Below are 144,179 nucleotides of genomic sequence, written 5' to 3'. Positions count from 1 at the left end.
GCTAGATTTTCCCATCCCTGTATAATATACTAAAATCAGCAGTGACAGCCATGTCTCTCCACAGTTCCCTGTGAAACAGGGCCCAGTGCTCAAACAGTTCAACCAGATGCTCAGCCAAAGCAAATAATTGAGCCAAAGAGATAAAGTCCAGTTCTTTACCTGCTGGGAATCTTGTTCATTAGGCTTAAGAACATAAGAACAGCCCCACTGGATCAGGCCAAGGGCCCATCTAGTCCAGCTTCCTGTATCTCACAGCGGCCCACCAAATGCCCCAGGGAGCACACCAGATAACAAGAGACCTCATCCTGGTGCCCTCCCTTGCATCTGGCATTCTGACATAACCCATTTCTAAAATCAGGAGGTTGCACATACACATCATGGCTTGTACCCCATAATGGATTTTTCCTCCAGAAACTTGTCCAGTCCCCTTTTAAAGGCGTCTAGGCTAGACGCCATCACCACATCCTGTGGCAAGGAGTTCCACAGACCGACCACACGCTGAGTAAAGAAATATTTTCTTTTGTCTGTCCTAACCCGCCCAACTCAATTTTAGTGGATGTCCCCTGGTTCTGGTATTATGTGAGAGTGTAAAAAGCATCTCCCTATCCACTCTGTCCATCCCCTGCATAATTTTGTATGTCTCAATCATGTCCCCCCTCAGGCGTCTCTTTCTAGGCTGAAGAGGCACAAACGCCGTAGCCTTTCCTCATAAGGAAGGTGCCCCAGCCCCGTAATCATCTTAGTCGCTCTCTTTTGCACCTTTTCCATTTCCACTATGTCTTTTTTGAGATGCGGCGACCAGAACTGGACACAATACTCCAGGTGTGGCCTTACCATCAATTTGTACAACGGCATTATAATACTAGCCGTTTTGTTCTCAATACCCTTCCTAATGATCCCAAGCATAGAACTGACCTTCTTCACTGCCGCCGCACATTGGGTCGATACTTTCATCGACCTGTCCACCACCACCCCAAGATCTCTCTCCTGATCTGTCACAGACAGCTCAGAACCCATCAGCCTATATCTAAAGTTTTGATTTTTTGCCCCAATGTGCATGACTTTACACTTACTGACATTGAAGCACATCTGCCATTTTGCTGCCCATTCTGCCAGTCTGGAGAGATCCTTCTGGAGCTCCTCACAATCACTTCTGGTCTTCACCACTCGGAAAAGTTTGGTGTCGTCTGCAAACTTAGCCACTTCACTGCTCACCCCTGTCTCCAGGTCATTTATGAAGAGGTTGAAAAGCACCGGTCCCATGCTTGTCATGGCATGAGTCACCATGTTGTTGTGGCACCCATATTGCAGTTGTCTGTACTGTTACGATGCCTATGTGTGAGTGTGTTTAGGAAAGTAGCAGCAATTTTCAACTTAACAGCAAAAAAACCCATCACATTGTGAAACACCCATTTAAGACTATCAAAGAAACAGCAAGAAAATCCCTCTGTCAATTGACTTACAAGCTGTATTCATGTCAGCCACTCATACGTGAGTTAAGATGGGGCCTTATGCAGTCATATATATGTGTGTGTGTTTTTTCTTAGTGACTAACCCTTCAAAACTGATATGATGAGGTAATGTTAGCCTATTACATACACTGAGTAATGGATTCCAGTCTGCAGATAACTCCTGGTGCCTGGTACAATGTCCCAGTCTCAGGCATCCAGAGATGTAATTTTCAAGCAAATACATTTTTCTCCCTTAATGTAATAATTAAAATCCTTTAATTGGACCTGCTGATAGCTGCTGCTGTGTTCTGCATGACACAAACCTAGATGGAACAGTTTACTGTCACCAAGTAAACACTGATCTCACTTTTCACATGAATGATGAGCTCTCTCTCTCTCTCTCTCTCTCTCTCTCTCTCTGTGTGTGTGTATCTAGAAATTCTCAGAACCAATCCACCTTCCCCTAATACAGATAATTTATTTGTGTCTGAACTATTGTGTCTGAAGTAACATATGCCAATCATATCATACCAATAGGTTGATAGCTGCCTTTTTTGGAGACAGAATTTTACCCTTCTTCCAAGGAGCTCACAGCAGTGTACATAGTTCTTCTTTTAGTCTTCTGCCTTATTCTAGTCTGGCACTCTAACCACACCACACTAACTCCCAGTATTATGAGAGGCTGACAGCCCAATTCTATCCACACTTTCCTGGGAGTAAGCTTTATTGACTCTAATGGGGCTTACTTCTGGGTAGATGTGCATGGGATTGGGCTCTGAATCCCTGACTTCACCTTAAGGATCCCTAAGGGCCAAAATAAATGCTGTGCAAAATGCATAACATGGCCTGATAGTTTTTTTGTTTTTTTTAAGTGGTTGAGGGGACTATGAAAGGGAGTTGAATAATGGGAGGGGGAGCTTTAGGACTTTGCCCTTGCCACATTTCCACTCCTGCTTACACTGCCCCCTCCCCCTTCTTTAAAAAGCACAAAGATTCTATTGGCTTTCAGCTGAAGCATTTTTCCTCTTCAAAGTAGGGGTGTGTGTTTGGGAGCAGAACTGTAGTGGGGTAAAGTGCAAAATTGTTTTGCAGTTCCCCAGGTCCTCTTTAAAAAAACCAAAAGCCCCCAGGCCATGTCACACATTTTATGTAATGTCTAAGGGCCCAATCCTATCCAATTTTCCAGGGCCGGTGCAGTAGTGCCAGTGGAGCATGTGTTGCATACTTTGGTGGAAAGGCAGACACAGAGGCCTCCTCAATGTAAGGGAACATTTGTTCCCTTATCTCAGGATTGCATTGCGACTGCACTGGTGCTGGAAAGTTGGATATGATTGGGTCCTAATTTGGCCTTCCTTGGGGCAAAGAAATTAGGATAACTACAGTTAGGGCATAGGGTTAGCCCAAACCCAATGTAGTAGACAGGGACTGAATTTGCTTTCACCCCAGTCAAGACAAAACTTCTTTTTTGGGTATAAAAATGAGAGGTGCCGAAAGTGGTGTTATGTGTTTTTATTTTGTTCTCATTGAAAAAACACACCTCTAGCAATAGGTGTCAGCGTTCCCCTCCTCCCACAGGCCCCCAACTTACCCAGGGAGAGGACTTCTGGGTCAGAGGATCAGGGAGGAAGCTGGTGGAGCATGAGGCCTCTTCCCTATACACTGCCTGGACACTCCTGTTGGCAGCAAAGCGCAGCAGAGGAACACTGTGTGCCGAACCCCCCGCTTCTCCCTCCACCTTGGAAGAGGGAGGGGGGAGACAGGATGCAGGCCATCTGGGGAGAAGGGGAGCACTCCCTCACCCAGCCAGCCAGAGCCTGCCTTGCCAGGCAGGACACCTGGCTGTGACTTTGGGGGCCCACAGCTGGACTTCCCCAAGTCGGCTGCAGAGCTACAGGACCCAGGTGGGCAGGGCCAGCCCACCCCCCAAAGACAGAGAACAGAGCAAGAGGAACGACCCTGGCAGCTGCAGGTGAGAGGAGGTGGGAGGGACAGAGGAAGGGGAGGAGTGGTGGTAAACCCAGGGGAGGGCAGTCCCAGAGACAGGCCCTTTTTGTACCATCCCTGTGAGGGAAAAGGAGGGGCCAAAGGGGAGGGGTCTGCCCTACATAAACCTGGAGGCCAGGGTTGACAAGGCAGTTGGGAGTTAGAAGAGCAGGCTGGAGGATCTGCTGACAGCAGCCCCTGCTCCTAACTGGCAAATGCTGCCAACCCAAAGAGGGGGAACTGGGTGATACAACTCCCTTTTCTTCTGGGGAACTAGTCTGAGGCCTCCACAAGGGGTTCCCCCTTGGAATGGCCAGGTGGGCCCTCCCCTCCCCTTCCCCCACAGGGAGGCCTCACAATAGGTTATAATGTTTTGCAATCTTTGCATATTTAATTGTGGTGCCTGTCCTGTTGGGGAGGGGCATAGCTCAGTGGTCGAGCCTGTGCTGCACCTGCAGAAGTTCTCCATTTCATCCCTGCTATCTCAAGTTAGAAACTCTGGTCTGAAATCCTGGAGTGTTGCTACCAGCCAGTGTAAACAATACTCAGGTGGATCGATTAACAGACTGACTCAGCGTAAGGCAAGAATCAGGCTGTGCAGGTCTCAGCTGTATATTTCCATCTTCAACCTGAAGCATGTTGATGCAAGAGATGTGCTCTAGAGAGAAAAACAGCATGCCAGAATTCAAGTGTCTGTTATTTCAGTAATAAGATTAGGATTTGTCACAATCAATAAGCAGCATATTTTCCCCAAAACAAAATATCAACCATCTCAACAATAACTGTGGAGTGTTTCCTTCTTCAAACAAGCCCTGCTCACAGGGTCAGTGGGATGAATCATTACCCACTAGCAGGGCCTATTTGCAGAGAAGTGTATGCTGCAACCTAATCTGTGATCAATAACAATGAAGCATGGGGGGCAGAGCTAGAGTGGATGCCATGCGGATAGTTAGAATAGAGATTTCTGTGTATGTGCAAGCGAGAGTTCTTCAAGCTCATTTGCATTGGCTGTACAGTTCTGTTTACATGGCACAGACCCACTACGCTGATGTCATCTGTCTTTTCTGGAAGGAGGCTGGCAATGACTTCACTGCAGTGCATGTAAGAGCCAAAATGTTAGCTCCTTATTCAGCCACATGGCATGATGGAGCCTTTGAAAACCATGGAGTCTGTCTGGTAGGTCCATTTGCTTTTGTACTTGCAATGATCTCACTCACCAGAGCCAGTTTTCCCCTTCAGTTTCAAAATGGCAGCTTTTATTTATTTATTGTAAAATGCAAGGACATTTTATTGTCAACTGACAATTCTGGCCTCTGAATGTCAAAACCACTAGTTACACATACAATAGGAACTCATGTTTCCAAAGTAATTGGCCCCATTTCTCCACCTGCCTGAGATACTCTGAAAATCTGCCCTTGGCTCTCTATGTGGGAATGGTTGATTTCTAAAGCCACATGAAAATTTGGTCCATGTGTCAGTGCTTAGTTGGGCATTGAGCTTTTCCTCAATATCAGGTCTTGATTATACAAAAAAAATGACTTGTGGGCTATTGAACAAGAACTAAAAGAAGCTTATGGCAGAAGCTTCTGTGACCATTTGGAAAGGCCCTAGATGTCCATAGAAGATGGAATCTTTACTCCACCCTAATGGCAGGATTGAAAGTTTCCCACACAATCAATCAAAGCATGCTCCAGCCACATTACCCTTTGCAGAAGGATGCTATTCTTGCTCAGGGTGGGTAAGGGGGGAAACTGTTCTGCTTTACACACATACACACACACACACAGAGAGAGAGAGAGAGAGAGAGAGAATAAAGTGGTAAGCAGTCAGGTAGGAGCTGAACTGGCCCACATGTCCTTTGTTCAAGACAAGCAGGATGGAAGTCTGGGTGAGAGCACTGGTTAAATCAGGGTAGTCTAAACTTTTTGGCAGGAGGGCCACACATCATCTGTCTGACTCTGTGTTGGGGGGGGGGCAGGAAAAAAAGAATTGATTTACATTTCAAATTTGAATAAGTTTACATAAATTTACGTAAGTGAATATATTAGAAATGGAACTTATATGAATGAATTAAGGTTTTGCAATAGGTCTATAAAAGGCCTTCCACAAAGCAAGACCAAGCTTTCCTTCACTGCCACTGCTGCATCACAGACGTGAAACAGCAAGCAGTGGAGGGAGCCTTCATCCCACAGCTCACGCAAGAGGCTGAACAGTCATTCTTGCACTGAGAGCAGTTGCGTCGGGCCAGCGCAGGCTCCAGCAAGTCTCCAGAGGGCCAGAAACTCATTGGAGACTGGGGGCTCCCATGGGCCAGATTGGGAGTCCATGAGGGCTGCAAAGGGCTGTGGCTGTTATGTGAGAGAATCACTCCTCACCATTCGTACCCCAACCATTGAATAGTACACAATAGGAAGCAAGTGCTGGCCTGAGAACCACAGCTTGGTTTGCTGCTGAGAAGCTATCAAAGAGACAGGTGCCAATGTGAATCTTCCTCCCAAATGGAAGCCAGAAACATAAGTGAGCCCCCAATCAAACCCACAGGAAGATTCACAGTTATTTGGCAATCATTAGCTCTCATCATTCAACTACCTGGGTTAACAACAAGCCATCCACCTGACAAGCAATGGTGAGGCAATAGCCATAACATTATAACAAACATCCAATGTTCTCTGCGCATTCTACAGGAACAAATGAACAGAGAACTTTTAAAACAGAGCCACTTTAAGGAACAGGTATGTATGTTTGTGCAGAAGTAGTTTTCAGAGATGACATCTCCCAGCCTGTGGTATAATGCCCAGAACTGATCTCAAAATGATGCTCTGAAATAATTGGAATGTGTTTCACATGTTGCATAAAAGCCAACTGGAGAGCAATATTTAGTGGGCAACACTATAGCTGATCGGTGCAGGGAATGTGGGTTTGTTCCACCATTCTTTATCATGGTGCGCTGAAGATTTATGACATGGAACAAAAGCGCAGCACTAATATGGGTGTGGAAAAAGATTGCACTTGCCATATCTCAGATTGAAAATACATTTAGTATTTATTGCTACTTAATCCTTGAACTTTCCTGCTTACCAGTATGAAAATAATTAAATGAACAGCATGCATCTTGGAAAGTGAGCAGAATGAGAGGCACAGGGGAGTGTAGACGCGTGAGTAATGGGTGCCTTTGAGCAACAACATGGCCAGCTTGCTCTGAATCATGGCAGAAGCAAAAGTGTGCTGGAGCCACACCATGGGGGGGCCACACCACGCACACCACAGCCAGTTTCCAGCTGATGTCTCATGGGAAATTGGCAGGTTGAGGGATAAAGGTGTGGGAAACAGTACTCTGGTTTTGAAATAATATCACACTTGCTTTGTTTTATGATGCTCTCCTTTTTCTATTGCCTTCTGTCTTTTGTCTTCTACCTGCCACTTTAATCTTTCTGTAAGCTTTTATCTTGCTCAGTGCCGTAGCTGGAGGGGGGCGAAGCACTCAGTCTGGCAGGGAGTTCAGAACCTGAGTGCTTGCTTGATGCAGGCAACCTTAGAGCCTGCTCTCCCTTCAGGAAGGGTGCCAGACAGATAGGATGCTGCACATGCAACTTCTTACACAAAGTAAGACTGCATCCTGTTCCTTTACACCCCCCCCCCCCCAAAGCTAGTTAGGTCCATGAAGACCACTGCTCCAGCCATGATAGCTGACTTTCTGCCTTTAGCCTCAGAGTCCAGGGCAGCTAACAAAATAGAAAAAATATAAATACAATCAAATATAAATACAAAAGTAATACCTTATACAAAAAAAACCAAGCACATCAACATCACCCACACAATTAAAAGAAGATCCCCAGCACACACACACACACACACAAATGATTAAAAGGAGAAGCTAAAACATCTTAAAGCACAACCAGCATATAAAAGCAGCAGCACACACACAACAAAGCAGCAATGAAACAACAATAAGGCAGCTTTGGAAGCAGCAATAAAAGTGTGGAGAAAAGACAGTGCACCCAACACCTTCTCCACAACAAAGAAAATGCTAACCTAAACAAAAATGTTTGTATTTTGTATATTGCCTGCAGGAATGCCCCAAGGGAAGGGAAAGTTTTCAAATCAAATGGGAGGGATTTTCACAACTGTGGTGTGTCCACAGAGAAGGCCCTACTTCTAGCCATCACCAACCAGTTGGTGACACACATAAGAGACCCCTCCAAAGATCTCAAGCTACAAGATGGTTCCTAAGGTGCCATCTGGTTCCTTAGAAGCATCCTTGTCCTAAGCCATAAAGAGCTTTAATGATCAACATCAGTATCTTGCATTGGGCCCTGAAATGAATCGACAGCTAGTGCAGCTGCTGGAACAGCAGCCCAACAGAGCTGAACCAACGAGCCCCAGGAACCACTTGGGCTGCTGCATTCTGAACTAATTGCCATTTCCGGAGTGCCTTCAAGGGCAGCTCCACATAGAATATGTTACAGTAATCCACATGAGATGTCACCAAGATAGGGACCACTGTGGTGAGGTCCAATTTACTCAGGAACAGCCATAGCTGACGCACCTGCCAAAGGTGGGCAAAAGCCCCTCTTGCCACAGGCACCACCTGGAGAACCAGGAGCAGCTGTGGATCCAGATGGACTTCTAAGCTATGTACCTGCTCCTGCAGAGGGAGTGCAACCCATTCAGAACAGGTCAGTAGTCCTGCACCTGTACTACAGATTACACTGGTGATTTCCAGACCAAGAGGACCTTTGTCTTGATGGGAATTAATTTCAGATTGTGAATATATATCTGGTTCCCAACTGTCTCCAGGTAGTGCTCCAGGACCTCAACAGCCTTCCCAGTATTCAATGGAAAGGAGTGATAGAGCTCAGTGTCACTTGCATACTTACTCTCTGTTAAGCATTTGGGTCAGATTCTCCTTTCAGAGCTGGATTGCTTATTCCTGGACTGACAAAGTCCCCTCTGAGGGCAAAGGGCTCACTCACAAAGAGCACACGTTAATTATTAACAGTATTTATATTATTAACAGTATTTATATACCGCTTTTCAGCTAAAAGTTAACAAAGCGGTTTACAGAGAAAGATCCAATAACTAAATGGCTCCCTGTCCCAAAAGGGCTCACAATCTAAAAAGATGCAAATGACTACCAGCAGACAGCCACTAGAACAGACAGTGCTGGGGTGAGGTGGGCCAATTACTCTCCCCCTGCTAAAAAAAGGAGCACCCACTTGAAAAAGTGCCTCTTACCCAATTAGCAGGGGTACACACTTTTATTATTAAGAGCCCTTTAAATATCTAGAAGCTCAGAAATGCAAGATCCTCCACAATTGACCCACTGCAGCAACTTGGCCTCCCGCCCTCCATGGGTGGCCACAGCGTGATTGGGTTAAAAGCAGTGTTAGATGTAATATTGGCATGCTCTTGTGGAGGCACAAGCTAAATAAATAGGCTGCAGCCTGTTTCAATAGCTTCTAAATTTAGCATGAGAACATTTATTTATAGGTTTGGCAGCCATTCTGTGTCAATAAAAGCCTGAGCGCTGGAAAAAGGATGTTCCAGTCTTTCTCATGCAACCATTGCAGCTCCTACTTTTGTCATCAGAGCACATGTTCCCCTTGATGTACGTATAGAAAAAGAAGCTATTCAGAGTGGTCACCCACACCAACCAGCATCATTTCTAACTGGAGTTTCCTGTTCAAGCTTATACCATTTTATAAAAGACAACAAGTGTATGTTCAGACTTCAGAATAAGCTCAGTTATTCCTTAACCAAGCTAAGAGAGTGGTACCCAATGGGGTGATTTCAGAGGATTCTGTAGTGCAATGGAGAACCGTGGATCTGATAAGGCTGGAAAATCACCATGTGAATCTGAGCAGGTGCAGTGTCATTGAATTAGCACAACTGGGTGAATTTGTGAATTTGGGAGGAATTCCCAAATTCCTCCAGTGAATTTGGGAGGAAGGCGTAGCTGTTTGTTCCAAAGTATGAGGCAGTTTTGACAAATACAGTACTATGATGCTGATAGCTGAACATGCACATTCCTCACTGGGTACTGGCAGCCCCTCTGTTTAGTTTTATATTTGAATGGACTGCCTCGGATGTCACACCACAGACAGAATGTTCATGATCATTAGTGGGGGCTGGTATACATCTGCACGCATGCCCCGTGATCTCTCTGCCCTTGACTGGACGCTTGATGACTGATATCTGAACCGGCATTATATTAGGGCAGGGGTGCCCAAACCCCGGCCCGGGGGCCACTTGCGGCCCTCGAGGCCTCTCAATGAGGCCCTCAGGAAGTCCCCAGTCTCCAATGAGCCTCTAGCCCTCCGGAAATTTGTTGAAGCCTGCACTGGCCCAATGCAACTTCTCTCAGCGTGAGGGTGACTGTTTGACCTCTCGTGTGAGCTGTGGGATGAGAGCTCCCTTCACTGCTTGCTCTTTCACATCTGTGACGCAGCAGCGGCAGCAAAGGAAAGGCCAGCCTTGCTTTGTACAAGGCCTTTTATAGGCCTTGAGCTATTGCAAGACCTTCATTCATTCATATAAGTTCATCTTTAATATATTCATTTATGTAAACTCATGTAAATTTATTCAGATTTTAAATGTAAATTAATTCTTTTTTTTCCCTGACACACAGTGTCAGAGAGCTGATGTGGCCCTCTTGCCAAAAACTTTGGACACCCCTGTATTAGGGGAATGTGCTCTTGTACTTTAACAGCAGCTTGACCTGCAAACAGTATGGCCAGATTATGAGTTTGGAATCCTTGGCCCAGAACCTCAACCTTCTTAGGTTTTGCACATAATTCTTATACTGTGTGTGAGTGAGTGCAGTGTTCAAGCCATAGCTTCCATTTGCACAGCTGCACCTTCTCTCACAGCAGTACCATAAACCCATCACTTAGAATATAGGGGGACCCTGTAGCAGTGGATTCCACATCCATGGTTTCATGTATCTGTGGTTCTGCAGATGCGGGAGCACCCCCATGTTCCCCTGCACACCCTTCGGAGGCTCTTCTGAGCCCCGCAGAGGCTCAGCACGTCTGCCCACAGCCTCTGCAGGCGATTGCAATTTTTAAGAAGTGACTTCCGGTTCTTCAGCAAAACCAGAGGTGATGTTTTTATGCCTTTAAAAGGCAATATGAGGGCTTTCCGGCCCTCATACTGCCTTTTAAAGGCATAAAAATGTCACTTCCGGTTTTGCAGAAAAACTGGAAGTTGCTGATTTTCTTTTCATTGTAACAGCTATTCAGAGGCCCACAGAGGCCATGGGCAAAGCCTCTGCGGGGCTCACAAGAGCCTCCAGAAGTGAGGGGAACACAGCTCTTGTAGCCTCCTGGGGGTTCAAGGCACACAGGGGGGTACCCCCTTCTCTGCAGTTTCCCATATCTACAGAGAATTCTGAAATGGAACCCCTGTGGATACTGGCGCACACCTGGGAATAGTAGAGCTGTCATGATTTTGCAGGGTGGTGACCTGGAGGGAGAAGGGTTCCCAACTCTATGTGCTGTTGCACAAGACTTCTTGTCCAAACCGCCTGTCATCTCAAGTGATGTGTGGACTTCAGGAGTACTCAACGAATCCCAGAGCTTTCCTCCTCCACACTGTGACTGGGGTAATCCACTAAGATCCTACACATCCCAAAGCAATGTTGCAAGACCCCTAAAGAAAGGGATGCAGTCACCTTGTTCAAGATCGACTCTTGCAATTTCTCTAAAAGCAGGTTTGGGGTTTGGAGGTCCTTCTGGATCTTCTACAATTCCTGGATTGCCAGTTGGCAGTGATGGTCAGGGATGGCCTTTGTCCAGCTTTGGCTTGTATACTTGGTTCAACTGGACTTAGCCAAAGTGGTCCAGGCACTGGTGACATCAAGATTTGATTACTTTAACATACTCTATGTGGGGCTGCCCCTGAAAACTGTCTGGAAACTGCTATTAGTGTGGAAATGGCCCATGTGGACTCAGGAGCTTGGTGTCTGTTGAGCTGCTGAAGTTCCTGCAAATATATTGCTTGCTGGTTCATTTCTGGGCACAATTCATTATGCTGGTTTTAACCTTTAAAGCCCCTTATGGTTTGGAACCTGAACAACTGTGTTGTCAAACAAAACTCAGCTTGTCCCCTGAGGCCATCTGAGAGGACCCTCCTACATGCACTACCTCTGACTGAAGCCAGATTGGTAGCAAGAGGGTGTAGGACCGTCTTTGTGGACTCCACAATTATGGAATTCCCTCCCACATAAAGATCTATGCCCTTCATATTAGACTTCTTTGTTCTGAGATGTTGGCTTGTGTTCTTGCTGTTCCTTGTTATTTATGCTGCTAATTTTAGTGTACCCCGTGTGTCTCTTTTATTGTCATGGCTTTATAGTATTGTATTTATTGTTTCATTGTGCTTTTTAATGTTGTAAGCCATCCTGAGTGCCTTGTGTGGGGGGCGGAAGGAGGGGTATAAATAAGTTTAAAATGAAATGAAATTACAAAGAGATCTGAGCATCAAAAAATGACAGCAAACACTGGACCGTGCCACTCTACTTCATGATGCTATGGTAGATTTCTGAATACTGTGCTAAAAAGACTGCCAGTGCTGAGGAAGCATGGCTGCTGGAGGTAGATCAACCTTTCTGGGCCCAAAGTCTACTTGCTTAATCCCCATTGCCCCGGAGGACCCCAGTGTGTTAGTTTTTCATTGCTCAGTTTTGCCTTCATCTGGACCAGACCAGTTTGTCTTCTGGCTGTTTTCCCCCCAGATGGTCAAGCCAGTGCCCCCAAGATTTGTTGCCCAGCAGTTAAGGTAGAATGATTCATTACCAAATCAAAATTTCCATACAGGAGATTTGAATTAGTTCAGAATGGATATAAATAGCTTTGGAAGTGGCTAGCCAGTATTTTTGAGCAAAGGCTGCTATACAGGGCCTGGGAGAGGGGGGGTAAAGGGGGTAATTTGTACCTGGGCCCAGCGTCAGAAAGGGAACCCAGGAGCCAAAGGAGGGGGTCCAAAAATTTCCTTGGATCTTACATTTCCAGTCTCACCCAGACTCACTGCCCATGTGGGCTTTACCACGCACACATGGTAGTGAGGACTGCCACAAGCCACACACACCAGGCCCAGGAATGCATATGTTCCTTAACAGTGTCACATTTGGGAGGAAATTGACCTGTTGCAGTAGCTCTTTGGCTTATGGATCTGCTAGCCATGAAGGAGTGTAGAGGAGATCAGCTGCAGGGTTACAGTTGCTACAGAAGTCACTTTTGGTGTACTCAGGACACTTTCCATTCTAGTGTGAGCCTAAATACATTATGATACTAATTTCCTGCAATGATTTTCTACATTTGAAATATTTTAGAGAGACATAGGAGTGTGTTTGGTTTTCCATCTTACTGCATCTAGCTTCCAAAGTTGGGCAGGCAGGTAGAGTTGAGCTCTGCATTGGGAAGACTGGGCTCCAAATACTATCCCAGCTGTTGCCACTTTCCCCCTAAGTGTTTTGCCCCCATTCTGCCCACCCTCATTGCCACTCCCCCACTCTTGCATCCCCTCCCTCTTTGGGAAGGGCCCCCCCAAAGAAACTTTGTACCCCCTGATAAAATTCCTCTCAGAGGCCCTGCTCCTATGAAGTCCTATACACACAGTGTTTCTCAAACTGTGGGTCGGGACCCACTAGGTGGGTTGCGAGCCAATTCCAGGTGGGCCTCCATTCATTTCAATATTTTATTATTAATATGTTAGACTTAATGCTACCATGGTATGTGACTGCATTTAGGGAAATGTTACACATCTGTACTTTTTACAGGCTACTATGCATATACGATGCATATTCTTTCAACTATGATAGTAAATGAGACTCACTCTTAGGCAAGTGTGGGTAGGATTGCAGCCTGGCAGCAACTGTTACCCTGCACATGCCCGATCTCGTCTGATCTCGGAAGCTAAGCAGGGTTAGGCCTGGTTAGTATTTGGATGGGAGACCGCCTGGGAATACTGGGTGCTGTAGGCTTATACCATAGTCTTTCGAGACTGAAGGTTGCCAGCCATTGTTAAAAATGTTCCTGCTTGATGATGCCACTTCTGGTCATGACATCTCTTCTGGTGGGTCCTGACAGATTCTCATTCTAAAAGGTGGGTCCCAGTGCTAAATGTGTGAGACCGCTGCTATACACCATTTCCTGAAAGGGCCTGATTCTGTCCAACTTTCCAGAGCTGCCAAAATGCAGTCTCAGGGTAAAGGAAGAAAAATTCCCTTACCTTGCGGAGTATCCCCCATGATTGCCCCCATAATGCACGACACAGCACACACCCCATTGGCCCAGCTGCATCAGTGCTGGGCTGGAAAGTTGGATAGATTTGGGCCCTAATCTATTTAATTGCACTTAATTTAATGGAATGTACCTCTGAGTAAACATGCTTAGGCTTGGGCTGCATCATTAATTAATTTCTGAGAGTTGAGTTCACAGATGGTTGGCAACCTTCAGTCTCGAAAGACTATGGTATAAGCCTACAGCACCCAGTAATCCCAGGCGGTCTCCCATCCAAGTACTAACCAGGCCTGACCCTGCTTAGCTTCCAAGATCAGACAAGATCAGGCATCTGCAGGGTAACAATTGCTGCCAGACTCTTTAAAATATCACTGTAGCAATAATGTTCATAAAACTCTTAGCTCTGCCGCTGATGGTAGGTGGGCAGGAGCTTTCTTAGATAAAGTGTTTTCCTTTTCTGATGGATGCAGAAAAGGCATTCAGTCTTTGTTAAACCAGTGGATGCCTCTGATACACTTCTGTTTATCATACAAATGTACAAGCAGCACTGAAGTGAAGAGGAAGAGAGAACTACAAGGTCTGCTCTGCCAAGAACTGTAGCTGAATGTCAATACTGTACTGTGCTGCTTGGAAGAAAGCAATATAGAAAACGTTTAGGCAGCAACTAGCGTCTCTAGTCTCAGAGCCAGGTTCCTCCTTAAAACAGCACAAGGGCACCAGTTCGATTCTTGCCACAGGTGAAGTTGGAATCAACACATTGGCAGACATGCTGCCCACCTTATGCATTGATTCCAGATTTGGATGCATGGCTGTCAGCCACTCCACGTTTATCACTCTTTCAAAGATCTCCTGAACAGAGCTGCAGTGCATCAGAGGAGGCTGCCCTTGTCACAGGTCTAGCAAAATGCACATGTGAAGGTTTATATAGTATACCTGCTTAGGGATTTCTGCAGACAACAGATACACCTTTGCTGCTGGATCCTTTTTCTAATGAGCTGCAAAAGCCAGGCAATGCAAGGGAGACAAAGGGGCTCAAACTGAGTCCCTCCCCCCCACCACAGGTTGAATCCAGAAGAAGGGACTGTCCAACCAATGCCAGATGAGATTCATCTTCATTGTAGTCCATTCTGGGGGAAAGTTGAACAGCCATACCCTCGAAGAACTGCTGCAATTACTTACAGTGCAATCCTGTACATGTCTGCTCAGAAGCCCCACTGAGTTAAATTGGACTTATTCTCAGGTGTGCATAAGATTGCAGGTTCAGTAACTCTATTCATCAGGTCTCCCTGTGTCCACCTAGCATGTATGTCCTTTTGTGGGTTTTTTTTTTTTTTTTTTTGCCAACCTCTGTGTGTGATATTCAGTTTTTTTCTTATTAAATTTAGCTTGGTGTTTGTGTTTCTTAATAAGCATAGTTTGTGCAAAATAGCCCTTTGCTTCTTATAAGGCTTAAGATTTCTCCAGTTGGTACCTGTTACTCAATTCAGGCAACAATGCCCGTGACAAAGACATTTTGCTACCTGTTTGTACCCAATCCCCAGCTACAGGCAGAGCTCCACCAGCTCAGGTACAACCTCCTTTTGTTCAAGGTATGGCAGCTGTGCTTCACTAAAAAGAGTGGAGGTTTCAGAGCAGCAGTACTTGCTGCAGTACTAGACTTGCCAAAGTTGCATTCAAAACCATGCTGGGGAAGAGTCAAGGCAGAAGACCTCAGTACAGGTTACCTGACATGAATCAACAGGGCTTTACTGCATGAACTGGTATTATAGTGAGTGTTTGGCAACTTTTTCAATTGTACCCGTTGCTCTGCTGCAGTCTTTAAACAACTTGACAACACTACAGTGGGTGGCCTTTTTCCTTCTAGTACAGTGATTTTCAACCTTTTCATCTGATGGCACACTGATAAGGTGACAACATTGTCAAAGCACACCATCTATTTTTTGACAATTGACAAAACACACCATTTGCTGGTGGGGGGTATCACATCCCCCAATAGCCCTACCAACAAATGACCCAACCCCAAACTCTCGTGGCACACCTGCAGACTACGTGCAGCACACCAATGTACCTCAGCACAAACTAGTTGAAAATAGCTGTTCTAGTCTTCCTTTCAGGGCTGTAGTCAAATTGAGCTGGGTCCCCTGTTGACATTCCTGGCCCCTCCCTGAATTTTCAACTTTTTTTTTAAGTGGGTCCCTAGCTCTTTTACTTGTGCAGCTAGAAGAAAAAGTCCACCAGCAGTATTGCGTCCAGTTGCTCCTTAAAAAAATCAACTTAGAACCCAATCCTATGTATGTCTACTCAGAACGAAGTCCCATTATAATCGATGGGACTTACTCCTATTTGAGTGCAGATTGGATTGCAGCCTTACCCTCACATTCCTAATGAGCGTTCTGACCAATGAGTGCAAAGTTTCTGGAGTACCTGAAAACGATGCCAGATGCAAGGGAGGGCACCAGGTCACAGGTTGGGTCTTGCTGTCTTTTGTGCTCCCTGAAGCATTTTGTGGGTTACTGTGAGATACAGGAAGCTGGACTAGATGGGCCTTTGGCCTGATCCAGTGGGGCTCTTCTTATGTTTATATGTATGTTAGGGTCAGGCCTATGTCTTTAAATAGCATATAGAGACATTTCATACTATTACTCTGGAATGAACAAGCATAAAGTCTAGATGTACAGTATTTATATTCCGGCTGTTATGCACAGATTCCCTACCCTCTTAGGCCTCCTCACCTCAACACTTCTGGATATGAGCCTTTCCCTTTCTGTCTTTCTTTCATTCCCTTCCCCCCACCCCTGAAGAATAAATCCAACACTGGCTGTTAAAACATCTATTAGGAATTTATTACAACACATTGTTCCCAAATACAAAAGAAAGGAAAAGAAAGAGAGGGTAAAAAAGCACTGCTGTTTACAGCCTCAAGGAATAAATAAATAAAAGTAGAAGCAGAGGCAGAGTGCACCACTCCATCCTGCCAGGCAACATCCAAGATCAGCATTCCTGGAGCAGGCAGAAGAGATGCATTTTGGTTATCATGACTTGTGAGAGAAGGAACAAACCCACAGACTGGAGGCAAGACGGCTCTCCCCCACCCCACCTGTAGTCCACCCTTGATAGCACTCAAGGTTCATCCCCCAATCCTTGTCCCTAGGGCACTCCTTGCCACTGAAGTCTGGTCTTGGAACACCTTCTTCCCCTCTTGTGTCTGACCATGTTCACAGAACAAGACCTTCTGTTCTCTACCTGTGTCAGGTGCTCAACAACTCACCCCTCCTAATCTTTGTCCACAAACATTTACAAGACAGGAGAACTGGAGTAAAAATGTGGATCCGTAGACAAGAGACCAAAGGGGATTCTAAGTATATGCCTCCTGAGAAGATGGGTAACTCAGTTTCTCCATTCTTTCCAAAAGAGTTCTGAGCAGCAATAAATAAATGCAACATACTGTAGCAATGGGAATACCTCATTTGACATCTCCAGCCTGCACATTTTTTAAACTGCACAACAGTCTGACAACTGTTTTTCATTACTTCACCTTAAACTGATTCCATCCCAGGTTGGCTAGGCAAGTACTGTGGCAAGAAGGTGATTTGTGCATCCTCACTGAGCAGTTCGACAGGACGACAGAAGGAGCCCAGTCAAAACAGGCTTTGTTTGCTGAGGTTATTCAATAATACTGACATTCGCTTCTAATGTAGGGATTGCATCTAGCACTTTCTACCACCCAAATTTCATGACAGACTTGGGAATGTTCACTTGGAATGGGAACATTCTTCCCATGTAGCAGTGATATGCCAGTTTCTTCAGTTCATCAGAGGTGCTTTAGAAGTGGACAGACTTGTCCACAACTTGGAATTGCATGGAGAATATTTTGTCATGTTTTATTTTATTAAGGGCTGCAATCATAGGAGAGAGTTTCATTAAGACTTGGGGCCAACCTGCACATTTCAATGGAGATGTGGAAAATACACCTGGGACTGCAGTGGGGGGAAAGGGGGTTAATTCTTTCCCCTTAGGTTGTTTTCCTAATGAACCCCCACCCCTTATTTGCCTTATTAGTACAAACATATCACACCCCTCCCCACTGGCTGTTATTCACAAAAACGTTAATGAGATGAAGATGCATCCAGAAATCTCTGTCAGATGTATAATTTGGCCCCAAATCACCACTGAACATCTCTCACGATGTGGATTCTCATTATTTTTAATGGCAAAGGGAACAGGGGCAAAGAGGCATTTGTAATGCAAATGAGCATCCTTGCTAATGTAGTTTTTTTTTAAATATTTGCACTGCAAAGTAAGTGAAGCAGAAACTACTTTAAGCCACCTGTGTTAAAAAAAAATGCCCTTACTTCCACTGGGCAAAACGGATCAGTGCATTCATCTCTTGTGGCCTGTTTGAAAATTGTGATCATCCTATTACCAAACAACAAAAGTCTCTAGCTCCCTGAAAATTCTAGAGTAAAGTGCAAAGTGAAATTCAGATGGTTTTTTAGTGACATGATCTAGGGACGCTTAACACATTACACTGTTATCAGCACAGATGCAGTTCTTGGCTTCTGTTGTTGGGGGTTAACATGCACTATAGCTATGGAGATACCAGTGCAACTGTAGTGGCTTTGACAAAGGAAATGAGGACATTGCAGTCTTCTGAGAACCCTAAGAATCCTCTGAAAAACCCTACATTTCCCTGACTTTGTTGTTGGGAGAGCTATTATACTGAAAGCACATTACTATGCATATTTAATCAGAAGTCCCATTGTGTCCAAAGGTGCTTTCTCCCAGGAAAGTGTGTATAGGATTGCAACCTGAAACCAGTTTTCAGTGTTGACAGGCTCCAAGATAGAAGAAACTTAAGAGCATGTTGCATTGCATCTTCATTTCCCAAAGTACAAATTACAGTAATTGTTTACAAACTTTTCTCTTGCTCCCTATAAACCTCAGTGGGTTTGAACAGGCTTCTGCGGAGGGCAGAGGTGAACTCTGAGGAGTTCACACCTCCTCAAACACCACAAAAAGCAGCCTTCTCCATCTTCTCCTGCTCAAAACATCTAAGGACTAGGCATGCCACGGTACTGGCCAGTTGTTCCCTATGATGGGAATCAGAGAAGGTAAAGGGGCAGGTGGATATGAGGAAAGGTCTGCATATACTCACGACAGAAACAAAGATCAACATACAGAGAAGCAAAATTACATAATAATAATAATAATAATATAATAATAATAAATACTTAAATCTATAATCCATACATTGCAATTACAACATTGATAGCTTATTATCATTAGCATTAGGAGCAGGAGGGAGGCAGAAAATATCTTCTTTTAAAGGGCTGATGTACAGTACAGGAGACAGAACAAGAGCATATGGCTACAAGAAAAAAAACAACGCAGGGAAAATTAGTAATAAATAAAACCAGAGAGCGAGCATGAGAGAACAGGTGGAGGGAGAAAGACACACAGCACAAGCTAAAAGAACCCCAGAAAACACAAACCAAAATCTTTTTTTTTTTAATCACAAAGAGAAGGTGCTGCAAGCTAGAAATTAACCACATAGGACCTGGGTGATGCCACCCTTAGAGTGTTTTGAACTTGAAGTGAAAAGTCAAAATGGAGCCTCTCACTCACCCATTTTTTCCACCACAGATGAGTGGTGGAAATGGAGATGGAAGGTAAGAGGCAGAAAAATGACACTTCTTCAGAGTCTGTCACCCAAAGCAAACAATTTCATAATAAGGCTGGACATGAGTTTTCAAGATCAACATTACCAGCTCTTTTTCTCTGTATCCTTCAGCAAACCAGCCTATATGGAGCGCAGCTGTGCATTATATACCTATTTAAGCCATTGGACAGTTGGGAACATTATCCTTGGGCTTCTACGCAAGGTCTGGTTGTAACATCTGATGATTTTTGTTGTTATTTCTACCTTAAAGAAAGTTCAAAGACATAAATGACATCATGACATTTATGTCTTGGGAGACACTGGGCTTGTATAGCAACACACGCATCAGTTCTTTCTACGTTATTGTGATTGTCCAGCAACACAACCTGTTTGCCTCCATGAACTTGCGCTTCCTAATAGGACTTTAGATCTTCTTGCTTGTGCTACAATTAAGTCTGAGACAATTTCATTACAGACCACAGTGTAGATGAGTTAGCATGAGATCAGAACTGGATGCAGAGACACCCATGGAGTAAATCTTATGGCTGGCAATGAGAACTGAGGAGGGAAACAGTAATTTAAAAGAACTCTTTCCAGGAGGAGTCATGCTTGGGTCTATTTTGATTCTCACTGAAGGCAATGCAAAGATGCCTTACTGTATTCAGTATGAGAGCTGTCTTCGGGATGAGAGGGATGTCAAATTCTCAGCAAAGAGGACATGTTTTCATTGGAAGGCAATGCGTGTTTTCCTAATGCTAAGATGGCCAAATATGACTTTCTGTTGGCCAAATAGAAAGAAAGACTTTCTAAGATTGCCAAATATGACACAGGCAGGAGAACAAGTAAAATGCAAATTTGAGCTTCACAAGGAAATTAGACTTTAACTGATTTAAATACCTCTTGCTTTCCTGACTCTTGGCAAGGATAGCAAAGTGAGTTGTACTGTTGATACATCTACTGAAGCAATTTTATGGCTAATCAGGAGGACTTTAGATGTGAATTCAGCCTTCATCTCCAAAGTGGAATGCTATGAATGAAGCTGGCATGGAAGTAATGTCAAAATTTCAGATAGATGCAAATAATATTTAGATAGATGTAAATAAAAGCAAATGCAAAGAGATGCAAATAATATTTGGGATCCCGGTGACAGGATCACAGCTAAGGTGGAAGATGCCACTGAAATGAGGTAGAATTTTTCAGGTCATCTCTACCTGAGCACATGCCAACCAATCATAGTGCTAAGGATTTTTGAATCCATTTTATAGATTTGCAAAACATCTAAACAACCTGTTTTAAAAATGGTCTGCGATTGCAACACTTGTTGCTGCTTCAGTTCTGAAATCAATGGGTCCCGAGGAACAACTGTTGAGGGCAGGATTTCCTGATAGTTATCATTCTTGTTTATGGTACATAATGTCTCCTCACACTTTTTATGACAGCAGTGCTCTGCCGCTTAGACCATGAACTGTCCTGCCTTACAGGCAACAACTATTTTTTTTTTTCACTGTAGAACATACTTAATGTATGTTCGCACACTTAATTTTCACACCCTTGTTAGGAAGATAAAATGGACTAACCCGCATGTATGCCACCTTAAACTCCTTGGGAGAAAAGTGGGATACGGATGTAATAATAAAACAATAATAATCAGGATTTTGCCGAAATATGGTAGTGGTACTACTACTAGGGGAACAATAACTCGTTAGCAACACTGGGTTGGGACTAATATTTGCTTCTAAAAAGGGAGTTGAATATACTTTCTCATGAGTATCTGTTTGAGGAATCTAGGATCAGATACTCAAGATAAGTTGAGATAAATGACTGAATACTCAACATACTTAAAATTGCTCTTTGTACAGTCAAAGTGGCTACAGGGATGCTTTTGGCCTGCTCTTTCAATGCATGCTGATGAGTTGAATGGGGATTCTGATCTCTTAGCAATTGTGAGTATGTAACTTAGAATGCACTTGTGACTCCAGCTACATTAATCTGCACTGGAAAGATGAAATCTAGTTTGCACCCTAATAAGGATCCAGCATATAGCAATTTAAAAAACAACTCACATAGTTAAAATCCCAACTCAGGCTGTCAAAGGTCTCTCTCAGCACCCAAGGCCTTTGACCCATCACTTCCAAAATATTACATAGATAACTTCTGAGCTTGCAGCATCTAATTGGAACACAAATAAGTATAGCGAGGTCTCTATGTCCTTGCAGAGTACAGACAGCAATGACTACAGTCAGGAAACAGACAATCTGATGCAAAAACATGTTATTGCTGCTCCCTGTGGTTTGTGTGTGTTTGCAAGTTCTGAACCTGAGATTTTCTTTTCTTTTTTGTCTCATGTAGTACTTCTTAAGTTTTAAAAAACATTACAATTCATCAAGAAAGTAAATGGAAAAAGAAATGAACTGGAAGAATCTCAAATAATTTTTATCTTTTAAAAGCTACACAAACAACCCTGAGGTATTGGCTCAAAACACCAGCATATGCTACGAAAGGGGAAAATGCAAAATCAGTTACACAAAGAGAAAAATGTGCTTTCAGCTTTAAAAGTGAGACAGCTCTGTGCCTGTATCCCAAAAGGGGGGAGCTGTGTTGCTGTATCTATGAGCAATGGATGCTTCCGAGCAGGTGCCTCTGCTGCCCCCCCCCAAAAGAAGGACAACCAGCGTGGCCAACAGCAAAAGTGTAGATTACCCAGCCCTCTCTCTGTTCTTGCACGGTGTCCATTGAATTGCCAACACTTTCTGATCTCCTTGTTTATTCTCCTGCTTTACAATTCCATCTTGCACCAGTGATGGCCAATTCAAACAATATGGCTCCCAAGTAGAGTCTACTGAAAAATGTTTTGTGCAGAAGCCTCATGCAGCAGCTGAAACATTTTGGCAGCTGATTACCAGGTGCAGTCTTGTAGACGGGCTCCACACTAGCAGCCCCCAGGAATATGAAGAGCTGCAATGAAAACTCTCTACATGATTGGGCCTGTCTGCATGGTTGTTGCCTATCTGTCTGCCTTGCTCTGTGTGCAGCCTGCATGACACAGCAATTTTTTTTTTTTAAAAGCAATCTCTGCAGGACTGTCTCAATGGTGAAATCAATCCTTAGTTTAACTAGCGGAACCCAATTCCAGATCTTCCGTCAACCAGAGCCAGCCTTAACTATAAGACAGAGTGAGACAGCCACTTCAAGGTCACATTTCTTAATTCATTGTTTTTACTACTGATGGATTTGTATTATTCACTTCAAATGCCAAAATATTCTTGGGCAGTCCTTGCCCTCATCTTTCTTTGGTGTTTATCTTTAGAAGGCATCAGGTGACTTTAGAAGGTGACTCTCCACCATTTCCCCTAACAATGCCCAAAAAGAGACTTTTAGACCTGAATTACCTTTGTGGATAAAAACATCCCCGGCAATCAACATGATTTCGCAAAGTCAAGTAAATCTATGATCAGATTAATCAGCAACACATCAAGGAGTTGAGAAGATTGATGCTGGAGCTTAGAGCTGGGGATGGATGGGAGACTCTTGCACGCTACATCTGAAGAAGTATCTATCTTTCCTCAAGCTTCCTGTCTGAAAAGACTATTTGGTTTGGTCTTCCACTGATTCAAGCTTTGTCTTTGGACTGTGTTCTCATTGGCTGATTCACATAAACTGGGAAATCTCTGAATGATTGGGATTCCCTGATTCAGACACAGATTTACGCTGGAGAACTGGAGCTGGGACACCAAATTATGCTTTATGCTCATTCTTGCAATAGTAAGTGGATAACGCCTTGCAGTGGACTCTCTACAGCAGGCTTGAGGTCTGTAAATGAATTTCATTCTGGTACCATGATATCATTATTCTTTCAGCTGGTTGAAGCCATCCTTTCCCACAGGTTTTAGGGCTTTCTTCAAGGCTCTCCCCTATCTCTGCCCTTTGCACAAAGGCATGCTGAAGTCTGAGTTTAATACTGTTTTAATAAAAGCATCATTTTAATGACCATTTGTCACAGCCGCCCCACATTTGTAAGGGTAAGGGTAAGGAATGCCCTATTTGTCACCATAATTCATCTGGAGAATATTCTGAGCTACTGGGAAGGGACTCATCTCCCTGGAAATCAACGCTCAGATTGATCCTTTCCTTAAAGCATTAATCCTAATTCCCTTTTTTGTACAGCAAAGCAAACACCTGCCCTTGCAACCCCAACCCCACTGTCCCCCATACCCAGGAAGGGGAATATTGTATGGCTTTGATTGCAGATGCGATAGAAGTAAGAAGTAAAGAACCATCAAGAAGAATTCCTGGCTCAGTTTGTGTTGAAGATTCTCTTGCTTTTCTTTTTAAATAAAAGTGCATACACCCACACCCACACACCCACACGTGCAGGCACACATACAAAGATTTCTCATCCCACTTTTTGGGGTGTCTGCGTCACTGACGTGAGCTACAGAAGGAGCCACAGGCCGAGGATATTGCTTTGAAACTCATGTTTCAGATTTAAATACCATACACAGTAAAAATAGAGCTGAAAGTACCGCCCCTACATTGTCTGAAAATCATTGCCAGAATGAACAGCTTCAAATAAATTAAAAAGAAAAGTGGAAATATTATTTGTCTCAATAAAAACTGTAGTAAAACCATTTAAACTTTTTTCTTTGTGTTTTTTCTCTCTCTCTTTCTCGCTTATATATAATATATATTTATATATGTATAGAGCTGCTGTAGTGCAGCATTAAAGAATACTAGCCAGAGAAACACAGAGGAGCATGCTCAGTATGGGGTGGGGGCAGAGGAAAGCCAATGACAAAATCAGCCCCCCTGGGCTATGCACCCCAATCTAGGAAGGAGCCACCAATATACATTGTCCAACTCTGACGGAATGAAAGGGGAACTCCCTTCCTGTAATGGGGGGAGATGGGCAAAATCTTTAGCAACTTCCTATAGGTAAGATAGGAATGTATTATTAACAATTGGTAACGTACTCTTACAAGAAAAGAACCTGCTTCCCTTTAAGTTCCCCATTGCAAATATAGAGCTCAAACAACAATCATTTTATCCTAAGAAAACTTTCAATTGGCAGCAATCCTAAAGAGTTTAATTTTGCCCCCGTTTCTTTTTTCTTTTTTAACCCCATCTCTGAGGTCAAACCTCAGCACTCCCCTTTCCCCCGTGTCAGGGGAACGAAAAAAGAAAAAATAATGTCTTGCATGCGAAACAAAAAAGATCTACCATTGAAAGAGTTAATACGCTTCCCACCTGCCAAAAAGGGAATGTGACCATGGTTCGTTTTGGTGGTCGAGGTACGAACAAAGGGGGGCACTAAGCATGCACCGTTATGTTTCTTGACTTTGGATTCATTTAGCTTTGCCTTCGTCTTCACATGTGTGGTCTTCACAAACACACACAGGCATATAAATACTCCCGCCCCACCCTCCTTCTCCCCAGTGTCCCTCCCCCCCACTGACTGATGCACACCCAATTGCTTTCAAAGCTTGCCCGGTGAGCGTCAGGACACCTCTATGATTTCCATGCTGCCTGAAAAGCTAGCCTGCTTGCTGATTTTGCCCAGGTCTTCCCGAGACCTGCTCTCTGACAAGGTCTCCTCAAACTCCATTTGGCAGCTCCTCCGCTTAAATTGCTTCTCAGCGGCCGTGTCCTCGTGCCAGCTGTGGCGCCCGTCTCGCGGCTCCGCTCGCTGCTTGTCCCTCAGTCTGATTTCACAGCTTGCCTGGATTGTGCTGCAGCTGAATGACGAGTAGGCGCTGGTGCTCGCAAACAGAGTCCCGCTCCCGCCACTTTTGCTGCCCGATGCCGCGTCTGTGCTGAAGTACCAGGGGTTCTCAGACGAAGGAGTGCCGGGGGATTCCAAGTGCATCCCCCAAGTGCCAGTGGAGGTTGGAGTTGTGGCTGGCTGCGCCAGCTGCTGCCCCACACTGGGAAGGCTCAGCCGAAGTGTCTGCTTGAGACTGTCCTCCATGCTCGTGCTTTTATGCATGGCACACACCCCGCTAAAATTAAGGCTCAGCCCATGGGCGGGGGAGCCTGCTTGGTGCCTGTGCTTCCGTCTCTGTCGCACTTTGGCCTCAAGAAGGAAGTCAGGCCCACTGGGCCAGTCAGGACTGTCTGGGACAGGAGAGAACTGGCATGTACCGTTGGGACCGGAAGGGCTGTCCAGCTTACAAAGCTTGGGAGTTTCTCCTGCCTCTGTAGGACCTGGGGCATCCTGCCTCTGGCTAGGGGAATAGGCTGACTTGATGTCCAATGAAAAGGAACGCTTCAATCGGTTGGTGTCCTGGATGCGCTCTGAAGACAAGTGCAGTCCATTGAGTCCTTGCTGTAGTGCTGTAGGAGAGACAACCTTGGGAAATCCTGATGGACTCTCAGAATCAACGGAGGAGGTTTCTGAGGTTGTGCTTCTTAATACCTCCTCAGCCTTTTCTGAGGTAGACAGTGTCTGTTGCCTGTTGCCTTCAAGTGATTCCAATGGGTCTTGCTGAGCTTCCCCTTCCCCTTTCTCCCCTTGAGCCTTCAAAGCCTTGAGCAGCTTCAGACTTCTTTCATACTCTAGGAGCTGCCCCAGGAAGTTGAAGTTGGGCGAAATGGAGGGACGCCGGTCTTTAACAAACCTGCGAATGCAAACAAAACAACAGCACTTGTTACTAGGACTGCCCCACTTCCAAATCAATGGAATTGTCTAATTTCCTGAAGGATAAGGATTTGAAAAAATCTAGTCAACAGGCCAAGATGGTATAAGATGATGAAGTGACCTACAATTCAAAGCAGCACTGAGAATGTATTGGATTTGTTTTTGTAACACTCTATCATTCCAAAGAGTAAATGTGTTGCTTTAAAGGTTGTTCGCTTTCTGATAGCAGTTTATTTAAGGTCATTTGGCGCAGTCAGAGTCATGCCTTATATGTTGGCTTCTTGCCATTCACAATCACTGCCACATGCAGTACTAAGTTTTAGGCATGCAACCACTAACTACTAAAAATGCAGGTTTGCTGTGAACTACAAAAGTATTAATCCTGCAAATAATGGTAAATGCATAGGATCCAGCTGGACATGGGCTGGAAGATCTTTTGTGGGACAAGTGAAAAGTATACTTCATGGCAAAATGTGGGGTGTATGCGTGTGTTTTAACTGCTCTCACCAAAAGTCAAGCCTATTGCCTTTTTGGTACACAATGAACAAATCAGCACTTATCAGTAGGTGTAATGGAAATGATGGTAGAAATGCAGTGGAAGCAGCCTACCTGTAGGCATCATCTGAAGACATGCCCATGGTCTTCATGATATAGGCAATGGCAATGGTGGCTGATCGGGAGATCCCTGCCAAGCAATGGACTATCACATGGCAGCTGGATACCTTGGCCTTGTCTGTAGCATGAGAAAACAGCTTTCAGTCTGTGAGCAGCAGCATCATTCTAAACAATAATACTGGGTCCTTTTCCAAAGTGGGAAAAGAAAGTAAAAAGGCCAAGCAAGTCATAGATGTGGGGGCCAGAGGTGGCTGTTGGAAGCTTGGACATTGATCTGAACTCTTGGCTTGCCATAACAAATGCTGTCCAAGTTATTGCCAGTTTTGTCAATTACAAGATAGGGCAAGAAATTACTTTCACGGGGGCCTAAAAATACGGTAAATGCAAATTCTATCCATTGGCACCATTAGGGGTCTGTTGCATCTTAAAACTGGTTTTGGAGGCACTTAGAGTTAAGGCTGCCAGGTGACATCCCTGTAAGTATGGTATTGAAGTCTCCTGCATATTGACAGAACACATATAATATGGGTAATAGTGGAGTACACTTTGCATTGCCCTCTGCCTGATTCAACCTGATGTTGAGAAATTAATCTTTCAGGACAAGAACATGTTCATTTCCAACATTGTCCATTTGGGCCTTAATCTCTTGGCCAAGGCTGTCCACTTGGTGTCAGCCCAAACCTATGCATGTCTACTCAGAAGTAAGTCCCATTAGAGTCAATGGGGCTTACTCCCAGGAAAGTGTGGATAGGATTGGGCTATTAGTCATTGTTTAACCAGACGAAAAATACTGCCCAATGGCTTACAAATAAAGTGTTAGGTTTAAAAGGGGGGGGGGGAATCAAGAGTATTGTTCATAAATACAGTTTTGTTTTCTTGGGTTCCTTCTGCTTAATAAAACTTGAAGTACTCTGGTGCTTTATTTCTCTATTTGTCATAAAAGATTTTGTAACCATCATGCCTCCTTTAACCAACTGTCTGTGGTGTCAGAATGAACTTGGTTGTATTTGATAAAATAAACCACCAGAAGGTTTTTCTTTGTTGAGCCCTCTTGTCCCAAATGATACTTGCTGTCTCTCTGGTGATACTGCAAGTTCACTGCAGGTTCACAATAATCCTGAGAGTTTAACAATCAAGGGACTTCAGTCCTTTTTTAAAAAAACAAACAAACAAAAAAACAAAAACAAAAGGAGAAAAGGCCTCCCAAGGGCAGGCTGGGTGTTTCGTGTACATCACACTGAAAAACAAATGCCAACTACAAAATAGAAAACTGCATGTGCATGAGGCAAACAGCCTATCCACTATCATCCGGGAACTCTTGGCTGTAATAGCACATAAAACACAGCCCAGAAGAAGCCCTGAGAATGTTGCTAGTGACAGGTGAGCAACCTTACCAATGAACTCAATGGATTTATCCAGCCAGGGAAGGAGCTTCTCACAGTAATTGTCATTGACAGGAATGCGCATGAAGTGACTGTCACAGATGAAATCTGGCTTGGGACAGGAGTTGCTGGCATTGAGGACGTAGCTAATCCCATTTTGGGTCATCAGATCCTGGCCAAGAGAAAGATGTTTATCAGTCCAGCATAGGATCTTTTCATTCATTCTTGGGGGGGGGGGGGTTTGACTAGATTACTGAGGCTTTCTTTCTCTTCTCCATCTGCCTACAATTCATGGCAGTGCTTGCATAGAGGGGCATATGCTGGCTGCCTGTTTGGGACTGACTGGGAAAGATATGGAGGATTCAGTGTCTCTTGTTACAATGGAAAAAGCAGGGCTTTTGTGGAGAAGCAACTTCAGGCACAAATTGGTGAATTTAGGGTAAAATACCTAAAGAGGCAGCCTGACACAGAAGCTGATGGGTACAGGCTCATAATTCCCCCCTCCCTTATTTTTCAAACCCTGAAACCCAATACTATGGACCATCTATTGAGTTTTCATGGCTCCATTTTTCTAAGCAGTCTCTGTGTAATAACCCTAACCTCAGCCCATAGGAGCCAGCCTAGCTCCCAAGCTCACATTCCTGGCATTTTTCTTCCTCCTTCCCTTCAACTCCCTGTATAAAATGTTTCCACTTCTCCTTCTGGGTTTCTAGTTTAGACGTTTCTACCTATCCCTCCCCCTGAGGAATGAATGCCCGATTGGCTCCCATCTGTCCAGGATACGCACCCACTGGTATTTTAACAGCAATTATGGTTTCTTTCTTCTTTAATTGTATTTTTTCTTTAAACAGAATTCTCTTCCCTGATGCAATATCATAGCCCAGACATTCTGGCATCTTTTGAAATGACACTGCTCGGCTTTGCTATTCCCAATGCGAATCTCTGTCCATTTTGGGGTCTCCTCAAAGGGTTCTTTGCTGGCAGACATGGGCCGCAGTGCCTACACTCTCCTTCACCTCACCTCATTGCCAGTCACAGTTGAATGCCAAGCTTAATACCTCATCCTTTGGCTCTGAGAGTGGACATGGAAGAGCTGAGGTCAGTGTTATTCTTTAGCCTGGCTGGCACTGGACCCTGACAAGAAACAGCTGGCTCCCTGTCATTAAAACCTCTCAGGGTCAACTCTGCAGCCTTGATGCTCCCGCTGTGAATGTCCTTAACACTTCAAAGGGAATGCACAGACTATGTCCCTGCCTTTCTGCATAATTCAGAATACCCCAAAAGTCACTCCTACCCCCAGTTAGACAATGCTAATTTTCCATCATATGTGAATTATCTTCTTTCCCAACTAGATCTCCTCACTCTTACTTGTCTGAGTAAAGGAAATGCATCTTTGCCACCCCATACCTTGTTTAAGACATCTTTCTGAGAGCCCAGATAGAGATGAGGCAGGATGCGTGTAGGGCCAACATTGGCCACTGGCAAGCATGGCTGGGAGATGCTCATTGGCAAGATGGCAGTGGGTTTCCCTTCACAGAGTCCTGGAAAGCAAGATGAGAAGGTGGCAAAGCCCCCTGGAGAAAGACAAAAGACAACACAGACACTGTGAGCAACTACTACTGTGTGTCATTTTTGCATTTCACATATTTTGCAAGACATAGAGAGCTAGTGGCTTGTCCAAAATCATACAAGTCTGTGGCAAAGATGAAACTGAAACCCAGATCTTTTTGTAGGAAAGTAAAACTTTTGTCCATTTGAACCTAGTACAAGAAGGGGCAAAGCTCACATTTTTAAAAAGAAATTGTATTTATTTGAGAACCGCGTATTTATTGAGAACTGTCCGCAGTTTTAAAGTGGCTAACACTAAAACATAACAAAACTACTGAAAGTAGTTCAGTATAACTACTGTTATAAAGTATAACTACAGTATAACTATGTATAAACACTGTCAAAAAAAAAAAAAAAAAAAAAACCCAGGATGTTACACATGAAAACAAATATTAATTTTTGTTAATATTTGTTAATACATTAAAATAAAATCCAGGGAACTGAAAAAAAGCTTGCTGAAGCAAAAAAGTCTCTAAACAGTGATGGAACACTGCCAAAAGGGGCCAAATGAGTTTGTGATAGCAGGGAGGTCCACATACTGGTCACGTACATATCACAGATCATTGTAATATATACCAACAAGTAAATTTAACTTTGCATGCTGCCCTAGGAGAATTGTTTGAAGGGAAGTTTAGCATTATAAAACAAAATAAGCAAGTTCCCCAACTCCTGTGACTTTCTTACATTCAACTTCTGGCGCCATGTGCCCTCCTGTCCTCTAGAGGGCATGTGAACCCTGCTGATTTTTCTTCCACAGAAGTGAATAAAGTACTACTCTTGGTGCGGCACTGGACCTCTGCTGACAGTGTGCATGCATGCGCATCTCTGTGCGAGCATTCCCTAAAATCCATAAATGTTTCCCTTTCCTTTTCATTATAAAGCAGGTGTTTGTTTTTTCTTTTTTCACAAATAGCTAATAGAACAGACTGTACAATATTTTTAAAAGTTTTCCAACCTGCTTTTTTTCTTTTTGCCACCCTTGGCTTTACTGTCACCAACAACCTCGCCCTTCTTTATTACAACTCTGCCAGCACTTCCCTCTTTGGATGCATGACACATACCCTATGAACTCTATAGGTTAGGGCTATCAACCTATTACTCAGTCAATAAACTAGCTCAACCCATTTTTGCCCCGCCCACAGGTGTATACATTTGGTCCCTGTTGTGTATATGCCAAATTGGGCAGAAATGGCTTTAAATAAGAATTAAAGTAAATAATAATAATAATTCTTTCTACTAAACAGAACAGGAAAACAATTTACACTTTGGGAACTTGACAGGTTGCAGAATCAAGAGACATGCAATGCTGACAGTGCTATTGTCAGCACTGAACACCAAATTGAGTGTGTGTGTGTCCATCAACAACAACAAAATCACATTTGAGATCTGAGATGAACGAATCAGCTCATTTATCATACCTGTGAATGGCTGGACGTACCATTCACCACTGCTCTTCCTATTACAGCAGGTATCTTTCTGGAACTTTTCTTTTTTAATCACCCGCTGATTCCAACACAGGAAGGATTGGAGAGCAGCTCCTGCCTATGGGAAATGTTCAGCATCTCTCTAGTAGGCTAAACTATTTTTCACATTAGACTTTCATGTATTAGAGACCTCCCAGCTGCATGAGCAAATGGTGTAGGTCTGTTTTAGCCAGCAGATTTTTTTAACAGACTGCAAGGCAACCATGTGTCTTAGTGATGGGGAGCAGCAGATAAATATACAGTGCTAAATAAAATAAATTGAAATGGCAGGGGGTCAGTGGGGAAGCCAGAGTGTGTATGTGTAATTCTAAGAAGGCAGGAAATAAATTACCTGCATTGGAATTTGGCCAGGACTCAAAGGGTTAATTTTACACCTCTTTTATAAATAGTCCCCCTAGGATCATTAGCAGCCACATGTGAGCAAGACTTGTCATTTGAGAAATGGCAGTCCTAACAGTTGCCAGTGCTGTTGAGGGCTGGTTTAGAGGGGGCCAAGAGAAGACGATTGCTGAGAGCAGTGGGTTTCAAACTCCTTCCTCTAAGAAACCTTTCTCTGTTCACCTATCTGGTAAGGGCCCCTTGCACGGTTGCTGTGAATCTGCAGTGCATTGCAGAATTTTCGGGGGGCTTATTCAATATTACTCTGTTCATGCAGGACACATTGTTCATTGCAGCCTCATTGTTACACTGCGTGAATGGTCAGCACACAAACAATTCTCTCATGCACCTGCATAATTACAGGGGAAGAGCTGAAGTGGAGCCATTACTAATCTTCTCACTGATAAGCTTTGAGGAAACCCGAGGGTACTCCAGAATACAGAATGAAAACCACAGGCCTAGGACATCACTCCTGGGATTCTTTTAACAGCATTGATCCGTTACTGGCTGATCTTATCCCTCCGCCCATCATCTGTAATTGCTAGCTGAATCACAGCAAACATAGCTGCAGGCCTTTGTACTTGAAACAGATCTGCGTCAGAGGCATGCAGTGTTTTTGGTAGCCTCTCTGTGGCTCCCACATATATACACAGAGCACTTTTCTATTTTGTGCCCAAATGGCTGGCTGATTGAGTGGCCCTCTGAACTGTGCCAATTAGAAAAGGGAGACCATACATGGTGGTGGGAGGCTGAGATATTTGGACAGGGACGGCAGGATTTCATTTCTGAACAGATTCGGGAGCATTTTTTCATGGTCAGATGTTGCAGAACACAACATAACTGGCAGCATCTGAATCACACAGATCCTGCGCTGGTCTGCAGCTTCAGGCTTGGTTTTGTTTTGACCAACTCCCCCAATAAAAAATAACAGAGCTTGCAGAGAGTCAAACAGAAAGGTTTATCTTCAAATTTCCATTGTTAATAGGAAGAATTGGAAAGTTTGACTTTCACATTTGTCAGCTCATACTGGATTTATAGGATTCAAGTGGAAAGAGCTTCAACATTAAATAGAAGAAATGTTGGATTGGGTATACAAATTTCTAATGCAGTTTGGAAATCCCCACTTTTTTTTTTATACAAAGAACCTGAATTACCAACAATTTAGTGGTCACATTTTGCACGAAGTGCTGTTTTTGACTTCTTTCAACAGAAGGTGAAGCCTGGATGTATAACATCCACAATAATCTTTGTTGAGAGAGCTTTCTTCTCAATAAACACACATATTTAATTCTGAGCTAACCCTTTGCAGGGCTTCCTTTTTGTTTTTCTTTTTTTGCTTTCCCTACAGAAATTGCCAGATGGCAAAATCTGATTTTGTTAGAAAGATGTTATTATCTCTGTAGTCAGATAAACCATTAGAAAAATTGAAAACTGTCACAAGGTCTCTCTCTTTAATGTGGAATGCAAAGAGTTAAAGCACCTTCAAACACTACCTCCTCTGTGGCTCCTTCTAGCATGACATCACCCTCTCAACTGGGATATTATATAAGAATGAATGAAGCAAGGCTAGTACAGGTGCATGTGAGCTCTGGTTACTCTCTGTTCCTGTCCCTCTCATTGCATCAATTTCACCAGCAGAAGCATAAATCAACAGGTTGAATGGAGGTTTAATTTGCCCTTAGACTGGGGTGGAGGGGAGAAGTAATCCAAGAACCAAGACTTAGGCATCTTTCAATACTAAAAGAGGCCATTCTATATATGGCCCATGAAATGGGCTATGTGTTGCCATATGAATGTATGAAGGTCAGTGATACTAACACAGTCCATTGATCCATCTAGACCAGTTCTGCGTACTTTTAAGTGGCAACAGCTCTAATACGCCTAAGAACTCTTTCTTAGCCCTTTTTTTTGACCTTGAGAGGCCCAAACTAATTTACCAGTGGCAAACCTATGTGGTTAAATGGACATGGCCCAGTTGATTGGACAGGTCCCTTTTTTTAACAACAGAAGGGGTCCAGGATGCTGCAAGCCAGATGTGGCTATTGAGTCCCTCCCCACAGCTCTACTCTCTCAAAGTGTTTTTCTCAGCCCTGCACACTGCTGGTATTTGAGTTTAGCTGAGAAGGAAAGTGCTGGGGTCCAGGGAAGGAAGGAATGACAGCAGACTGTTGGGAAATAAACTGCACTTGGAGACAAAGGAGTATGCATTTCTCATCTGTGATATTTAATTGACGGTTCCAGGTAGTGATCTGCCACCGAGTGATGGTCCCTCCCATAACCCTTCCTACGGAGATAGCCCACCTTTCCTAAGGAGTGCATCCGACTCAGAAGAGGAAAAATGACCAGTGTCATGACATCTATCAAGCAGGAAGGCAAAAAGGAGGTTTTTATTGCCTGTCCATGAGCCCAAGCCCACAGACTGATTTTACACTTGGCCCATGCTGGTGCACAATCCATCCACATAATCTGCTCTGTGCTTCAAGTTCACTATATATCAGCTATGCAACACGATTCATCCCAGCCATGTTGTAATCTGGAGCACTGTGGAGCAATATGATTGGCAGTATGACTATTATGCTGATGTTTGTATAGACACTGGAAGTGTCACTTTTGGTCCTGGGTCATCCACCCTAATGTTAAATGAGACCTCTTCACCATTCTTGCTGTCATGTTGGAGTGCAGGCCTAAAACACTGAGCAGTGTTGTGTGCTTGCATGGTTTTAGAATCTTCACAGGTGGAGAAACATGCCAGTAGTTTCTTCAAATGCTTTGTTTATTTGCCTGCTCTCCAATGCTTTTATAATTATTTTATTATTTAAATTGTGTCATGCTGCTTTTTTGTTGTTGTACTTCTTTTCTGAGTTGTTTAGATTGCTTTTTTTTTTAAAGCTGAATCTAGTGTTGTTGTTTTTTCCTTAAATGGAGACACGGGACAGAAATTCCCAAATTAAAGGAAAAAATTAAATTAAACCAACCCATATGTCTGTTTAAAGAGAGAGAAATGGGTCACTGTGCATACAAAAATATCAAGCTGCCTCGATAGTCAGATTATTGGTCCATCTAGCCCAGTACTATTCTGACAGACAGAGATTCTCTGGGGTCTCAGCCAGATGTCTTCCCAGTCCTCCTTCCTAAGACTTTCTGACGTAGACATGCCAAGGTCTGAATGTGCATACAAAGGATGTGCTCCACCCACTGAGCTATGGACTCTTCCCCAAAGGGAGAAACCTGCTTGTATCATACAAGGCTGTTTAGGATACAAAGGTTTTACAAAAAGGATGTAATTTTCCAAGACCTGGCTCTTAGCTGAACTGCTCCCTACCATTGTGCTACAATAGAGGCTGAAGGAACACATCCACCTTGCTTGCTTTGTCCCTCTTGAAGCTATTAAAAGCCTCACCACACTGCACACAGCTTGTGCTGTTTTTTTTTTTTTTTTTTAATTTTAAAACACCCAGTGTAAGAGAGATGACATCAGAGCTAAAGCAGGATGGAACCTGCTGCCATTCTCCTAGCAACACTTTCTTCCTTTCCAGGATTTGTCTGTCAGCAGATCCATTGCTAGCTTTGTTGGGGAAAATACAAGCAAGCATGCAGAAGCTATTAAAAGTGCCAAGGGGACTGAATGAGGGGAGCAGGTTCCAGGATCTTGTGCTACCCTTGACCCAACTCTTTCAAACCCAGCTAGGCCCTTGGAGGGGGGGAATTCTAGAAGGTGAGTAAAAGCATGATCTGGCAAAAGATGCACTGTTAAATTAGGTATAGAATAAAGTTTATGGACAAAAATTAAAGAAAATTAGGTCTGCTAGAGAGTCCTAAAAGAATAGATGAGATTGAAACGTGCAGCAACTGTTGAAGTCTCCTTAACATATAGCAGTGTTTCTCAAACTGTGGGTTGGGGCCCACTAGGTGGGTCATGAGCTAATTTCAGGTGGGTCCCCATTCATTTCAATTTTTTTAAAATATATTAGACTTGATACAACCATGGTATGTGACTGCATTTGGGGAAATGTTACACATCTGTACTTTTAATAGGCTACTACGTGCATGTTTTTAACAATGATAGTCAATGGGATTTACTCCTGGGTAAGTGTGGGTAGGATTGCAGCCTAGAATTGTTAAAAATTTCCTGCTTGATGATGTCACTTCTGATCATCACTTCTGGTGGGTCCTGACAGATTCTTATTCTAAAAAATAGATCCCGGTGCTAAACATTTGAGAACAATTGATATATGGGATTTAAGTCCACCTTCATAGGACTGCAGGGGAAAATGTAAAGAGATGAGACAGGAGAAAAGGGGAAAAATCAGGAATGGGGGGGGAGAGACGCGAGGGAAGTAAGGATGTGGAGAAAGCACAGGGGCCTAGGAAAGAAGGAAGTAGGGACTTGATGAGATACCAGGCCAAGGGAGGCAGCAAGAGGCCTGGAAAGGAAGGGAGAAGAAAGAGAGACAGAGTGACCCTACTGAAACACGGGAAGAGGAGAAGGTCAGGAGGAGGAGTCGGGGTGTGTTGCATACATGTGAGTTCATACATATACATACATGAACTCTCAGTCACAATAGTGGTTTAAGGCCTCCAGTTTCCTTTTAATTTTAAAAAGCCAATGTAGTTTAATGCAAACATCACCAAGGCAACAAGCAAGTTCCCTGACATGATTGATGATGGGGCTGGCTTTGCTATTAATATGTGCTGGCTGCCTTACTAGCTTCAGCTCAAGCAAGGAAAATTTAACAAAGAGGTCCTGGGCCTTGTACATGCAGAGCTCCTTTATTTGTCAGCCTGTATGCCCTGGGAGTGGTATTCTTTTGGCATGAGTGGAATTAACAGAGGGAGTGAATCTGTATGTGGGGCAGCGTGGGTGGAAAAGGCTCTCAGATTTCTTCGAAGTGCTCTCTCTCCCCAGCCTGGCTGAGGCTTTGGGACAGCAGTTGATTCTTTGTCCTTTTCAGAACCCCGAGGTTGGCCAAGGCTGCAACATTCCTTGGGTTGTCAGACAAAGATTCTCAGCCATGTGCAAATTTCCTACCTGTCTTGTAGAGGTGACAGATCAGGAGAGAGATCTTGGGGTGGTGGTGGACAGGTCGATGAAAGTGTCGACCCAATGTGCGGCAGCAGTGAAGAAGGCCAATTCTATGCTTGGGATCATTAGGAAGGGTATTGAGAACAAAACGGCTAGTATTATAATGCCGTTGTACAAATCGATGGTAAGGCCACACCTGGAGTATTGTGTCCAGTTCTGGTCGCCGCATCTCAAAAAAGACATAGTGGAAATGGAAAAGGTGCAAAAGAGAGCGACTAAGATGATTACGGGGCTGGGGCACCTTCCTTATGAGGAAAGGCTACGGCGTTTGGGCCTCTTCAGCCTAGAAAAGAGACGCTTGAGGGGGGACATGATTGAGACATACAAAATTATGCAGGGAATGGACAGAGTGGATAGGGAGATGCTCTTTACACTCTCACATAATACCAGAACCAGGGGACATCCACTAAAATTGAGTGTTGGGCGGGTTAGGACAGACAAAAGAACATATTTCTTTACTCAGCGTGTGGTCGGTCTGTGGAACTCCTTGCACCAGGATGTGATGCTGGCGTCTAGCCTAGACGCCTTTAAAAGGGGATTGGACAAGTTTCTGGAGGAAAAATCCATTATGGGGTACAAGCCATGATGTGTATGCGCAACCTCCTGATTTTAGAAATGGGTTATGTCAGAATGCCAGATGCAGGGGAGGGCACCAGGATGAGGTCTCTTGTTATTTGGTGTGCTCCCTGGGGCATTTGGTGGGCCGCTGTGAGATACAGGAAGCTGGACTAGATGGGCCTATGGCCTGATCCAGTGGGGCTGTTCTTATGCTAGGTGGAAGGAATAGAGATGAAGTCTAGTAAACAGAGAAACACTAGCCGATGCATCTCTTTACATCTCTCTTTCATTCACAATTATACGCTTCCTCCATCAGTGGTCTCTTCAGCCTTTCAGAAGCTCGTGGTCAGAGCAACAAGCATTTTCCCATTTACATTCCCAGTTACATGAAATTGCAGTTGTTGCAAATCATGAATGGAAGCTCTGAACAGCTTGCAAAACAAGAGGAAATGGGAGCCCAAAGCTCACCATTGCTTCTGCATGTCATAACAAATCATGGTTTAGCATTACTTCTGAATCTGCTCATTGAGAAAGAAAAGGGATTTGGGATATTAAGTTCAACTTCTCTTTTGCAGTATGCCAAAATAGATGGCATTTCCTATAGACTCATTTTCCATAATAGGAAAATGATATGTTCATATGCCTCTGAGAGGCCATTTCTTGATCAGGGATATTAAGCCCAGCATGTAAAAAGCTCATTTAGAAATGGTTACTGTTTTGTGACTAAAGGATTATTTGTTTTCATACAGCTGAAGAGTGTAAATGAGTGACTCCAATCTTGTGTTTTTTTCAAACTTCACTCAAAAATGCTGCCTTGACAAGTTGTATATTGTTTGTTCTTTGGTTTAGGAACAAAGAACTTGCCTTGACAAGTTGTATATTGTTTGTTCTTTGGTTTAGGACACTCACATGTTTTAAAAAGCTGTACATAAAGATTTTTTAAAAAACTATTTTCATTTACTAAGAGCACTGACATTATTAAATCTGCCACAGTTGCTAAGAAAATCAGACTCATTAATCAGAGGAAAATGTTTTCCTGGTTCAGGAACAATCTTTGACTGCTTACAGAGGATGATGAAACCAGGAAATCCCGAACTGTGTACAGGTAAATAGGAAGTGTCTGGGTATCCTTATGAAATACATTGAATAATTGATGAATTACAGTACATTAACAAAATATCAGTCTACCAAGAGGCTGACTGCTTCAACTTTGCATGAGTAATTGCTCCAACCGTGCTTCAAGATTGGCATCTACTGTACTTTTGTATTAGATGCAACTGACTGATTTTGTTACTCCAGACACTCGTAAATGAGGCACAAACTGCCTGTTCTCAGTGGAGTCTGTCTTTGTAACTCTGTGAGTCTCTGCTTTAGGATTGTCTCATTCCAATCAACATGCAAGCCCAGAACAGTGACTTGTGCAGAAACACAGAAAGTATGCGGGCTCCTTTGAGGAGAGTAAGGTCAGTCTTACTCTTGAGTAAGGTCAGTCTTACTCTTATCCAATATTCCCTAGGTTTGCCATTGAGGTATTTTATTATGGTATTGGAATACTTCACAGTTTTTAGAATACTTCTATTACCACCCTGTGGTAGAACTTTGGTAATAGAACTTTGGCTGCAATCCTAACCATACTTTCCTAAGCCCCATTGAACAAAACAGGACTTACTTCTGAGTAGAACTGGTTAGGATTGTGCCCTTTATTACTTAAGTTACACAGATGTGAAGACGGGACACAAAGAGGATTATTCAAGGCTACACAGGATAGCTGTAGCAAAAGTGGTCCCTCACTGCACTCTCAAGGAAACCTTGAAAAAGATGCACACATGCACTCAGTTTTCTGCAGTTTTCCACAGTGGGAACTTCCAACGGGTAGCCCAATCCTAAAGGCACAACTGCTGCTAGGTGCAGTGGTGCCAAAGTGGCTGCTGCTGCATCCTGCAGCACCACAAAAGCCTCCAGAGGTTTTCTCCAGAAAAGCCCTAAGTCCCGCAATGGGGCTTCTCAAGACTGCGACGGCTATTTTGCTGGTGCTGAGCTGAGACTGTGTCAGGCTGGAAGGCCCAACACACCGGTCCTGTCGCCTCCCGCCCCAGTTCCCCCTGCCCCACCCTGCCCTGGAATGCTACTCCCTGCCCCCGAAGCCCTCACTGCCACCTGGAGCTCTTACCTAGCTCTGGGCAGAGGGTGGCTTGCACTGGGCTCAGCGCTAACTAGCGCTGCGCCAGCACCAGCGCTGACTAGGCGCTGTGTGTCACTGACATGTTTTACGGCACATTTGCGACACCCAGCACTGGCACTGGGCCTAAGTCATGGTTTGTCAGCTGGTGTGAGCAAGCCAGTTGGAGCTGCTTCTTGGAAAAACTCTGAAAAAAATCCCATGAGCTCAGGCAAATGTCTCCTGTTCCATTTTTGAGACTGAAACTGGACTTCAAAGTTCCAGGTTAGCACCTAATCTTTAAGAAATCCTTCTTCTCTAATGAATTTTAGGATAGGAGACAGAATGACAAAGGAAGTATCCACTTATTCAGAGCCCTTAACTATCTATCATTCAGGTTTGTTCACCTGACAAGACCTTTCTTCATACCATGGTGTCTGGCAAATGTTTAAACCATTTGGATCATGAAGCAACAATTCAATAATTCCCTCGCCCTTCCATTATTCTCTCCCTTTCATTAGCTTCCCTGAAGCCCGATGGAAATTCCCAAATTCTCCCATAACAAGATTACTCAAGTTAGGGCCCAATCCTATCCAACTTTCTAGCACCAATGCAAGCCCGAGGCAAGGAATAAAATGCTCCCATACCTTGAGGAGGCCTTTGTGACTGCCTCCCCAACACAGGAAGCAGTGCGTACCCCATTAGCACAGTAGCACCGGCACTGGACAATTTGATAGGATTGGGCCTTTAGTTGTTACTTTCAGTGCTGTCCTTGGCAAGTCCTTTTCTTTTTGGTAGCCATTTAAAAATTATTTTGTGTTATCAATATCATCCTGTCTTCCTCATATTCCTCTACTAACATTTTCCTCCTATTTCTTCTTAGCTGAAACAGGACAGCTTTCTGTCATCTAAACCTACTACCTGCCTTCCTGGCCTCATTTCCCTGGGCATTTTCTTTCTTTGCTTCTGGTCTTCTTATTGTTTTTATGTTTAATCTCATCTTCTATGGTGGACTGATTTAAATAAAGAATTGTGGAGAAAGAGAGACCAATTTTAGGCTGCATATTGTACATACTGCGAGTGTCATAGAAATCAATGGAGTTTACTTCTGAGTAGATATACAAAGGATTACACTGTTGCTTACAGCCCAATCCTACCTAACCCCCCCCCCCAATGCAGTCATGCCACCACCATGCACACTGCATCCTGCAGAGCAGGGCAGTCCCAGGTAAGTTTTCCCTGACCCGCCTGAATCTGTACCGCTTGGAACTGCACCAGCTACTTTGTCTGGGAAGGAGGATTGAGGACAGGAAGAGGAATAGGATACTGCCACTGATACTGCTCCCTACCTGGCCTCAGTCAGGCTCCTCTCCACTCCAGTCCCACATTCCCACTCCCTCTCCTCCCTGACCACCTAACCCCTGCACCTGACAGATTTACCTTCATGGGTCCAGCAAAGGGCCTCCCATGCTGCTGCCATTTGCGGCTGAGTTCCTAAAATGGCTGCCTCTGACACACAGCACATGGTGCCAGAACCATTTTACAATAGTGGAACAAAGTTCTGCTGCCATACATTCCTCCACATGCTGACACAATCCTGGATAGGACTGGGTTGTAAATCAACACTTCCATTTTGAAGTGCATGTATTTCCTGATCAAGCAAGCCCATTACCCAATTCTTGTAACTGGGGTCTGTGATTAAGTATGTGTATACTTTATAAATTTGTTTATTATATTGTTTTACAATGCAAGCCACACTAAGAGTATTTTTATTGAACAATAGGATAAAAACGTTAAAAATAATGCATCAATACATCATCAATTTATATAACCTAAAGTCATCTTCTAAAATCTTTGATAGAGAACCCACATTGCACTGCACTTGGTCATGTTGTGAGAATGGATGATGGCCGGATCCCAAAGGATCTCCTCTATGGAGAACTCGTGCAAGGAAAGCGCCCTACAGGTAGACCACAGCTGCGATACAAGGACATCTGCAGGAGGGATCTGAAGGCCTTAGGAGTGGACCTCAACAAGTGGGAAACCCTGGCCTCTGAGCAGCCCGCTTGGAGGCAGGCTGTGCAGCATGGCCTTTCCCAGTTTGAAGAGACACTTGACCAACAGTCTGAGGCAAAGAGGCAAAGAAGGAAGGCCCACAGCCAGGGAGACAGACCAGGGACAGACTGCACTTGCTCCCGGTGTGGAAGGGATTGTCACTCCCGAATCGGCCTTTCAGCCACACTAGACGCTGTTCCAGAACCACCATTCAGAGCGCGATACCATAGTCTTTCGAGACTGAAGGTTGCCAACAACATTGCACTGCAAACACCTGCTACCTGGGTAAAAAGGCCCCTTTTAAGTTGCAGTTCTCTTATATTTTATGGGGGAGAGCAACTGTCCCTATTCAGCTCAACACAGCATTTTTTTCCAATACAGGTGGTTCCTCAATATCTGCAAAGGATAAGTTCTTGGACGCCGCACTGATACCGAAAATGACAATCAAATATGCAATTTTCAGTCCCTTTCCCCCTCCGAAGGGGACCGGAGTGCAGCTTTCTGAAGAGGCAGCCCGCATCCACCTGGAGAAAGTGGACCCAAGGGAAACTGGAAGTGACCTTTTTTTTGCCATATAAGGTACTCTGAGGCACGGGGAGGCCCCTGGAGGGGTTCACCAGGCCTTAGAATGCCTAATATGGTGAAAAAAGTCATTTCTGATTTCCCTCAGGAACCCAGAAGTGGCGATTTTTCACGTCTGCAGGCCATTCTGAAGCCTGCAGAGGTAGCAGGCAGATGCACACTGCCTGTGTGGGTTTCAGAAAGCTTCCAGAGTGAACCAGAGCACAACTGGTGGAAGGCAAAGGTGGAACGGAGTCTGGCTTAATGCAGGTCTGGGAACTCACATTGAACCAGATCTGTGGATGAAAAATCTGCAGATAAACAGGCTCCACCTGTAACTGTTTAGTGGTGACTCTTTTGTAACTTTTTCAGATTGTAAGCCCTCTAGGTCAGAAATTTAAAAATTTCTTTTAAGAACATAAGAACAGCCCCACTGGATCAGGCCATAGGCCCATCCAGCTTCCTGTATCTCACAGCGGCCCACCAAATGCCCCAGGGAGCACACCAGATAACAAGAGACCTCATCCTGGTGCCCTCCCCTGCATCTGGCATTCTGACATAACCCATTTCTAAAATCAGGAGGTTGCGCATACACATCATGGCTTGTACCCCGTAATGGATTTTTCCTCCAGAAACTTGTCCAATCCCCTTTTAAAGGCGTCTAGGGTAGACGCCAGCACCACATCCTGTGGCAAGGAGTTCCACAGACCGACCACACACTGAGTAAAGAAATATTTTCTTTTGTCTGTCCTAACCCGCCCAAAACACTGTTTTTTTGCTATATAAAAACAGCTTTGTGATCCTTTTTGGGCCTTTGGCCTGATCCAGCAGGGCTCTTCTTATGCTCTTGTGCTGAAAACTGATTGATGCGTGTTTTAGGTACATATTATAATATGAGCTTACTGACAAGACATAGATTTCTGTTTGGTTTTTTCTGTTGTTGTTACTGGGAAAATAGTTACTGGGCAAAATAGGATTTTTCATTGAGATGGGCAGTAAATGTCCATGCTGTTTTGTTAATAGAGTTGTAAACCTAAGAACTGAAACAGTGCAGACTTCAGGTAGTTGGAAAGCATAAAACAGGAATACTAGATCGTTCATATAGGCACTGTGGTTGATCTTAGTGATATACAAGGAATGGCACCTTGCACATCCTAGTGCCTTGATGACTTCCAAGCCCCTGGGTCCAAACAGGAAACCCACAGCAATAAACAAAATTGATTACATGGAGTCATTTTAAATGCTTTACCTCAGAAGTCAGACATTTTTCCTGTGATTTTTTTTACAAAGAAAAGAAGGATTTATTATTATTATACCACTTTTCAACAAGTGTAGTTCACAAAGTGGTTTATGTTTTAAAATAAATCAATAAAATGGCCCCACGCTGACAGTACATTAGTCCTGTACCAATTTAAAACCAAGCAAAGTCCATGATATGAATCAAAAGCTTCACCAATTGGTCAATCATTGTGTCAGCATCTGGTTGTGAAACTGTTCATCCTGCAATTCAGAGTCCACCATCTCAAAGTACAGCGTACACCCTGCAACTCCTTCTTCTGTTCCTTGCCATGTCAGAGCAGTGACAGAGCAAAGAGCAAATGTACCTTCAATTCTCTCGGCAATGCACATGAATTTTTATACTGCTCTTCTTTTGGGAAGAGGCAATTGCATTTTCAACTAAGCCTGCAACTGATTGTGGATTAAACTGAGTGAAGTCCAGAGGAACATCTCTCCAGCAGGCAAGGGCTGCAATTGCTTGGCTTTGGCCTAGTGAGCTCACAGATCATTTGGCTTGCTCATCATAAGAACATAAGAACAGCCCCACTGGATCAGGCCATAGGCCCATCTAGTCCAGCTTCCTGTATCTCACAGCGGCCCACCAAATGCCCCAGGGAGCACACCAGATAACAAGAGACCTCATCCTGGTGCTCTCCCCTACATCTGGCATTCTGACTTAACCCATTCCTAAAATCAGGAGGTTGCGCATACACATCATGGCTTGTACCCCATAATGGATTTTTCCTCCAGAAACTCGTCCAATCCCCTTTTAAAGGCGTCTAGGCTAGACGCCAGCACCACATCCTGTGGCAAGGAGTTCCACAGACCGACCACGCTCTGAGTAAAGAAATATTTTCTTTTGTCTGTCCTAACCCGCCCAACACTCAATTTTAGTGGATGTCCCCTGGTTCTGGTATTATGTGAGAGTGTAAAGAGCATCTCCCTATCCACTCTGTCCATCCCCTGCATAATTTTGTATGTCTCAATCATGTCCCCCCTCAAGCGTCTCTTTTCTAGGCTGAAGAGGCCCAAACGCCGTAGCCTTTCCTCATAAGGAAGGTGCCCCAGCCCCGTAATCATCTTAGTCGCTCTCTTTTGCACCTTTTCCATTTCCACTATGTCTTTTTTGAGATGCGGCGACCAGAACTGGACACAATACTCCAGGTGTGGCCTTACCATCGATTTGTACAACGGCATTATAATACTAACCGTTTTGTTCTCAATACCCTTCCTAATGATCCCAAGCATAGAATTGGCCTTCTTCACTGCCACCGCACATTGGGTCGACACTTTCATTGACCTGTCCACCACCACCCCAAGATCTCTCTCCTGATCTGTCACAGACAGCTCAGAACCCATCAGCCTATATGTGAAGTTTTGATTTTTTGCCCCAATGTGCATGACTTTACACTTACTGACATTGAAGCACATCTGCCATTTTGCTGCCCATTCTGCCAGTCTGGAGAGATCCTTCTGGAGCTCCTCACAATCACTTCTGGTCTTTACCACTCGGAAAAGTTTGGTGTCGTCTGCAAACTTAGCCATTTCACTGCTCAACCCTGTCTCCAGGTCATTTATGAAGAGGTTGAAAAGCACCGGTCCCAGGACAGATCCTTGGGGCACACCGCTTTTCACCTCTCTCCATTGTGAAAATTGCCCATTGACACCCACTCTCTGCTTCTTGGACAGCTGCTACTAGTGGACACTGCAGGACTATCTTCTGTCCTTAAGGCAGTGATTCTCACCCTTTTTAGCCTGGGACCCACTTCTGAGAATAACAATCTGTCTGGGGCCCACTGGAATTTATGCCAGCAACCTGGATGTGATGTCATACCCAGAAATGACATCATCAAACAGGAAGTGACATCACTGATGTTGGAGCTGGAAGTGATGTCATCAAGCAGGAAGTTCTTGCCTAGAAACTCAAACTGTAAATGACTGTAAAAAGCAGTATTCCAGCTCAGAAGCTTCTTCCAATTCTCCCTGCCCTCGCTACCATTGCTATCAAGCAAAAAATAAAACAACATCTGGAACAAAATATTTGTGTATTTACTACTGTTTTTATTTCTGTCTTTTTACAAAATCTCAAGCTACTTCTTGTATTGCGCTTTAAACTAACAAACATTGATGTGGCTATTGATACTGTGCTCAGCACTAGGCAGAAACAAGCGCACCCTACTCATGCACCTCAACACAAGAAGTAGCTTGAGCTTTTGTAAATAAAAGAAATAAAAACAGTAGTATCCCCCTCAGAATCAAAATAAGCAGGGACGCTTCCCCTCATCTCCCCCAAGGCTAAGCATGTCTACTCAGAATTGACTCCCATTATTGGCAATGGGGCTTACTCCCAGGTAAGAGTAGACAGAATTGCAGCCTAAGAGAGAAGTAAGAAGAGGGGAAAGGTACACATCAGAGAAGCAGCTGGTGGAGCAGAACTCTTCCTGGGTGTTCCCCATCACATGCCAGGCTTGCCCTTCCTCCCCCCCCCCCCCGGCTTCTCTCTTGGCAGCCAGGCAACCAGGGATCCCCCTTCAACCCCTGCAAAGTTATAAAGAGAGGACGTGCTAGCCAGGGCAGGAAAGGATCGCAGCTTCCAGGCAATTTCAGAGAGGGAGAGAGGTCGTGATGCAGAGGATGAGAATGGCAATGGGGTGGCGGCGGCGGCGATGCTGCTTTCAAGGCAGGCTCACAAGAGGGGAGATCACGCGGATCTGCCTCTACTCACCCAAGCCCTGTGTTCAGGTTTCCGCCTACACTCTCCAGCCCAGCCCAGCTGCGGGGGGGGGGGGAGCTGCTCTGTCTTGCAACCCCAAGGCAGCCCATCCCATCAAAGCACCCAAGCTGACAAAGGTTGGTGGGGAGAAGCTGCCAGCTTCTCGTGAACCACCAGAAATCAGATCGTGACCCACCAAGTGGGTACCGAACCACAGTTTGAGAACCACTGCCTTAAGGAATTGGATAAAATGGGGTCTTTTGTTTTTCATTGCAAGTGATGGTACATAATACCTTTCCACTGGGACTACTTGCAAGGCCTGTGATCTTCCTTCTAATGTTGCCTGAAGATACCTACTATTAGGCCACATTGGGTGATGAAATGTACAACCACAAGTGGCTAGAGGTGCTGAAGGGCATACTAACCCTAGAATAAGATTTCATCCCAGCCCTCATCTCCTTGTACCTGACAGCAAGCCACAATAGAGATGTCTTCCTGAGGTGTTGCGTGATATGAGACATTTCTGGCCAATTCCTAGGGTGGACTAAGTTCTCTAAAAGATGTTTGAGGGAGGAGCAAGAGGATATGTACAGCTGCACACACACCCAGGCTCAACTGCCATCTTATGACCCCTGCAGTCTAGTACTGCATACACCTCTCCATTCTGCAGCAGTTGTCTCCCAATTTGCAGGTGTCACCATTATTTCCTTTCACAATCACAAAAACTACTGGTTCCTTTGTAATTGTTCCATTTTAGGACTACTATATATTCCTGATTTGCTTGACAACATCCACAATAGACCTGCAATCTGCTGAGTGCCCTGATGTACTTATGACAGTTGTTCAATAGTATTGTCTAACACCTGTCTTTTCACTGAGACAAAACTGATTTTGATGTTTAAGAGGAAAAAGACAACAGGCTAGCCAGGACACAAATCTGAGATCATGCCTCTCTTTTTGCCACAGAACAACAACAACAACAGTATTTATATACCGCTTTTCAACAGAATCTCTCAGATCAGCAACTCTGTAACATTCTACCATACTTACAATCAGGATTCTAATTCACTTTGGGCGCAATCCTAACCAACTTTCCAGCACTGACTTAGCCGCAATGCAGCCCCAAGTTAAGGTTACAAACATGCCCTTACCTTGAGGAGGCCCCCTTGACTGCCTCCCCACTGCAAGATGCAGTGCATACCACACTGGCACAGCTATGTCAATGCTGGAAAGTTGGTTAGGATTGCGCCCTTTATTTAAAATATTTCTCTAACACCTTATAGTTGCAATCAAAGACTAATTAAGGTGGTTTACAGATTAAAATTCAAATAAAAACAATCCAACAAATTTCAGCAATATAAATCAATCAATAAAACACAATGTGGAAAACCAGCAGCAGTTAAAACCTGTGTATCTGCTAATTGCAAACTGAGACCCAGAGACTGTTTGGATGGAATCTTAAGCGCACTTTCCTGGGAGTAAGTCCCATTGAACACAATAGGAGTAGACCTAGCTAGGATTGTGCCTTTTGTCTTACAATAGCAGCAAACAGAGTACCCCCCCCCCCTCAAAGGGAGGCAGGAGGAAAAAGGGGAATGGCTAAAAAGGAATGGGGACTTTTATTCTTAATCAATTTTTGGAGACAAAGCCATCAAGAGTGGCATTTTTTTCTTTTTTGAAGGGGGGGAAGAGAAAGGTGAAGATCCTGGGTTAAGCTGACACAGACCCCAAGCCTATGTAGGTCTACTCAGAAGTAAGCCCCATTTGAGTCAATGGGGCTTACTCCCAAGAAAGTGCGGAAAGGATTGCAGCCACATACAGAAAGATTATAATTCACTCCAAAGTAGACAGGGGCTGCTCACACACATACACCCAGCATGCAGATGCCACCCCTGTTCCCCCAGGCAAGACGGAGGGATGCAGGCTAAGGCATTTGGACCCCCCCCCCACTAGGAGCAGAGGAAAGCGCTGCACTGCCTTTTCAGGGTACTTACTCTTCCAGTTTGAAGCCTGGAGCGCCCCTGTGCTGATGAAATGCAGCACCTCCGCACTCTTCTCTCCTCCAGCCTTGACCAATCCCAAGATGCCCAGGGCGAGGGGCACACTGGGAAATGTAGTCCTTGGGGTGAGGTTGCACATGGAGAGAGCTCCATGATGAGATGCGGCACTTCTGCCTGCCCAGCCAGCCTTCTCTCCCACCTCCCCCCATCATGTTTCACACTGCCCCACCCACCTCACCTCACGCTGCCCCACCCACCTCGTTCTCAGCCTTGGAAAAGCAGCAAGTCAGGAGGCAGCCAGTGCAGCAGAGCAGAGCTCAGCAGCAGAGCAGCAGCTGGCCATCTCTCTCCCCAAGATGCCTGGTGACACCTCAGGAGGCTAGCCACGCCTCACTAGGGAGGCAGGACGCACAGATTGAATACCTCAGGTCTAAAGTGAGAGGGACTTCCAAAGAGCCACCACTGAAAGGACCCTGTCCCACAGTCCCACCAAATTACTTTCTGATGTCAAAAGCAGAGCCTCTGGTGATGAATGCAAAATACAAGTGAGTTTGTGTGGAAGGAGATGAATCAAGAATTTTGGACTCATAGGATTTTACATGTACAATAATAACCAGCACCTTGTATTGGCTCAGAAGCAGACTAGAAGTCAATGCATAGACATAATGTGTTCTGACCACTGAGTGCCCATAAGCAAGTCCCTTTAAAGATTCCAAGCATGAAATGAAAATAGTAGTTATTCAAGGTGGATTTATGCATACTGTAAGGTTAAATCTCCATCCCTCCATTCCTCATCTGTAATGAGGAAATCATACTTAAATACAGTCTTATTATTAAAAGGAATTAAGCCCATGGATATCATGGTAATAGAGATAATCTAAAATACTGAAAAGTACTGAAGGCTGCAGCTCAGCCATTTATATACACAGACAATCTTTTCTTGTGGCTATACAGTAATTAAGAGAATTCTTCCTTGTTGAATTGAATCCCAAATCCTGCACTTTTCCTCACACAAAAATTCCCCAAAATATACCATAGGAAAAAGTCTGGTTTAGATATTCAGTGAAATGTACAACATGCTTAACTTGTTTGTTCACACCCATCTACTGTATCTTCTTTTCCCATTTCCCCAAATATCAAATTACAGTGTTACCAAAGGCAGAGAAAGGAATGAGCTTTCAAGAAAAATCATCATATTAATCCTCAGTTAATTCAATATCTTCATATCAGAAAAAATGAACAGGGGAGAAGCCAGATTAACAGATCCAAAATATTCTCATTTTGTGGTTCCAGCTGTCGATCTCTGGGAAAACCCCAGACTTCACCACTGCATTTCCTGTAGCATCTATCTCTTGATTTGAATTTTTAAAAAATCTTTTGCTTAGAGGAGCATCTATTTTGAGCTGAGGTAACAATGAAATCATAGCGCCTGAAACCTTTACTCAGTCCTCCCTTAGCAGATCCTTTGACTTTCTCAACTGTACTTCCTTTTTGGTATCAGGTCTGCTGTCTGCCACCCAATCTCCTAAGTGTGAGACAACAGTCCAGGTTTGGTTCTTTTGTTTCCACACAAAGCAGGGAGTTCTTGAGCATGACCTTTACATTTTGCTCACTACGCAAAACCTTGCTTAGCTTAGTTTTTACAAAGGAGAATTGTCACTGCCTGAATTCTGACATATCTGCACACCTTTTGTGCATGGTGAAGAATGTGAAAGAGTACATCATTATGCTGTGTTGGGAAGCCACTGTTCAGAGTAGGACAAGTAAGCACAACAACATCAGAACTCCGCAGCATAACTGGCACACATCATTGGCGTGACATCGAATGACTCATGATTCTAATGATGCTGAAGTTCATTATTTAAGTCCATGGGTCAGGAACATTTGGTAACATTTTTCCCCATATAGGATTAGCAAAAGTCAGATTTGGCTTCCTCCCTCAGGTAACAAATGTTGTGCCCTTCCTTAGCTCATCCAATGTTGGACAATGGCCAGTTCTACATAATATCCTTTCTTGTATGATCAGAGCAGCAAGAATGTTCAGCACATTTCAGATGCAGCCTTGCTCACCCCTTGCTGAAGGGACACATTTGCTGTTTTACCAGAATTAAGTTCTTACTTCTTTTTTTTTTAATGGCAGCTAAAGCAGCATTCTGAAAAATTGGCACCTTCTCTTATTCTCTGCTGGGAGTAGCCTTCCAACTCCCCCATTATAAATGGGCTGTATGATCTTACCTCATCAAGTTCCTATTTAAATTCCATTACTGCAGTGCAAAGACACGGTCAGGTCCATGCAGTTGCTCCCCATGCAATCCTGCCATGCATCAACAGATCTACCTTCCCATTCCTTTGACAGCTCACCCCATTTCTGTTTTGCTGGCAGCATCATCTGGTATCATCCTCCCACACTAGCCTTGTATTGATCTATGGAGCATGTCCTTCATCCAACTGTGGGGAGGTGATAAGGAGGCCTGACAGAGGTAAATTTTGAAAATGGGGGTGGACTTGGTCGAAAAAGGGGGATAAGATGCACCGCAAGTGTTTGCCACACAGATTCTCCTCCCTCTGGCCTGCTCCCAGCCACCTTCCCTACCCCCTGACTTAGAACTCCCCCTCCCCACCCCACCTCTAACTTAATGGTGCCTGCAGAGCATCTTTGAGCCACTGCTGTGTGTCACACCTCTTGTCATTTGTGACAGTGGCAAATGACAGTGCAGCTTTTGCACTGCCTCAAAGGACCTTATGTTGTCAGAACACCAGTTCTGGCAATGCAAGTACCCAATAGGATTGGGGCCTTATAGTCCAAACCTAATGAAGACTAGCACCAGCAGAATACGTGATCCACCAGTGCAGGTTGCAGCAAAGCAGCCATAAAGTGCTTTGCAGCAGTGTAAGCAGCCAGCATGTCAGCTAGAGCCTTCCTGCATGTGCTGATGGATGTCAGGAAGCATGCCAGAAAAGCTAAGCCAACATGGGGTTGAACAGGGCTGGGGGATGGAAAGGAAGGGGTTAAAAGGGGAGGGGGCAGAATGAGAAGATGGGGAGGGGATGGGTAGATTGGGCCCAGGAGAAGGGCAGGTTAGGCAGTGGTGGCACCTGCCAAATCCAAACACCTTTCCTGGGCCTGATCAGCTTGCACAGGTTAACCAGGACTTGTGCCAGCAATATTGTTGGCAGAGGTCCAAGTTGACCCATAGCAGCTGCTGGAGCTTACTCCGTGGCATGGGGACAAATGTCCCCTTACTCAGAGGAGACCTCCAGCATCCCTAACTCTCTCTGGGATGCAGTGGAGGCCATGCCAACACCACTGCATTGCTGCACAGGTGTTTTGGTAGGATTGGGCACATTAGACACATTATGTACTGGACATAAGCAATTGTGACAATACTAGCTGCAGAAGGTAGGACATGAAGTAGGGAAAGCTACTGTATGAATTGAGCTAACATCTGTTGGACATGCAGTTCTGAGTTGCTTTCCTAACAGAATCAAGAAACCATCAGGACAATGGAAAAATATTCCACATTCACTGTCCAGCCAGTCGTGTTTCATTTCTGAGCCTTTGCCAACCCAGTTAAATTATTTGGAGATGCAAGAACTCATGCAAGTAGGAAAGCAACCATTAATGTTGTTTTAAAACAAAATAATTGGGCAATAGCAGTCTTGAAGATTCATCTCTCCCAAGATGCTGGTCCAGATTTTCCTATGTGAATGTGCCTCATCAGGACCAGCTTCACTGGTTCTAAGTAAAGAGAAACGTGTCATTTCCATAAATGACTTATTACTAATGACACCATCTCTGGGTTATGCATCTCATGACACAAAAAAGACACTGTAGGAGGTTTCCCATTTTGCAAAGAGTGCAGGAGTGATGGGAAAGTTTCATGATTCCACTGTTTTGCTCAAGTAGGTCATTCTACTTTTTAAAAGTTGTTTTTCATTCCTCTTCTCACCTCTCAGTCTAGCCCTGCAGTAATAAGGCACTGTGGAAGCCTTTTAGAAGCAGAGATCATTCTCAAGAGAGAAGTGCCATCAGTTATAATGAGACGGAAAGCAAATGCTGAGGGTCTGAAGCTGGGGACAATACAATATTGTTGCTTGGTCTCAGTCTATGCCTGTGCCTTTACATCCCCACTGGAGGAGAGTTTCTCTCCTCACCATCCCTTTCCCATCTGAACATTCTCTTGATAGAAAGAGTGACCTCTAAAGAAGGCAGCAGTGAATGTAAGATGCTTCCTCATGCATGAAAATGTCCCCAGGAAATTTCCACTGTTTTCTACCCTTTTGCCCTGGAGAAGTGAACATGTAGCAGGTTACATAAGAAAGGAAGAATCTGCCTTTCTTTCCTCTGAGCTCCCCCATAGCACCACAACTTCAGTGCCTTCCAATTTGCTGTGAAATTGAACAGTCCTTGTTTCCAGCTTTCCTAGATCCAATTAAAGAGGCAGCATCCCCAGTTTCTAGAGGGGAACTGCAACACTGCCCTTGCAGGACTAGAGAGGAACTCAGACAATTGCCACTTCCACTGACTGCAGATCTTCTCACCTATTCCTCTTGCAGCAAGTACCAAAGGGGATTCTGAAACAGCAGCAGATCTTCTGATTAATGGGTGTATGTATGTGTGAACTGCCACATTCTGACAGCCCAATCCTGAACACAGTTACTCAGAAATAATCTTGTTGATTTCCCTGACATTTCTGTAGGCATGCTGAGTACTGCAGCTGATGGCTGTTACCCCCAGATACTGGCAAAGGAGCAGACTGTCCCTAATGCAACCAAATCCTTAGATTTGGTGCTGTTTTTCTGTGTCCCAATGACTGCAAGATCCCAGTTGCCAACCACCCCGGGGCATTCTCTCCAAGACAGAACAGGGTTCATATTAAGGAAGCTATCTTCATTCCCCAGCCCCATAAAGCTATTCCTTCTCCCCACCAAATCTCCTCCTCCATTCACTTCCCATGCACATCCCTATCTAAAAGGAAAAAAAATCCAGGGGACCAACCTCGCATGTCCCTGCTCTCCTTCATCCGTCTCACCCTGATTTTCAGCTTCATCTGTCCCTTGTGCATGTCTGGCCAGAACTGGTCCTCGGAGGGAGCAATCATAACATCCAAAGGCATCCAGGCAGCTGGGCTGTGTCTCTCCAAGCGCTACCTCCTGCCCTCGCAAAACAACAGCTGGCGTGATGGGGGGGAGGCTTCTCTTTCCAAAAAGGGGGGGAAGGGAAGCCTGAAACACCCCCAGATCCAGATTTTAGAAGAAATGAACAGAGATGGGGAAAGGTAATGGGACAGAAATATTCCTGCCCCTTCTCAGCAGGGTTATTTTCCTGCTCTTGTCTCTCCTTGTGTATGTGCAGAACCAGCTTCAGAGAGCCTGAATGAGCTCAGCACATGAGCAACAGCCGTGCTGATCCACCAAGGAGCAGTCATAGCTAAGGGGTCAGGCATGCAACCGCATTCCTTACTCAGCACACAGACATGCAGTTTAACTGAAGGGCTACGCTACTGGCATATGGTTTGCTCAGCTGCTTAAAGAGACAACATCCCATTTTTTCTCCCAACTCTGGTGGCTGCTGCCAACTGCCAGAGACAGCAGAGGCAAGAGAAGCAGCTCTGGTGCATTGTGTTTTGACAGGCTAATATATCTGGATGGTCATATGAAGCTCTATAATGTTGTGCAGCCCAGCTAATCAATTTGTTGCACGTTCCTCATCACAGCACCAAATTGCCAATAGGAAGCAGGAGGAAGGGTTGCACAGCAGATAAAGCACTAGTCTGCACAAACTGGCATTTCCCTCAGCAATTTGCTGCTAGCATTTGATAAGGAGAGGCTGCAGTTCATACTATACCCTGGATTCTGTAACCATTTTTGCATACAAAATCCTGTATGTTATTAAAGACAGGTCTAGACAGGAATCTCATGCTGCCTTATTTTCTGGCTATTGTCTCACTTTGTTACTGAAGCCATTATTTTCAACAGCTAATTTGCACTTCTGCATGTGCACTAATTCCACTAGAACAAAGTCCAACACTAGTCCTGTGGAACTACTGGCCCTGGACAGGATCATGCAGACCCACATGCATCAAAAGGTACATATCAAGCCACTGCAATGCAGTCCAAATGACCACCATGATATGTTTGGGGATGCTTATCCAGAGCTGCACCATCACTTGAGTGCAGAAGACTGGTTTCCAGGGCAGATTACTCTCGCTGGACTGAAGCACTGTCCTTTTAGCCAGTGCTAAGCCTGGCTATTTCATTTTGCTGGAGGCCAGCTATTTCATGTTCTTATCTCAAAGTGCCTGCCTCCCCTCCCTTTCCAGAACACTCCAACAGCTTTACCAGGGAATGTATAGGTGCAAATGTGCACATTCAGCATCTATTAATAACTGAAAAAAACTGCAAGCCTGCAATGCATATATACAAAAACAGTTCTAGAACAATAAGAATAATTTAAATGGAAATATGACTTGTCTGAATGAATCTACTGGCAAGTTGGGAAACTCCATTCTACATCCTTAAGCACTTAATAACCTCCCTGCTAGATCAAACCAAGGTATCATCTAGTCCAGTACTATCTTGTTTCCAACAATCCCCTAGCCACTATCCAGAAGCATATGCCACAGGCTTCCTACACAGCCTCAACAAATCACTTAACCTTTATATCCTTCACTTGTTTGTAACATGGAGACAAAAATCAAACTCTCCCCCTCATAACGCCATTGCGAAGATACAAATATTCATGATTGCAGGATATTCAGAAACCACGGAGGTCATAGTACTGCAAAGATACCACAGCCAACTTGCATAATAAATGTTGTGCTTTTGTTCCAGAAAACCACAAATCCTCTCAGTAAGAAATACAAATAAGCGATGTTATGTGTTCATTTATATTTGGGAGGAAATACTCTTCCAACCACCTCCAGTAAGACAATTTAGAGGTAAAAAAAAAATGTATGAACCACGCTGAGGGACCAGACCAAAGTCCACCCAGTTCTGGCTCCAGTTGTGGTCAGCCAGATTGCTCCTCCAGCCCACATACAAGAAGGCAAATTCTATGCTGGAGATCATTAGGAAAGGGGCCAAAAATAAAATGGGGAGAATAGCAATGTTCTTATGTATTTAAAAATGTGAATATAACCCGTTTCTAGTATTTGTATACACAATCCTGCCATTGCTCTATTACTAGATAGTCGAACTCTCCATGGAACCATTTTCTCCACCCATAGAAACAATGCCAGTTTTGAGGGGGAAAGGGGGAGGGTTGGGACCATTGCTTAATTTCTCAAAACATGTGTGCTATCAAATCCCAATACAGGCCACCATTCTACATTTTGCCCTTCAAAATCCTACTATCAATACAGTTGCTATTCCCAATCACCCCTCCAAGGTCTGGAGATCCTGGAAGATCTGTTAAGGTCCCTACGCTTATGTGTGACAACCTTGCCCTATTGTGAGAATGCCAGTAGACAACCTTATCTTCTCCTTCCTACATTTAGGCACACCTCTGCCCAGTGCTCTGGTGCTTTTTAGGTCTGTTTATGAGTGACTGGTGACTGGTTCTATGGCTAACTGCACAGGATTACATATATGGGATAGAATGATTTGTCCCTCTAATCCAGCAATTTTCAACCAGCGTGCTGCAAATGGCCCAAAGGTGTGCTGTGGGAGTTTGGGGGAGGGTCATTTATTAGTAGGGTCAATGGGAGGTGTGAGCCCCCACCAGCAGCCTGGAGTGCCTTGCCAATTGTAAACAAACAAACCAAAAACCAAAAAAATGTGCCATGAGATGAAAAAGGTTGAAAGTCACTGCTCTCTAATCCCATAGCTTTATGAAGGTAAGGAATCTATGGCTGAACCCTTTCATGAGAGTTCAGTGTTTTTCCTTAACAGTGACATCACTCCAGATGAGGTCACCCACATTAAATAATCCCTCCCACCTTCCCACTCCATGATTGGAACCAGTATTCTAATGAGACTTGTTATTGTAACAAATATGGGATTGAACTTGATTATTGTCAGATGTGGGTTGGAGTTTAAAGAAGCACACTGAATCTACACTGGAAGACAGGGTCACTGTTTAAACAGAGGCTCTATGTGGAAATCTGAGACATTGTTCCTGTTAGCCTCCAGAACCAATAGGTCAGTCCCAACTGCTCAATATATCATGTCAACCTACTACTGTTGTAAAAGTTCCCAATTCTCCCCCCCCTTTTTTATTTGCCTACTTTTCATGAATTTTGGACCTTTCTACCACTTTAGAGGCTTCTGTAGTTCTTCAGCATCCTGAACGATTGTAAATTCATTCAAAGACAGAAACCACATTTGAGCATATTCTTCTACCCCAACTGACCAACAAACAAAGGACTTGGCTTTGTAAACTTGGCTCAGAAACAGATAATGAGACTGTGAAACCCATCTGATTTCCACAAGAGGAAAATTAAAGTGGCTCAGGTAACTTCAAGCATCCAGTCCCACATGTAAAGCCTGGTTAATGCCCATATGCTATAAAAAGCAGTGTCTCACATACCCCTTTGTGCATTTGCCTAGGTCTAATATCTGGAGCATCTGATGCTCCACAGGGGTTTGCTTGACAAACCCACTAAAGGTTGGGTCCCAGGACCAAGAATCCTGGGAAAGTGTGAGTAAGTCAGATTGGGAAAGTATCAGAGAAATTGCATCAGGAGAGACTGATCAGGGTGTCCTCTGCTATCTCAAGTTCATTTTTCAGCATGCAGTTTCTGTACCCATTGGGCAAGCTAATCATCCTCCTATAAAGGGAATATCTATTCTAAAGCAATGGCAACTTTAGACTTTTCCAATTTATGGCTTCTTTAGGTAGGTACTCAGAAAAAAGGAGGTTAGGTTTCTCAAAAAGAAAGAAATGCTTTCTGGGAACAGATTCTTCTGTTCTCTGGCCTCCCCCTCCCTGCCTGCCTTCTGCTTGCCAGAAATCAAATATGAAGTGACATAGTATTTCTGCAATGTTAGTATCTGGAGGTCTGTTCTTGAAGCACCCCTCCCCTTCCCCCCTTCCCTAGTTTCTTGTTCTTGGTCCAATTGTTACAAAAGCTGGTTTGGCAGAGTTGGGGAAGAAAGTGGGTGGGAGAGCATTCCAAAGAATAATTATAGAATCAAGAAAACAAGTCTTCTGATGATAGCATTACTAAACAGAGAGTTATAGAACACAGGCCTGGAATACAATTGACTCAGCCATGTGACCTGGCTCTGTCTCTCTCTCTGAATGAAGCAGTCGGAAACATCCACAGTTTTGGCTGGCAATTGCGTTTCCTGGTGGCCAGCCATTTCTAATGGGGGTGAAGGTGGGCCAAGCCTTACAACCAAAGATAGCCACTATTCTTCCCACTCCCTTCACTTCATGCGACTTAAAATATAGCAGTGGGGTGCATGTCAGACAATGCCCAAAAAAGGACAGATATCCTTTTCCTTGATGTGCCCCATCTTAGTCTCACTTTCCATCCCCCTTCCATGGAGGGAAGGAAGCAAGAGATCAGGGTGTAACCTGCTCACACAGGCCTCTAATCTCTCCCACCCTCTGAGCTGTTTCAGGAAGCAGTGAGAATTGGCAGCCAAGTGGCTAAGACAGCCACTAAGGCTAAAACCTCAAGGAACCAAGTTCAGGGTTTAGGTCATTAGTTGCTGACCTCTAGTCTAAATGTTCAGTTCTAGGGGTCTGGGAATGATGGGGAAAGAGAGACAATATTCAGGATACCACACCTCAACCTAGAGAGGCAACCAATTCCTAGAGTAACAAAGGACATCTGGATTTTGTGATGATCTCTTTATCTTATCCCACATGCTTCAGTGCACTTCACTTTGTTTTAGCCTAGCAAGGCGTTGGTTCATTTGTGCCTGATCCTTTATTCCAGTGGTTCAGCCCATGGCTTCCCTGATCCTTGTGGCCATTGGCCACAGCTCCCCATTACATCACCTCAGTTACCCCCAAAATGGGGGTGAAGGTGTTATAATTATACACTAGAAACAAAAAAACAGCTGCCAGAACTCTGAGGCTGCAATCCTAGCCACACTTACCTGAGAGTAAGCCCCACTGCACAAAATAGGACTTACTTCTGAGTAGACCTGGTTAGGATTGTGCCCTGAGTTTGTTAGCAGCACACCTGGAGGGTTTGGAAAGGGAGGGGGGAGAGAGAAGTGATGAATTTCCTGGGGGAGGGGAAGACTTTATTTTGTGTGTATCTACTAATTGCAAACTGATGTGAAACTGAGACCCAGAGACTGTTTGGCTGCAGTCCTAACCTCACTTTCCTTGGAGTAAGTTCCATTGAACACAACAGGACTTACTTCTGAGTAGACCTAGCTAGGATTGTGCCTTTATAATAGCAGCCAACATGCAAAAGGAGGCAGGAGGAAAAAGGAGGATGGCTGAAAAGGAATGGGTATTTTTATTTTCTAATCAATTTTTGGAAACACTCTTGACAGATCAAGAGTGGCTTTTTCTTTTTTGAAGGGGGAGGAAAAAGAGAAAGGTGAAGATCCTTGGTTAAGCTGACATAGACCCCCCCAGCCTATGTAGGTCTACTCAGAAGTAAGTTCTATTTGAGTCAATGGGGCTTACTCCCAGGAAAGTGTGGATAGGATTGTAGCCACACAGAGCAAGATTACAACTCACCCCAAAGTAGATGGGGGCTGCTCACACACACTCACCCCAACATGCAGATGCCACCCCTCTTCCCCCCAGGCAAATGGAGAAATGCAGGCTGTGGCATTTGGACCCTCCCCCCACTAAGAGCAGGTTGGGCTCCCTCCTTCCCAAGCTGAGGAAAGCGCTGCGCTGCTCTCTCTAGGTCAGGCTTGCCTCCCGGTTTGATGCCTGCCAGGAGCATGCCCTGTGCTGATGAGATGCAGCACCTCTGCCGCTGCCCAGTCAGCCTTCTCTGGGTTTGGAGGGGAGGCTCCCCCACCTCCCCCCACCATGTTTCACAAGCCCTCCCCGCCTTACACATCTCCTTCACAGCCACAGAAAAGCAGCAAGTAGGGAGGCAGCAGGTGCAGCTGAGCTGAGCTGCTACAGCCACCTCTCCCCAAGATGCCTCAGGACGCCCCTGGAGGCTAGCCACGCCTCCCCAGAGAGCCCCGATGCACAGCTTTATTCCTTTCAGTGTTGCCATGGAAGTCAATCTGAGTTGAGTTATCCAAGTACAGTAATCTGATCTTGTCTAAGAGATTCATGGATGAGACTTACAAATCAGGTTTGCTTCGCTTCTGCTGCCTCTTTCAACATTCCAACTCAATACTTTTTCTGGATATGGAAGAATACAATTCAGACAGACAGCTTCTTAACTGATCTAGAATAAAAGCCAGTCACACCCCTATGGGAGATGCATCAAGCATGTCATGTGGAGAAAAGTATAGTTTTCATTACAGTTTGTTACAGACTCAGGGTTATTCTTTTTGAAGAAGAGGTATTAAAATTCTGCTTGTTACAGGAACAAGCAAGAAAAGTTTATTATAAATATCATCAGCCATATCTCTCTTTAAAGACAATGCTTTATCTTACAAGGTGACCTTTTGTAGGCTTAGCTAAACTGCAGAAGTATGTGCAGTACTGTCAACTACTTCGCACAGTAGGCCTTTTAGAACTTAATTCATTCCTGCTGCTTCCTCCAAAATTCTTCCTTCAATGCCCCTCTTTTCTCTTCCCAGGATTATGCAGCATAAAAACTGAACGGATCTGAAAAATTGAATCTAAACCACATTAAATTAGGATGACCTTGTATATTATATTTTAGTGGCTAAACCACAGAAAGCACTGAACACCAACCTTAAATTCAGAGCAATGAATCTGACACTACCAGTGACCTGGGTAAAGTTACCCCACTTTGGATTACATGTCAATCACCAACCTAAGGAATAAAGAACCCTTAGTCAACTGGTCTGTGGGAACAAGCTCAGAAGGCAGGTCCTTGCAGTGTGGGTTCTGCACAGCTGTTTTCCCTTCTGAAGACTCAGAGTTCATGTAGACATTGTACTATTTATACAACTGCTGGCTTGGCACCTCAACTGCAACAGTCACCCCTTCAACCCATAGGAAGAAACCAATCTTGCCTCACAAGCCAATAGATGGTTTTAAAAAAAATGTTTTTAAAGGATACAATGTGCCGACTGGATTCAACAGATGGCTTTAGTTGTAACTAATTACAAAAAGAGGGGGATAACCAAGATATTTGCAGAAGCTTCAGTGGATGTAGGCAAGCCTTCAGCCTGCTTAACCGAGTATGCAGGCAGATCCCAACACAATGTGAAACAAACACAATCCCAACAAAATGTGAAACTCCTATTGGAAGATGGTTGAAACAAACATCTAATAAAAACAAACCTTCATGCAACAGGCTTCAACAACAGAGCTGGCTGCTCTCAGTGCTGGCTCTCTGCAAATTGACATGTCTATCTCCAAAAAAATGGTTGCCAACCTTCAGTCTCGAAAGACTATGGTATAAGCCTACAGCACCTGGTATTCCTAAGTGGTCTCCCATCCAAGTACTAACCAGGCCTGACCTGCTTAGCTTCCAAGATCAGACAAGATCAGGGATGTGCAGGGTAACAGTTGCTGCATATCTCCAAAAGCATTCTGTGGAATTACATACCTCTTTTCTTTCAGAGCATGTATGCTTTACATGCATAAATGTTCACGTACAACACATGTTCATGAACATCAAACCAAATGTTCAGTGTAACAGTTTGTAAACTGTTGCTCTGAAGCGGCTGATTTTTATTTACTTGTTTTTCTACCAAATTTCTCAAAGCAAGCACAGCACAGTAAAAGACAACACTTTCAATACTGTACAAATAACACAATAAAATGTTTTAGGCCACAATCCTAACCCACTTTCCAGCACTGACATAAGGGCAATGCAACTCCGAGGTAAGGGAACAAACATTACCTTACCTTGAGGAGGCTTCCATGACTGCCCCCCAGCTGCAGGATGCAGCACATGCCCCACTGGCACAGCTATGCCAGTACTGGAGTGTTGGTTAGGACTGCACCCTTAAAATACTCAAGGTTCAAATCAATTTAAACATAAACCAGGAGGCCATAATTTAAAATGGCAGCTCCTAAATATTTATAGATAAAATGCAGGTCTAAATATAAGTTTCTATAACCCCTCACAAAAGTGGAACTGGTGTACTTCTGACATGATGGAATTCCACAACTGTGGGACTACCACCAAGAAAGACCTACCACCAAAAGAGACCAAATGTCCTTCTAACATTGTTCCACCTTGACACCCAGCTACATAAATAACATTTAATAGAAGTAGTAGTAATTAGTAGTGAAAAAGTAGTAGTAATTAGTAGTGAAGGAAATAGGAATATTGGTTCAGAGGAACATAGGTCATGTTCTCCCTTTAGTTATAGTTTCTCATATTTGAGGATAGAGGCCTAGCACTGGTAACAGGTTTCTGGCTTTGCCTGTTCTTACCTTCATTGTTTTTGTATAATGAATGTGTAAGGGGTAGTGCATATGTTCATCCAGGTAACCAGGAACTCTGCATTTATGCATTAGGGCCCTATTCTCACCTTAGGGAAAGGGCTAGCAGAAACTGAGCCCTGCTGCTTGCTGGTTTATAAAGTTTACGAGAATGTTTGGTGCCTTGTTCACCTTGAGGGATAGTCACTAGGTCAGTGATTTTCAACCTTTTTCATCTCATGACAAGGTGCTAAAATTGTCAAGGCACACCAACCTCCGGAAGGTTGTCTGAGCCTCCCAGAAGCAGCGCACATCTGCATGCTGCCTCTGCAAGACTCAGACTGTTGTTAAGTGATGCACAACTGTAAATGACCCTCCTCCAAACTCCCATGACACACCTGCAGACCATTCACAGCACACCAAAGTGCCGCAGTGGTTGAAAATCAATGCACTAGGACCAGGGGTATCAAACTCGTTTCATACAGAGGGCCAAAATTAGCATTCAGGGCTTCATCTGAGGGCCGGAAGTGATGTCAGTAAGCAGAAAGTGGTATCATTAAGCAGCTAATGGCCAGAAATTAGACCCTGTTCTCATATAGAAACTCGTTAACTGCAAATGTCAGAAGAGAAAGTATGCAAATCTTGATTATATTTCAAGATTTGGGAAAGCCCAATTTTCATGTGGGCTGCCATTTCAGTTGTAACACCTCAGCAGCTGAGAGCCTAAGGGCTGGATAAAAAGCTTCCGGGGCCGCAACCAGCCCTCAGGCCTTATGTTTGACACCCCTGCACTAGATGGACCATTGTTTATAAAAAGGATGTCCCTAGAAGGGGGGGGGGAAGGTTGCTCTGGAAATCTTGCCCAGCTGAGCTGCTGAAGTTGGCCAAGACTATAACACAATATTACATGTGCTCGAACTGAAGCAAGACTTTTTTGGGGGTCACAAACATACCTGTACCTGAAAGAAAACTTTCATTAGTAACTTTCCTCTGTAGAGTTACTTCCTTATTTTTAACCCTGTTGCTGGTTAGATATTTCTCTGATACTCGAAAGCTTGCAGTGTACCTTGTCCTTCCATGTGTTCCAATGCCTCTTATTAATAAGAATAATAATATTACTACAGTGCAGGGGTCTGAAGATCCAGAAGACCCTTTACCTTCATGGATCAAAGACCATATAACTGTGACTAGGGCCACCAAGTCCACATTAGTGTCTCCTAGAGACACTAGCATTACTGCTTTAACTCTCTTCTTGTGCACTGGGCCCTTCCACAAACACAGACACACTGGCAGTTTGCTGAGATACTGGCCTTATTAAACATTTCATTAAAACGTGCAGCTGCTACTTGCTTTGCAGCAGGCTCCCCTAAATGCTCTGTAACAGTGGGTGTTAATGATGTGCTAATGAAATAGTTTGCCAGGAACAGACCAAAAGGACCATTAGCCTCAGTTTGTGCAGACATGGTCTTCAAGGAGCTGAGTAAGGTCAAACCTTGTTCACATTTCACAACACATAATACTGTGAAGCATACTGTCCTTTTTGAGCAAAGCTACTTTTGCAGACACAATTCAAAAGCCCTGTTGAAATTGGGCACTTTTGGATGGGCACATGTATAAACATAAAGAACTTCTTGCATTCATTCTGAAATATACAGAAGTCAGGATGCATTTTAAGGCCCGAGTCAAGTTGTTCAATTGTACCCCTACTCTGGCATCCCAGCACCCAACATCGCCAAACAACTGTTCACATGGGACGTCAGGGGTCTGTTCTGCGCACAAAGATAATATATTAGAGCCACACACAGCCTGAACTTCAGCCTTAAATTGAAATTAAATCAACAATGATTCTGTATGGAGGCAAAGTGATGTTGCTCTATGCCAGAGATTTTCAACTAAGAACACAAGAACATAAGAACAGCCCCACTGGATCAGGCCATAGGCCCATCTAGTCCAGCTTCCTGTATCTCACAGCAGCCCACCAAATACCCCAGGGAGCACACCAGATAACAAGAGACCTGCATCCTGGGGCCCTCCCTTGCATCTGGCATTCTGACATAGCCCATTTCTAAAATCAGGAGGTTGCACATACACATCATGGCTTGTAACCCATAATGGATTTCTCCTCCAGAAACTTGTCCAATCCCCTTTTAAAGGCATCTAGGCCAGATGCTGTCACCAATCCTGCAGCAAGGAGTTCCACAGACCAACCACACGCTGAGTAAAGAAATATTTTCTTTTGTCTGTCCTAATCGTCCCAACACTCAATTTTAGTGGATGCCCCCTGGTTCTGGTGTTATGTGAGAATGTAAAGAGCATCACCTTATCCTTCCCATGCATAATTTTGTATGTCTCAATCATGTCCCCCCTCAGGCATCTGCTTTCTAGGCTGAAGAGGCCCAAACGCCATAGCCTTTCCTCATAAGGAAGGTGCCCCAGCCCTGTAATCATCTTAGTCACTCTCTTTTGCACCTTTTCCATTTCCACTATGTCCTTTTTGAGATGCAGTGACCAGAACTGGACACAATACTCCAGGTGTGGCCTTACCATTGATTTGTACAATGGCATTATATTAGCCGTTTTGTTCTCAATACCTTTTCTAATGATCCCAAGTATAGAATTGGCCTTCTTTACCGCCACCGCACATTGGGTCGACACTTTCATCGACCTGTCCACCAACACCCCAAGATCTCTCTCCTGATCTGTCACAGACAGCTCAGAACCCATTAGCCTATATGTGAAGCTTTGATTTTTTGCCCCAATGCGCATGACTTTACACTTATTTACATTGAAACGCATCTGTCATTTTGCTGCCCATTCTGCCAGTTTGGAGAGATCCTTCTGGAGCTCCTCACAATCACTTCTGGTCTTCACCACTCCGTCTGCAAACTTAGCCACCTCACTACTCAACCCTGTCTCCAGGTTATTTATGCAGAGGTTGAAAAGCACCGGTCCCAGGACAGTTCCTTGGGGCACACTGCTTTCTCAATTCAGGAGAGGACCTGCCCTCTAATTCCCTGACTGTGGAGTTTCTTCAGTAGCCTTTGGTGAGGGACCATGTTGAACGCCTTCTGAAAGTCCAGATATATAATGTCCACGGGTACTCCCACATCCACATGCCTGTTGACCTTTTCAAAGAATTCTAAAATGTTTGTGAGGCAAGACTTACCCTTACAGATGAGACATTCCACCATCTTACCCAGTACAGATGTTAGGCTGACCGGCCTATGGTTTTCCCGGTCCTCCCTCTTTCCCTTTTTAAAGATTGGTATGACATTTGCTATCCTCCAATCTTCTGGCACTGTGGCCGTTTTGAGGGACAAGTTGCATATTTTAGTCAAGAGATCAGCAACCATTCTTTAATTCCTTAATAACTCTTGAGTGGATGCCATCTGGGCCCGGTGACTTACTGATCTTTAATAAGATCAATAAGTGGTGCACCATGGCACACTGATGTGCCACAAATTGTATGCAGGTGTGCCATGGAAATTTGGGAGAGGGTAATTAACTAGTAGAGCCATTGGGGATGTGACCCTCCCCACTTGCAGCAGCACTGTGTGTCTTTTTGATTGCAAGAAAACTGATGGTGTGCCCTGAAAATTTTAGCATCTTGTCAAGTGTGCCATGCAATGAAAAAACCTGAAAATCACTGCTTGGTCCCTTGGAATTTCTGTGGTTGAAATCCTATATATTTTGCACTGGAAAGTACAGTGGAAAACCAATGTACTTGTACATTGGAAGTACGATGGCCATCTGTGCTGGGCCTGTGTGACACTGGTTGCATGTTAGTGCACACAACAGTTGCTAGGTAACCACCAATGGTTAATGCTTCTTGATTTATCTTCCTCAGGAACAGGCTGCCTCTTTTACCAATCCTTTGAATCTATCTAATAAGCCTATGTTCAAGAGTTTGTACTGCAGGCCCATTATGGTTTCTGTCCACACTCACAAGTTAATGGCGCTTTGGCTAATGGCCCCATCAAATTGCTTCATTAGCACCTCATTAGCACCCATTGTTACCAAGCACTGAAGGAGGCTGCTGTAAAGCAATGACAGTTTTTGCCTAACTTCTGAGTCAGCCTGATACCATAAGGGCACAATCCTAACCCCTTATGTCAGTGCTTTCCAGCACTGGCATAGCGGTGCCAATGGGACATGTGCTGCATCCTGCAGTTGGGTGTCACTCACGGAGGCCTCCTCAAAGTAAGGGAATGTTTGTTCCCTTGCCTCTGAGCTGCACTGCTCTTATGTCAGTGCTGGAAAGCACTGACATAAGGGGTTAGGGCTGCGCCCTTAGGGTGCTTTTAGCAGCAAAGCACCCTCCAGCACCACATGCCACCTCCTCAGTCACAGTTTGCATTTGCTTTCAAAGTCTCTTATCCAAGCAGTGATTCATTTCTAAGAGTGGTCACATATCACCACTGTAAGGGACCTGGACTATAGGCAAGACCAAAAGGCTGTTGTGTTATTCCAGTAGTTCTCAAACTTACACATGCCACAACCCACAGTACCAAACTTTTGTATTATTTATTATCACTTTCAAACCAATGGAAAAGTATTCTGAATGCTTTTAGAAAGCTGTTTTCTGCAATCATTTCAACGCATAGTTTGGTGCTATGGAAAGATGTTCCGTTATCTTTATGCATTGCTGTATCAACAATGATTAGTACATCTTTTCAAAGCTGTATCAGAGCTGTGGGGTTCTCCCATGGACAACCTTTTGCAGTAATGAAATCTGACCTTCCCTTCCTCTTTACTTACTGGTACTTAGCCAATTTCTAATTCATGACATAATGGTTACCTCTCTCCCCCCACGGCTACTTAGCTTCCTTAATAGACTCCAGAGAAGAACATCTACAGAGCCCATATTGGAAGTTCAAATAAACTATGATGCTACTGGTTCAACCATTTCCTTCATGCATAGTTGTTAAAAATTGAGGCCCTGTTTTGCTTGATTTAGTAGGGACCATTAAACAACTCAGTATAAATAAATGAAAAATTAGATGGTCTGACACAAATATTGGCGCCTGGCTTGTCTGATGAATATAAGTGTATTTCTGCACAGCTGTTAGTGTGCTGCAACCCTTCGTGTATGTTACATGTATAACACTTGAAGGAGGTAAAGAAAATAAAGAAGTTTGTAGGGTTTAGTGAAATAGAAGTGGGAGAAAAATGGGCATATATGATAGGCTGATGAAAGATGCAGGTGCTCGGCAGCTTTGCAGGGTTGCAAGTAGTATGGGGCTACTATGGCCACATCACTCAAAGGCAGGGGTCTCCAAACTTTTTGGCCAGAGGGCCACATGAAATATCTGGCGCAGTGCTGAGGGCTGGAAAAAAATTTAAATATAAAATTTAAATAAATTAGAGATGGAACTTAGATGAATGAATAAATGAATGAGTGGGCTCATTCACTCAGCCTCTCCAGCCCACAGAACACCCTCCAGATGCAATCAGAGAACAGCTCTGGTCATGTATAATCAAGTGGGCCAGAGGCTTTCAGGGGACAAGAGGCTGGCTGCGGGCCGGTTAGAGGCGGGCCGCATCTGGCCCCCGGGCCAGGGTTTGGAGACCCCTGCTCAAAGGCAACGAGTTTGCTGAAGAATGTACGTGTGAGTGTGTGTGTTTGTGATTTCTCTGCAGCTATTATGGTGTCGCATTCTTTCCAAATCATGAGTGTAAATGGATGCTTCAAATTTAGAAAGATTGCTGGAAAAATCTAAACATTCTTCACAGATTTGGTACACACTTAAGAGTGGGGAGGGAGGATGAGCTCACATGTACATCAGCGCCAGATGAAAAGCTCCTGACTTCAGAAAGGAAATGAGAGGCCTTAGCATAAGATGGTGATAAAAAAAAGGAACAGACACTCAGAAAGCCCTCATACTTCCACTCCTTCAATCAAGGAGTATGGGATTCTCTCTAGCCCCTGTACTGAGCTGGCTGAAAAATCTGCTGATTCAATTCAATGCATTGTACATACTGCATCTACTTTTATTTTTTATTACATTCATAATTCAATTTCCATGTGATTTTTAGTATTAACTGTTTTACTTCTGTAGAGGATACACTCCCCCCCATGCATACACATTTTCATCAAGCTTTACTTTCTCCCTCACTGCATACTTTATGCTGATAAAAATGAGGCTTTTCTTACTCCCTGGAAATGTCTGCAGGAACATAGGAGATGGTGCATATGAAAAGGTACACAAGCCAACTTTTTTTCCATTTGGGAGGGCAGAAGTCATGAAAAGGAGCCCTAGAAAGAGTCATAGTTACTTGACTAGCATACTGTACTGGATTTTCACATGCACTGCACTAAAAGCAGTGCACAAGGGAAATGAGAGAGAGAGAGAGAGAGAGAGAGAGGAAGGAAGGAAGGAAGATCCTCCTTAAATACTGATTTACTACTGCTGGCTTCTCTTGGGGCAACTAAGCCTTATTTAACACTGACCAGTGGTGCAGAAAGCCCTACCTGTACTGTAGCGTTAATTTCATTAGTAGTAAGATAGGATATGCATACTTCTACAAATACAAGTGGAATTACTGTAGGCAGCTGCACACATGCAACAGCAGTGGAAGAAAATGTTCAATGCAGACAAAGGGAGCTTCCAGTCTTGTGATTTACCTCCTGATCTATCCTGGTTTTTTCAAGTGAACGTGACAAGATAATACTAAAGGTCCTTCAGCTTGGTTAGGAAGATGTGATGACCTCATGACAGTACAAAAACACCCTCTCACCTATTTTTGCCAAGGAAAGCAGGGCTGCTAATTGTTTCAAAGGATCTATTTGACTCCAGCTTTAAACAACTGATGCTAAGGATTATTTTAAGTAGCAATTTCTGTCACTTATGCTGAAGCACAGACAGTCCTAATCCTTAGCGGTTCTGCCCTACTACCCAGGAAAGCTTTCCTTCAGTTTCCATTACTAATAGTCAGTGCATGCCTTCTTCTTCTCAGAGTAACATGAAAGGCTCTTGCAGATGTGCTGTGAAATGGCTACTGTGACACTTCTTTGGATGGGCACGCCAACCCCCTCACCATTCCTGCAAGTAAAGACAAAAATTATGCAGGGGAGGGACAGAGTAGATAGAGAGATGCTCTTTACCCTCTCACACAATACCAGAAACAGGGGACATCCAATAAAATTGAGTGTTGGGAGAGTTAGAACAGACAAAAGAAATTATTTCTTTACTCAGCGCGTAGTTGGTCTGTGGAACTCCTTGCCACAGCATGTGATGATGGCATCTGGCCTAGATGCCTTTAAAAAGGGTCCAGCAGGGCCGTTGTTATGTTGTTAAAAAGAAAAGAAAGTGGCGAGGTCTTCCTTGCCAGTCGCAGCCCAACACCATCATTGCCGATGGCACAAACTCAAGAGGACTGTGCTCCATGAACCAATATAATAGAAGCTCAGAGGTGTGAAGGGAGGGGCTGCAGATGCCGCTCTGGAATCAACAGAGGTTAAAGAACAGTCAGGCTCCTGCAGGAATAACAGTGCTATGAAGAAGGGAGAGAGTACGTCATTCAGGAAAAATGTTGGCCGTGTTCACTTTTTCAACACTTCATGTGACGTCAGAAAATCCATCTAGATCAACAGACTTTCTCCTCCTGCAAATGATGGGCAGTGCACAGGGCTATTTAAACCACATATCCAAAACAAAAAACAACATTTATCATCTCCCCTGCCTCACAAAATAATTGGAAAAAGAAGACTTTGAGGAATAGGACAAATTGAGTTTATGATTCCTGCTCCTCCTTAGTTCTCCTTGTTCCTGTTGTCAGCAAAAAAAATTGAACAGCCCTGCAAGTCTGTTAGGGTTATTGAAATTCCTGCCACCGCTGCACAGCATCCTCACTACCAGCAGGCCCTGAGTGTGTTGGACATTGCTCTCAGGAAGGTGCTCACATACCTCCCTCGGAGCCAGTGCGAGAAGAACCAGAGAGTGACAAAGAGTGGTGGAGCAGGACCTTTGCCCAAGGGGCTTCTGGGTTTTGGTCTGCACTGGTGACTACTGGGATGAGATATATCCCCAGGGACAAGTTGCCCAAGAGGGAAATGTTGCTTGGTTTGCTTAGAGAGTGAGGGTTACTCTTTCCTTCCCACCAGAACTGCTCCTTGGTGAGAGGCACTGTATGAAGTGGGATTTGAGGGTTAGGTTGGTGGATGGTCCCCTGGTGTAGTGAGGGAAAAGTCTGGGGTGCACTTCACCTCCCTTTGGAGCATCCTGCCCATTTACCAACTCCCCTTTTTAGCTGCTTTTTAAATTCATCAGTTTTTATTGAATCATGCTATTTTATATAGTCTGATGTTTTGAGAGGGGCCAGCTAGTATGCAAAGGTTGGAGGGTAGTGGGTGGCGGCGGCTGGGAGTCATTTAAATAGTGATAGGCAGGGGGAAGCAAGGCAAATCATTACAAGGGAGAAAGGACAGCCTACAAATATTCCAAATTCTGGTACCCTCCGCCCAACAGGATCTCTCAGGACCCCACTCTATCCCCCACACTTTTCAACATCTACATGAAACCAATGGGGAGGTCATCATTATATTTAGAGTTGGGCATCACTAATATGTGGATGTGACCAGAGACAGGGCCTTTGGCTTGTGACACCTGGCTTTTGAAACTCTCTCTCCCTCAAACTTAAGACAGCTACTACTTGTTTGCCTTCCACAGTACTTGAAGGTATTTTAAGTTAAAGGCCTTGCAAAATAGCACTGATTTTTATGTGCCGCTTTTATTGTATTTTTTTCCCCTGTTATTACATCACCTTGGGCTCCCAGCAGGGTGGAGAGGCAGGGTATAAATCTTATACAGAAATAAAATAAGACTCTCTTGCCCTTTGTTAGTTCTTTGATGTCCCTCTGATACACTGAGCCCCTGAACTCACTGCAGGGAACACCAGCACCATGTAGCTACAAGGAGAGACATGCAGCGTGATATAAAAACATTAGTAAAGATCGCAAAGTAGACCCACTGAGCAGGTGTGCATGTATGCCTAAGGCATCATAGCCAAGAATGAACTCCATGAAGGTTATTAAAACAGCAAGTAGCAACTCCAAGGGGCTACTGCAGTGACTCAACTCTTTCAACAACTGGGAAATTCTCACTACAGCAGGCTGACCAGGTTTCATAAACCAACAGATTTCATTAGCTATCAGCTGCTAGGAAATTCTAACTAGTATTTCCTGAGCCCAGTGAGAATACTTTGTAACTCTGCTATGGATAACCCCGGATCAGAGACAATACTAGCATTTACTACCAGTTTTTCTACTACAGCTGCTTATGATAAGGAGTATAAGAGAGCATTAGGATTCCTGCATTCTTCCTGCATCCCTTGTTCCAACATCTTAACAATGAGCATAACCATTGGATTTTAGCTGTACCTTCCTGACTAAGAAAACAATCACATTTATTTATCTGCAAGCCCTTAAAATGTGTGTAAATACAACTAGGTCCAATTTCACACTGACTTTCTATTTTATCTTTAGAATTCTAAACATGTACAAAACTGCCATGGCAGAATAACTGCACAATAATTCCAAAGTTTACTTCTTATAAGACTCTTTGTGATCAGGTATGGACACCCAACCCAAGCACAATACAGAAGCAAAATATGAAGGTTGTATGCATGCATATCTTGCTGTAATCCTCTTTGAAACACATGTGAACAGCAATCAGTCTCAAATTAGAGCAATATTTACATTTATTTTAAATAGAGTCATACTGAAAATAAACTATGCAGCCCTCATATCTAATGTGCTGTGCATGTGTTCAGCAATTTGGAATCTATATCACAGTACAAGATGTCCAGGGTTGCAGCTTTTCATTTATCTTGGTTATAACAACTTGCCAAAATTTGCCACAATTAAGTGTATTGATGGATAAAGCAGATACTTGCATACTAGGGAGACAACCCCGTACAGGTTTGGTTGGAAGGAAGCTTACTTAATTCCTTGTAAACATAGTTACTTGCAACTTTAGTGAAAACAACAACCCACAGATGTTTGGTCACCAATCCATCACATTTGGACTACAAATCAAGACTTCCAGTATAAATACAGATTTGCCCTCAATATCCACCAAGGATCTGCCCAAGACCCCCTCCCCCACAGATACCAAACCCACAGATATTGAGATCTGGGGCGGGGGCGTTCAGAGGACCTCCTGACATGATCAAAAGTGTCTTCCAGTCATGATCAGAGGTGTTCTCCTCCACACACCTCAGAAAGTCTCCCAGAGATTTCTGAGAAGCACTTCTGGTTCTGATCAAACTGGAAGTTCCTCTCAGAAGCCTCTGGGAGATCTTCTGTACCTCAGAACACCTCCTGGGCACAAATGAAAGGCAGTTCTGGTCAAGCACATGAGGTTGGGTGAGGCCCTCCAGATGAGGGTCAGGACCCTCAGTAAGACAAATCCACGGGTCCCAAACCTGTAGATGAGGGCCAAACTGTAGTTCCTGTGAAGATATCAATTGCCTCTCAGTACACAAAACAAGCAATATAATCTTACGGCCAGGTGGCTTAGAGAGCTGCAAAGCCAGCATCAAGCGATTAGGATTTGAAATGCTCCTCCCCACTTAGTATAGGCAGGAGGGCTATGTTCAGCTGGTAGACCTTTTCCTGTTCTTGTCCTTCTGTAACAGGGAGACGTGAATATGCAGGACAATAATACAATCCTTAGGATTTCTGCTTTCAGTTAAAAGGGTGAATGTTTCTAGGTGTCATAAAGACCAATCCTCTCCAGGCCAATCAACATTCGAATCTAGTGCCAACAGAAGAAGTACTAGATTAGAATGATCAGCACCAGCTATAAATGGCACTCTGGCAGCATGCTCAGTAGCATGCTGTCAGGGATGTTGGTGGGAAGGCCAGACCCTTCTTGCCTGTGTTGTTGGTTCTCCCACTGCCTGCTGGAACAGGTAAGTTAGCAGGAGAGGCAGGAAGGGGGAACGAGGGCAGGGAAGGGGCAACACTGGGCAGTGATGCTATAGGAGTGAGCAAATTCAATGATGATGGTACATGGCAGATCCTATCCCCCTTTCCTTCAACTTCCCTGCCCCCTTTCTCTCCTAGGACTTGAACTAGAGAGAACACTAGCACAGGTCTGAGGAGAGCAGGAGGTTTATAGAGGTGCACAGGGATTTAAAAACTCTTTCTGAAGCCCTCAATCTGCCTAAATGCTTGTATACAGCACATCTGTTTTTGACACGGCTGCACTGGGGCAGGGAAGATAGGAGTGGATTCACAGATGCTATTGTGAGGAAAGAATCATGTTTGGTTGTGCTGTAAGCTTTGGGGAAAAAAAAGTATGTGGGAATTCCTGTTATCTAGAAAAGAAATGAAATTTGTATTGAATTCACTTCTCTACCCCCTTGAACGCTTACCTCCTGGATGCATATTCCCCCATGTCACATGAACCCCTTCACCATCACCCTAAGTTCCCAACCTATATACTGGTTCACTCCAGAGGAGTGTCTGGAAGTTTTAATATACATAGGTCAAAAATAAGCTGTTGCGCTTGCACAAAAGCACCACAATGGATCAGCTACAACAGTGGGAAAGTGCCAATGCAGCTGCCTATACTTTAGACACCTGTAACTTGAGAAGCAGGTATACCTTACTTAAAAAAACAAAAATCCAAATTCTTATATAGGTGTGTACCACTTAACAATGGGAACACATTCTCCAATTCCCAATGTTAGGAGATTAGGTAGTTAAGGTCAGACCAATCTAGTGCCTTTGTTGTGTAAACAGATACCCCTTGCCAGATACTACACAGGCTACTGGAGACAGGTTGCCTCTTCTTTGCATTAAGACCCTCTCTGTTGTGTAAACATACACTTTGCTGCAGGCTATGGGAAACCTGATTGCCTCATTAAGAGACTCTTTGATGTGCCAACATCATCTACATGTATGGTGTGCCTTTTTTTTTTTTAATGACAGGAACAGAACACAGATCTTGTAATTTCTGAAATGAAGTATCCTCAAGAAGGGAACTAAGTAAATAGGTTGGGTTTAGAAAGAAGTTGCCACAAGAAACATTTCAGAGGTAGCAAGTAATAGTCATGGAACAGGTTTTAGGGTGTGGAAGACAGACTGAGCAATTTGAGGAGGTCTGGATACAGGCGCTGACTGTTTCTTAATACCCTCAGATTTCCATGATCTACTTCCCCACATACCAAGAACATAGATTATCTCCAATGAAATCAATACTGGGGCTCTAATAAGATGGTGGCTGAATCATTTGACACTTAAGGCAGGATCCAAATTGAAAGGGGGTCCAATCCTGTTGTGTTCAATCAGCAAACTGACCAGAAAATACACTGTAAAAATTATAATGTATTTACTTCTTCAGTTTTACCAGTAGGAGATCAGAATCATACATACCCCTGCTAACTGGGTAAGAGGCACTTTTTCAAGTGGGTACTCCTCTTTTTAGCAGGGGGAGAGTAACTGGCCCACCTCACCCCAGCAGTGTCTTTTCTAGTGGCTGTCTGCTGGTGTTCTTTTGCATCTTTTTAGATTGTGAGCCCTATTGGGACAGGGAGCCATTAGTTGTTTTTTTTTTCCTGTAAACCGCTTTGTGAATTTTTAGTTGAAAAGCGGTATATAAATAATAATAATAATGTTTTCTTTAGGGCCATTTCTCATGCTCCTTTCAAAAAGCACATTCACATGCTTGTGACATAAAATGCTAGAAAACAAAATGCCATCGCACATACTAGGGAAAAATTTGCATAAGACAAATTTCTAGAAATGAACAGGTATAGAGAAACAAAATTGTGCATCTTTTCTAGGAGTCATGGATATGTTGTCCCCTGTTACATCTTAGGACATGTGTGTATGTGTCTATGCAGGTTTATATTTGGAAAGTAAAACAGAAGCGACCTTCAGACCTCCCAGGTACTGAACATTTTAGTCCCAATTAATAGCCTGTAGCCATGTTAGATGAAAGAGGAAATTGCATGTCTTAGAAGTCAGCTCTGCCTGCCACTTTTAAGTTTTCAGCTGCATTTCTTTTTCTTGTTTTGAGTCATGCTTTCCACATAAAACTCAGCAGCCGTGACCCAGTGTTCTACATTTCAGTTCCTTTCCTCCACCCAACACATTAGTGGTCTGTATTTGACATTAGTGAATTTGCGGGCTCCAGGGTATGCAGCTCATGACGCCACAGCAAAAACACACATAAGAATCTTGCCAAAACCTCAGGAAGGAAATTACCAGCAAACTTCTGGGAACAGGCTCCCTCCCCTCCCTGAACAGAATGGCTCATGTGCGTGTTTAATTGAGAACTGAGTTAATGTGAATTAAAAAAAGCAAAAACCACCACACATATAGCCTGATCATCTACTTTTTCCGCTGGCAAAAATCCTGATGAAGTTACAAAGAACCATGGTGGGAAAGTGCATTGAACATCTCAGAATGGTGTGATGTTGCTGGCTTGCTTGTCTTTTATTGATACTACAGTGACCTTGCAATAGGGGTGCGTGCTCTGCCAAATACAAGCACTGCTTGCATCAGTTCTCCCTTAGAAGAAATTGCTATCATGTGCAGATTGTTCAGAGTGGAAATACATTTGGCTGAATCACTGCCTTCTTCCTCTCCTCACTTTGCTTGAGTTCTGGAGCAACAGAACCTAAATCAGCAAATGACATGGCCAGTAGGTTTCGAAAACTGCATTACAGATAAAGTAGTACTAGACCAGTATTTCTCAAGCAGCAGTACTCATACCACCAGTATGAGTACTCAGTAGTACTTGAGGTTGAGTACCTCAGTAGTACTTGAGGTTGTGTCCAGTGATACGCGTGGAACCCCCAAACCCTCACCGCCTAGCAGCAAGACCAGCAATGCAACGCGACAAGCAGCAGTAGGAAGCTTGGTTTAGCAGGCAGAGCTCCAGTGTGCACTTTTTGCATGCTCAAAAAATCCCTCCTATCTGCCCCGAGCCTCTTACTGGTGTTTGTCATGTCTTCCAGTCAGGAAGTAACTGGCAATGACACCATTGTCAGTTACTTCCAATAGGTGGACCATGTGACGTGGTACGGCAGGGGACAAACGTTGAGAAACACTGTTCCATTCATTATTTTATTACTTTATAGAGCAGCAACACGAAGCATCTTTAAATCAATATAGCATCAAGGCCCTACTGTGTGAGGTGTTGTTGCAAAGCAACAAAATCTACTTTAGTACCCACTGATAAGATGCTGACATTTGCATTCTCCATTTTATATGGAGAGAACAAATTAATCACCTTGTCAATAGCACTCAACAAGTTCACAGCAACACCATTCTCCAGAGATCAAGCCTATCCCCATAGAGTAGACACCCTACAGTCAAGACAAGCAGGATACATTTTTGGAGAGATGTTGGTTAACATTGTTCCTGCATAATCTGCTGCAAACAATCAGCTTGTTCTTGTAATCTCATATCTAAATGCAATTCCATTTCCACCCCAATCTGCCCTCTTATTCATTCACACCCCATTCAAATTACAGCACTAATACATGCAGGCAGCAAATTGTACACAAAACCACCATGATAGCACAGGCATGCAGTTAAGGTAAGATTTCTAGCTGGACAGGTTTAACAGAGTTTTAAAGAGAGTTATTTAATTGCAGCTCAGTACAGGATAGAACTGCACAGTGTAATGTGAGGGGTAAAACAGCAAGGTACAGAACACCTCGGACCAGTGGTTTTCAAACTTCTCAGGAGCTTTACTCCCAGGGTAAGTTTTGCAGGGGAGGGGGTGAAGGCAGCAAAACAATCCCAGGATCGAATTACTAGTGGGGGTGGGAAGGGGGGTGCTTTTACTTATTGATGTGTGCAGGACGTTGCAAAAGAAGCAGGGAGCCCCATGCAGTCCTACGCAGGGCTCCCCAAGTCTTAGAACATTGGAAAAATGTGAGCGCAAAGCACTTCTTCTTTGCATTCACAACAAGGAAGTGCTTTGCGCTCGTGTTTTTCCAAGTTCTAAGACTCAGGGAGGGCTGCATGGGGCTCCCCGCTCCTCCTGCAACATCCTGCACACATCAGTAAGTAAAAGCACCCCTTTTCTGCCTCCTTGGATCGTGTCGCAGCCCTTATCCCCTTCCTTGCCCCTTAAAGGGACCAGGGGAGCTTTACATGAGCTGGTGAGTCACCCACCAGTTTGAGAACCACTACCTCAGACCATATCTGAATGACTTACATTTAAGTCAAATTTAATGAAAAGTAATGGAGTTTGTAGTTTTACAAAACATTTAAAAATTATAAAATCATTACTTTTCTCAGCATTCAGATTAATCCTATGTGTTAGGATAAGGCTCGTGTGTGTAGTATGGACAACATTCATACTGAATACGTGAAAATATCAGGCTACGAATGGCAACAACACTATCAGAACTATCTTTCGAGAACGTCAGAACTTGTTCCAGACTTATATGTGAACGGGCAAGAATATACAAGGGGGATATTAACGCCCCATGATCTACTTTCAGTTAAGCACCTGTCATTTTCTAAAATGATAATCTGCACAATTCTGATCTCCATGCAGAAAAGTATCACATGTTACTGGCCGTGTGCTTTAAAACAATCCTGTCAGTATCAAACTTACATTGATGCAATAGACCATCATGTGCTGGGGGGAAAAAAACAAAATATTCCAAAATAGGATGCTACAGAACTGGTTTATTCTGGTTAAAAGAAAACAACCACCATAAACACTTGCCTATAAGGCGAGAAATTTCTACCAATAAATCAAGCGTAGATTGACACCTTGTCTTATCTGTGGGTCAGGAATCAGGGCTGTTCAGGCATGTCTCAGCAGCCAGGAGAAGCTTGGAGGAACTTTAGAAGTGTCTGCAGAAGGTCTGTGAATCATTACAGTTTACAAACAGGCAGATTTGTTTATATGTAGAGCCTTCGGAACATGCTCCTTAACTCCAAACCCAGGAGTGACTCTTAAAACAGTGAACAATATAAAATTGTCTGGCAGCAATTGAAGCAGGGTGTTGTGCTGTGGTAAGCTGTTCATGTTGCTTTATAGCGGTGCTGCATTTGTTTTGAATTGTTTTTAAAACTGCAAATGCTTTCCTGCAGTTTCAAACTTGGATTTTTTTTTTTAGCAATTCCAGGTAATGTTCAATTCTGTTGCTTTGAGGGGGGTGACACACAGTACTACATAAGCAGCTTGTTATTGTCTTCAAAAACTTTAGTGTGGCTCAGATTCTTTTGCCCTTTCAATCAGGATCCAGGGCAAGCTGCAGCTCCTCCTGACAAGAACCATTCCCCAAGTTTTACCCCCAACGTATCCAAGGGTCATGAAATGTTCCATGATTTTTGGCAGAAAACCTGCCCTCGCCTTATCAGTGAAATCGACTTACAGGCAAGTATCTATGAGGCAAATTAATGGAGGCTGGATGTATCAATAAGAACATAAGAACAGCCCCACTGGATCAGGCCATAGGCCCATCTAGTCCAGCTTCCTGTATCTCACAGCAGCCCCACCAAATGCCCCAGGAAGCACACCAGATAGACCTCATCCTGGTGCCCTCCCTTGCATCTGGCATTCTGACACAGGCATTTCTAAAATCAGGAGGTTGCGCATACACATCATGGCTTGTACCCCGTAATGGATCTTTCCTCCAGAAACTTGTCCAATCCCCTTTTAAAGGCATCCAGGCCAGATGCCGTCACCACATCCTGTGGCAAGGAATTCCACAGACCAACCACATGCTGAGTAAATAAATATTTTCTCTTGTCTGTTCTAACTCTCCCAACACTCAATTTTAGTGGATGTCCCCTGGTTCATCCACTGGTCCCCTGGTGTTATGTGAGAGTGTAAAGAGCATCCCCCTATCCACTCTGTCCATCCCCTGCATAATTTTGTATGTCTCAATCATGTCCCCCCTCAGGCGTCTCTTTTCTAGGCTGAAGAGGCCCAAATGCCGTAGCCTTTCCTCATAAGGAAGGTGCCCCAGCCCCGTAATCATCTTAGTCGCTCTCTTTTGCACCTTTTCCATTTCCACTATGCCTTTTTTGAGATGCGACGACCAGAACTGGACACAATACTCCAGGTGTGGCCTTACCATAAGTTTTTTGCTGGATGGAGGTACATTCTGAGGACTAGGACACACTTGACCTCCAGCCTCTGAAAATGGACAAAAGGCAGCAAAGGACTATCCATTACTCTATTCCCATTTTATACTTCTGTAGTATTGGCCATATCAAATTAAGTAAAGGTACCTAGAGAAACCATTGATTTGACGTAGTAAAGTGGCTCTTATGTTTTCGAGAGTTCAAATTACTGCATGGGTTAAAGGAGCAAAATTCTGGTAAATCTTGTTTCAAATTATATGTAGGCTACTGAGGGCCCAATCCTATCCAATTTTCCAGTGCTGGTGCAGTTGTGCCAGTGGGATGTGGGCTGCATCCTGCAGTGGAGGGGCAGTCACTTGGGCCTCCTCAAGGTATGGAAACATGTGTTCCCTTACCACGGGTCTGCATTACGGCTACACCAGAGTTGGAAAGTTGGATAGGATTGAGCTCTTAGTCACTACGTGCTGGGAAACAAGATAGGTAGAAGATCTGCCTTCCTAAGTTGAGGCATGAATGAGTTTTAAGCTTCCTTTTCCCCTTCTTTGTCCACTTGGAGGATTTCATTCATTCATGGCACACCCTTGGCTCCTGCAAGCATTGTAGCTGCACTCACTCTGCAGAAAGGCTATAATTAGAATATCATGCTTACTTAGTCACTTTACTGCATGGGCTGTGATGGGGATAAGAGTCCCTTGGGGACCCTGATTCATTGCAATGAAACCCCCACCTTTTCCCTCCTTTTCCTCTTTCCAAATGAACCCATTGATTATTTTTTAAGAGCTCTGGAAGGGGCCCTGCTCATTCATTCACTCTGTAAATACTAAACCATGGGCTGAATCTTTTTTAGAGAGGAAGAGAATACAGTACTCAAATCTTTCTAATAGTCTCCCTTTCCTCGCTACCATCTTCTCTTCCTTTTCTGAATGCCACCATTCTACAAACATGCCTCTGTTGGTTACCCGAATCATTCAAGTGGATCATAACAAGAGATGTGCTGGAACAAATGGCATAAATGAGAGGAACAGACATAAAAAGAAACAAGTTCCTTGTGGTGCAGGGAAGCACTAATGTCTCTCCTATTGGCAAGACAGTGCTCACTTGCATAGTCTGGGCTGTGGTGTTTCTAGTGGATGAGCAACACTGCCCTCTACCGGACAGAAGAGATTAAGCTTTGTATTGGCCAACTTCAGGGGAGTTGTCCCCTTTAGCTTTAGGGTAAGATATCCAACAATCCCACCCCTTAGGACAGTATATTCCCAAGTGCAGATTGAGTGGTTATAGTGACTCCTAGATCCTTTGGAACAATTTAGTCTGCACTTCATGTCCAAATCAAGCAGCTCCTGATTTTTTTTTTAATCTTGCAATATGGCAAACAGGTTCAGTGCATTCCTAGGTTGACCCTACAAAGACTGATCTCTAAAGTATAGTTAAAAGGTAGATTAGAAGCAAGACTACTAGCTTCCACATTTTCGCAGGTGAAAGGACTCTGAACCTTGGCTAGATCTGTGTTCAAGGTGAAATCAACTGACAGCACATCACCTCTGCAATTTTCACAGTAGTGAAATAAGGGCACCCTTCCAATTTCACACATTTTTCATTAAAAATTTATTAACAGATGTGTCAAGCAAACTTTTCTTTTCAGCATCAGGCAAAGAAGTGGATTTGCAAAGATTTGTGAAATTACTGCCATTTACCTCAAGAACTACAGATTGCTATTTAGAGCACAGGCTGCAGCCAGAAGGCACCTGTAGCCTAGAGACAGAAAGAAACTGTGATAATGGTTCCCTCAAGACTCTTCACTCACTGTAGCATCAGTCTTGGCAACATGCCATATCATCCCATTCCTTAGTAACACTCCTTTTTTTAGTAACTATGCAATTAAATTCAGGATCAACAAAAGAGATGGAGGAAGAATTATCCAGAGCTTGTTCCACCAATGCAGAACTACCTGTCTAAATATCAGATTTAGGGAATGGTTAGCATAAATCATATGGAGAGACTATATTGGAATGTATTTTGTGATTGATCACTTAACTACAATTCATTGAGCAACCATGAATTCATTCGTTGAGCAAGTCACTTCACCAATAGTACCATCAATGTGAGTGGACACAACAGGTAATACAATATTAGGGCTGAGAGTACTCCTTTCTTCACCAAGATTTCTCAAGAAACTATAGATTACTTCAGAATAAACTCCATTTAATTTCCTCCTTCTCATGGAAAGTGACTGGGGTAAATCCTATCTAGCCAAAAAAAAGCCAGGCCAATGGCATGGTAAGATTGTCAGTTCCATTACTACTTTGCCACCAACTTTTATGTTTGTAGAGTTTCAAGTTCTCAGAAACACTTCTTTCCCATACCTTCAAAAGGTAGAGTTTCAATATTTCCCCTGTTCTCCTGCCAAGTCCTACCTGTGAGGATGGAGACACGGTGGAAGCAGCAGTCCAGCTTCCCTAGGAGAATGGAGAGGAAACTGTCAGATGCCAGTCCATTTGCATCCCGTGTGCTCTGGTCATAGACCACCACATGTTGGTGCTCTTCTGCCTCTACCTGTGAAAGAAGCACCACAACAGAGCCTTAGAGCAGATACAAACAGCTAAGAGTCTTAATCATTTTTTTCTTACTCCATTGTTCCAATGCTGCTTCCAAACTGAAGAATGGAGGAATAAATCCATCTGCTATGCCACCTAGGAGAAATAGTTTCCTTGCACCACGATTTTTTCTCATGGGCAGGGATACATTGGCTAAGTGGGATACCCCATGGTCACTCTCAATGTTGCAAACAATTGTAGGCAAAGGGATAACCAATCAAACAAGCTCTCTTTCACTTTCTAATGAAGGGTGTAAACTCACAATTCTCCTGTAGGGACACACATAAACTGCAAATCTACATGGAACCCATATTTCTCTCTGCACACATGCAAAGAACTATGACACATGTTTTAGAAGGAGTTTGAAAGACCTTCCTCAGTCACTGTTTATTTGTGAGGTCCAGTGGCTATCCAATGTTATGTTCCATGGGAAAAGCTATAGCTGATCTCTACGGTCTCTCACCTTCCACCCACCTCAGGACTTCTGCAGCTGAAGCATTTTGTTAAAATTGATGGCAACTGCCAGCATAACAAAATTGTTTGTGCTCGACTCAAATGAGAGGTTTTGTATGCACTGCTATTGCCTGCCCCACACCATCCCCCCCCCAAAGGCCACACACACACATACACTTTGGAAGGTGAATACAGGCAGGGAAGGAAAACTATCATAGCTCCACCTAGCTTGGTACTTGAGAGCCAGGGTGGTGTAGTGGTTTGGGAGATGGACTCAGACCTGGAAGATCCAGGTTCAGATCCCCCCTCAGCCACGAAGCTTCCTGGGTGACCTTGGGCCAGTCACTTTTTCTCAGCCTCACCTATCTCACAGGGTTGCTGTGAGGAAAAAAGGAGGCGAGCAGCCGTGTACACTGCCCTGAGCTCTTTGGAGGAAGGGCGGTATAAAAATGTAATAAATAAATAAATAAATACTTATGAAGAAAGCATGAGAACCAAACACGCACTGCGTCTGTTCATTGCAAACAATTGCGGCATGGAGCAGGGAGGCTGCATGCTGGGCTTCTGGTAAGTTCAGGGAAGGGGTACGGGCTCCAGATAGCCTCTTCCTGTCCACTTGGCAGGTGGGCATAAGCACTAGGGAGAAGCAATCTGTAGTGATAGCAGCTTTTTACCTCCTTTCAGTAGTGATTTTTCCAGTTGCACTAGAGAAAGAAGGGGGCAGCGGCTGCCACAATCCTCTTCCAACTTGCTCTCTGCACATTAGAAGAGAATCTGATTCCCAAGTGGAGCGGGAGGAGGAAGAGGATGGCAGACAGGCTGGAGGCCACTCCAAGGTGCCATTCCACACAACCATTTCAGGTTGCTTGCAAGGCCAGCTCTGTCTGTATACCATATATGCACCATGCTCTTTAGAAGCCTGGCTCTGAATTTAGTTTATCAGCCCAAGCAAAACCCTCTTCACAATCAGGAAACACATACCTTCTATTTGTAGAAATGCACAGTAGCATACCAAAGGTGGGGTGAGGAGCAGCCCACCCCAGTTGCAATCTGTCAGGGGCTGCCAGTATGAATGCTGGGTCTCCTCTGTGGGCAAACTTGAGGTAGAGGCCTGGTCTACTTGATATTTGAATGTCAGGTAGACCTGGCCTCTCTGGGGGATCTCAAGATAGAGGCCAGGTGTAACTATGATTTCAAGCAGCCAAGGATGGGTCACTGGGTACAGTCTACCCCAGGTACCTGCGGCACCAGATATGCCACTGGGAAAGCATCTAGCCCACCCTCAGCAGAAAATAAACTGCTGTTATCTGGCTCTAGGTCCTTCGTTTTATTCTTAATTCTTCACAGAAAATCTCTGCCAAAATGCTGAGTGGGAGCATACATGTAGCTACTACTAGAAGTGGAGAAAGTAAGCAAAAGATTTCTCCAACACAAGCACGAAATGGCAGTAGACCTCTCTCATATACACTGAGTATCTGCAGGAAAGGTTACATGAGTTTATCAGGTTCGCATCATTTACCCTCAAGTAGGGACAAAAGGGGTTGCTTCCAATGAGAAAGCTCTGTGGTCTACCTAGGCAATGGCATGAATAGAGGCAGAGAGCGGGAGGCACAGTCAGGGTCTGCCGTGCCTAATGAAAGGTTAATACATTAAAAGGCTGATAAAATCCTCACAGTGCCACGGCTCAATGCATCCCTTGAATAGGCTGATGGGTGGCATACGCCGGCCTTCCGAGCTGGCGGCCTTCCGCCCTCTGGCGCAAAGCACATCTATCATTCTGCTGTCATGGAAGGCAGCTGCGGTGAAGCAAAGCCAGAGAGAAAGAGCAGCCAGCCAACTGGGGATGGGAAAAGGACTAAATAGCTCTTTCCATTACGTTCTAGATAGCCTCTTAGCAGGAGCTTGGGTCAGCTCTGAATGGCATTTCAAATGAAGTCCGTTTTTAATATACAAAGCAACCACTCTTCAGCGTGTCTGATGCATTGTAGGCTCAGGGACAGCTGCACAGAGTGACATGTGGAGATTCCAGGGGCTAGAAACATAATGTACCATGCACACTTGTATTGTACCAGCTTGACGGTCATGATTTCCCTCAAAGAATTCTGGGAATTGTAGTTTGCTGAAGCTTCTTTCTTAATATCTAGTTCTAGTATCTGTAGCTTCTATTCCCCATATCCCAGCCTGGAACCAACAGCTCTTAAGATTCCCTGGGGGAAGAGGAAATGACTACTAAACCAAATTAAGTTCCATTGTGTAGATGTGCCCCCCAAGATAGTCTCAATGGTACATAAGCTTTTCCAAGCTCATAAAATACACTGTTACCTGGAATAGTTTTTTTAGATGCATCAGATGCAGACATGGAAAGTGGTAAGAATACACACTCACATAATAGTCTTGCTTCCTGGCATAATGGATTTCTGAGCATCAGGCTTGCAGGTGCCCATGCTGACCACTGTCGGCCAGGATAGCAAACAAAACCTAGTGGGTGTTACAGTTCAAACGAGCAACTTTTGCAAAAAAAACTCCACGATCCACCAACCATGCACTACTTACTACTACTTTTGGGAGCTATCTATTGCTCCATTTCCAGTTTTGCATTACAGCACTAAACCAGGTGGTGGTGGTGGTGGCGGCGGTGGTGTTGGAGTGGATGAGCAAGAGACACCATCTGGACATAGCCAAAGCTAAGAAGTTTAGGACTAAACAGAACACATAGAGATTGCCAAAATGCTACAACTACAAAACGCCTATCCAAACATACTTTCTGTAGTCAGAATAATTTTGTAGCATGGTGTTCCATCCCCTTGTTGTTGACACTAGAGATTCAATTTTTGGAAAAGCCCAGATGGCCCAGGAGTTTTTTGCTATCTTTCAGATAGGAAGTTAACATGCTAGGCAAGGAAAGCTTTCCCCCCCTTACTTTTTAATAATTTGACTCTGCCTGGGGCTCACAGTTCCCTGAGTAATAAAGAGTTTACTTGTTTGACCCATAAGAAAAATTCAGTGCTAGATCTGTTAATCTGTACTAGCTGTAAATGGTAGGTCTCATAGTAAAATAGACCTGGGCTGTCCAGAATGCCTTCCCAAGAAAGTGGTCTGGTTTTATACTTTATAAGCTCTGGTTGTTGTAGGATGCTTGTTTAAATTATTTGTATCCCACCTTTCCCTCCAAATAACTGGAGTGTTCAAGGCAGCACACAATATAGTAAACACAGCAAAATGCAAAATAGGAACAAAATATAAAGTACAATAATTGTAAAATATTCATAAAAGGTGCAACAACAAGTGAAATAACAACCACAAAACCCAAGAGGAATTAGCTAAGAAGGCAACACAAGGCCCAATAGGAAAGTCTTCAACCCTTATTGTAAGGTCAACAGTGAGTGGCAGTTCCTAATCCCACTGGAAGGGAGCTCCACAATAAAAGGCTTGTCACCTGGGGAAAGGTGGTATAGAAGACTTCTAACAATAATGATTCCACCACAGAAAAGGTTGCACTCTTTGTTGCCATCACTCTGGCTTCTGCCAGAGATGGCACATACAGTAAGCCACCCCCCCTTTACCTTAAGGGGACACACTGGATCATATGGAGATGTTTCCTCAAATATCCTGGTCTTGAGCCATACAGGATTTTAAAGGTCAAAACCAGCACCTTGAATTGAGTCTGAATTTACACTATGTGTATTTTAATTTGTAAGATGCATTGAATGTTTATGGAAATATTTAATATTTGCATCACGTTCTTTGGGTATCCACATAAGCAAAGAGTCCTGCTGGATCAGGCCAAAGGCCTATCTAGTCCAGCTTCCTGTATCTCACAGTGGTCCACCAAGTGCTTCAGGGAGCACACAAGACAACAAGACACAACCTCCATCCTGGTGCCCTCCCTTGCATCTGGCATTTTGAGGTAGTCTACTTCTATAATCAGGAGCTTGCACATACCTATCACGACTTGTAACCCGTGATAGACTTTTCTTCCAGAAATTTGTCTAATCCCCTCTTAAAGGCATCTAGGTGAGATTACATCACCACTTCCTGTGGCAGCAAGTTCCACAGACTAATTACACGCTGAGTAAAGAAATATTTTCTTTTGTCTGTCCTAACTCTCCCAACTCAATTTTAGTGAATGTCCCTGGTTCTAGTGTTATGTGAGAAGGAAAAGAGCATCTCTCTATTCTTCCCATGCATAATTTTGTATGTCTCAATCATGTGCTCCTTTTCTAGACTGGAAGCGCCCCAAACACTGTAGCCTTTCCTCGTAAGGGAGGTGCCCCAGTACAGTAATCATTTTGGTCGCTCAATTCTTGCACAATTCTTTATATGTATTATCCTAATGTACTCACAACAACCTTGCAAGGTAAGTATGCATTATTATCCCCACATTGCAGCTGGGGCGAAGAGGGAAGAGTCTTACTAAGGTCATCTTAACAAGTTCATAGCAGAGACACGATTCAATCAAAGAAGCCCTGTTTTCAACTATGTCTCTTAGCTGCTATCCTTCTCTACACCAGCTCTCCCTAATAGAAATACAGGATGTAAACAAAACAATTAAGATCTGCAATCTGGAGTGTGCTAACACAGTCTCTAGATTCTGGAACAAAAACCAGCATATTCAGTCTGGTTGGGAAGATTCCCCAACTGCAAGTACATTAACTAGTTTTTTGCAAGCTTTTTTAGCTCCAAAATCTTTCCTCCTGTAGATGAATCATTCTGGATCTCTTGGCCCAATCCCATCACTGTCTACAATATCTAGTCTTTTGCATCTGTTGATAATGGCTTGCATCCAGAGAACTCAGCAGTGCACTGCTCATGGAACGGAGCTTTATGATCTCCTCCTGTCCTGAATGCCCCATCCAAAGTCAGTGTGGTATAATGGTTGTAGTAGGAATATCTGGCTGAAATTCCCCTCTCATTTTTGAATTTTACTGGCTGTCCCTGGATCAGTCACCACCTCTCAGACTAGCCTTTCTCACTAGGTTGTTGTAATGAGAGATAACAGCCATGTATACAACCCTGATCTCTTTGGAAGAAGGGTAATATGAGCTTTTTACACAATTTTACATCTTTAGGGAATCTCCAAAATAGTGCTTGGTATGGCATGAGTGGGGGTTCCTGTTGGAAGAGGGAGCTGGTGGAAATGTCACCTATCTTTCACAAGCAGAGGTGTCACTGCACAAATACTAGCTAGAATCCAACAAAATGACCCTTGAATGTCTGCACTATTATCTACATCAGTTTTATAAATTATCACCAAGTATTGATATGTGAACTCTTGGAAATCTGCATTGCCATAGCCTTGTCATACCCAGAGACAGACAGAGTCCTTAATGCTGATGTGAGATATTCAGTGTCAATACTCCAGATTTTCTTCCACTATATTATATACACTAATGTAAGATCAGTCCAACTGCTGCCCTAGACCCAACAAAGGTTTCTCTTTAACAATGCTATGTGAGCACAGAGAGTTAAGCAATGATTACCACCATCTGGTGTTGTGTGCATGCATGTGCATATACATTTCCATGAACTGACTGGAGCAGGGAGAGAGAAAGACTGCCCTCCCAAGCCAAAGGCTTCCAAGAAGCCAGGGCAGACATCTCTAGAGACTGGCAACATTCTTTTGAGCAGAGATTTGGTGGCACTTCTGAAACAGGAAGCTTGGTTTCTATCACTTATGAAATTCTGTGCCCTTCACTGATTGCAAGTGCCAAACTAGATATGCAAATACATCAGACTTAAAGTTCTACAAAAGTGTGAGAACCTTCCTTGCTACTGTGAAGCACATCTTTTCTAGATAAGACTTCTTTCTCCAAGTAGTATCCTTTTGTTTAATCACAGGTGGGAGGGACAGAACCCTGGGAAAACGCAAAAAGGTAGAGACTATCCAAGCAAAAGACTTCTACTCCACATAAAACGCTGCACCTCATTTACCCAAGAGGCCTTAGAGTTGCTTGGTTGCTTCAAGAGAATGCAGGTTTACCTTTACATGCTCCAATCAAGCAAGAGTCAAGTTGCAACTGCTCCCACCCATTCTCCCCCAATCCTTTTCCATGCTTTCCTCTTCCACCTCCTACACAATAACACCCAACACATAGAGACATTTGCCTCCCCTAAAAGAGCTACTTACATACATGGGGAACAATTTTTTTTTTCTTCAAAATGGAAGGGTTTGGATGAACAGTCAAATAGTTATAGTCAGAGGCTGAAACAGAGTCAATTACATTAATTGTGCAACTGCCTACAGGTGTTGGTGATATATCTATCATAGCACATGCAAACGCTTACAGCAGCAACAGCAGACCCTTTCTGGTCTGACATCATCATGCTGAGCTAATTAAGCAACTCTGGATACTGAATGCAGAAGGAATTACTAAAGCAGATAGTGAAATGCAATCTAGCTTGGGAGGAGGTATGTTGCTCCGACTCAAGCCATCCACTGTAGAATAATAGAGAATTTTGTGTACATCTGATTGCACCTACAATTGCCATTAGAATCAAGAGACAGAAATAAAGAAAAACAAGAAAAAAAATCAAACTGGAGCCATTTTTATGGAATTAGGATGTGATAACTGAGCCAGAGCAAAAGCAGCATGCTGGGGAGGTCTAGAAGACAGAGCATCTGACTTTCAACAGCATACTTTTAGATTCTTTGGGATATGTGGAACACCAGATTCCGGTATAATTTCAGGCCTCAGACATTAGTAAAGCCCACACAAGCCAAACAAGATGGACAAAAAGCTACATGCCACGCGTCTTCCTTCGGATACAAGTGAGTGTGCAAAACCAAATTGTAAATCCCCAGAGAAAACAAATTCTATTCCAAGTTGTTTTGAGCTCACAGGACCTGTTTAACCATGTGGAGTTGCCTGGCAACTTTCAACGCATCCCTTGCCGATTGACTTGTGTCTGCTGCCAGCATGAAACTTGAGGGATGCTATTGATGCTAATTTAGCCCTCAATTATGATTGTCAAAACAAATCACCATAAGAGCAGCAGAAATAAATGCCAGGCATGTCATGCTTCACTAAATATTTCCAGTGGAAAGGGAAGCTTAGCTTGGGCTTTAGCATCTGAAACTCAAGGGAAACAGGTATAAAGGATTATGGGACATTTGGACTGGGGGGGCATTGTCTTTTATGTGCTTAAGCACTTATGAGCAGGGAGCTTGGGTTCTCTGGTTGCCCTCTCTTGAAAACAATGTATGTGTTCAACACCCTACATACATACTCCTCACTAAAAACCCACATGCTCAGTCTGAAAGATACCATCTTTCCCCCTTTCCTCCCCCCTCCAACACAAACATGAACAGTCATTCCAAATTTTCAGTATAATAACTCTGTTAGGAAAATTTGGAAGGACCATTTTTTGTTTTGTACCCACCATTAGGTAAATAATAATAAATAATAGATAATGTTGTTTCTGATCAGCTTCTTGCAGCAGGCATGAAGAAACACACTTGCATGGCTATGTTGACATTATGTTCTACAATGCTCTTTCCAACACAGATATGATAAGGAGTTTGGGAAAACTGCTTATGCAAACTGCTTAGGAGAGGTGGACATAAAGTTCTTTTGGTTCTTAAAGACAGTAGTAAATGTTTTATCCTTGCCACATCACTGAATCTAAAACAGCCCAAAACAGGCCAGCAAAACAGTTTCCCCAGTCATTGCCACACAAACAAGGTGACAAGGACAGTCCCTCATGCATAATGTGTTGCTGCTACAGGTGGATGGATTCACTACCAGGCCAGGCAGTGAAGGAAACAACAGCTTTGGAAGCAGAATTATCCCACAGTAGGATTTAGTGTTCCTTCCACATGGGGAGTTTTGTTTTGGGCATTATCGAAGGGTTGCTGAGCAACGGCAGATGGATGCGACACGCTTTATATCTTATTAAAGTTATAAGGTTTCAGGCAATAGAAATGCCAGACAAGCACTGGCAGCACACAAGCAGGCTGCATCGAACAAACACTGCATTGCCAGGGCAGGGTTCAGAAGGGGGGAGGAGTGGAGAATAGCAGGAAGGGGTGTGGATGTTTTAAATATGGGATTACTTTCCCTTTAGGTCCAAGAAGGTGATGAAAGACTGCCTGCCTGCATGAGTTTGCATAAAAGCTAGTCCTCTTGCATAACATTCCCTAACATCTTTTTGCTGGCTACTAGTATGTGCTTTTGGCCACATGCAAGGGAAGGCACCAGGATGCAGGTCTCTTGCTATCTGGTGTGCTCCCTGGGACATTTGGTGGACCACTGTGAGATACAGGAAGCTGGACTAGATGGGCCTATGGCCTGATCCAGTGGGGCTCTTCTTATGTTCTCCCACAGCTCCCCTAAGTAGCAGCTTCCCCTCGGAAGCCCCCATTTCATCTCCCAACTATCTCCCAACAGGTATCCTCTCACTTGTTCCTCCTTCCAAATAAAGTTTGCCAATGTTTTTCTCCAGGTTCCATATTGTTAAGAAGCAATCTTTTCCTGACATGATGAGAAGGGTATGGGAAGACTTTCATCTACTTCATAGCGGCCCAAGATACAGAAATTAAAAGGTGCAGGAGCAGGATCAATAAAGATGATGGGAATTCTACTCAATAGTTCCCCTGACTTGAGAAAAAAAAGATCACAGCCCAATGGTAGCCCACAGAAGGTCCCAATTTCAAACAGCTCAGGTTGTAAGGTTAGGACCCATACCCAAGACTTTGAAGAGCCACGGCCAATCTGAGCAGCTCTGGGCTGCAGGAAATGATGGTCTGATTCATCATACTCCCAAAGCACTGTCACAGTCATAGACAACCTTTCTGCTTTCTTGGTCTAACTTTTAAGGGCATCTTACATGCCTGAAGTTCCTAAAAGTTCAACAATTAAGGCTGCAATCCTAACCACACTTTCCTGAGAGTAAGCCCCATTGAACAATATAGGACTTACTTCTGAGTAGACCTGGTTAGGATTGTGCCCTATGTTGTCCATAACAATGGCTTGGGAGTCATTTTTATATATAGTTTTATTACAATAAATTATATTTTTATACACAAAACACCTCTATCTATATATGGGTGTTATAAAAAGATGGCCAACTTTTTAACCTTGATACAGGCATTTAACAACTGCATGGGGAATTAAACACTGAGTAGATATTATCCACACACACCCCATTGTAAAGATACAGGGATTGCAGAAAGCTGTTGCTTTTGAATTTGTCTGTGAAGCAGCTCTTCAGAGGCATAAAACCTCTTCCAGGTGTTATGCAGGATTCAAAGAGACCACTGAAACCAACCTAAGTTTAAGGCTTTTATTGTGAGGAATGGAACCTGAACCAAACCAAACCAAACCACCTTGCTCCAAATTCCCTGATTGAGTGAGGACCTGAGGCAGGCACTAGAACTTGAGGCAAAGGCTGGCTGGCTGGTTGCTCCCTGGCTCTCAGTGGCTCTCCCAGGGGCTCCTTGCTGCAGCTCTCTCTCCTCAGTTCCTCCTTTGGCTTGGTCTCCTCAGGTTTCCGCTCCGCAGCTCCTCTCCCAGCTCACCTGGTGATCTTTTTTCCTCTGCAGAGCTTGCTCTCCAGAGCTTCTCACACAGCTCTTCCCTGGTGGTCTAATCTGCTCTCTGCTTGTGCAGCCCCTTTTATAGGCCTCTGCACACAGCAGCCTCTACCGTCCCTCTGCTGGTACTGCAGCCTCCTCTCCTGCAGCAGTTTTCCCTCAGGTCCTCCTCAGGCTGAGCCCAAGTTTTACACATAACACAGGGAACAAAAGGTGCTTCTCTGCTTTACACAGCTGTATAAATGAAGGAATCTCAAGGACTGCAGTCCAGCCTTCCCTTCTCCCAGTAAGAAAATCTGCACTTGCCATAATTCTCTTTCCAACACAACTGCTCAAGGTGCAGTAGTCCTCTCCTGCTCTGCATCTGCTTTCCCTGGGCAAGGTTCCCAAAAATCAAACAGTAAGGTGTATGTGCCATTATATCCTATGAAGATTTTTGCGTTTGATTAGTTAAAAGTACTTTCTCTGAGAGGAGAGCAACAAATACACTTGGGAGACATGAACCCCTTCACCATTTAAACATCCATTTGCGAGCACAAAAAGAGGGGAATTTAAAAAAATGCTATAAAACTTAAGAACTTGGATACAGAAGAAGGTTTGCCCACCTGAATGAATAAATTAAAACAAAATTATCCCACCAAATAAGTGAACTTCTGCAGTAATGCATCTTTAACTTGAAACCTCTGATTCTCTCTCATTCGGAGACTGGGATCCCAAGAACATTTAACACAGGGGTGCTCAATAGGTGGATTGCGAAGCAAAATGAGTAGATCGCGGAGTGCCGACCCCCCCCTTCAGGTGCCTCTGGGAGGAAACGCCGGGAGTAAGGCCCATTGTACTCAATGGGGCTTACTCCCAGGTAAGTGTGGCTAGGATTGCAGCCTCACAGCCTAATTCTAGGCATGTCTACTCAGGAGTAAGTCCTGTTATACTCAGTGGGGCTCAAGGTACACCAACATACATTGTACCCATAAATGTTATATGTTATGATGGCGCGAACATTGTAAAAAAAAACTCTGGTAGATCTCCGGGCCTTGCTGGGTTTCAAAGTAGCTCTCGAGTCAAAAAAGTGTGAGCACCCCTGATTTAACATGAAAAGTACATTTCACGGAAATCAATGGAACGAACTGTGGCATGAATCTTGTTAGATGTGGGATGTAACAAGACAAACAAACCATCTGCACATATAAACTGGCTTGCTAAATTACAATAAATAAGCACACAGACCTGCTCCCTTTAAAGTTTGATAAGAAGGTAGATTCGAGCAGTCACAGCCTATTGGATCAGTTGATTCAAGCTTGGAGGAGTTTCTGTACATTTAAGTATTGCAGGATGTATATGTTTTGGCAAATTCAACTTTTCCCCATCACTTTTCCACAGGGACACCCACAGTGACAGGGAAAGTCATAGCTAGTAAAGTTAATCTCTATGTTAAATTCTTTAAGTATAAGAACTTGCACAGATTCTGTAGCTGGCAAGCTGCAATCACTAAGTAATAAGCTCCTTTAGAGTCAGCAGGAATTACTCCTGAGAAACCATGCTTAGAATTGGTCGGCATTAATATAAAATACAGCTCCCCTCTATGGAGCTTACACAAACTGATCTCCTCTGCCTCTCACTTGTGCACTGATGCCTAAAGATAGGGCCTGCGTCCTGTTTTTATTTTATGTTCAGTACTTACTAGATTGATAATAACAATAATAAGAATAATAACAATAACAACAACAACAGAAATGCAACTTGGGGGAGGGAAAAAATGTAATTTGTCAGGATCTCAAACTGCCTTCTCTCCTCTCTAGCTTCAAATTCTGTCAGCAGGAAACCAGAAAGGAGGGCAGGAGCCTGTCAGGAAGAATAATGGGGCAGGACAATTGTGCCTATGATGTCACCCTTCCTGCCATCTGCTACTCAGCAGCAGCTCCACTCACCCCTGTCCCCTCCCCCCAACAGAAAACAAAAGATCCCCACATAATGACAGGAGGGCAATTCACTTCCATTCTCCTCCCAGGAGACACTGAAGCATTGCCAATGGCATCCTTTTTTTTTTTTTAAAGATGTTTTGAAGAGTTTTGAGTTCTCCCCAAAACAAAGGTGGCCCAAGGTGAGTGCGTTGGCCTGTGAGATTAGCTGCCTTCTATCTGGATCCCACAGAAATCAAGACTTCCCATTCAACTTATTGACTACCTAAACTGACCACATCAAGACCTAAGTATCCCATGGGAATGCAGATAGCAGATTCACTCTGTAGCTGCAAGCCTAAGAGAATATGCAAATTCACAGATGGTCCTTTAAGGTTCCCTCTCCTGGCTACATTATCTAGCCGTAAAGAATAGCAAGCACATTACAAATGAAATCTTGGGAAGGGTCACATGTATTCCATACAAGATTAATACTGGGTGCAGAAATCAACATCCTGAATAACCCTGACTTCTTGGCATTTCATAAATCTTATACTGTGCACCCATTCTGTGACAATACTGTTGGCAACCTTCAGTCTCAAAAGACTATAGTATCGCGCTCAGAAAGGTGGTTCTGGACATCTAGTGTGGCTGAAAAGGCCAATTCGGGAGTGACAATCCCTTCCACACTGGGAGCAAGTGCAGTCTGTCCCTGGTCTGTATCCCTGGCTATGGGCCTTCCTTCTTTGCCTATTTGCCTCTGTCTGTTGGCCAAGTGTCTCTTCAAACTGGGAAAGGCCATGCTGCACAGTCAACGCAGGCGTCTCTGTTTCAGCAGTGCATACATGCTAGGGATTCCAGCACATTCCAGGACTGTGTTGTTTGGAACTTTGTCCTGCCAGGTGATGCCGAGGATGCGTCGGAGGCAGCGCATGTGGAAAGCGTTCAGTTTCCTCTCCTGTTGTGAGCAAAGAGTACATGACTTGCTGCAGTACAGAAGTGTACTCAGGATGCAAGCTCTGTAGACCTGGATCTTGGTATGTTCCGTCAGCTTCTTGTTGGACCAGACTCTCTTTGTGAGTCTGGAAAACGTGGTAGCTGCTTTACCGATGTGTTTGTTTAGTTTCTCTCAATAGGTATCGAGAGAAAGAGTGTCGGAGATCGTTGAGCCAAGGTACACAGAGTCATGGACAACCTCCAATTCATGTGCAGAGATTGTAATGCAGGGAGGTGAGTCCACATCCTGAACCATGACCTGTGTTTTCTTCAGGCTGATCGTCAGTCCAAAATCTTGGCAGGCCTTGCTAAAACGATCCATGAGCTGCTGGAGATCTTTGGCAGAGTGGGTAGTGACAGCTGCATCGTCGGCAAAGAGGAAGTCACGCAGACATTTCAGCTGGACTTTGGACTTTGCTCTCAGTCTGGAGAGGTTGAAGAGCTTTCCATCTGATCTGGTCCGGAGATAGATGCCTTCTGTTGCAGTTCCAAAGGCATGCTTCAGCAGAACAGTGAAGAAAATCCCAAACAAGGTTGGTGCAAGAACACAGCCCTGCTTCATGTGCTTCACACATGCCTGCTTCACGCCGCATATTCTGTGACAATATATGCTTACAAACTAAGAAGGTATACAATGGCGGTGGCAACCACCTCCCTATGGTAACTCATAAGGATTACAAGTGTAAAACAATAATTACAAATAAATATGTTCATAACTTACAAATAGAAGGAGGGAAAGGGCTTCAAATTTAGAGTCTCTCTGCCTAAAAGGAAAAGTGGACACTGCTTGGTGAAATTGAGGAGTCAGCAGTGATTGGTAGGATTTCCACTGGCCAGGAGGCAAGGCTTCATTAGCCTGCATAGATCCTGCCTCCTTGTCCATTCTCATGAGTAGCAAAAGCAGAATAAATTATCCAAACTATGCACCCTATGCTAGTTTTGCATAACTTAGTCAGACTGCAAAATCCAGCTTTTTCTGCTACATACTTAGGGTTACCTTTACAAAGAATTTTGGTTTTTGGAAACAGAATACCCTGATGCTGAACTTAGGTTGGCTTTGTTACAGTTTATAAAAGCATTTTACTTGCAAATAGGTGAAGTGTTCATCCATGTAGAGTAATAGGTAATAACCTCCAACTCAGGATTCTGGATTGTGGTCTACAAACTCCTAAGACTTTGAATCAATGAAGGAACAAAACAAAGCTAGTAGGGGTTTATCACTTTAGCAGGCGCTTCAGGGATACCTTCTCCACCGTGTGCATCACACTGTATCCCCAAACCTACATCAAATGACACCAATAGCACTAAGCGAATGTAGACCTAGTTTGTTGGCATCCTTCAGTCTCAGAAGACTATGGTATCGCGCTCTGAATAGTGGTTCTGGAACAGAGTGTCCTCTCCAGTGCATGAAGCCTGGGTAAAGTAGATATGGAGGATAGTCTGTTACCCACGCAGCAAATCCCCCCTCTCCACGTCACTGAAATGGTCCAATGGAAAGGCAGAAGCCAATACGGTTGGTTCCAGTGGCGTTGCAGGAGTTGCCAGAATGTGACTGTGTTCAGCCATGAACTGCCTCAGGGACTTCGGCTCCGGATTTTGCCTCGAGGTCGACTCCTGAAGCCTTTTCCATAACTGGATGTAGCCACAAGGCAGTGGAGGTTTGGGATCAGAGTTTTCCTTCTCTCAGATGAGCTGCCTTCCCAGGCTATCGAGCCCCAACTAATCGCCTCTTAGGACAAGTACAGCCAAACTGAGGGCCTATTCTTATCCCCCAGGCCCCAGGGGCAAGACCTAGTTATATAGCACAATTATTGTCAATAGAGAGATCTTTTTAAAATCTAGAATGATAATTAAAGTTCTGTACTAGTCTTCAAGTACATCATGTGTTATTGAAAAGTGTTTCATTTCAATGAAAGTAGTCTTGAAAATTTCCCCAAGTGCATTTATAGCTGTTGGGGATTTTTGCTTAGGTTCTTTCCCCTTCAGAATTTCATATCTGTCCTTTCAGTTATCTGAAATCACAAACCGGAAACTTTGCACTGCTTGAAAGCCACAAAGCAAAAAAAGAAAAGAAAAAAAAATCAACTTCCAAGACATTTCTCAAAATTCTTTCCAAGTGAAAAAGTGTAACTGTCCAAAAGAAAGTTCCAGGGAGAGGACGACTTAACCTCTGAGTAAGAAGCTATGACAAGTTTCAGCCTTGGTAAAGGTAATAGAAAGAGACACCCTGGAAACCCCAAATAGGATGTTTCGAAGCCTCCTTCCTTGCTCAAGGATAGATACAAATTGCAAAACTGCAAGAGACACTCTCTAATTATTAACTAGGGATCACTCTCCTGGGGTCTTCCATCACTTCCCAGTTCTACACATCACCAGGCTGGTCTTTTCACCACCCCATGTGATATCATACAATAAAGGTTATGCAGTGTCTGCTTAAAAAATGAAATATCAAAATTCTGCCCTGACGTACCTCTAATTCTGTCTTTTAGTAGTTCTGCAATTTGTACAAAGGATGCAAAAGAAGCAAATTTGCATATCTTTCCTTATTTGGCATACTGCATTCTGCCTGTCAGTCATGTAAAGGGGCAGAGCACTGAACTTCAACTCTCCAATCACTACTCTGCACCCTCATCTCCTTTCTGAGATTTCACTAGACTAGACAATTGTCCACATGTTCAAAAAATATCTTTGTAGCCATAAAGGCTAGAAACATTTTTTTTTTTTAAAAGAGGATATTGAGCTGGGGATTCCCTGGGATTCAATATCCCAGGATATTGAGCTATGGATTCAAATCCCATACCTGTGTGGTGGTTACACAGAATACACACTGCTGTGCAGATACCCTTTGGAATGCCCCAGTTGGGGGTGGTTCCTAACCCATTTCTTTCCCCCTTACAATAATGGCAGTGATTTCCAGTTCTGCTGTGTTCAGGCAAGAGTGTTCCAAAGATCTCTCCGAATAGAGATGAAACCAGCTGCCCCAACTTAGAGCAGGGAGCATCTCTCTAAGCACCTAAAAACAGATTATACTTGTTTATTCTCCAATGCTTTTAATGGTGGCTAAAAATAAAAACATTTAGCAACCATTCTCTGAAGCCCCTGCCTGAAGCATCACTAAATGGAGACAAGGAAAGTCTTCTCTTTCTCTCTCTTTCACATACACACACACTTGATTCTAACAGGGGTGATGTCACTGCTAGCCAATTGCAATCAACTGTGTGCACACATGCAAAGGGAGGGGGGAACCAGGACTCCACAGATGGCTCCAGCTGGGCCTAGCATTTGATTAATCGCCTGAATTACCCTCACTTCTCTACAAAATAAAAAAAAGTGGGGGGGGGGGAGGCAAGAATTAATGTAAAAAGCAATCCAGCTGCTGAGAGTTATCTACAAATGGAAAGCCTGCGGGAAGGTCCATTGTTAAAGGATGGCTGTTGAATTTAATAGGCAGTACCTGGGTTCTTAAGAAGGGAAGGGTGGTAGGAACTGGAAGAGGGTCTGTGTATCACAGGACTAAATGGCAGGCTTCTTAGTTTCCAATGCTGCCAAGGCGGCAGTGCAGTAGGCAAAGATTTAAGACCCTGGTTCCCAAAAAACAGCAAGGCAGACCTGACCGGAGTTGCCAGATTTTTTGCTGGCTTTACTTGTGGGCCTGCTATACAGACATACAACAGGTGAAGTTTTTCCTGTTTGACTTTGGAATCCACAGTTTTACTGTGAATTCAGTGTAGAAGTTTAATGCAGAAACAGCAAATTCCATTTGATTTAAGGAACTGCTGAGGTTTGGTTGGTTGGCAACCTTCAGTCTCGAAAGACTATGGTATAAGCCTACAGCACACGGTATTCCCAGGCAGTCTCCCATCCAGGTACTAACCAGGCCTGACCCTGCTTAGCTTCTGAGATCAGACAAGATCAGGCATCTGCAGGGTAACAGTTGCTGCTGAGGTTTAACTAAAGGCATATTCACATGTGTTAACAGTACTCCAAAGTGCACCAGTTCTAAGCCCTCCACACTCAAAATGAACACAGTGTTTGATGGTCCTAGGAAGGGTAGCATGGCAAAGTATGAAGGAAGAGTGGATGTGAGCAGAGGCTGACAGAGGTTACTCAGGAAAGGATGGTTGAAAGATTGAATAAATAGTTCAGATAATAGGATTACACAGTGTGGGCTTCAGGTTCCATAATTAATAGAACAGTGGTTTTCAACCTTTTTCATCTCACGGCACACTGACATGGCACTAAAATTCTCAAGGCACATCATCAGGTTTTTAACAATTGGCAAGGCACACCATACTGCCATGGGGGGGCTCATTAATAAATGACCTTCCCCCAAATTCCTGTGGCACACCTGTGGATCACTCACAGCACACCAGTGTGCCACAGCACAGTGGCTAAAAATGGCTGAAATACAAGAAGGTGTGCTTAAGAACAAAAGAACAGCCCCACTGGATCAGGCCATAGGCCCATCTAGTCCAGCTTCCTGTATCTCACAGCGGCCCACCAAATGCCCCAGGGAGCACACCAGATAACAAGAGACCTGCATTCTGGTGCCCTCCCTTGCATCTGGCATTCTGACATAGGCCATTTCTAAAATCAGGAGGTTGCACATACACATCATGGCTTGTAAACCGTAATGGATTTTTCCTCCAGAAACTTGCCCAATTCCCTTTTAAAGGCACCCAGGCCAGATGCCATCACCACATCCTGTGCCAAGGAGTTCCACAGACCGACCACACGCTGAGTAAAGAAATATTTTCTTTTGTCTGTCCTAACTCTCCCAACACTCAATTTTAGTGGATGCCCCCTGGTTCTGGTGTTATGTGAGAGTGTAAAGAGCATCTCTCTATCCACTTTAACCTTCCCATGCATAATTTTGTATGTCTCAATCATGTTCCCCCTCAGGCATCTCTTTTCTAGGCTGAAGAGGCCCAAACTTTAAAAATGCTTAAAAAATTATCTCCTGCTCTCCAACACCGGCAACCAAATTCCTCCTCAAATGGACACACAAAACTATATTATCTTTCTGTCATGCATTTCTCTTTGTAAGAAGAGATGAACTTCCATTCTTGATCCTCTGTAGCACACTCCAGCTCCTCCCTCCCCTCTGCACACAATTTGCTCTGCATAGAATTATTTTCATTGACATAAATCCTACTTCAAAGGATTATCCCTGTTAACCTTTGGCTTTTGAGGACAGATTATGCATCAAGCAATGAGTTCAGAAAGGCACAGAAATAGGGTAGAGGAAGCAGCATCTGTGTTCAGACAAACATAGCACTTTTGCATGGTCCATGGATGACTATACCAACCAGGTTTTTGCACAGAAAATATGCACAAACCACAGACCTATATCATGACATAATCCATTTTTTAGTAATTCCCAACATGGAATATAGTTTTTATAGATTCAGTAGGCAGAACAAAGTCCATCAGTGAGATTCAGCATGGATCTAAATGCTGCCCCCCAAAAAAAGCGTGTGATGTTAGCGCATGAGGTGGAGGAAGACCCAATTCCAGTTTCATCTACCATTTGTTTGCACTGTCACAGCCTTGTTGGAGCCTTCTCCATTCTGAATAATATGGTGTCATCTGCAAACCTGGCTAACATCACTATTCATCCAATTTCCAGATTAAAATAGCATCACTCCCACAATTTATTATTGAGGGACCAACTGGTCCTTTCCCTCAACCTTTTTCTCCTACTCTGCTTCCCATCTTATCAGTCCAGAGGAGGGTCTTTACTTATCCCATGAATGCCAGGTTTCCTTTGGGCCCTTCTTGGATGGATTTTGTCAACACGCTTCTGAAAATCCAAGTATGCAAGTGCCCCCTACACCAAGCTTATATCCTTGCTTGTTATCCTCGAGTTGCTGTTTTGGGAGAGAATTGCAGCTTCTGAGGGGCAATCTTCCAAATGAAAACAGACCTCAGAGAAAGAGCAAGTTTCCCCTTCCCTAGTGCCCCCCTTCTAACCAAGGTTGTCCCCTCCCCACTTGGAAACCTGCCTTATGCACATCTAATTTAGTCCTAAAATGGTGAGGAAAGACTTCCCTTTTAATTATGTTTTTTCTATACATTTAACAGTTCTAGCCGGTTTCCTACCAATTCACTCAGAACGGTTTTTTAGACCAATATTTCTTAAATTATCTCCTTTTTAAAGATTGGTATTCTACTAGCTATCTTCCATTGTTTTGGCAAGCAAACCAGTTTTAATGACACACATTTTAGTAGGACTGCACTAAAATGAAAGGTGCTTGTCTGAAAGCTGTAAAAAGGACCTTATTGTTTTGACGATTTATGGAACACTGCTGCTCCAAGATGGAGCAAAAGCATGCATTCAAGGTGCAGATAATGCTGGTCCAGGAAATACTGCTGGCTTCATTTGCCCTTTGCATCATCACATAGCCAAATCCGATTGCCACACAACATTGCGGTGTCATCACATTCATTACATGAACCCAAACTGTTTGTGAATGCTCATGCGATTTCTCCCAGAAACATGATCTAAAAGAAGAGTTGCGTCAACACAAGAGAAACAAAACAATGGCAGGGTTCGTGAATGGGGGTGCGGAGAGAAGATAAACATTGATATGTTCTGGGACTTGAGAGTGGATATTCTAAGCCCCCAAAAATATTACTTTCAACCCCTGCCAAGCCCCCAAATAGGTGTAGTCTTACATTTTACTGAATAATACACTCATGTTACATATACCTGTTTTCCCTTCCTTAAATCTTGGTTGAAGGGCAGAAGTTCAAGTTATGTGTAATTCAGCAATTCTTTTGAGGGATATTTTCAACAAGACAGATATGGTGGCTGCAAACTGTAGATGAAAACAGATAGAAGGAAGATAGAAGGGCTTCATTTCCCTTCATACTCGTATGTTATCCCTGCTTGTGTACAAGCAGCTAATGTGGCAATGTTCAGCAGTAAAATGGGGAAAGGGTGAAGGAACCCTCTTCTCTCCACACCAGTCTTAAGTGACTGCATTGTGGGAGAGAGAAAGAATCACCATGTAACATGTAGTTCCATCCTAATTTTACCATAAAACCAGTCATTCACTGCACTGCATCAGGAACACCAGACCACAGCACACAATTAACAGAGTAACTAAAGGGCCAAGTTTCAAGTACCTTTATATTGGAGGCTGGCTGGATGAGCTCCGTAATGGATACCTTGTCTTGCTGAAGCCTCCTCTTGACCAGCTTGGAGCAGCAGATGTTGACCGAGTTCAGAACATGCCAGGAGTTGTACTCCACAAAGGAGCGGCTGTCAATGACCAACGTGCCTTTGGCCCCACTTCTCAAAAGGCTGGCCAACTTCTTGGGATCCATGACTTTGCGTGGGAGTTTGTCCCCAGCCATGGCAGCCTTGTCCCTTCTGCGGCAAGCAGGAGAAGGGAAGGAAGGACCAAAGCAGCCAGCTCAGATCTCCCAGAGGTAAAAGGGACTGGGATGGGGAGGGGAGGGGAAGGGAGTTCTCAAACAGCCAAATTTTGCCACGTTGCTAAGACCCTGTATGATAAGTCATTGTGCCAAACCTGTTGGAAGTACAGAAAGAGAGAGAGAGGGAGGGAAAGAAAGGAGGAAAAAAAGTAGTCAGATACTATAAGTATGCCATCCTAGCATTTATTTTTTTCTGCTCCAACTCAGGTCCAAAAAAGTTTAAAAGAGTTTCAACATACACTGAAAAACTAACTGGATCACCTAACTAGAGAGAAAAAGAGAGAGTGAGAGAGAAGAGTTCATGAAACAAAAGACAAGAACTTGGGAGTGACACCGCTTGAGGCTTTTGACCCTGATCTGCCATTCACATAACCCAGAGGACACATTACTGGAAATCTTACTTTTCTTTTAGTCCCACTGCATTATGCATAGAGGAAGGGTTTTAAACATGGTCTTCAAGGAACCTGGCATTCATCAAAGCTGATCAATCAATCAAAGCTCCCCAATAAGATCAGCAATGAATGGCACAAGTTTTCCCTGAAATACATTTTACCTACCACTACTGATCTTGTAACAATGCAGCTGCAGGACACTATACATATTCTAGATCATATGTTCTCCACATGGGCTATATGCCCCCCCCCCAGGGGCCACACCATACTTCTAGGTGAACACATGGGGAAAAAAGAACATTCAGGGGCCATCCTAACTGCAAGGTATATGATGAAATGAGGCTCAGAATGCTGCCGTGAGCAAAAAAAAAAAAGTGACTGAGAAATCCTGTTCTAGATCACACTCTCAGTTCACATAGGGCAATGGTCTAATAGCCTTGATCAGTGCTCTGTATGAACAAAGAATGTTCCCTAGAATAAAACCAAGAATCCTCTATTACATGGTGAGGTTCCTCAGCATACAAGTCTAGGTTGTGAGGATTCCTTGAAAACAAAAGTGTCAAAGGTCACTGAACTAGCATAGGAACAGCTTTTGGCCTAATCCTATCCCCTCGCCCTTTGGTGTAATTAGTATTGCACCAGCAGCAGCAGCTTTACAGAAGTCACAAAGCAGCCTCCACTGGCACCCACGAGTGGGGAGGCCAGAGCAGCCCCTCTGTGCACTGGTGTACCCACTGGAACAGGTAAGCCCATGCAAGGGGTTGGAGGGAGGCAGGGAGGAGGTTGAATGGGGAGAGAGGAAGGCAGATGGAACAGTCTTGGGTGGAACAGGGCAAATTGGGCCTGGGAGGAAGGCAGTTTCAGTAGTGACGGTGCACACAGAATCCTAACCCCTTCCTGAATCTGATCTGCCTCCATGGATCAATGCAGACATGTGCCAATGATAACGCTAGTGCAGGTCCAAGTGGGCCCATAGTGGCTGCTAGGGCTCACCCTGGGGCTAAGGGTCAAATGTCCCTTACTCCAAGGAGACCTCCAGCAGCTGAAAATCTCCCATGGGGTACAGCAGTAGTCACGAGACACCCCACCCCCACAGGATGCAGTGTGCACACCTTGAGGCAGCTGCATTCACGGAGGTGGGTTTAGTTAGGATTGGACTCTTAGCCTAATAAAGAGATAGGCTCAGTATGCTCTGTGGAGCTAGTAGGACTACCAAGACTCTGATTACCCATTGTCTACTGTCAGAAAATGTTGAGTTGGAAGAGGAGTTGATTCTTTCTGGGAGGAAAAACCATCATTATATTACAGGAACTACATTATATTGCCTTTCAGAGTAGAAGCTGCTGCTATGAAGATATTATTCTAACAGCAACCATTTCTAATTAAATCTTTTCCCATTCCTTCACTTCCTCTGCGTCCATTTTTGCTTATTTCTTTGTACATTTGGACAAAAATGCCAATTACCACAGCTCCTTTGGCAGTTGGTTAGCAAACCCCTCTGCTCTGTCAGAAGTAGCTCAATATGGTCTCTTTCTCATGTGCCTCGATCAGATTCTCTTTGCACTTCAGGGCAGGCTTTTAAAACCAAAAACAGCCCTAATTAAGAGAGGTCTGAGGGGGAAGATGCCGGCTTCTGCTACCATTATGACACACTTCATTATGCGCTTTCCGCCTCACTGAAGGTCCCCTGCTGTACCTGGGCTTCAGAACCGAAGGTAATCAGAAAGGATGCAGAATTAATTGGGTTTCTTTTCTTTTCTTTTTAAATTTTAAAACACTCTACACTCTTCTTTTGCATCAACCCATCTCTCTTCCCAGTAGAGGAAAAACTAGTCATACATTTCTCTCCATTTCTCCCACTTCTAGTCAGGAGAAATATGAATTGAAATGGACAAAGACGCCACAAAAAAAGAAAGATAAATTGAGACAAAGGGAACAGAATGAAATACTGGAATCAAATGAAGGAGTAAGCAAATAGAGAAGGTCAGCCTATGAACAAAACAGCGAGATAACAGAAGTTCAGTCTTTCCACTCTCAAGATGATGAAAAAGGAACAGTAGCCGCCCTGGCTTTTCAAAACACAATTCGAGGGTTTGGGGAGATTTTAAAAAACCACTTTTATCACCTAAATTACTCAAGGGAAATGTTTTGAGAAGGCTTGTGTGTGCTGAACTGTCATGAAGAAGGAGATTTAGATGTGCAGCACATGTGTGGCACGAAGGCTAAATGTTAACAGAAGCCCTAACCTGTGTCCAAATGCTGTCTTCACTTGTAGAGAAGGTTTCCATCAGCAAAGGCTTTGCTGCCAGTTGTTTTAATATCTATTTTTTGATGGTATAGAGCAGTGATTTCAAGGCACACCATCAGTTTTTTGAAAATTGACAAAGCATACCATGCTACTGGTGGTGGGGGGCTCACATCCCCCAATCTGCCCTCCTCTATCTGCCCATCCGCTCTACTAATAAATGACCCTCCCCCAAACTCTCACAGCAGACCTGCAGACCATTTGTGCCATGGCACAGTGGTTGAAAATGGCTGGTACAGAAGCTGTAAGAATCCCCTACCAAAGAAAAGTAAAAAAAAAACAACTAAGAAAGACCCTCATAAGAACATAAGAACAGCTCCACTGGATCAGGCCATAGGCCCATCTAGTCCAGCTTCCTGTATCTCACAGCAGCCCACCAAATGCCCCAGGGAGCACACCAGATAACAAGAGACCTCATCCTGGTGCCTTCCCTTGCATCTGGCCTTCTGACATAGCCCATTTCTAAAATCAGGAGGTTGCACATACACATCATGGCTTGTAACCCATAATGGATTTTTCCTCCAGAAACTTGTCCAATCCCCTTTTAAAGGCGTCCAGGCCAGATGCCTCACCACATCCTGTGGCAAGGAGTTCCACAGACCAACCACACGCTGAGTAAAGAAATATTTTCTTTACCCTCAAAAAAGATACCCAATAGTGAACATAAACTGGAAGTGGCAATTGCGATTTGCAAGGCACAAAACAGGCTGTTTCTCCTTCGGTTTCAGGGTTATGCAAGAGGCGAGGCATGGCACCCCAAGAGCAACTGCCAGAAAAAGCACCAGGACAAGTACCAGGTCAACGGCAGGCCTGCCCCAAGCACACTAGCCATGAGGAACCAGGGGTTTGGCAAAGTTTTTTGGTGGGTTCTCTTTTGTTGCAGTCTCAAGCAGACAGAAAAACAGAGGAGCCAGCAAGCACCTGGCAGGCTGCAATCCATAACTAGCAGGCTTCATTTCACAAGGAGCATGAAACATGGTTACGGTGGCGTAGCCGGAGAGGGGCGGAGCACTCAGGTTGGCAGTGGGGCGGGCAAGTGGCCCCTCCCTTTGGAGCCATTCCCGGCAGGGGAAGCAAAACTGAGCCATAGGGCCGCTTGCCCGCCCTGCTGCCAACCTGAGTGCTCCGCCCCCCTCCGGCTATGCCACCAAATGGTTACAAGCAACAAGGAAGGCCATAAACTTGAACCTTTGACTTTGTATCCTCAACTTGTGACAGCAACGTTACTTTATTTTTTAAGCCTCAGGTTTATGAATTAAATAGCAGAACTTTAACAGAAAATTTTAAAAAGTAAAGTAATAGAATCCAGAAGATTTTAATATTTTAAGCAGTTTTACCCTCTCTCTTGCCCGTGGCAAGCTCAAGCAGCTTACAGTTAAATTAAACACAATAAAAGAACATTAATAAAAGAAAAATGGTGTTTGAATTGACCCTTGGATCCGAAGTTTGAAATTACTACCGTATACACTCACATATAGCAATTTGTAATATAGTAATATAGTAATCAAATATAGAATTTTTTGCAAAGTAATCAAGCTCCAATTATCACTTTGCCTCATCTCCGGGTCAATCAGAGGGCAGAGCCTTTCAACTCTGAATATTTTCTTTTCTCAGCTGAGCTGTTGCTCAGCTCAGGCAGGCACCTCCTTAGCTGCTATACTTACTTTCCAGGGACATTCCAGCCAAAGTTAACCTTTTATTCTCCTTCCTTCTGCTGCAGCCTGGTTTTGCTTGGCAAATGCTTGCAAAGCAGGTCTGTTTTTTGAAACACCAGGATGGGACCCTCCTTCCCAGGCTACAATTCAGTGCACCATTACTTAAGAATAACACCCATGGAAAGCAGTGGGTCTACTTCTGAGTAGAAAGGGCTGCAAATATCTCATCTCTCTCCTGCAAATTGAATTGCACACTCTCAGTTATGTGTTATGGGTTGTATGTTGTATGTAGAGCTTCTGGCTTAACACACCAGACACCTTGAAGGTGGATTTGATTCATGGATCTCTGCAGTGGTTCCCAACCTTTTTCACTTGCATATCCCTTGGCAGCCCATTTCCATAAATTGTACCCTTCGTATTAGCAAAATGTTTGTAATTAATAATACAAGCCTTCATCTCCTCCATATGAAAGCCCAGACTTCAAGTATTCATCACATATTTTCTCTTTTCATCTGTTTGAAGAATAGAAGACTCTGCCTTTGCACTGTTTTGCAACAGAAGTGTGCTGAGAAATTCTGGGAGATTGATCATTTTTCATATTATGTCTCAGCTTTTTAACTGTGATGGTTTTCAATCACTGGTTCATACATGAATTGATGAACAAAAACTAGCTATTGGTGGGGCTTTCACAGCCAACTAGCTACCTCCCTTCCTGCCTTGCTGGTCCTTGCAAAGCATTCCTGCTTTGGAAGGCATTCTGGAGCACGGCCTGCCTTTTTCTGCCATTATTTCATTCTTTTTCAATTACCCCTAAAGGTCCTGTTGAGTGTCCCTGGGAGTACGTGAATACCAGGTTGGGAACCACTGTTTTACTGGCATGTAGTTTACAGTGCACTTACTCTGATAGTGTTGCAAGGTCCGCAGCAAAGTTCAAAAGCAAACTCGGTAGGCAAGAGTGGTGATCGTCTGCAAGCTTTATTTCGTTACCAGCAACGGGCCTCTCAGGGACTTCTTGTCCAAAGTGGGGAGCAATGAGAGCTATGTGAGAACTCTCATTGCCTCTAGAGAATAGCAATGTTCCAGTGTGAACCTTTGGCTTATATAGGATTCTGGCTTCTTTGTTTGAAAAATCTCACTGTCATTGGCTGGGGATCATGACAACAGAAATGGGGACTTTCTTAGGATTGGTTACAAGCTTACAAGCATCTGATTGGTCAGTTTCAAATTTCAGTTTCCTTATAAGGCTAGGTGCAAATAGAAAACATGGTTTCCAACAACCACTAGATGGCACTGTTTACCCATTTATTACAGTGCTAGTTTGAATTCCTCTCTATCAAACAATGTGGACTTTCTATAAACTAAACTTTTGGTCTTCTATAATTCTCAGAATGAATATAAACTTAATTTAATACCAAACAAACTGAATTCTTCCTGCAAACAAGGGTTTTCAAGAGATTTCTCTTTGTTAAATCCTGCTTTCTTTGTTAACTTAGAGCTTCTAATGATGTTTTCCAGATCAGGAGACCCTCTTAGGAATGCTATTTGCTTATCTGTTCTTGTCTTAGCTGATTTGTAGGTGTTTGTATCTACCAAGCTCTATCTCTGTCTGTCAAACAAGATAGACTGTCCTTTCATTAAACTGCTTCTGACCTCAACTATCTGCTCTTGGTACCAAGAGAGAGAGAGAGAGAGAGAGATAAATTTTCTGGTCACTCCCTAGTTCTCTGTATGTTGTTTCTTATCTAGTTCCATTAAGGTGACAGGCATGCTATAGAGTTGGAATGCCTTTGCCTAGATAAAGGTCTTATCTGTAAACTGTAACTTCTCTACAGTCTTCTTGTCAAACTCCTAATTAACTCTAGGCAGGCCAAACTTTTCCGAGTGGTGAAGACCAGAAGTGATTATGAGGAGCTCCAGAAGGATCTCTCCAGACTGGCAGAATGGGCAGCAAAATGGCAGATGCGCTTCAATGTCAGTAAGTGTAAAGTCATGCACATTGGGGCAAAAAATCAAAACTTTAGATATATGCTGATGGGTTCTGAGCTGTCTGTGACAGATCAGGAAAGAGATCTTGGGGTGGTGGTGGACAGGTCGATGAAAGTGTCTACCCAATGTGCGGCGACAGTGAAGAAGGCCAATTCTATGCTTGGGATCATTAGGAAGGGTATTGAGAACAAAACGGCTAATATTATAATGCCGTTGTACAAATCGATGGTAAGGCCACACCTGGAGTATTGTGTCCAGTTCTGGTCGCCGCATCTCAAAAAAGACATAGTGGAAATGGAAAAGGTGCAAAAGAGTGACTAAGATGATTACGGGGCAGGGGCACCTTCCTTATGAGGAAAGGCTACGGCGTTTGGGCCTCTTCAGCCTAGAAAAGAGACGCCTGAGGGGGGACATGATTGAGACATACAAAATTATGCAGGGGATGGACAGAGTGGATAGGGAGATGCTCTTTACACTCTTACATAATACCAGAACTAGGGGACATCCACTAAAATTGAGTGTTGGGTGGGTTAGGACAGACAAAAGGAAATATTTCTTTACTCAGCGTGTGGTCAGTCTGTGGAACTCCTTGCCACAGGATGTGGTGCTGGCGTCTAGCCTAGACGCCTTTAAAAGGGGATTGGACAAGTTTCTGGAGGAAAAATCCATTATGGGGTACAAGCCATGATGTGTATGCACAACCTCCTGATTTTAGAAATGGGTTATGTCAGAATGCCAGATGCAAGGGAGGGCACCAGGATGAGGTCTCTTGTTATCTGGTGTGCTCCCTGGGGCATTTGGTGGGCCGCTGTGAGATACAGGAAGCTGGACTAGATGGGCCTATGGCCTGATCCAGTGGGGCTGTTCTTATGTTCTTATGGCATCTGCATTTTCAAGGCTACAGGGATACGTCTGAGACTTAAGTCTTTTCAATTTAGCTTTCACTATTCTGTGTGTCCCATGCTTTGATCAAACTAATTTTAACAGCTAGAATTCACTCTTTCATTTATATTGTTAATTGTATTCTTTAACTATTAAGGCAGTAAAGAGTAATTCATTTGGCATTTCTATGAACCTTGGGTGTGTGGCTTTGGCAGTTTCCAGATATCTTCTTTTGTTATTTACAACTCTAGGGGCACTTCTCATTAGGCATTAAGAGTACACAGTAGCCTGTCAATAGCACAGATCTGTAACATTTTCCTAAATGCAGTCACACACACCATGGTGTTGCTTTGGTAAAATGCATATAAAATGCATATAAAATGCCCCCTGCTAATTGGGTAAGAGGCACTTTTTCAAGTGGGTGCTCCTCTTTTATTTAGCAGGGGGAGAGTAACTGACCCATCTCACCCCAGCAGTGTCTGTTCTAGTGGCTGTCTGCTGGTGTTCTTTTGGCATCTTTTTAGATTGTGAGCCCTTTTGGGACAGGGAGCCATTTAGTTATTTGATTTTTCTCTGTAAACCGCTTTGTGAACTTTTAGTTGAAAAGCGGTATATAAATATTGTTAATAATTGTTAATAATAATATACAAGGCTCTTCTGACATGAAACTTCCTGATAGCTTTTCCCAGTGCACATTTTGGTTCTAAAGAAAACTTGTTTAGTTATATTTTAAAATTCAGCATGTTCCCTGTTCAAAAATCTTTCTTTCTATGTGTTTTCCTCTGTTTAGAAGCAGGCATTCAAGCTTTAGGAGTGCATTCCTGATTTAAAAATGAAACTACAGCTTAGCTTCATCCATCATCCTTTCAGCTGGTAAATTCCAGTCTCATCCTTATCTGATGCTCTGACAGCCTAGCAATAAAACATCCCCTGATTTACGGCTCTTGCCTTCAGCTTGCTGGTTTAAACGTCTTCAGAGAAAGTGGATTTCTGCCCATTTGTTTGTGATATGTGCTAAACACATTGGCTTCTGAACATTTGATTTGATCTTAGCATTCATTTTCAAACATATACGCTAAGCATTTGTTTTAAACTAATTCACTCATAACACAGCATTATTAACATAAATGATTAAATGACTTGGGTGCTCTTTGGCAACTTTGTCTTTATAAAAGAGCAGGAGGGAATGTATTTCTCCCCAAAACTCCCTTGTGTTATCTGCTTGGAAGGCCAAGGAGACATTCCTCTGCTATCTCAGTAAAACTGCCAATTAGCCTGCACTTGTAATTTCAGACTTCTTCAGACTCAGAGATGGATTTAGCTGGCTTGTGGGCATGCTAAACACATATAGGCTTTTTAAACATTTGAACATTTCTCTATTAAGCTGCTAAACATATAAACTATAATGTGTGAGCATGGCATTACATTTGCTTTCATTGAACGTTTGGTCTGTTAGCATAACATTTGCTTGTGTTTGGGTTATGGCTTTTCTTTAGCTTGCATCATTAGTGTTTACAAAAAGGTGGTGAAGACCAGAATTTAAAAAAAGAATAAAGATGTCTCTTATAATCTTTTACTATGTTTTTAATAAATTAGAGACTACAGTTCTTAGGTAACAATTAGTGGTAGATTATTTTTCAGGATCTGGCCTCAGGTAAAAATCAGACAAAACTATAGTCAGACAGCGCCCTAAGTTTAACCCCCGACTTATCCAAGGGTCATAGAAAATTCCGTGATTGTTGGCCCAAAACCTGCCCTCGACTTATCTGTGGGGTCGTCTTATGGGCAAGTGTCTGCGGTGTTTTGCCTCATGCGTAGTAACATGACACAATTTACAATTGCTCAGCAACAGTAGCCTTTCTTGAAAGCGTGGAAGTATTAATGTTCTCTCACAGTTAGTTTTGACCCTCAAACAATTGCCTCAAGAGTGTAAGGAGCTGTCCCTGAGCCCTCAGAAGAACTTTCCGGTTCAGAACTGGTGTCTCCACAGAGGAGGTGCATGTGCTGTCAACTTCTATCTCAAGAACAATGGCAGTGCACTCTCTCTTGCTCTCACTCATACTCCACAAGAGGGGCACCAATTCACACCAATAGCCTCCTTATGAACCCAGTGACAGCCATATGTTAACTCCCACAGGGACTGTGCGGGGGTTGGCTTGTGTGAGCTCATTCAGAGCCTAATCCTAGGCATGTCTACTTGGAAGTAAGTCCCATTACAGTCAATTGGGCATACTCCCAGGAAAGTTTGGATAGGACTGTAGCCTCAGCCAGGCCAATCCTACCTAAATCCCGAAACAGTAATGCAACAGTACCAGCATAGGCTATGCTACGTTCCATAGGTATTTGCGGCTGCTGGAGGTCTTCTTGGGATAAGGGACATTTGTTCCATTGCCCTGGAGTAAGCCCCAGTAGTTTCTATGGGTCAATATCACCGTACCAGTGATATTGCTGGTGCATGTCTGCGCTGATTTGTGCAGGCGGATCAGGCCCAGGAAGAGGTCAGGATATAGCATGCGCTGGTGCCACTGATTCTGCCCCTCCCCACTCCACCCACCCTCATACCTGTCGCCACCCTGTTCTGCCCTCCACCTTGTTCAACTGCCCCCTGGCCTGAGGAAATGGGGGGAGGGGAGGCAAAATCTCCAAACGTTTTTGATTGGTGGCTCCCTCAACCTACTGGGTCATTGGCCATGGCTCCCCATTAGGACTACAATCCTATAATGTATAGGGTGGCAGGTTTTTGTGCTGAAACAAAGTGCACTACCACCTTTTTGCGACAATGCATGCTGGTGGAACATGTGTTCTACCGGCGCAGGCCCTCAGTAGGATTGGGCTGTGAATCATGGTCAGCTGCAGAACTGGCCCTTGTGCTGCCCTGGGGCACAGGGCAGCAACATGTCACCACCATGCCCAGATACTTACCTAGCTCCATATGGAGCCTTGCATGACTTTCCTTGGCACTCTGAAAGTTTTCTGAGGCCTCTGGAGTACATCCGGTTTTCCAATGAAAACTGGAAGTACTGTTTAAGGGTGCTCCAGAAGCCTCAGAAGGCTTTCTGAGTGCCTGTGGTTGAAGTGCAGGTCTTCATCTGCCCTGGAACAGTTCTAGAGGTGTGTGGAGGCAGCAGTGGTGGTGGTGCCATGGCAGGTGTGGTTGTGCCACCCCCACAGGGCCCACAGGCATGGCACCTGGGGCTTTTGCTTCCCTCAACCCCTGTCCAGGACCGCCACCAATCATGGTAAGCCTGTTCAACAATTGAGGACTGAAGTGCCTTTTTACTTCTGTATAGCAAGAACAAGCCACTAACTTCTGAAGGGGAGGAAAAGTTAATATGGGATCTAAAGAGGTTTCGGAAACAAAGCTATGTCCCTCTTTATCAAAGCCACCTTAATCTTGAGTGTTCCTGAAGAACATTACCATAATCTTTTAATCCCATCTCTCTCTTGAATGACTATAATGAGGATCTGGGCACAAAGTTAGCCTGAATGAAAATAATGAACAGGAGGCGCCATGCTACAGCTCGAGGACAAGGCAGGAAGCTTAACATGGATATTAGGGCAACTGCCAGCTCTCTGAGGACAGCATGCAACATCTGTGATGGTCAAGGAGGAAAGATACAGTAGAGGGAATTACTCCAACAGAGCACTGAGCCCCTTGAACATATCTCTTTAAAGCTGAGATCTGGCGTTGCATGGCTCACACAGCTGCCATCAAAACCAACAGCTTTAGGTCTACTCTTCCTCTTTCACAGATACAAAAAGTATACTGCAATGGCACCATGCTGCAAGCTTCCACACCTCCACAAGCAGCAGATATTGAAGGAAGGTGGGAACAGGAAAATGTACTGCACAGTGATATCACACATTTTGTAGTGCTAGACTTTACCAGGGGAGGAGGATGTCACTCTGTAGCTTCAAGCAGAAAGAAAATAGGTTGTGGGTCACTGTGATATTTATTTCCAACCTCAGGTTGCAACCCCAAACCAGGCTTACTTCAGGAGTTCCACAGTCAGGGTTAGGTTGTTAACCGCACACAAACAAAAGTAATCAATACGAATTACTAGGATCTCAGCTTGATGCAAAAGATCCTAGGCTAAAAATCTCCTGTTGGGAATGGCAAGATTCACTCATCTTCTAATGTCAGTCTCCCCACCGTTGTGTGGACCCACCAGATGTTTCCCTTTACTCACAGGGTTGAGTTGTTCACAACTCCTGCTAGAACTCAGATTCTTTTATTCCTAGTAGTCATTTTCACTTCTCTTTATTTTTCTTAGGTTTCTTAAATAAAGATGGAAATCATCACAATTCATATACCCAAAGAGTGTCTTTCAATTACACAGGCCTACGAAATTGAGGGTCAGAAAAGTTTTCCCCAAACTTTACGGTGGTTTGATATGAATTTGGGGTGCTGATTCCAAAAATGGCATCCGTTTTGCCCCATCACGTCTAGTTTTGGAGACACGGCATAGCCTCCTTAGTGAATGGTTCAAGCAGCTTCCTCATGAGGAAGCCATTGAGCTGGTTCAAGCTGCTTGAACCATTCACTAAAGAGGCTATGCCATGTCTCCAAAACTAGATGTGATAGGGCAAAACGGATGCCATTTTTGGAATCAGCACCCCAAATATACCCAGGAATTGGTATAACATTTAAGGAAGCAAAATGTGTGTTGGCCTGTGTTACCTAAAAGTCATAATCCAATGATACCTTTATTAGGACCAATGATAACACAACAACATCTTAAGCAAACTTTTCAGTTCTACAGAACTTTCAAAAAATTACCACCACCAAACCCAAAAATAATGCAGCAAGCGGCAATTCAGATGTTCCATCCCAAGTAATTATGTGACAGCAGCACACTAGGTACAGGGGAGGGGAGAACGTGCACGTATACACTTCTTCTCATATGACTTGGTGGGCTAGCCAGATGGTAGCATCTAACCAAAGCACTGCAAAAAGAACAGGCAGAGGTTCTCAAACTAGGGCATCACAACACCCCAGCCTGAGAAGCTCTGCCTCTGTCCCCTTAAGGGGTGGAAGAAGAGAAAGGCACCAGCATGATTCCCAGGATTGGGGGTGATTTTCACTTGCCTGGGCCAGCTCCTGCCCCCTGAAGGTATGGGGAGCTCTGCAGAAGCCTCAGCAGGGTCCCCACCCCAAGCCTCTAAAAAAGTTTAAAAAAATAAATCAGAACCTATTTCCTATTTTCCAATCAAAAACAGGAAATGGGTTCTGATTTTTTTGCTTTGTTTCTTACTTTTTAAGAGGCTTCAGGAGCCCTGCAAAGGCTTATGCAGGACTCCCCACACCCCCAGGAGGCAGAAGCTGGCTCAGGTAAATGAAAATCACCCCGATCAGCTCTAGCAGCAGCACGATCCTGGGGATCCTGCTGCTGCCTTTGCCCCGTCCCCACACACACTTATCTTGGTTCTCCCAAAGAGTTTGAGAATCAAGGGACTAGGGACAAAGTGTATGACTTTTAATGCCAAGCTTCATTAATTACGATACAATGGGCCAGCTACTATATGCTTTATTGTGAAAATTATGAATCTCTAGCCTCCGTCATCCAAACAGCACAGATATGCTGAAGTAACACTCTTCTGCCTAGCCCATGTTTATGGAAACTTCTGAGAATTCAATCTTCAGATAAGTGATTATGCATCAAACACAAATCCTTGATTTCAAATTAGTCAGCCTCTAAACAGATGGAAATTCTATGGTGCCAAAGCATGTGGGCTTCATTGTCTAGGTTAATGTACCTTGGTAGGAGTTCCATTTACTTGCAAACCAGGACACTTAAAATTGTTACTTGCACCAGTTAATAGGCACACTTGTTCACAATACAAGAATTATAAAGCTAGAAAATTTACTGCTATTTGAATTCATCCACCGGGACAAATTTGCATTTGGGATCTCCCTCAAATTTGGATACTGAATCTGCTTGTGATCTCATGCATGAAGACTAACATTTGAACAGCTCCTTTAATAGCTTGCAATGTGCCCAGAATTTTACCCTTCCTGCATGTCCAGATTTCTGATTAAATGCGGAAGTGGATAGGTTCTCTTTAACACCTTGGTGTGGTAATACAGACAGCTCTTACCAAATATTTACACAACCATGCACATGGTTATGTGTACATGCTCATAAGTTTCCACATCATAAATGGGTCACATGTCTTTGCTCAGGTTTCCTAGTCAAGTTGACATGGGGAACACATCTGTTTTCACATGTTAAAGAAAATATAGTGCAACTTGATCCATCTTTCTCATGGAGGCAAAACATTTTTTTTAAAAACTGGTGAGAAGCCACTTCTCGGTTCCAGGCAGATGTGGACTTGGGTCAGCATCCCACTAAATGTGGCCTTACTGTATAATGTGGGTGAGTATGTGCTCCTGTAGTTTTAGGTAGGATGTAACATCATAAAATCTTCTTATCTCCTTTCTGGGGGTGCAACTAGGTATGATGACAGAAAGGCCCAACCTGCATCCTGTTGCCCATTCCCGGGGGGGGGGGGAGAAATGAATGAAAAGGGGAGTTGAATTCTCCCCACAATTTACCCCTTCCCACACTGCATTTTTTACAGTAGTTTCTCACCCAGAGGGAGTTACTTCCCATGTCATAGTCCCATCAGGGGAACAAACAGATTTTTATAAAGCTGGATTTGGGAGTGGTAGAAGAGAAGTAGGGGACTCATGCTGCACCCACTTGTCCATGTTAGTTGTCCCACTAGACTGGCTTCACTTCAAAGCAGCGAAATAAGCCTTGTCCACCAAGGATGTCAGCATTTTTGTGCACAGGGAGTTTATTTCAGACAGTGGCCATGATCAGGCAGAATTCTCTTCCATCCACATTCAATGCACTTTTATTACCCCAATCCAGTTTTGACCTTGATATCATTACCCCACTACTTTATAGGAATTTAGTAGCAGACTAAATTTGGCACTTGGGTCTGATGCCACTTTATTCAGTTTGAGCCTACACAATTATTAACACAAGGCTGAACCCCTCGCTGAATAGATCTTAAAGTTAACTGGCATCCTTCCTGGAGAACATCTGGTCCCTTTATCATCAAAAGCAAAGACCTGTATTGACTTCTAGCGGACAATGGTATGTCCACATTTAACAGGTTGTTAAATAATCCACTCTTGCTGTAACATGTCATCCAAGCAGGATTTGTTGCTGGATGAATAACTGGAAAAGCAGACTAAATAATCTGGTAAAAAAATAAATGGGAGATATGCTTTGGTCATGAGATCACTGATAAAAGGTTTGTACATGAGGATATTGAATCTGATCTTATTGGCTACTGACCTGGAGGCAGCGAGGGGTGGGAGGGAGAAGAATAGCATCTGAACAGTCTCCGTATCACTCTAGGATAGTGTTTCCCAAACTGTGGATCGGGGACCCACTAGGTGGGTCATGAGCCAATTTCAGGTGGGTCCCCATTCATTTCAATATTTTATTTTTAATATATCTGACTTGATGCTACCATGTTAGGTGATTGCATTTGGGGAAATATTACAGACCTGTACTTTTAACAGGCTACTCTGTATATGCTTTTAACAATGATAGTGAACTTACTCCTGGGTAAGTGTTGGATAGGATTGCAGCCTAGGATTGTTAAAAATTTTCTTGCTTGAGGATGTCATTTCTGGTTATGATATTACTTCTGGTGGGTCCTGACAGATTCACATTCTGAAAAGTGGGTCTTTCTGCTAAAGTTGGAGAACCTCTGCTCTAGGATGCTCCACACATTTCCCTGATTGCTACTTCTGTTTGAACCAGGAAAATGGTAATTGGATGGCTCTTGACCAGGACCACACAGTAAACATGGGGGAGCTCTAGAAGGCCACGAATAACTCAAACCAAACAATCCAGGGTTCATTTTCTAGTTCAGCCCATTTATGCTGCCTTGCTCAAGGGTTGTAAGCATTTCCACATTTAATCCAATTCATATTAGTGTAGTGTTATTGATCTTTACTTGGCTCTACAGCAGAGACAGACTGCAGTTAGTTGCCTCTTGAATAGACTCTTGCTTTCTTTTAGTCTAACGTTCTGGTCAGCAAGTTGTTCCCTAGAAGTGCAATTTTTGGGGAACAGTGTAGTGGGCCTATCACCTGAACCTCCAACCCCTAAAGGGATCTGTCACATTTTCTCCTTCCCTCTCTTGCTTGCTTGATCAGGGAGCCAGATTTGGTCTCACGGCTTCCAGTTGCTAATCCCTCACCTAAGGAAACCTCTCTAGCCACTGTTTGAAGGCAGTTCTGCCATGACCCAGAAAAGCCGATACATCAATTTGCTTCTTCGTACAGCAATTAAAGGGTAAAACATAATCATGCGTGCAAGCCTTCAGAATAAAATATATGCAGGGCAGGGGATGACAGAAAGTAATTCTCAGTTCAGCTTTCAGCAATGGTAGTTTATTATCTGCTGGAAGGATTACCAAAGCAAGTAACTGTCAGCTTAGAACCTGAAATGCTGGCAAGATGGCTTAAGCTATGCAGCTATCTACACTCTTATTAAGATGTAAATTCTGGTACAGTAGCTAAAATCCACCCACCCACCCCTTCTTCCTCCCAAGTACTTTAGCACTCAGCAAGCTGTGCTCTACCACCCACTCTGTGCCATGGGAGGAATCCCTAAATCACAGAGGCTATTACTAAAGTATTTGTATTTTTGCTATAGTGGCAATCAAGGACAGGAGTCTTATTAGCAAGTTAGCGCCTTGCGTTTCCACGGCAACTGCATAGAAGCCAGGCAACTGCCATACCTCAGAGCCCGTGCAGACATTAACCAGGTTTCTAGTGCAGGCACAGCCTGGTTCTCAGGTCTCTGCTGCTGCTGCTTAGGAAACGTCCCACAGTGGGACCATCTGCTTGGAATAGAGGGAACATATCCCAAATCTCAACGATAGGTAGTTGTCCCACTAGACTGGCTTCACTTCAAAGCAGCGAAATAAGCCTTGTCTACCACAGATGTCAGCATTTTTGTGCACAGGGAGTCTATTTCAGACAGTGGCCATGATCAGGTGGAATCCTCTTCCTCTTCACCACCCTGCTCTTCTCTGCAATCTCTATAGAGATTGGGATTGGCTATAGAGAAACCAATATTTAAAACAAGTGCACTTAAAAAACTAGCACAACAAATGCACAATTAGCATTTTCATAATGTGGTTCATTACCATAAGTTTGGCACTGAATGCAAATTCTCTAATGCAACATTTCACTTTTCTTGGCAGAGAATTTGGGAAATATTAGTTGCCACAACATGTTACTTGCTTTTTAGAGAGCTGTTGTTCAGGTGGTTTAATGGGGTTATTTTTAAATGATGTTCCCCTCCCCCCCCCCATTTCACATAGCACAAAGTTGTGGATTCTGGTCCAACGCCCTAGTTCAGGGACAGTCAACTAGCACTGTAAGGGATGCATGCATCCTAAAAGCAGTTTTATGTGATCCCTAATGGCCTTGCCAAGGTTTAATCAAGGTGTGGTAAGATGCCTGCCCATTGTTTCAGTTGTAAAGAAAACAAAAAGCTTTTCACAATGCAAGAAAACAGAAATACTCCACACTGCTATGCTACATTGCCTTTTAGTTCATATATGAAAATATACCTATCTTTATATAATGCTGTGCCTGAATGCATATGTTTTAGAATAGTGTCTCTCAAATTGTGGGTCAGGACCCACTAGGTGGGACGCAAATCAATTTCAGGTGGGTTCCTATTCATTTCAATATTTTATTTTTAATATATTAGACTTGATGCTACCATGGTATATGACTGCATCTGGGGAAATGTTACAGATATGTACTTTTAATAGGCTACTATGTATATGCTTTTAACAATGATAGTAAATGAGATTTACTCCTGGGTAAGTATTGGGTAGGATTGCAGCCTAGGCTTGTTAAAAATTTTCCTGCTTGATGATGTCACTTCTGGTCATGACATCACTTCCGGTGGGTCCTGACAGATTCACATTTTGAAAAGTGGGTCCCCATGCTAAACATTTGAGAACCACTGCTTTAGAAGTACCATGCCCTGACTGCTAGATGCTGTTTGCTTTTATTGGACTAACAAGGCAATGCAATATTTTTCTTAGTAAAATGAGTTTTCCACTAAAATTGAGTGTTGGAAGAGTTAGGACAGACATTAGTAAAAGGATTTGGGAAGCTCAGTTGTTTACCAATCCTGGAACACAAAGCAAGGGCACATGACAGGATGGAATTAAAAAAAACAAAACACCAACCACCAAGACCCACCACCATAAATAGTAACAAGCATATTGTTGCAAATTATTTCCTTGATAAAGCATTAGATATGTAAATACCTAATGAGGAATAACATTACTACTCTTTCTGCTTAGATCTGTGAGAGCTATTGACACATTTGAGGATACCAAGATGGTCTCAAATGCCCTATAACTTCAAAGGAGTTTTCTAGGATCAACAACCCCAGCCATGCACCAACCCATGGCACAACCATGGTAGGCTGTATACTCTGAATTACCCTGAAATGAAATAGAAGTGAAGGAAGAGAAGCAAGGAAAAATGTCATCTCTACATGCAACTCTCTGATGTCCCCTTTAATTAAACAAATAAACTAAAGCCAACACTGAAGTGTTACGACCTCTACACAAGTGATCATGCAAACAATCAGCGGTATTGCGTCTGTACTCCAGGGCCTTACCTCTGGAGTAACAGAAAACTGCCCAATATTATTTAACTTGGTTCTGAGCACATTACCAGGGGTGGATCTTTAAGCTCATTTTTCCCAAAGTGGGGAGTCGTGGCTCCCTAGGAAGCCATGGAAACCAGTCAGTGGAATTATTGCAAAAAACACGTTGCCCAATACAATGTATAGGATTGTAGCCCTATTAGGGAGCTGCGACCAATGGCCCAGTAGGTTAAGGGAGCTGCCAGATGAAAAAGTTTGGGAACCACTGCTCTAAGGTATGACCACTCCCACACTTTAAAAGAAAATCCACTGTCAGGACTTTTAACATTACCCTTTCTAACATTATCTTAGAAGTCCAGCAGAGGCTCTGCAAAAGACTACAGAAATAGTCTATATCTACAGAAAGTCTGTGTCACACTTTCAAGCCTGGGAGGAACAATAGGATTTGGCATGCAACAGCGCCACCGATCCCTCCCCTTCCTGGACCCAAACAGCAAATTGACCTAGATGTGACCAATATTCAGCTCACTGATGCTGTTGAAGACCTGCCCAACTTCCTGTGTAGCCAGTAGCAACCGTGTACCAATATGTGTAGAGACTACATCTTCCTCAAAGTTTCACAAGGACAAAATCATCTTGGAATGTGGAGAGGTCCTACTTATGTACCCCATCTTTATATAAAAGCACACATGCCAAGAGGAACATCTGGCATACAGATGTTGGGGGCAACATTGTGATACAAGCCCACTCTTGAATTTTAACTTGAAAATTGGAATTTACAACAGAATTGCCAGGCTTGCTCAGTTCAAAGACATGGGAGAGGTCATTGTTCTTCCTCCATCCATCCTTGCTGTCCAGATCAGCAAACACCTACTGGTGGTCTTAACGATGCAAGACTAGTTTCCTTCCTGTATAATAAAATCTCTTCCTCCACCACCCTAGTTTAAAGAACTTGACAAAACATTCCAGCACAGATGATCTCCAGAGGGACTATTAATATAACAGCTGGCAAAAAGCATTCATTTATTAGCTACCTCTGCTGGAAAACAGAAGGTTCTTTAAAAAATTGATTTAAAAGTGGGACACATAATTCTGGAAAAGAATTTTCTTGCTATTGTTCAGTTACATACGTCTGTCAGGAAGGCCACTTTGCACATTATATTTTAACATGCGCAACTCACAGCCCAATCCTAACCAGCACTGGTACAGTGGAGCCACTCAGTCCACTCTGTATACTGTGTTGGGAAGAGGAAGGATGGAGGTCTCCTTGGGATAATTGGGCTTTTCCCCTCTTACCATATGTAAAAGGTCTGCTACCAGTCTGCTCAATGGGGTACACAGATCTCCACCTGTCAAATGGCCAGTGCAAGTCCATGAATCCCTGTATCATGCTTTCAAATCTGGGAGGGAGAATAGGATTTGGTGTGCAAGAGCACCACTGATCCTTCCCCCTTCCTGGGTCCAATCTGCCCTGTCTCCTCATTCTGCTACACCCCCTCCTGCCCTCCCCCAGCCCCTGCACTGCCCGGCAGATGCTTATCTGCTTTGTTGGGCATGCAACCTAGATCACATACTGGCAGGACAGCACAGGCCTTTTCCGAGGCTCTGCTTACTCTCTGGACATCACAATGTGCATTAAGGCACAATTGTGACACCCTAGGCCAGGCAGTTGCTGCACAGCATAACCCAATGATAGGATTGTGCCAGAAAATGCTTCAATGTGCAGCTACAAGAATGAACACAACAAAAATGGCTGAAAATACTTACAGCACATAAGAACAGCTTAAATGGCATTGGCTGCAATTCCTTTTTGACTATACACTCAGTGGCAAACCCAGGCTTGCCACTATGTAACATGTAATATGAATGTTAAGCAAGTTTGTCCAGCACTGGTGGGGGCCACCAACTATTCTGTCTTTTTAAAAGGTCTCTTCATCTGTGCCTTTAACAATAGCTTGATCTATATCACTATGCCACCGAGGGCACAATCCTAACCCCTTATGTCAGTGCTTTCCAGCACTGGTATAGCAGTGCCAATGAGACATGTGCTGTATCCTGCAGTTGGGTGTCACTCACGGAGGCCTCCTCAAAGTAAGGGAATGTTTGTTCCCTGACCTCAGAGCTGCATTGCCCTTAAGTCAGTACTAGAAAGCACTGACATAAGGGGTTAGGATTGCGCCCTGAGTGATGTACTTGCCGATTTCAGTACACCATGCTGCTGGTGTACTGAAGGCACAGGAGCCGAACAGGCTAGTTTATTTTCTGGTCAGTTGCAACCCTACCAATAGCTCTAGTAGGTGAGTGAGAATGCATTCAGTAACTTGATCTTTTAGGCATCATGCTTGAAGCTGCAGGAATCCATGTGAATCAATTCTCTTTCGTTTTAAAATCACGTTCCAAATTTGGTATCTCACTTCAGCCTCTTAAGATAGCGATCGGTTGGCAAACCATATGCTCAAACTCATGCTAGGATGGAGGTGCCACCTGGCCTGAATGCTTTTAAAAGCAAACTGGACAGATTTATGGAAGAAAAGTCCATCACAAGTTACAAATCACAGTGACTTAATGAAACTTCCAGGTTTTAGAGGCAGCCTACCTCTGAATGCCAGATGCAAGGGAATGGCAACAGGATACAGGTATCAGGATACAGGTGTCTTGAGTTCTCCCAGAAGTATCTGGTGGGCCACTATGAGATACAGGAAGCCAGACTAGACGGGGCCTTGGCCTAATCCAGCAAGTCTTTTCTTATGTTATTATGAGGTGGGGCTGCAGAAAAAAATGGCAACTGACCCAAAGAGACAAAAAAGGAAAGCCAGATTTTAGCAGACAAATAAAGGAGAGATTCCTTCTGAAGCATGACACTGAGTATCAGGGAAGGGCCATGGATCAGTGAAGATCACCTGGTTTGCATGCAGGAGGTCCCAGGTTCAATCCTTAACATGCCCAGGTAGGACTATACTAGACCCTTGCCTAAAACCCTGGAGAGCTACTACCAGCCACTGTTGATAATACTGAGCTAGATGGACCAATGACCAGACTCAGCACACAGCATTTATTTATTCACTGCCGGTCATGACATCATTTCCGGTGGGTCCTGACAGATTCTCATTCTAAAATGTTGGTCCTGGTGCTAAAAGTTTGAGAACTGCTGCACTAGGAATCTGATAAGTTAGTTACAAGGGCTTGTTAGTTTCTATTTTCATGCAAGTTACCAACATTGGCACGATCTATGAGCCATACCTACTGAACAGCTTGACATCAAATTAGTTCAACATGGAGCAAGCCAAATTCAAAGGCAGGCTGACAGCCAAGACAAATGGAGGACCCAAGTATCTCTATAGAAGCCAATAATCAAAATTTGAAAATGACTACAATACCAATCAGCGGTTTAAAACTCATGACAAAAAACTTTCCTGCTCTCTTATGCACATAGCAGTTACGCTCCAGGAAACAGAAGATATCTTTCACATTATCCTGGATCAGTAGGGCAATACACCAGGGATGTCAAACGTAAGGCCTGTGGGCTGGATATGGCCCGTAGAAGCTCTTTATCTAGCCCATGTGATAATGGGTTCTCCCAGCACTGCCATTTCAGCAGTGCCACTTCTGCCAAGGTTCTGGGAGACAGAGAAGGAAGGAGACCTCAGAAGATAAGGAACCCTACAAGGAAGGGATATACCAATACAGGGGAGAGAGGGAGACACTGCTGAGGTGTCACTTTGCAGAGCACCACTAACCAGCCAAGCTACAAAGTGTCATCTTGGTGGAAACAGTGCAACTAAAAGCACTGTGTGATAGTTGGGCTCTCCTATATCTTGAAAATATGATCAAGATTTGCATATTTTCTCTTACATTATTTGTTTTGATGCAGGAACACTTTATCTGCAAAGTGCTGGTTTCTGGCCATCATCTGCTTAATGATGTCACTTCCAGCCCTCAGCAGGCGCCATGAATTTAGCCTGCTGTATGAAATGAATTTGACATCCCTGCAACACACAAGCCTGCCTCACTCTTGGCAAAGAGAACTGTAAGAAGTTTAAAAATTGAAGAAAAGATGGTGTCTTGGATACTGGAGAGGAAGTCCAGGAGAGGAAGAATTACAGAAGATTATATTGGCTAGGCAGAAGCAAGAGCAGGAATCAAGAAAACATTAAAAAAAAAATTCCAATGTCGCCTATGCTTCTTGTACACTTTCCAATATTACTGTGTATCTATCATGTAAGTGGTGATGTGTTGATTCAAACCCATTTATCATTTCCATCTTTCCTGGCACCTGCATTATATTTTAATGTATTTATTCATTACCATGTTCTCACCCAGGGTAAAGAAGGGATAAATTAAAACAGAAACCCAGGACCACTGCTGGGAGTGGTATTTCTCTTTATTGATGTTCCTGGAAACATCAATAAAAGGGAATACCAATCCCAGCAGCGGTCCTGTGTTTAAGTTCCTGTTGTGAGTTATGTTGATCACATAGTACAAGTGTGCTAAATCAGATCCTACTCAATTTATGACACTAAAAATATTTCTGGAACATTCTGAGTTACAAAATTTTCAAGAAAACCTACATCACTATTACACTCTTCCTCTATTACACTTTCCCTCTGAGAATCTCAGGGTGGCACACAAGAGTCCCTCCTTTTTAGCCTCAAAATACTGAGAAGTTGGTTATGGTAGGTCACTACTTAGACAGTTTTTGAACCTAGGTCTCTCCAATTATAGACTCACCCGTCTGGCTAACTGTAACTGAACTATTTTGATGAACTGGTAAGCTGCCCAAACAAGACTAGAGATTGAGAAAACTGCAGTCATATTGATCCCACAGTACATACAATGTAGAACAGGTGATCCCTACTTATTGCAATCAAGGAGATGACCTAGGTAGAAGTGTCATGCTTGCACTGCTAACTCCATTAGAACATAAATGTGCATTTATGCTATTTTAATGCTTTGGAAATATCACAATGGGGTGTATATGTTTAATTTTGCAGAGACAATTTAATTCACAGTTCTCTCTCATTTGTATGGGAAGTGATGGACAGCTTCCAGCGCAGTTTAGTCAAAAGACAGTCCCACCAGTGGTGTTTACTCCTAAGTAAGCATGCCTAGGATTCCAAGTCTCAGTTCCAAGTAACTGCCCAATCCTATCAATACTGGCACAGCTGCCAGGCCCACGCTGCATCCAGCATTGGATCTCAGTAGATGGGAGGTGTCAAGGCCCAGGCCTTTTCAATAGGGCTACTTGGATCTGCACCAGCTAAATTGCTGGCACAGAACCAAGTAGCTCTGCGTAGGGCTTCCAGGCCCAGGATGGGGGTTAGGATATAGCGGAGGCCTGCTCCATCATCCCTGCCCCTGGGTTGAATAGCTCCCTCCCTGCCTCTGGAACACCCTCCCCCTGCCTCCCGGTGCAGCATTACCTGCTCCTATGGCCATCAGGTGGGATGTAGCACCTGTGGGATGGCACAGGCCTTTCTGTCAACAATGCTTACTCCCAGGGTCCCAAAAAGTGCTTTATGGCACTTTTACAACACCCAGCACCACGGCCACAACACTGGCACTCGGCAGCATAGGACTGGGTTGTCCACATGTAAAGATTTCAGGGTGTGAAATTAGAAGGAGCATGATAGCAAGGTGTGCAAGTCTTCAGGCCAGAGATGGTCATACTGCATTCATTCCACTCTGCTCTGTCAGTGTGAACTATTACCTATCCGAGCCACTTTCTCATTCTTTGCCTCAGGAATACTACAGGTATTTCTATTTAGGAACGGCACCTTAGAAATGAGGCAATTGGCATTCTTCCAAGTGTCACTGGAGTATTTCTGCAGCTTTATACTGCTTACTTTCATACACTACTGTATATGAAGTCCCTCTTCACCTCAGCACAGCATCTTTTGCAGTGGCTGCTTGCTGGTGTTTCTTCTGCATCTTTTTAAGACTGTGAGTCCTCCCGGGACAAGGAACCATTTATTTATTTAGCTATGCAAGCTGTGAATGCATCAGCATGTGCACATATATGTTAACACAAAGAAAGCACTGCTGGATCAGGCCAAAGGCCCATCTAGTCCAGAATCCCATTTCCCACTGTGGCCCAGAAGAGACGTTGCCTTCGAGCAGCTCTCATGCAGGAGAGAAAGGCCTGCTTCTCTCCTGTCAATGCTCGCCTGCAACTACAGCTTTTAGATTCACCTTCAGTGGACTATGTTCAGAATGCTACTACTCCTTTGGAGATTTACAGAGCAATGCAATGGTCTTGACATGCCCACCTATCTTCATGATCCACAGGTGCATCATGCTGAGAGCATAAGGCACCCCAGCTAGCAAAAACAGATCACATAATTGTGCTATAAAGGGAGGATTGTTTACAAGTCAGTCAATGTGGCAGTGCACTGGTAGACTGAAGCTGCCTTATGATCATTGGTCCACTTAGATCAATATTATCTGTATTTCTCCGCCCACCTAGAGATGTTAGGGATTGAACCTGGAACTTTCTGCAGGCCAAGCACGTGCTTTGCCAACTGAGGTACGACCCCTCCCCTGCTGATCTACAACAATCAGATCAGCATTCGCTTATAGAAAGAAAACAGATTCAAATCCCTGCTCAGCTATAGAGCTCACTGAATGGTCCCGAGTGAAAAATTAAAATAAAATAAAAGCCATCTCTCAGACAAATCCACCTCACCAGGTTACTGTGAGCTTAAAAAGACACTGCTCCAAGCTGCTATAAGGAAGAGTGGGGTGCAAATGTAATGAACCAACCCCATCTTCCCAGGTCTATGTCAACACTACTGGTTTGGAAGGCTGAGAGCTTTCCTGTGTCATGGGAGAGAGCATCTTTGCCTGTCATGTACAGAGCAGTTATAAGTAGAGGTGGGAGAAAATAAATTTTTTGCAGATTTCAGTGTTTTCCAAAAGTTAGAAGTGCAGAAGACAGTGTTGCATGTTTTTATTCAAAATTTACATTATAATTATAAATTATAATAACTTTAAAATTGTACTAGGTACATCATATAGGTGGTATAGTGTCAGCAGACACAGCCCCAGTCATTACCCATGCACCCCCATTAAATAATAAAAAAGCCAAAAAAAAAGCAATTTTTTTTTACAATAATTAGAAGTGTATAAAGCAGTGTTATGTGTTTTTATTTAATTAGCACCATCTTTTCCCCCCACTTCTCGTTATAAGATAATGTCAGGTAGGCTGGCATAATTGACCCCTGTTACCATAGATGGGGAGGGGGTGGAGAGAAAGTTCATGGCCAAAGCAAGTTGGAATGGATTTGTGGGAGTCACAGATTTCTCTTTTAGCTGCTTTTCTACACGACCACTTCAGAAGGCATTCCCAGGTTAAACAGTCTGAGAACTGCTACCGGTATAGCTTGATAAGAAACGTAAGAAACATAAGACGTGTATTTAATTTTGTATGTCTCAATCAAGTCCCCCCTCAGGCGTCTCTTTTCTAGGCTGAAGAGGCTCAAACACCATAGCCTTTCCTCATAAGGAAGGTAGCGTGGGAGTCACTTGTTTCGGCACATCCAGTTAAGTGGGCTTTAAAAATCCTGCTAGCTACAGACACAACTAGCTGGATCTATGAACAAAACAGTTAGTGTTTTCCTTGTACCTTGTAGAGAAATAGTCCATTGACATTGACTGTGACAGATCAGGAGAGAGATCTTGGGGTGGTGGTGGACAGGTCGATGAAAGTGTCGACCCAATGTGCGGCAGCAGTGAAGAAGGCCAATTCTATGCTTGGGATCATTAGGAAGGGTATTGAGAACAAAATGGCTAGTATTATAATGCCGTTGTACAAATCCATGGTAAGGCCACACCTGTAGTATTGTGTCCAGTTCTGGTCGCCGCATCTCAAAAAAGACATAGTGGAAATGGAAAAGGTGCAAAAGAGAGCAACTAAGATGATTATGGGGCTGGGGCACCTTCCTTACGAGGAAAGGCTACGGCGTTTGGGCCTCTTCAGCCTAGAAAAGAGACGCCTGAGGGGGGACATGATTGAGACATACAAAATTATGCGGGGAAGGACAGAGTGGATAGGGAGATGCTCTTTACACTCTCACATAATACCAGAACCAGGGGACATCCACTAAAATTGAGTGTTGGGCGGGTTAGGACAGACAAAAGGAAATATTTCTTTACTCAGCGTGTGGTCGTTCTGTGGAACTCCTTGCCACAGGATGTGGTGCTTGCGTCTAGCCTAGATGCCTTTAAAAGGGGATTGGACAAGTTTCTGGAGGAAAAATCCATTATGGGGTGCAAGCCATGATGTGTATGCACAACCTCCTGATTTTAGAAATGGGTTATGTCAGAATGCCAGATGCAAGGGAGGGCACCAGGATGAGGTCTCTTGTTATCTGGTGTGCTCCCTGGGGCATTTGGTGGGCCGCTGTGAGATACAGGAAGCTGGACTAGATGGGCCTATGGCCTGATCCAGTGGGGCTGTTCTTATGTTCTTATGACACACAATCCTTTTCAACATGAGATATAAAACTGTCCCCTTACTGCTATTCCATTATCAAGCAAGCTTTTCCACCTTCACCTTTGTCCCACATCTACCTTGGACTGCGAAGCCTCTGGACACGGATTGCCTTGCCTCATATAACTCAATGCTGCATTTATATATAGGACTGCAATGTAAGTAATGTGTGTGTATCTACTTAATAGTAAGTGCCATTGCTTACAATGGGGCTTACTCCCAGGAAAGTGTGAATAGCATTTCGGCCTTATGCTATTTCTGGGCAGTGCTTTCCCCAAGTGACAGGAGCTGCAGTTGAGGTGCCAAACTGATAGTGGGAATAGGGAATTCAAATTCCAGAAAGAAGTGCCTACCAGCTCAGGGTACTACAGTTACTATAAGCTCCCTTCCCCCCTCCCGTCAATCATTCTTCACCTGTGCATATTGCTGCTAGATATTCAGACTAGTAATACTCAGCATGGAAAGTGACACCATCTCCATGTGGCTTGCTGTGACTAATTCCATTCTCCCAGCACAGACATTTTCAACCATTGTGCCATGGCACATCGGTGTGCTGTGAATGGTCTGCAAGTGTACCAATGGAATTTGGGGAAGGGTCATTTATTAGTAAGACCACTGGGGGATTTGAGCCCTTCCCCATCTCATTTTAGGCATTAACTCAGCTATTATTCACTCACAAACTCAACATCTGTATTGCTGTCTTCTCAGCACACTTGGATGCAATGATCATTCATACTTAGGCTTTGTGAGAAACCACAAGCATTTTCCTCCATGACACTTAAAAGTCCTATTTTGCATTTCTACATGAAGAAGGACATGCATGCAGTTTATACAGTCTTCTCCCACTTATTATCCCATATTCATATATGCACACAATTGGCCTGAAAGACTGGACTGTATTTTTGTACTGTGTGCGGCAATAGCCTGACTGTCATGAACATGTCTCAAGCAGCAGCAGTGGTGCAGTGGCTACAATGCTGGATTTGGTTATGAGAAACCCACCTGCCACTTTCTGCCCACTGAGCCTCTCCTATCTCAAAGGGTTGCTGGGATGTTCTGAACTCCTAACAATAAACTCCATCTATTTGCCAAAAAGAATCATGTTCTGGACTGCAACATTTCTACGAGCTCTCCCCCAACCAAACACTTGCAGTTTGGCCAGTGGACTTCATCTGGGTTATGACAAATTTAATAATAAAGTTAAACTGTTGCAAAATATGGTGTAAATTCCTCTGGGCTATAATACTGAGGGTTTTAAGTTACCCAAAAGGATAAGTCTCCAGCTTGCAGTACTATAAAACTGAGACTGTGTTAGGCTGGTATAAACTTGGATTCACCTTGATAAAGATCCTGCAAGAGAGACATAAGCAAGAGCCTGTCGATCTGAAACAAGTCAAGAGAAAGGTTTTTACTATGCCTGTTCAGTGCCAGTGGGGCCCGAATCAGGACCTTTGCCTTCTTCTAATCCTCACCCCAGCAACACAGGCATCAAGACACTCCCCACAATCCTGGTCTTTGAAAGGAGAGTTTTGCTACTGATCTCAGTAGGGGTTGGATCAGACTCTTGAGGTGCAGGGTTCCACCTCCCATGGGTTTTTTGTTTGTTTGTTTGGGGTTGATTTCTTTTTTGAACTATCAAATGCTAAACCCCAAGACAAACAAAGTTGCTTAGAAGGAGTTCCTGTTCATTTTTTTAAAATGGTTTTGCGAACATCTTAGAGCCCAATCCTATGCATGTCTACTCAGAAGTATATCCCATTAGAGTCAATGAGACTTACTCCCAGGAAAGTATGGATAGGATTGCAGCCTCAATTCGCAAGCTGGTTGTTGTTGTTTTGGCGCTGTTCTCTAGCAGGCATGCTCGAAGGGGAAAGGTAAGAAGAGGCTGTTTACTTGAGTTCTTCCCCATCCTCAAGGGCAACATCCGGCAGCAAACCAGTGTCTTTCATCTCCAGGAAACCACAGGGCTGCTTGCTACCACTACCACCCTCGAAGATCAAGGAGGAAAGCTCCAACACACCACCACACTCAACACATCCTCACTAAGAGAAAGCCTTGGGCACTCTCCTCTTCCCTTGATCTGCCTTGAAAGCCCATCTGGTATAAAGGCGATCCCTTAACACCAACATATACCCCATACACACGCCTCCGCTCCAGGGAGGGTCGGCGGAGGGGCGACAGGTGAGGCAGAGCCTCCTCGCCGTAATCCTTCGAAAAGCAGCGCCGCCGCCCTGTGAGATGCGCAAGCACATGCGCTCCGCTTTTGGAAGGACTACGGCGGGGAAGCTCTGCCTCACCTGGCTCCCCTCCAATGCCACCCCGCTTACAAGTGCGCAGAAACGCACAGGCGCCCAGATCGCCCGTCCCCTTGGCAAGGCTCTGCTCTTGGACTGACCCTCAGTCATCGGAAAGGCTCTCTTTAATCCTCCTGTTACTTAAATACACGTCATAAACCTGTGATTCGCTGGCTGCAGCTCTCTCTCTCTCTCCACTGCATCACAGCTATCTCCTGCGCATCTTGGTGTGCGTGCAGGAATCGTTTTGCACGCTCTCCTGCAAACAGGAGGCATCGTTTTACAAAATCCCAGTGCCCCCTCCAGCTTCAGTACCTCGCCTTCCCTCTTGCACCCCCCTTCACCTTTCACATTCATCATGCTGCACCGTATGTATGCACACGCACAGATCAGGAAACTGCAATAATTCTCACACATCCAACACTAATGCCACATACAGGAAATCTCCCCCTGCATGCGGCGTTCGTGCCCTGCCATGGAAAGCCCAAGAAGCATCCTAAAATCCTAGGCACACTGCAGTTTGGTTTTGGACCCCTTCAGGTCCCAGCCCCGCATTCCACCTACCGTACTGCAGCACTCTGCAGTCATTAACCGAGATGAGGAAGCCCAGGCACCGCCACCCACGCGAGGTGCCCCCCCACTTCATCACACTTACCTTCCTGGTCCTTCCTCTGCACTGCAGCCGGGGCTCAAAGCCACCGAAATGTTCCAGGTTGTTGCAAAGGTCTGCACATTCGCCAGGATGATGAACCACAAGGAGGAGAGGCTCAGTTGGGAAAAGCTCTGAGAAGGCTGGAGACTAGTGCTGATGATGCAAGTTCTAGCCCTCTGTAAACAGGCACATGCAGCCACACCGAAATGCACTCATCATGCCAGCCCAGGAACTAAGCAGGAGGCATATCCCTGCACAAGGGGGGGGGGAATACAGATAAGCATTAACAGGACTGAAGGGATGCAGGAAGACAGAAGGTTGCACTTTAGAACTAAAAATGAACTGAGGATGAGGTCATGCCTTGAAAAAAAGCACCTGACGTCACCCCCAGCCAATCAGAGAGGGAGGCTCAGGGGCAGGATGACGTCAGCCTCTGATCCTGGGGCTTTGGGTGCAGATTAAAGGGAGACAGGCAGGCAGAATTGCAGCTTAAAAGGGGCAATGGCCTAGATTTCCCTCCTCGACTTCATTCTCTACCACTTTTGCAGGCTCTTAAAAGGGAAATGCCCCTGCCTTGGTGGAGGAAGCTGGTGCAGGGATGCAGCAGTGTAACAAGCCACTCATTCTAAATCAATGTGTCATTTATTGTCGCAGTCTCCTCTCACCAACGCGCAGATCAACCCTGCTGTTCAGCACAGGGAAAGCCCCCCCCCCCCCCGCCAGGCAGCTGTATTGGTTGCTTGCTGGCTACTAAGTGAAGCAGGTTTAAGATTTTCAAATCCAGTCTGGGTTAGAGTGAAGGGATTCCTAGTGATGATCTCCAATAAGAATATACAGTAGCCTTATACTGTATTAAAAATCTCAGCTGTGCTTTCTGTGTAGAAAAGGAGCTCAGTTGATGCCTCGATGATATTCTTAAGAGGATAAGAGGAGTTAATGCTAATAACAATATTGGGGGCGTTCTCACAGAAGTGTCAAGGTGGGTATGCATGAGTTAAATGTAATCTGTAATCCAGGGGTAGGCAATTCATTTCCAGGGTTGTGTTCCAACTGTCAATCATCCCAAAACAGTCATATATTAAAGACATTTTTAATCATCACCATCACCCTTTTAACCAGTACCTTTCTCACAATTGTTCTACACCCTCCTTTTCTAGGTATGTGCTATATACTTCAGGGACGGTCTCTTCTGCCACAGATATTACAGCCAGTAACATTTTACATGAGATTTACACACATAATGCTATCATTCTATTAATCCAAAATGCATGAGGAATGTGAGATAAAGGAAAGGAGGGAGGGGGAGTTCCTTCCCAAATTCCTGCCTAGTGCAGACCACAGTTTAGCATATGCCTGTCTTTATCACTATACATTTCTAGGTTTTTAAACTGATCCTCTGTAAAGAAATTTTTTAATTTTACTTTTTGTTTTAAACCGGACACCTTCCCTATTCTCCTCATGACTGTACAGAAGAGGGCCAAATAAGCCTTCCAAGTTCCTCCACTGCCCTCCACAGTGTATTTGGGTCTTACTGCCAAATAAATGGCTTGGACACACACTGTGGCATCACAGGAAGAATTTTACAGTGCAGTCCTAAGCATTATTTTCTCAAAAGTAAGTCCCACAGAGTTGATTGGCATTTACTTCCAAGTCAGTTTGTTTAGTATTGCAGCCTCAATTGATATGTCAGGGTGCTGTGATTCACACAGCAAAGCTGCTGTGATTGCTTGTGATCTCACACAGAGGATGGGAAGTCCCTTTTAATATTTGTGGGGATTTCTTTTTTTAAAGCAAAGGGTGCTTCATTCAATAAGATTTTTTAAATAAGAATTTGATCCTTTAATTGGGGGGGGGCAGGTTTTTTAAAGCGTTCTTCACAATTATTTTAGAGTGAGTCTGTGCCTCTCCTAAATGATTTAGGCCCAAATCCTAACCAACATTCCAGCTCTGACATAGCTGTGCCAATGGGGCATGTGCTGCATCCTGCAGTTGGGGGGCAATCGTGGAGGTCTCCTCAAGATAAGGGCAAGTTTGTTCCCTTATCTTGGAGCTGTGTTGCTGTTACCTCTGTGCTGGAAAGTTGGTTAGAATTGCGCTCTCAGAAACGTAACAGAAAGCCTTTAATAAATCAAAGGTGAGACTGTGTAATAAGGTACATTATAGAGTGTCCTCTCCCCCTCACTCACACACATTTAAATATGTCCCCTACAAATTGCCTCAGTATAGTTGTTTTACAGCTACTAGTTGTGCATTTGGATGCCTCCATTTGCTGCCCAGCTGATTAGTTTGCTCCAGATCTCTCATGTAATGCATCTGAATCCTGTTGAAATGGAGGCTGAGACGTTGGCTTCTTTCTTAACCCATCTGAATCACAAACTGGTTTTCTCATCTTCAGGCCTGGTTTTCTCATCTTCTGGTTTTCTTATCTTTAGGCCCAAGGCCCCTTTCTGCCCTTAAGGATTCCCTTTGGATTCTCACTTGAACAATACACAGCTCCTCCAACAACTTTGGTCCATTTGGTCAAAGGCAAAAGTCCGTTCTGACTTCACCAGTTTTACTGCATAATCAGCCCTTCAGTGATGTAAGCCTTGTTCTCATGAAGGCTGTTGGCAGATGGCTGTTCCCTGGGGATACTGTGCCAGAAAGGAAGAGTTCACCATTGGAAATGGATACTGAGGTTCCAGAATCCCCACATAGGCATAGCCAGGCTTGCATCTAATCTGTATTTAACTTTATTCTCCCCAATCTCACAGAAAGCAGGTGGACAAATGCTGACATCTATGTGGGACAGCATTGCATTGTAAGAAGAAAGGGCCCTTAGCGGTATTCTCAGTTGCAGGTCATAAGAGATGCACTCAGAGTCACCTAGCAAACGTTTCTCATTTAACTTGCATTACTGAACTGGTGTAAGCTTCGGCCACAATGCAGCAATTATTTAAAAATGTTACCAAGCGACACTGAGGATTCTGGGAGAAAACAAGAGGATGGTGTCATTTTAAAAGACAATTCACTGCTGAACCAGAATACAGCCCATGTTGAACAAATCAGTTAAACCCAAAACGTGAGGTTCAATATTATCCTTGCAATTGAGAGATATGCCGGTTTCTGGTATATAACTTTTGCAATATTGGAAACTTGGTCATGCCAGTTTAAACACCTTTAAAGGCTTCAAGTGAGCTGAATTACATTGATGTTCAAATAGTGAGAGGACTTCTTCACAAATCATGCCTTTTTTTAGAAACAATAGTGTCAGAGATGGCTAATAGTGATTTTCTCATATCCTTCAACTTGATAATGACTATTATGATATCATCATTTGGTCATCTCTTTTGAAGCAGAAAGAAGAACCATGATTAATGAGTGGGTGATAGATGGCTATTGAGTGATGCTCCATAGGGCCATGCTCACTACATGGGCTTTCCTCCTGGATGGATTTTCCTCAGGTTTTCGTCCTGACTAGTCATTACATTTGAACCCTCTATCATTTTTTGGCCAGCACCATAGTCACATTACTGCAGTACACCTCTCCTCTGTTAGTGGCACACTATGGTCTGGAATGTCAGGAGGTCTATGAGAAGTAGGATTACAGAAAAAGGCACCATGTGGCATTGTCCATTCACCTGTGTTTCTGAATAAGGTTTCATGTGATTATTTCTTGGGAGCACCTGTCCTTCTGTACAACTCAGGGTGCAATCCTAAAAAGGAGATGGGCCGATGCAAGTTCCTTGCGCCGACCCACCGGTGTCACAAAAGTGCCATAAAGCACTTTTACGCCAGTAGGAGAGGAGGGAGGCCATCACTAGGACACGCACTGGCCTCCCCACGCCAATGCTGGCCTCAGGGAAAGGTAGGTTTGTGTTGGCCGAGCTCAGCTGGCGCAGGGGTCTGGGAGGGGGCATGGGGAGGGCGAGGAGGAGGCGGGAGGGAGGCGTTTACAGAGGCCGGTGGGTGGGGAGCAGGAGGTGGGGCCAGGACCCGGCAGTTATGCTGGATCCTGACCCTGTTCCTGGGCAGCCCAGGGCATTTCCAGGCTGCTCGGATTTGTGCCCCCTCCACAGGTGGCATGGATCTGAGTACCTCCATTGGGACCACAGTGGCTCTTCCCAAGGTAAGAGGAATCATTTGCCTTGCCCCTGGCTGCCTGAAACTTGCACTGGATACAGCACAGGCAGGCTGACCTGCCTGCTTCAGCATAAGTTAGGATTGGGCTGCCCCTGACATTGCACAGTGTTTGGCTATTGCTGTAAATGATTCAAGAGGCCTAGCTGCTTGGCATGCATGCCAAAGGCAGACATCTTTCTGCGTAAAGAAGTTGTCTGTTGATAAGACTGCTATAGTTATTCTGAAGTAATAAAAAGTAATACAACAAATACCCTTGAAATACATTTTTAATGAAATGTGGACTATATTTAAAATGTGCAGAGAATTTTGACCCCCTCCCTTCCACTGGAATAACTTCACCTCTATCCCTGTTGAATCTAAATTAAAAACCCTGAATAATATCATCAAATGAGTGTGTTTGGATATTACAAAATATATTGCCTAAATCTATTTCAACAGACTTGAAAATTATTTTGATATCACAATGATATCTAACCTCCTCATGGATTACGTGCAGTTTATCCATACTTATCAGATGTATATTGGAGGCGGTTGGCTTCAAAGGGAGATTGTTTCCCCATCTTTTTGACAGTGTCCAAATATGCAGAATATGTGGAGCAGACAGATATGGAGTTGGTAACAAACCTGGTGGCAAGAAGAATTTTAACAGTTGCAGCATGGAAACCATCCAAAATCCCAACACCAATGTTTTGGTTGAAAGAAATATGGAGAATCACATTACTGGTTTAAAAATCAACACATTATGTAAGTGGTTTTCAAATTGTAATTAGTTTTCAATTTTTCAATTTGGAGCAATTTGTAGAAAAATGGTCTTTATTTGTACAGTTTTGGAACAATATCAAGATAAAATGCTTCCTTATGCCTTTTTTAACAGAGTAAACATAAATTTATTGTTCTTTTCTGTTGGTATCAAGCATATGTGTTTCTACTTCTTTTATTTTCCAATGAAATATTATACAAGCCTACCCAAAAAAATAAAAAACCACTTTTTTTTAGTTACCAAGAATGCAAGTTCAGAGCAAAGGACCATCTATTCAAGCTTTCTGTTCCCAAAGGTTGTCTGTCAGATGCTGCTGGGTCATCCGCTGACTAGTCGGTCTCACCATAACCACGGTTTAGACCATGGGTATCTCAAAGACTACTTTTTCCTAAGTGCCCATTGATTAAGATCTGCTGAAGGGACTCTGCACTGTGCGCCATCACTTGTTGAGGCTAAGCTGATGTGCACAGAGAAAAAAACTTTCTCACTATTGACCCTAGACTCTACAACTCCCTCTTGTAGGAAGCATTTGGGGTATGTCAACCCTTTTCCACCTCTGTTGACTTCTTGATTATTCTACTCTGTTTGCTTTGTCTGTCTGCTATTTGATTTTTATTGTTGATTTTCTAAGTTACATGGTTTTTAAAAATCATATAATAACCACCATACGGAAAAATGGTGAAAAGTGGAATATAAATAGATAGATAAATAAATGTCCATTGATGCAGAAGCAGGAGAGGGTGATAGGAGGATGGTACAGAGGTGGACAGGGACTGTTTTGGGGCATGGGGAAGGTGGAGAGGAGGTTCATGGGAGCAGGGATGACAAAGGAGGCACCATAACATATCCTAACCCCCATCCCAGGCCTGAAAGCCTTACACAGGGCTTCCTGCACTTGTGCAAGCAAATTAGTTGTGCAGATCCAAGTAGCCCCGTTGGGTAGACTGGGGCTCGACACAGGGTAATGGAACAAATGTTTCCTTACCCTGAGGAGATCTCCAACCTGCCCAGTTTCAGTGCTGGATACAGCATAGGCCATGTGGCACCGCTGCACCAGAGTTGGTTAGGATTGGGCTATAATACATGTCCAGCCTATTTATATACAGATTTTTATACACGGATTTGACTCAACACAAATGGACCCTGCAAATGAGAAGGAATGTGCTGATCCCTGGAGAAGGGGAAAATGCACCCCTTTAAAATCAGTTTTAAAAACTGAACAGTCCTTTAACAATAGCCTCCTTAATGAGAGAGAGAAAGAGAGGGCAGCTGGCTGACAATCCATCAATCCTTGACTGGCCTGCAGACCCCTCCTTCCCCCAGTATGTGAAAGAAAGGTGATCATTTTGCATTGGTGAAGGGAGGGGCTGAGTGAAGTGCTGATGGATTGTCTTATCTTAGAGTCAAAAGGTCCGCAAGGCTGTTTTTCAATCACTGGAGCAAAGTGATTTTTAAAATTGATTTGTTATAGTGCATTTTTTGTTATCCACGTGAGTGCTTGGAACGCACGCGAATAATTAGTCTCAACCTGTATGCAATTTGTTCCTGTGATCTTGTGAATTGGTTAAATGAGTTATCCATGTGCAACACATAGTATGTTACATTACCTAAATTCCACTGAAATAAATGTGCACTCATTTAACCACATGCTTAAATGAATCTCAATGATATTCATATAGGATGGGATTCCTCATATTTTCTGATTGATCAAATCATGAATCCTGTTGGACTTTCAAAAGCTGCAGTTGATTGATGAAGTTTTGCAAAACCCATTATTTCTGACTGTTATGTCTTAAAACCTTAGATGTGCTAAACACAAGTGAATTATTGTTTTCTCAGCACTCCCAACTAGCTTTTTAAACTTATATTTTGATGCTTGAGTAAGGAGAAGTAGCCAGTTGATTTCAAACACTTTTGCCTCTGCCTCTTGTAGCGTCACCTATTCAATTATACCTATTCAATTTGTGTTGCCAGCCTCCGGTGTTTCTAAAAAGAAAATCATCAGATGAGTTGAATCCCCCAGATGAATTCATTTATCTGTGTTCTGGGCCTTTCAGGCTCTGTTTTCAAGCTCATCTCCACCATCATGAATTTCCCTGAAATATTTGGTTGACTGCTGTTGGAGAAAGAATGCTATGTTAACAGCAGCTTTTGTTCTGATCATGCATGGTGATTCTTGTGTTCTTTTCCAACCATGATATTAAAGAACTATGGTGTATTCAACAAAGAATATAGAATATGTCTTATTTCTGTTTCTGTTACCTTCCTTACTTTGTGTTTTTCATGTGAAACTGACACTGTAAATCAGCTGAGGAGTTATATGACTTGGCTGCATAAAAATAAAACACTGTGGGTACCTATTCAAAACTGCAAGGGTACCTATTTTATTGAAAAGCAACCTTTCTCCTGCAAGAGAAGGTGGGGGATATTCTGCAATGTAGTTTGTTTGATATATAAAAGAGGTCAGTATATGCTGGTGGGAGTGGGGCAGGGGAAATCAGTGTAGTTTTAAACTGACTTTACACTGCTTTGATAATCTTTTGGCTTATTTGCAGATTAGCCTTGCTATTTTAGATTAGATTTGGAGAGAATATCCTTTTTTTCCATTTCATCACACCTCTGCAAAATTCTACAAAATAACTGTCTCTGAGTCTGAAAACATTTATTATTTATTTAAACAATATTTGACAGACTTCCTAAAGGCAGAGCAGCTACTTGTGTCCCTGGCTTCCAGCCTTCAGCTTGAGCAAAATGTTTTCCAAAGCCAGTTGAGGGTCAGACTAGATTTAATGCAGGAGATTCATATAAAAGATCTTTGCATCTTTGCTTTGCATCTGTTTTGAAGAGCAGGGAAATGGCACGGGAAGAAAAGAGTGCTTAAGTCCTTCCTCCTCAACCATTCCCCTGATCTAAATTGCCCCCAGAAGCTACTGTTAGTTCTAAGAGAGGGAAAAACATGTAGGCATGGCACCCATGTATAATGGATTTCTCATATTATATTTGTGAAGCGCTTTCCGCTATTAAAAGTTCTGTCCAGAGGAATTGTGCTTAGGCAACTTAGAGTTAACATGTCAATGTTGTCACAAGAGGATCAAGAAAAGAAACTGATAAGTCTCCTTAGTGGGATTTGGGCCTCCTTCCCGTTTAGCTATTTCTGCGTGGGAGCAACTTTCATATAGTATGGTCTCATGCAACTGTAGGCCATATGGGAATGATAAAGCATAGGGGCAAGTTCAATCATGTGCATCTCCCTGTGCAGCCAACATGCAGTGGCTGCCTTATTCACATACCGTCACGTACTCTTTAGATGTAGTCCAGTCTCTCACCTCTGCCCTAGAGCAATAGTTGTCAAGAACTGCAATATGGACCCCACCTTCCCACCTTCCATGCACCTCCTTTTCTGCATGTACTGCCTGGGGAAGGCCAATTAGCACATGCTACTACTGTGTCCTTCTGCCTTTCCCTGCGGGCCTTTTGGAATGAGAAGGGTAGAGAGTGACATGGCAAAAGTGGCAGAGAAAGAGGAAACAAGACCAGGGACGGGGGAATGTGATGACACGGAAGAGTAGGCAGGTGGATGGGAGACCAAAGGGTCCACTGAAGATTGGAAGCTTGGCCAAAGCAACCCCTCTGAAATCAAAGTTCCTTGCAAGGTGGATATCATCCATGACTCTTAGCCCTGTCTACTATTCAGACTTTGCAGGCCCGAGCCTTAAAACAAAATGCAGATGGCACCACTGCTGGGGTCCTCCTGATGCAAGTGGCCAGTGCAAGGAGCTGTCTGCTCAATCATGTAATGACTGCTCAGAAGACCTCTCTCTCTCTCTCTCTCTCTCTCTCTCTCTCTCTCTCTCTCTCTCACTCAGCCGGAATCTTCTACATTCTTATTGAATCTTCTAGTACTAGAAGAACATAGAATGCAGCCATATGATTGAGGGGACCTTTCACCCTAGTCCGATGACTACACTTCCTTGACCTTTAAATCCCTGCTTGTAAAATGAAGCTACAGTCAGTATGAAGAGCCAGCCAGTCACATCTGATCCAGAAATGGCTGATTCTTATTATTGTTAGTGATAAAACATACATTCCTGTAAGGTATAGTTGAATCAGTTGCTCAGTGTTTTTTTTTCCATCAAGATTATACACCAGTGGAATTTTGTCATGGTTGCTGAGTTGTTTGCCCATTCCAGACTTACTGGTATTGTTCCAGACATTCCAGACTTACTGGTATTGATAATTACTTAGTATCACTGGAAACCTTTTTTGCATTTTTGGTTGCCTCGAAAATTGAAATTCAAGGGAAAAAGTGCTAATAATAATATTCCATTCTTGGAGACATATAGACACATCCTGAATTCTGGGCTGCTTTAGCGGCTAATTAAATGAACTTTCGGTGGCTAAAATGTAAGTATCCTGTGATTTATTTTATTCAGAAGTAAGCCCCTTGTGTTCAATAAGACTTGGGACCCAATCCTATCCAACTTTCAGCACTGATGCAGCTGCAGCCCCACCAACAAGCTGCCACGCCCTGCCTCCCTGTCGGAGTCCCAGGCAAGCCGTGCACACCCTCCCCAATTTTTGGTGGGTTCTGGGCCTGCTACAACCAGGAAGCTGTGGGGTAATATGGCTCATGACCTGGAAGCAGCTTCTGGGTCATGCCAGCCTGCGACCCATGTCACTGACTGCATCATGCCGCAGGATGCCTTGCAGAAGTCACGTGGCGAAACATGTCCAATGACATGAGTTCTGTGCCGGTACAACCTGGAAGAAGCCTTCCATGTCACGCACCATATTAACCTGCAGCTTCCTGGTTGTAGCAGGACTAGGACCCACCGCAAATGATGAAGTGAGTCAGGAAGATAAGAAGTTTGAAAACCCTGGTATAATGTGTGGATATTCTCGTCAACACAATATCCACAGAAGTAGCTACACTGTTTCTCAGTGAAAATTATGAAATGCTGCAGCACATACAGCCTTTCATAACCTTTCAGGTTTATGTGCCTGATGGACCTCAGTAATTAATGGGGCATCGATTACAATAGGAGGAGGCCAACTGCACCAATGGAAATTCAGACTATTATTTGCAGGTATTGTTTGGCAACAGAAAAGGCATCATTCCATGTTCTGATTAGTTTGAAGAAGAGATAGGGAAAGAGCAGCCAGTGGAGGAATGGAGTTCCATAATGACAATAGGAGTTACTAGTAGATCAGTGGTTCTCACACATTTAGCACCGGGACCCACTTTTTAGAATGAGAATCTGTCAGGACCCACCGGAAGTGACCGGAAGAATCTGTCATGACCAGAAGTAACATATCAAGCAGGAAAATTTTTCACAATCCTAGATTGCAATCCTACCCACACTTATCCAGGAGTAAGTCTCATTTATTATCATTGTTAGAAGAATATACATAGTAGCTTGTTAAAAAATACAGGTAATATATTAAAAAAAAATATTGAAATGAATGGGGACCCACCTGAAATTGGCTTGTGGCCCCTAGTGGGTCCCAACACACAGTTTGAGAAACACTGCAATAGATGGATGTGTCCCTTGCTTAACTTGGACCTAGAGTGCACGTGCAATTCAAGACTGAAGAATGAGAGCCTGCCACTCTAGTACTCATTACAGTACCGTGAGATGGTTCCCCCTCAGCTCTATTGAACAAAAAGCAAAAAGATTATGGGTCTGACTATGCAACAGCAGGTTCACAGACCCCCCTGCCTCTGTTTAGACAAGCCACAATCTCCTGTTGTGTTTGCCATTTGAGCCCACGGGGGTGGGAGAGGAGTTAATGATGGCCCAGAGAGTCTTGATAGTTTCCACACTGTGCTTTGTTGCACAACTGAAGAATTGGGTGTGTAAGTGATGCCATACATACGGATGTTGATAACTGGGTTCAAGGCAAACAGTGAGCTCAAAGGTGTTAGAGAGGGTTGTAACATCTTTTGGAAAGTGTTAAAACTGCTTTCTGTTTGCACAACACATAAACCACAAGTTTCCCATGACTGCGAGTTACACAAGCATCTCTCTCAGCTAACACGTTTTCCCTGTTCTCTCTTTCATCAGCTGCAATTTCTCCAGTGTCCGTGGATGACAGGGAGGAACAAGAAGCACCTATGAGTAGTGCATGACAATTTGGTCTAGTCACAAGACAGTGAACGATGCTGCAAGCCCTGTAAAATGCTAGAGGCTGGAGCAGCATTCCAAGGGCATGCCTGGCAAGGGGAAAGGAACAGTGAGAGGAGGAAGAAATCCATTTCAAGTTCTTTCCTTTCTTGTGAAGAGCTGGGAATTCTTGGAGGTAGACCCAAAAATCTGGAGCTGACTCCACTTCTCTACTGCAAAGATTGCACAGTCTGAGGGGGCCCTCTATCTGCCACATCAATAATGCGGCCTCATAAGTACTCTGTTACATGCTGCAGGCAGGTCCTGTGGCAGCCCCACAATGTGCAAAGCAATGACTGGCACAGTTAGCAGAAATGGATTGGATGCGATGACAGAGGCTATGTTGAAGGAGATGGCAGGCCTCAGGGCGAGATCCCTGGCAAGCAAGACATTGTTATTGTTCAGTGAGGAAAAGGTTACTGGTTATGCTCCCATTTATGTCAAGGTGGATTGTGGCCCATGTTAATTAGCATAAGGAGGTTTCTTGCCATTGTGGCTTCTTTCCAGGAGGAAACTATCAAGTCTGACCACCATCAGACCTGAACCTAAATCAATCATTGGTGGTTCTGCACAGCAAACATGAATTATTTATGTAACTAACTGTGAAGTAATTAATTAATTTCAGATTCTCAAGGTCAAAAACATATAATTGAGGCTCCCATCTGAGAAGATCACAGACATGGAGGAAATTCAGAACATGCCCTACTAGTACTTACATTTTGAAAGTCATCACATTGAAAGGAGGCTTTAAACAGCTACAAATACTTTTTCTTTCTCAGTGCCAAATTCATTACATTTGTTTTGTTTTGTTTTCTTCATTTAACATGGTTCCCTAACCCAGTGGGGCTCAATCCTCACACTTGGGATCACACTTAAAAAAGGATGCTTTTCTAAGCAAACGTGATGACAGGATGTGAAATATTTGATATACAGACACATTATTTGAAATGCATCACATTCACTTCTGCTACAAAATGACCAATTCTTTTTTTTTTTTTCCGTGTCAGAGAGATGTTGTGGTCCTCCCGCCAAAATATTTTCCCACCCCATTATAGAACAGAAAAAAGTGGCATGGCATGTTTGAACAACAAATGAAATTGGATGGGGAGGGAGGATTTATATTTTAGTCCTTAATTATCTCACTATGTTCAGAAGTGCCTTGGTGAGTTACACAACTGGATTCCACACCTGCAATTACAATGGAAATGAATGAGAAGGTTTGGAGATGGCTTAGAAGAGCACCATATTTTACCAGCTACTTTATTTAAAGCAGGGATGGGCAAACATTTTGGCAGGAGGCCAAACATCATCTCTCTGACACTGTGTGGAAAACATATGGAAACTATATAAGGCTTTGCTCTAACTTGACCCGCAGCTCATGTCTGGCAGTCACAACCAGCAGTTGTGGGCCAGCACAGGCTCCAACAGTCTCTGATGGGCCATAGGCTCACTGGAGGCTGGGGGCTCCCTGTGGGCCAGATTGGGGGTCCCCAAGGGCCACAAATGGCCCGTGGTCCAGGGCTTGCCCACTCCTGATTTAGAAGTTTGACTTCTCAGAAAATGTAATTGCCTGAACAATAGTAGAGCCCCCTTGAAGCCTGTGTGCTACAAGCTCTATGATTAAATGCACTTTTTATTTGCAAAACAATCAAACTTCAAAATGGTCATGTAAGAAAAACTCCAAAGGTGTGAGAATTAAAAAAGACACTGTTGGGGAACTAACTATGAAAGAGGGAACAAAATTGTGCCAGGGTCTTTAACCTTGCAGTCACAGCACCACTGTGCAGGAGGGACTGAAATAAAAGAAAACAATACCAGTGATGCATGTAGTGAATGCTGTCAGCCAGCTGTGGACCAGGCAGCCTGGAAAAGGCGAGTAAAGAACATTTTTACTTACCTTTCTATAGGCTGCCTGGTCCCCAATGGAGGTGCCGCGGTCTTCAGTTAGCATAAATCTGAAGAGTCTTCTGGGGGTAGGTCCCAGCCAGGAAGAGGGGATAAGATCCAATGGCTGCCCTGGCTGCTACTGAGATCTACCCATTCCATCCCTGAGCCACTCAAGGACTGACCCAGTCCCCACCCCAATCCACTCTCAATCCAGCTGCCACCTGCTGTGCATGGTTGGGCATAGCTTACTGCTTTTATGAAGCATACCTCTTTAGGCTCACCTTTCCCACTTATGTAGGCAAATCCTCATGGGTCCAGTCCAGCCAAATAACCTTAATTCTGCTGAGTCATGATCAGTGGTATACCTAAAGGCCCTGGCACCTGGGGCAGTGATGTCATGACATCACAAAGTCACATTATGTCATGACATCACTTCCGAGGTTTTTTCAGAGGTGCTGGCAGCAGTGGCTTCATGATCTTGCTGCCGCCCCCATTCTGTCACTAGAAGAGACACCCACTTCAAGTGGGAGCCTCTACAGGAGAAGGAATGGGTTGAGGCAGCCAGACTACAAAGCTGCTGCTTCTGCTGCCAACACCTCTTCTGGGAGAATCTGGAAGTGATGTCACCACATCACTTTCAGGTT

General features: G+C 43.9%; 1 protein-coding gene and 1 pseudogene across 2 annotated transcripts; one reads left to right on the top strand and one right to left on the bottom strand.

Moving 5' to 3' along the window:
- The first annotated feature begins 13,295 nt into the window (after positions 1–13,295).
- On the top strand, positions 13,296–13,416 carry LOC136638288 (5S ribosomal RNA; annotated as a pseudogene).
- Positions 13,417–23,359: 9,943 nt separating this feature from the next.
- Positions 23,360–130,781, bottom strand: DUSP8 (dual specificity phosphatase 8). Of its 2 annotated transcripts, XM_066610121.1 has the most exons (7): positions 130,606–130,781; positions 100,967–101,373; positions 80,777–80,915; positions 29,373–29,539; positions 27,978–28,137; positions 26,578–26,701; positions 23,360–25,948 (listed from the first exon to the last, which is right to left on the bottom strand). In XM_066610121.1, exons 2-7 carry the CDS (start codon positions 101,195–101,197, stop codon positions 24,829–24,831), a joined length of 1,941 nt encoding a protein of 646 aa, XP_066466218.1. In that variant the 5' UTR covers positions 101,198–101,373; positions 130,606–130,781; the 3' UTR covers positions 23,360–24,828. The 2 variants fall into 2 exon arrangements, with proteins under 2 accessions (XP_066466218.1, XP_066466219.1); XM_066610122.1 differs by lacking the exons at positions 80,777–80,915; positions 100,967–101,373; positions 130,606–130,781 and adding an exon at positions 52,841–53,280.
- Between the last annotated feature and the right edge of the window lie 13,398 nt (positions 130,782–144,179).

The sequence above is a fragment of the Tiliqua scincoides genome, chromosome 1 (assembly GCF_035046505.1).
Source record: "Tiliqua scincoides isolate rTilSci1 chromosome 1, rTilSci1.hap2, whole genome shotgun sequence".
Classification (NCBI taxonomy): Eukaryota; Metazoa; Chordata; class Lepidosauria; order Squamata; family Scincidae; genus Tiliqua; species Tiliqua scincoides.
Note: the sequence above shows the minus strand (reverse complement) of the source record. Positions and strands in the feature narration are given on the sequence as shown.

Coding starts and splice junctions, on each gene's coding strand:
- DUSP8 (XM_066610121.1), bottom strand. CDS start 101,197: ATGGCTGGGGACAAACTCCCACGCAAAGTCATGGATCCCAAGAAGTTG. Junction 80,916..100,966: donor AGCCAGCCTCCAATATAAAG/GTACTTGAAACT, acceptor CTTCTTTCACAG/GTAGAGGCAGAAGAGCACCA. Junction 25,949..26,577: donor TCTTCAGATGATGCCTACAG/GTAGGCTGCTTC, acceptor TTGCATTCGCAG/GTTTGTTAAAGACCGGCGTC.